Source organism: Saccopteryx leptura, chromosome 3 (genome assembly GCF_036850995.1).
Source record: "Saccopteryx leptura isolate mSacLep1 chromosome 3, mSacLep1_pri_phased_curated, whole genome shotgun sequence".
In the NCBI taxonomy this organism is placed as follows: domain Eukaryota; kingdom Metazoa; phylum Chordata; class Mammalia; order Chiroptera; family Emballonuridae; genus Saccopteryx; species Saccopteryx leptura.
Window position 1 is genome coordinate 188,358,820 of NC_089505.1, and position 144,179 is coordinate 188,502,998.

At 40.3% G+C, this 144,179-nt stretch overlaps 1 protein-coding gene and 1 pseudogene across 1 annotated transcript; one reads left to right on the plus strand and one right to left on the minus strand.

The window, feature by feature from the left end:
• Positions 1-14,042: 14,042 nt before the first annotated feature.
• Positions 14,043-99,604, minus strand: ADTRP (androgen dependent TFPI regulating protein). The gene is made up of 6 exons (XM_066372244.1): positions 99,421-99,604; positions 91,186-91,320; positions 89,324-89,425; positions 49,920-50,035; positions 26,678-26,829; positions 14,043-14,133 (listed from the first exon to the last, which is right to left on the minus strand). Exons 1-6 carry the CDS (start codon positions 99,571-99,573, stop codon positions 14,105-14,107), a joined length of 687 nt encoding a protein of 228 aa, XP_066228341.1. The 5' UTR covers positions 99,574-99,604; the 3' UTR covers positions 14,043-14,104.
• Positions 73,276-73,453, plus strand: LOC136401750 (U2 spliceosomal RNA; annotated as a pseudogene).
• Positions 99,605-144,179: the final 44,575 nt, after the last annotated feature.

Genomic DNA, 144,179 nt, shown 5'->3' on the forward strand with positions numbered 1-144,179 from the left:
TATTGCCAGAGCAGCTCTTACTCCAAAGGCTTAAAATTAAAATGTTTAACATTTTGACATTGAGGAGTCAGAAGGGTTGATATCCTAGAGATCATGAAGGAAACAAAAGCAAGAATTTGTAGAAGTCATATGGCATAAGGATAGGGGGCCAGCACCCCAGCTGACCACACTAGGCATGGGCTCCATTCTTCTTAGGTAATTCTCCTAGGGAAAAATCCATTACTCTCACCGAGCCTCAGTTTCCTCATCCTTCACAATGGGATAATAATGCCTACCTTTTAGGTGTGTGAGGAAGACTAGAGATAATAAATGGCAAGTGGCTCTTTGGAGTAGGTGCTCAATGGTATAAAATATTGGTGACAAGTGAGAAGTGTGAAAAGTTAGAATTTGATATCCAATGACCTCTGACCCTCAGTCCTCTCATTTATAAAATAGGGGTAATATGCTGGATTGAATAACATCTCCCCAATATTTATGTCCACCGGAACCTCAGAATGTGACTTTATTTAGCAATAGGGTCTTTGTAGATGTGATTAGTTAATCAGTTAATCATCTTCACAGTAAGTTCAATGAGAACTGATCATCTCCCCTCGTCTCATAAATCAAGGGGGATACAAAGAAAAAGGAACACAAAGAGATCACAGAAACCTGGGAACAGTGGGCTTGTGTGGCCCTGAGTTCCTGCCCTAGGAGTTCTGACAGGTTTCCAAGCCAACACGGGGTACTGGGAATGAACTTTCTTTTCTTTCCTCCAGCTAAAGGGCCTCGTCCTGAAAGCCACTCCTCCTCCTGCTTCTGACATCGTAAGAAGAGAAGCTGAGGTTTCTATTTTGTGGGTGGATTTAAGTCTGGGGCCCCTTGTCCTTCTCCCACAGGCAGTGCACTGTCCCTGTGGACAGAAGAGGTGCACTGTTAGGTGGGGGGAAATCTCTGTAGTGTAATGGTTTGAATGAAACATCTTGGACTAAGGATGGGCCTTAAAACCAATGACTGTTGTCTTTGTAAGAGAAAGGAGAGGGAGATTTGGACACAGATTCCCTCTATGGGAAAAGATACAGAGACACATATGGAGGCAGATGGAGCCAGAGACTGGAGTGGCGCAACCACAAACTGAGGGTCATCATGAGCCATCAGAAGGAAAATGTTTTCCTAGAGCTTTTGGAGGGAGCACAGTGTGGCTGACATCTTGATTTCATACTGCTAACCTCCAGAACTGTGAGAGGATATACATTTCCGCTGTTTTTAAGCCATCTAGTTTCTGGTCTTTTGTTATGGTAGCCCTAGGAAACCAATATAGATAATAATAGCTATACTACATATAGGTAATTGCAACTATACATGAATTTATGTTGTAAATATAATTAAATCTGATAATGGTAAAGTTTTAGCTAAATGTTAATTGGGATTATTTAGATATTAGGTGAACAGCTTAGTCTGATGATATTGTGTAATAGGAACCAAGGCCACTGGCACTTGTAGAGGGTCTTTCCAGGGTGACCATGTGGAATAATGTGAAATGACAAGTGTTGAGCAGGAGGGGGCAAGGAGAGGGGAAGTAAGATAAGAAATCTAAATCAAAGAGCTGCCTGCCATTGGCACCTCCATCTATCAACCAGCAAAAAAGGCCTTGCTGCTCTTTGATCTTAGGTGCACAAGCACAACCCCTTATAACACACATACAAACACATTTGTGCACAAATAGTTTAGGGACTTGCTGGCTCTCATCCTTGGAGACCCACCCTGGACTGATTACTTCATTCTTTCCCAGTAAACTACCACTAAACCAAAATTCATGTGTGCATGGCATTTTTATTAAACCCACTAGAATGCCCAGAAAACTCCCTTTACCATTGTGTAGACAGCCATTCTCTGTATTTCATGTGCAGTTTGAAAGGACTCCCAGGAGGGTCCGAGGGAAGTTCATCTGTCAGTTGGAAGGATATTTTGCAACAGATCTTTTCTTTCTCTTGATGTGAAGCTTATGCAGAAAGCCACATTACTTTGCAGGGAGACCATGACTGAATTGGTTGCAGATAGCTTCCTTGGCCTCTTGTTTTCAGTTTGGTGATATGTGAGGACACTAAGAGTTTGTGATGGCAGGATGTCTAGAAAAGGAAAATACAGGCAGTGCCAATGTAGTCTATTTTATAACAAAAAGAATTGTATTCAATCACACAACTTTAAAAATAGGCAAAGTTGAGTTAATGTATGTACATGAAATAACAATGTGAGTACACATCAAATTAGTATGTAATTAAAAAAATTTTCAAATATAATAAAACACACCTAGATTGAGAGTTTTCAGAACTGTGTTCCAGATTTCTGGTAAGGTAAAATTATACAGCATCTGTTTTCCTAACTCTATGTCATCTAACTTCATAATTTCAGACTTAATAAAATTAAGTGCTGAGTGAAAACAAATCCCTAAAATGTAACCAAATCTATCTGTTCAGTCCAGATGTAAGCCTCAGCAGAAGGCTCTGTAAGCTCTTACAGAGGAAACGTTTCTTTCTCTTCTTCCTGTCAGCATCTCAAAGGAGCTCAGTCTAGTGGAGCAGCTGCTAACAGAGAGAGCTGGAAAATCAGGACCTGGCTCTGCAATTCCCAAAAGTGCTGCAGGATGAAAGGATGGAAACCTGCAATCCTCATGCAGGTGGTGGGGATGATGACCCTCATGTCCCTATCCTCACGCTCTGCATGCATCTGGCCAGGGCCAAACACATAGTAGGTGCTTTATAATTACTTGTTCAGTGAATCCTACAGCATGGTAGAGTGCAATGTTGTTCAACTTATTAGTTGCAACCTTATTGTTGTTGCGTTAAGGAATCAAATGGTCATAATGTATTTCAAGTAATAGAAAATAGTAGGGTTGAAAACAAAGGGGTCTGTCATATACATGAAAAATACAAGTGTGTGGTCCTGGCTGGTTGGCTTAGTGGTAGAGCATCAGCCCGGTATGTGGAAATCCTGGGTTCTATTCCCCGCCAGGGCACACAGGAGAAGCCCCAATCTGCTTCTCCACTCTTCACCCTTTCCTTTCTGTCTGTCTGTCTCTTCCCCTCTTGCAGCCAAGGCTCCACTGGAGCTGGCCCAGGCACTGAGGATGGCTCTGGTTGCAACAGAGCAACAGCTGGATGGGCAGAGCATCGCCCCCTGGTGGGCATGGTGGGTGGATCCTGGTCGGGCGCATGTGGGAGTCTGTCTCTCTGCCTCCCTGCTTCATACTTCAGAAAAATACATACACACAAAAATGCAAGTGTGTGTGTGTTTGTACTGGGTCATGAGGTAAATGGTATTTCTGAGGATATCAGGAAATATTATATAAAAGCCATTGGTAGAGTGGAAACTATACTGCTCATAAAAATTAGGGGATCTTTTATCACTTCATATTCATTTTGAAATATCCCCTAATTTTTGTGAGCAGTGTACTAAGGTATTTGGATCAGATAGATATAGTTTTGAATGTTAATGCCAGCAGCAGATACCTGAGCATATTACTTAAATCTGCCTGAGCATCAAGTGTGTATTTAAAGTCTACTGTATGTTGTACACTGTGCTATGTGTGGAGAACACAGTGGTGAATAAAATGTACTCCCTGCCCTCAAGGCAGCACACAGTTTGCCTTTAATAAGTGTCCATTCCTTTTAAACACTTCAGTAGCTCTGGGACTGGCTAGAAAGGCATCTGGGTAAGAAGAAATCTTGGGGGAGTTCAACCCTGGCTAAATCTCTTCATGAGAAAATGGAATCCATATATCTTTCTTTGTTCTGTTGCCTTTCTTCTTAAGAATAATGACAACCCAACCGAAACTTCTCTCCCCAGCCATAAAACAAGTTTAAATTCCTGGAGTGCCAGGCACACAATCAGGACTAGAAACAAAGAGTGAAATGTCACAGCTGTGCCTCCTCTTTCTACTTCTCCAAATGCATGCAGAATTTTATTGACCCATCAGTCACTGTCTAGCTCTATTTTGGAGCATGCTAACCATAGATCAGCTTCTCTGGGAGGCGTAGAGAGCCAAGACACAGCCCGGTCTTCTCTTGGCAGCTCACATGGTAAAAGATTGTGAACTAGGCAAGGTTTGTCCTCTAAGTCTGCAGCTGACCCTTCCTGTAGCTGTTCTTTACTTCACAATATCCCATTTTCACCCTGCCAAGCTAGCCCTCTCTCATATTAATACTTGGTTTCAAATCATGAAATATCTTTCATTGATGATTGAAACATAATGAGTGTAAGTCAATAGGTCACCTCTTTCATAAATATTTCCATGATTAAATTTGTCTCCGCATGTCAAATAGAAGGCTTTATTCCCAGTGAGGGATTTTTTTTTACATTAAAAAGATACCTGTCTTGTTAATAATAGCTAATCTAACAGGTGTGAGGTGGTATCTCATTGCAGTTTTGATTTGCATTTCTCTAATAACTAAAGACGATGAGCATCTTTTCATCTGTTGGCCATTTATATTTCTTCCTGGGAGAATTGTCTGTTCATGTCCTCTTCCCATATTTTTATTGGATTGTTTGTTTTGTTTGTTGTTGAGTTTTATGAGTTCTTTGTATATTTTGGATATTAAGCCCTTATCTGAGCTGTTGTTTGAAAATATCATTTCCCATTTAGTTGGCTGTCTGTTTATTTTGTTGTCAGTTTCTCTTGCTGAGCAAAAACTTCTTAGTATAATGTAGTCCCATTCATTTATTTTTGCCTTCCGTTGGTGGGAATGTAAAGTAGTACAACCATTATGGGAGAAAGTATGGTGGTTCCTCAAAAAACTGAAAATAGAACTACCTTATGACCCAGCAATCCCTCTACTGGGTATATACCCCAAAAACTCAGAAACACTGATACATAAAGACACATGCAGCCCCATGTTCATTGCAGCATTGTTCACAGTGGCCAGGACATGGAAACAACCAAAAAGCCCTTCAATAGATGACTGGATAAAGAAGATGTGGCACATATACACTATGGAATACTACTCAGCCATAAGAAATGATGACATTGGATCATTTACAGCAAAATGGTGGGATCTTGATAACATTATACGAAGTGAAATAAGTAAATCAGAAAAAACCAAGAACTGCATTATTCCATACGTAGGTGGGATATAAAAGCAAGAATAAGAGACATTGATAAAAGTGTGGTGGTTACGGAGGGGGGGGGAGGGGGAGGGGGAGGGGCACAAAGAAAACTAGATAGAAGATGACGGAGGACAATCTGACTTTGGGTGATGGGTATGCAACATAATTGATTGACAAGATAACCTGAACATGTTTTCTTTGAACATATATACCCTGATTTATTGATGTCACCCTAGTAAAATTAATATTGATAAAAAGAAAAAAAAAGATATATGGAGATTCCTCAAAAAATTAAAATGGATCTGCCTTTTGACCCAGCCATTCCACTTTTAGGAATATATCCCAAGAACACCATATCACCGAATGAAAAAAAGAAATGCTCTCCCATGTTTATGGCAACATTGTTCACAATAGTGAAGATTTGGAAACAGCCCAAGTGTCTGTCAGTGGATGAGTGGATTAAAAAGCAGTGGTACACATACACAATGGAATACTATGGGCCATGAAAAAGAAGGAAATATTACCTTTTGCAACAACATGGATAGATCTGGAAATTATTATGTTAAGTGAAATAAGCCAGGCAGAGAAAGAAAAATATCATATGACCTCACTCATTTGAGGAATCCAAGGAACAATGAGAACTGAGGAATGGAATTGAGACAGAAGAGGGATCAAAGGGACCAGAGGAAAAGAGGACAGAGGGAAAGGAGATGATAGGAAGGGATAAAGCTGAAGCGAAAGGGGAGGGTGCTGTCAGGAGGGGGACAAGGGAGATGTTGAGGGGAATAAGGGGGAGGAGGGAATAAGGGGAATAAGGAGGGGAATTCAGGGCGACTCTAGAAGCTATGTAAACACAATTAAATTTAAAAAAAGATATATGGGTTGGCAGTAAGAGCAGAGATCCTTTCCATGGCCCTAGAAGAATCATACTGCAGGAGTGGCCAAGAAGTGTCTGTTATGATGAAGAGTCAGAATAAACCAGGTCATAATGACAGCAGGTATAATCTGTAAGGAAGGAGTGCACAGGCACTTAAAGGAAAATAAATTCTGGTATAAAGATTTGTTTTTGGTGCTCCCTCTGCCCTACTTCTCTTTCAAAGAGCAGTATCCTCGACTTGGAAACTCATACCCCATAGATTGTCTTTGGGGTTATCAGGGCCATTCAGTGGTCCTGTCTGGAACTTTACCTGCATGCAACCTTCATTCTCCTAGCCCATTCCCCATCTTTTCATCAAATTATATTTGTCCTGTGTCCCATTTTATCAATGTGCTTTCCATGGTTAGATCGCATGAAACTATAATGTAATCATCAGTTCTAATAGGATTCTGAGATATAATACAAAAGAGACTACCTTAAATAAAATAGGGGTCTCACATTGGGGGAGTATCAGCTTCTAGAGAGGAGGAAGATATTTAGTGAGGAAACTCTTAGGATTAAGAAGTTGTAACTACCCTTAAGTCTCTCTGTAGGTATTTTCAGTGTGTCCTCATGCTGCTGAGTTAGACCTGGTGGGGGATAAGACAACTAAATATGATGCACAACCTCAAGGAGCTTGCATTCAAGCAGGGTAGGATGGGAAATGTTGGATGCCATGCACTTGCTTTCACCACTTTAAATAATCTTTTTTTTTTTTATTGTGGTCAGTATTATCTTCAAGTACCAAGGCTCAGAAAAGTAAATGATTTTGTCCCAAGTTCCAAATAAATTGTAAGTAGTGGGGCTGGGATTTTAGTTCAAATCCGGTCTGGTTGTGAAGCTCATGTTCTTTCTGGCATTGCACACTGCTATGGAAACAGAGCCAGACAGGTAGGTGGGACATGATGGGATGCAGTGGAGGGCTGCTGGGGCCTGCGCTGGGGTGTCATGGTGGACAATGGGGAGACATGACCCAGTAAGTTCTGAAGCTGTCAAGGACAACAAAACATTTATTCGATAGTGGCTGGAAGAAGAGAGGTCATTCCAGGCAGGTTGGCCAGTTTATGGACAGGCTTAGGAGTAGGAATAAAAGTGTGTTAGAGGCCAAAATGGGGAGACCTGAGGAAGAAGTGAAAAGGATTTCTTGCGGGCCACCTTCTCCTCTAAGGTGACCAGTCATCTTCCCTTAGGGAGAACAGTCCTTCTTTTGTAAGTTCCATCCTTTCTCGAAAAGTATCCTCCTGCATGTCCTCCTTTTTGATATTGGAAGACAAATCTGTAAATGTTCATATTCGATTGATGCAGAGTTGATCCATTGCGTGCAATGTGATGTATTTGTATCTAAATAAGTACTTTTTTCTTACAATTATTATCAAAAATTAATAGGCATGAAAGCATAATTATAATATAAAGTATTACAAATGTTTTATTATGCATTTATCATATTATAGTGTATTATTGTTGCAATGAATAAAATGTTTCTTTTATTTATGATATTGTTTTCTTCCATTTAGTTTTGTCCTCCTTTTCATTATAAAAAAGTTGGTCACTTTACTTTTACTCATGTTTGTAAGGTCGGTGGATAATGGGGAAAGGTCAGGCCCGGGAACTTTGGCTAGGACCCCCCACAACCAAAGGTGCCAAAAGAAACTTTCCCAGAGCCCTTTGGAAAAGAGTGACACTTCCGTCAGTCAGTGAGATTTCACCATGTCATATTAGCTCAACCACCCTAGGGACCCTTTAAATATCTCCCACGCGAGTCACCCCTTGCGACTTCTCTGAGCCCTGTCCCCTGGGACCAGAGAACCTCATCGGGCAGGAAGCGCTCTGTACTCAATAAAGCCTTTTATTATTTCACACCTCATGGCTCCAGCCCCTTCCTTCCTTCTCGGCAGGGAAAAATACCTTACATTTTGGTGCTGAAACCTGGAAGGAGTTTGAAGTCCGCAAGGACCACTCCTCTTCCCTTCCCCCCTGAGAAAGAACCAAGATCTCCAACTTTCTACCCACTTTGGCGCATGACGTGGTAAGTCCCCTGCCTCCAGCCTTCCCCTCAGTTCTTTCTGCCGAGACTCCCTGTCTGAAACCGCAGCTACGTCAGGGAAGTCTTTCTGTTCCGAGTGCATGTGCCCATGGAGACGTTCCGAGCACATCCACTTTACTTTATTCATTTGTGGCCAGAACTTGAGTTTTGGGATGCCAGTTCTCAAATCTGACCACTCCGAGGACTGAGGGCGGCTTTAGGGGCACAGGAATCTCCCTCCCTAAAGAAGAAGAAACTGTTCTTCTTCTCCACTGTGGCCAGGCCACAGAACCCATGGATTAGCCTCCTGAAAGGACTTTTGGTTTTAACACCCTCACCAATTTAACTATAGCCAAAAAATCTGGGAACTGATTGGAGATCTCTTACATTCACGGCTTCTAGTTATTCGCACACCCATCTTTAATCTCTGTGTCACCTGCTCCACTATGCAGGCCCTTTTTCTGGCCAGAGAAACCTCACCTAAAACCTCCACTCCTGATCTTTCCTTCTCCGCAGACTCCCAACTCTCTTTCCCTCCTGCATGACCCCCAGGGGCACCCCTCTCTCGGGACTTATCTCTGGTCCCTCTGCGGACCTCTTTCACTTGGGTATCTTCCCTCTGAGAGCCCCCTCCCCTCCCTTTGCCACTACCAGTCTCTCTTTCTCCTCCCCTGATAGCCAGGGGCCCCTCCCTTCTCCACTGTGTGCTTAAACCCCTCCTTCATCAGGCCTTTCTCCACCTACTATTGGCTCTTATATCAGTTTTCAGGACCCCAAGGCCCAACCCCAATTTTCTTGCAGGAAGTTCTGGCCCTGTCCTGCCTCTGGCTCCAGCGTTTCCTGTGGGATCTGGGTGCCTGGCTCCCCACGAGCCCCCCTCCTCTTATTCTCAACCCCCAAACCCCTATCCAGAACCTGTGAACATGGCATTTAAAGTTTTTAATGGTCCCAACTAGTAGAAACAGGCCAAGGCTGTTTGCCAGGCCTGCATGCAGCAGAAGGTAACACTCCAAACCCCAGCTCTTGTGGCAACCCTGAGGCCAGCAGAGCAACAGCAGCAAGGCACAGGAAGTGCCCAACTCAAGTCTGGGCCACAGAGAAAATCCCCACCAGGAGCTTGCTTTAAGTGTGGCAAGCAGGGTCACTGGTCCCAGCAGGGCCCCTGCCCATGGCTTCCCACTGAGCCCTGCCCTGACTGCAAGCAGTCCAGTCACTGGCAGAGCGATTGCCCCTTTGGGCAACAGGTTTTTCCTCAGCACCTCTACGTGGAGCATGAGCTGTCCGAATGCAAGGCCAAGCCAGCCAGGTGGGTGCATCGCTCGAACTCCTAGGACACAGCCTGGACTCAGAGAACCCAGGGTATGCTGCAAGTAGTGGGTAAGTCCATCTTATTTCTTGTGGACACGGGGGCTACCTTCTCTGTTTTTGCCTTTATACTCTGGACCTCTAATTCCCTCACAGGTCTCGGTTATGGGAATGGATGGGACCCCTTCCTTTCTCCTTCTTAAGCCACTCCTGACATGCAGTTTTGCCTCAAGCTTGCCTCCTTACAGGACCACTGGCAGTCGGAACCACTGGACTCCATCCATCTCCAGCTCATCAAAAGCCTGGACCCTGCAGATCTCACTATTATTCCTCTTTAAAAAAAAAATTCTTACAGGACCACATCTGGGAAGTTTCTCCAGTCAAGGCCAAACAGATGTTCCTCCTGACACCCCTCAAAACCACTACCTGCTGATCTCTTCCTCCCCAAGATGCCCCTAATCAGCAGGAAGTAGCCAGACATATAAACGGCACCCCTATTCTATTTAACACAAAAGGTCAGAATGTAAGGTCGGTGGATAATTGGGAAAGGTCAGGCCTGGGAACTTTGGCTAGGACTGCTCACAACCAAGCGCACCCAAAGAAACTTCCCAGGAACCCTTTGGAAAAGAGTGACACTTCCATCAGCCAGTGAGATTTCACCACGTCATATTAGCTCAACCACCCTAGGGACCCTTTAAATATCTCCCACACGAGTCACCCCTTGACTTCTCTGAGCCCTGCCTCTCGGGACCAGAGAACCTCATCGGGCGGGAAGTGCTCTGTACTCAATAAAGCCTTTTATTATTCCACACTTCGTGGCTCCAGCCCCTTTCTTCCTTCTTGGTGGGGAAAAATACCTTACAATGTTCATGCAGCTGAGGGAGGGAGAGTCAGCGCAGGACAGGGTTCCTCTCACAGGGACAGGAACTCGGCAAATCCAGCCATTCTGCAGTCCCCTCCTCAGAGGCTGTTTACAGCCCTCAAGGCAAGGAGCCTTTCCTTAGAAGTCCCTAATGAAGCAGGTCGCCTGCTTCCTGGTTTCGAACTTCCGTGAAGAAGGGGAAGGGAGCCAGGTGGTTCTCTTTCCTCTTTGAAATCCTGACCAGTTTCAGTTTACATAACCCAGCTTAATCCACAGAAATGGGAGCCAGGAGGCAGGTTATTTCTCTTTTTTTCCTTTTCAAGACATGGAAATCTTTATTTTCTTCCTCTACTGCAAAACAGTGCTGTTAAATAATATTGGATAATTGCACCTGCCGTACTCCCCATATTGTGCTGAGGAAAAATAATTGCTGGTTTTCTGCTTTGCAGTTTAGCTGTGACTCCGTCATTTGACTTGGAGCATGTCATTTTCTCCTATTTTAGATTGTGTACAGTCAAACTCTGTGAAAGGACTCACAGATAGCAGCCCTGCATGTGTGAGTGGGCACAGGCCTCATACAGCAATGATTTCTAATTTTTACAGCATTGAAAATTCTCAGCTATAAATAAACAGTTCTGGCTGCCTACTCAAAAGCTTTATTTAAAAAATAAAAAGAAGAAAAAGAAAAAGAACTGAGCCAACAACTGCATGAGAAAGAAAAGCAGTGTCTGGATATGGATTCTGGTTTCTGACATTTGGCCCTCAAAGGAGGGATGCCCAGGTTTGGGATAAGTTCAGTGCTCAGCCAGGCAGTCTCCTGGGAGGCCTAGCTTTACTCCACTCCTTCCTCGGCCGCTCCCACTCCCTCGTGTGCAGGCACAATGTGTTTGGGGATTACAGTAGATGAAAATGACTTCCTGTTATGACAAGTGTTGTAAGTATGTGCAGAAGAGATGGAAATAGCTTGAGAAATGTATGACACCTTTTTGGATGGTGGTTGGGTAGGGCTAATATATTGTTTAGGCAAGCAAGATAAGTCTCCCCAAATTTAAAACTGATGTCACGTGTTAGCGCTTTCAGAACATAAGCACGGGATGAACCTGTGAGGTTCATGAGGCAGTAGTGTTGCTCCTCCCTCTTTCTGTATGTATGGGTAAGAGTTTCCATCAAGTTGGGGTCCCCTGACCTCCTTCTTTTGTACAGCCTTACAGATATACATACATTCTTCCTTTTTTAAATAAAAGTTTTCAGATGATCATTTATTGCTTTGCTCTGTAATAAAAAGGAACATTGGCTTAGGAATCGACCATCTGTGTGACCTTGGACCAGCCCTTTTCCTTCCTCTGAACCCAGTGCTAAACTGAAGCCATCTTGGACAGGCTTGCAAGAACCAAGTGGTTATTCACATCTCTTCACAACTCAACATTTAGAGACTTGTTGAAAGCTTGAAAAAGCCATGGTAAAGTGTTTACACCATAGAAATGGGCAAACACTATAAATCAGAACTTTAATTTTTTTCCCCCAGATAGTTGGTTTTTAAGCGTTTACCAGCACATCAATATTAGACACTCAGTTTACTCATATGTAAAATGAGAACATAATACTTTTTCTTCTCACGAGATTTTTGTGAGGATAAAATGAAATCATGGAGGTGAGCATGTCTGTCAATTACATGACACTACACTAATATTATTGCTGGTTATCTCATCAATGTATTGTTTTTTAAGCACTAATAGCTTAACACAGTGTTATTTAGGCACTGCATACATTTTAATGAATGTTTAATCCATGTTATTTATAGATGTTTTGTTGTGTCTCTTTTCTAAAGCTACAGCAGCACCAAGGAAACATTGTGTGCTTTATGTATGAGCTCAATGGGAAATGGTTTGAGGTATTCTGGTGTTGGAATCGATACTGCACACTGGCCAGTCATGCAGCAATCACTGTTTAATTTGGTCCTGGGTACAGTAAAGCCACAAATAGAAATCTGCAGGCTCATCCCAGCAAGAGCTTACTATGACTCTGAGAAGTATGCAGCCAGAGTCATCTTTGGGGTATGGAAAATTTGGGTGATCCCCTGTGGGCTTCATTCCTGGGGAATTGCCACTATAACAACTGCCTCTGTGCTCCTGCTGAGACCAAGTATTTGGAGCAGTAAAGAAAGAGCTGGTATAGGAGAAGAGGGTGAGTTCCCAGCTGAAATAAGAAAGACTTCAGGATCAAATTAACATTTAATTTGAGTGGAGGAGTAGGGACCAAACAGTTTTCTTGATGCCTGTCCTAGTCTTTCTTTTCCTGCCCTGCTGGTATAGCCTGCTCTCTTCCCTAACCCTGCAAGACCACTCTTGGTATTTTTGTGGTATTTCTGGTGTTCAAATAGATATTGCACAATGGTTAGTTATGTGGCAATCAAGGTTTAATTTGGTTTCAGGCATGGTTTTACCCGATTTTATTTATTTCATCAAATATCTCCTGTATCATGTTTGGTTGGAAAGCCCAAGTACAGTTTACTCTGGTGGCCACACCTCAACTGCCCTAGGCCCTATGCCATACCAATAAATTTGAATATTTTTACCTATCACTAGACATGTGTCATTTGTGTTTTTTATACAATATGCCTATTAAAAAAAGACCTGAAAAATTTTACCAGGAAAATTGAGGCAAGGTTCATGAATGTGCTTTCTGACAATCAGCTTTGTTAAATCATGAACTAAATCAGCAAAGTGCTTTAGACCAAAGCAATTGCAGCAGTCCTTATAATCCTATCAGTTCCTACTTAGACTGTTCCCCAAGCAAAGTATACATTTATTTGATGAGTTAACTGACACTTGAATGGAAGAGATTTTGAAATGTCACTATGTTCAGTGTTTATAACTGTCCTGAATGCTTGCTCACAAGGGGGACAGATTTCCTAATATTTTTATAACTTATTTTGTCATTGCCCCAATTAACTTGCTATTATACTCCAGCTGCCATCTCCCTACACTGCTATCTAGACCAAGGAAAAAAATAACGATAAACAATCCATGAAAATAGTTTATTAAAGTTGGGGTTATTAAAGAATGGTACAGGACTGGGAGTGAAAAGATCTATCTGTGAGACAAAAGTTCTTGTCTCAGTTCTGACACTCTTAGGCAGGGGTCCCTAAACTACGGCCCATGGCCACATGCTGTCCCCTGAGGCCATTTATCCACCCCTGCCGCACTTCCAGAAGGGGCATCTCTTTCATTGGTGGTCAGTGAGAGGAGCATAGTTCCCATTGAAATACTGGTCAGTTTGTTGATTTAAATTTACTTGTTCTTTATTTTAAATATTGTATTTGTTCCCGTTTTGCTTTTTTACTTTAAAATAAGATATATGCAATGTGTATAGGGATTTTTCATAGTTTTTTTTTTATAGTCCGGCCCTCCAACGGTCTGAGGGACAGTGAACTGGCCCCCTGTGTAAAAAGTTTGGGGACCCCTGCTCTTAGGCCTCATGCAGGTAACTTCTCATCTTGGCCCTCAGCTACTTCCTCTGTAAAGTGAAGAGGTTGAATGATCTTAAATTCTTTTATCTGCCTAAACATTGTTGAACACAGTTTATGAGTGTCTTTGGCCTATGGCCAGATTTTGACCACAGACCATTCTCCACAGAGGTCGGAGGAAGGTAACAAATTCTGAGACAGCAGGAGTTAACAAATTCTGAGTCAGCAGGAGTTATTTTTTGCATGTAGGAAGCCTTTCAAAACCCAGGAGTCCTCAAATTAAGCTACCTTTATAACCTTCTTATTAAATTTAAATATTGTTTTCTGTCCTTTCTACTGTTTTATGTTTCTCCACCTACTCTTCCCATCCCCACCCCCAATAAATAGATTTAAAAAAAAAAGGACTCTCATGGTTTTTTGTTCTTTTTTTAGTTCTTGGAAAACAGCATATAATCACTTCTTCCTTGGTTGTCCCATGTCACCTGTGCAGACAAGAACAGAGAGAGACTTCAGATTTGGGGGTTTCCCTAATGGGTGTTCAAATGTAGGTAGAGAGTGGACTCAAGGTAGTGGAAAGTCAAGGACACTTTTCCCAAAGCAAGAGGATGTACTTTTAAGGAGTTCTAAAACACTACCACCATTATCACAGGGGCAAGAAGCCACTCCGCTGTTTCCCCTTGGTGCTCAGCTCACAACCAGCCAGTTGACCAATGGTGCCATTGGTTCTCATGTGGCTTTGTGTATCTAATATGAGCTGCTGAATGCTGTTGCTTTTGGGCGCGTGTTTACAGAGTGTACACAATCCACAGACAAACTTGAGGACTTTGCACATGGAGAAAAAGAGAACACATTGAACTAGAGAGGAGCTAGAAGAGTGAATATTCCCATAATTAGGGGTCATTCTGTGGCCTCTCACCAAATCCACTTATCAGCCAGGACAGAAAAGTACTTGCATATTGATTAGTTTTTAACAAGCTCATTAAAGGACCTTTATTCAGCTGAAAGTACAGCATTAGATTCTAGAATGAGTTTCATTTAGCCAACAAGCTGTTACCTCTATATTTGATGATTATAAATCTTTGCATAAGCTTTGAAATATCTAAAACTTTATTAACTCATTATCTTATCTATTGGTAAATGCTATAAATTTTACTTTGAAAACTTTTTTCAACTCAGTCTCTTCTTGTTTATTCTGGAACTTAGAGTCTTGCTAGTTCTGGTTCTGTAGTACCACAGCAACCTCATGCTCCTAATTTCATGCTTTACCCTGTAAACCCTGAGTCTCTCTCCCCTCCCCCATCCCTTGTTATATTCTTAATAGTAAACACTAAATATTTCCTTAATCTTTATTTTGAAAGAACTTTTTTCTCAGAGGCTTTAGTGACTGACAATTTGAAGTCTTCCTTGTGACCTCATCATCACACTGACTTTCTGGGACAGCCAGTTCCTACTTACAGCACCCTCATGTCCATCCTTGTATTCACGTCTTTCAGTATATATATATATTTTTAATTTATTGGGATGACACGGTTCACAAACCATACAGGTTTCAAGTGTACATCTCAATGAGGATAGAAAGAGACTTTGCTTGGGGCGGGGGGTGGGGAGGCATGATGTCATGTTCTTCAGCATTTTTAAGGACAGTCCTCTTTCTGTTCTTGTCATCCTCATCAGGGAAGCCTAACTTCAGCAGTCCAGCAAAGCCACCCTAACTTTTCCTGCTGTGTCATGTTTAGTTACGTTCTTTTTATTTGTGCTTCCACTTATTTTAAATTTTTGATGTGAATTCTCTCTGCCCCAATTAGCTTTTCTTTATATTTGGTCTATAAGTACAAACACAGTACCATCTCTTTTCTGAAGTATATATTTTGGGGCCTTTAATGAATCCTTTTTTATGCTAAATAACACATTTATTTCCTCACATTCAAAAGCTTGGTCAATGAAAACTTTTTAAATTTATTCCCCATTTAGTTCTGAGGGCTCCTAAAGCTTTTGTTATTCATGTTGTTTAGCACCCCTCCCCCCCAACGCCCAGCACCACCAACATACATTGAGTCTAACTGTAATCATCATCTCACTCCTTCAATCCCAGGTGCCAAGGATTGAAGGCTCCATTTCTATTTAAGAAACACAACAGAGCATGAAGGCTCAGAGAGAAGCAACAGAAGCAGGACTAGAAGTGGTAATAGAAAGTTCCTGTGTGGGAAGAGAGAAGGTGATTCCTTCCACTGGAACAGAGTCTCCCACATCCGACACTAAGCAGCTAGATGGAGCACTAAGAAACCCCTGTGCTAAAGAAGGCATTGTCCCCAAAAGTGTATCTGTGTGGAGCTCCAACAGTCATTTCATTCTGTCGAGACTTACATGGCATGAATATAAAAGAAATAATATTTTCCTTTTTGTTTCTAGCAAGTATGGGTGGGTCCCTAGTCTTGTATTCTCTCAGAGCAGAGTAGTTTCTAGGCTTCTTTGAGTCTTCAAAATTCCTTTCTTACTGTGTTTACATAGTGCATGGCTAGAGATAAGGAAACTGTTGACTTAGTAATAGATCACATTATCTCACACAAACAAGTTTATAAAATGGATTTCAAACTCTGATTGGGAAATAATGTTGTTTGTTATCATTCTTTTCTTCATTGATGGAAGTTTTTCCTAGTGGAATACCTCCTGTTTGGTGGTTAGGAAGTTTGGTTCACTCTGGACTTGTCCTTTCTTTATCCTCTGTTAGATAGTACCAAGGAGTAGAAATATTTTAGGCCAAACATTTAATGCTCATCTTCTGCAAGATCCAAACATTTTTCTGCTTTCATGGTAAAGGAAACATTTTTTTTTAATAATTTTATTTTTTTAATGGGGTGACATCAATAAATCAGGATACATATATTCAAAGATAACAAGTCCAAGTTATCTTGTCGTTCAATTATGTTGCATACCCATCACCCAAACTCAGATTGTCCTCTGTCACCTTCTATCTTGTTTTCTTTGTGCCCCTCCCCACCCCCTTTCCCTCTCCCATTCCCCCCTCTCCCCCGTAACCACCACACTCTTATCAATGTCTCTTAGTTTCACTTTTATGTCCCACCTACGTATGGAATAATGCAGTTCCCGGTTTTTTCTGATTTACTTATTTCGCTTCGTATCATGTTATCAAGATCCCACTATTTTGCTGTAAATGTTCCGATGTCATCATTTCTTATGGCTGAGTATTATTCCATAGTGTATATGTGCCACATCTTCTTTATCCAGTCATCTATTGACGGGCTTTTTGGTTGTTTCCATGTCCTGGCCACTGTGAACAATGCTGCAATAAACATGGGGCTGCATGTGTCTTTACGTATATAACCCTGAGTTTTTGAGTTATATACCCAGTAGAGGGATTGCTGGGTCATAAGGAAGTTCTATTTTCAGTTTTTTGAGGAACCACCATATTTTCTTCCATAATAGTTGTACTACTTTACATTCCCACCAACAGTGTATGAGGGTTCCTTTTTCTCCACAGCCTCTCCAACATTTGCTATTACCTGTCTTGCTAATAATAGCTAATCGAACAGGTGTGAGGTGGTATCTCATTGCCGTTTTGATTTGCATTTCTCTAATAGCTAAAGAAGATGAGCATCTTTTCATATATCTGTTGGCCATTTGTATTTCTTCCTGGGAGAAGTGTCTGTTCATATCCTCTTCCCATTTTTTTATTGGATTGTTTGTTTGTTTGTTGTTGAGTTTTATGAGTTCTTTGTATATTTTGGATATTAGGCCCTGATCTGAGCTGTTGTTTGAAAATATCATTTCCCATTTAGTTGGCTTTCTGTTTATTTTGTTATCAGTTTCTCTTGCTGAGCAAAAACCTCTTAGTCTGATGTAGTCCCATTCATTAATTTTTGCCTTCACTTCTCTTGCCATTGGAGTCAAATTCATAAAATGCTCTTTAAAACCCAGGTCCATGAGTTTAATACCTATGTCTTCTTCTATGCACTTAATTGTTTCAGGTCTTATGTTTAGATCTTTGATCCATTTTGAGTTAATTTTTGTACAGGGGGACAAACTGTAGTCCAGTTTCATTCTTTTGCATGTGGCTTTCCAGTTTTCCCAGCACCATTTATTGAAGAGGCTTTCTTTTCTCCATTGTGTGTTGTTGGCCCCTTTATCAAAAATTATTTGACTATATATATGTGGATTTATTTCTGGACTTTCTATTCTGTTCCATTGGTCTGAGTGTCTATTTTTCTGCCAATACCATGCTGTTTTGATTGTCGTGGCCCTATAATATAGTTTGAAGTCAGGTATTGTAATGCCCCCAGCTTCATTCTTTTTCTTTAGGATTGCTTTGGCTATTCGGGGTTTTTTATAGTTCCATATAAATCTGATGATTTTTTGCTCTATTTCTTTAAAAAACGTCATTGGAATTTTGATGGGAATTGCATTAAATTTGTATATTGCTTTGGGTAGTATAGCCATCTTGATTATATTTATTCTTCCTAGCCAAGAACAAGGTATATTCTTCCATCTCATTATATCTTTTTCAATTTCCCTTAACAATGGTTTATAGTTTTCATTATATAAGTCCTTTACATTCTTTGTTATGTTTATTCCTAAGTATTTTATTTTTTTTGTTGCAATTGTGAAGGGGATTATTCTTTTGAGTTCGTTCTCAATTGTTTCATTGTTGGCATATAGAAAGGCTATTGACTTCTGTATGTTAATTTTGTATCCTGCGACCTTACTGTATTGGCTTATTGTTTCTAGTAGTCTTTTTGTGGATTCTTTGGGGTTTTCGATGTATAGGAACATATCATCTGCAAAAAGTGATACCTTTACTTCTTCTTTTCCGATATGAATGCCTTTTATTTCTTTGTCTTGTCTGATTGCTCTGGCTAGAACCTCTAGTACCACATTAAATAAGAGTGGAGAGAGTGGACAACCCTGTCTTGTTCCTGATTTAAGGGGGAAAGCCTTCAGTTTAGTGCCATTTAATATGATGTTAGCTGATGGTTTATCATATATGGCCTTTATCATGTTGAGATATTTTTCTTCTATACCCATTTTGTTGAGAGTCTTAAACATAAAATTGTGTTGTATTTTATCGAAAGCCTTTTCTGCATCTATTGATAAGATCATGTGGTTTTTGTTCTTTGTTTTGTTGATATGGTGTATTACGTTAACTGTTTTACGTATGTTGAACCATCCTTGAGATTCTGGGATGAATCCCACTTGATCATGATGTATTATTTTTTTAATATGTTGTTGTATTCGATTTGCTAGTATTTTGTTTAGTATTTTAGCATCAGTATTCATTAGAGATATTGGTCTGTAGTTTTCTTTTTTTGTGCCATCCTTGCCTGGTTTTGGTATGAGGGTTATGTTGGCCTCATAAAATGTGTTTGGAAGTATTGCTTCTTCTTCAATTTTTTGGAAGACTTTGAGTAGAATAGGAACCAAGTCTTCTTTGAATGTTTGATAAAATTCGCTGGTATAGCCGTCAGGCCCTGGACTTTTATTTTGGGGGAGGTTTTTAATGGTTTTTTCTATTTCTTCTCTACTGATAGGTCTGTTTAGGCTTTCTGCTTCTTCTTGACTCAGTCTAGGAAGGTTGTATTGTTCTAGGAATTTATCCATTTCTTCTAGGTTGTTGAATTTAGTGGCATAAAGTTTTTCATAGTATTCTACAATAATTCTTTGTATATCTACGGTGTCCGTGGTGATTTCTCCTTTTTCATTTTGGATTTTGTTTATATGAGTTCTTTCTCTTTTTTCCTTGGTAAGTCTTGCCAAGGGTTTGTCAATTTTGTTGATCTTTTCAAAGAACCAGCTCCTTGTTCTATTAATTTTTTCTATAGTTTTTCTGTTCTCTAATTCATTTATTTCTGCTCTGATTTTTTTATTATCTCCTTTCTTCGGCTGGTTTTGGGTTGTCTTTGTTCTTCTTTTTCTAGTTCCTTAAGGTGGGAAGTTAAGTGGTTCACTTGGGCTCTCTCTTGTTTGTTTGGTGTTTTTTTTTTTTTTTAATTTTTTTTTTTTTTGTATTTTTCTGAAGCTGGAAACGGGGAGAGACAGTCAGACAGACTCCCGCATGCGCCTGACTGGGATCCACCCGGCATGCCCACCAGGGGCGAAGCTCTGCCCACCAGGGGGCGTTGCTCTGCCCCTCCAGGGCATCGCTCTGCCACTACCAGAGCCACTCTAGCGCCTGGGGCAGAGGCCAAGGAGCCATCCCCAGCGCCCGGGCCATCTTTGCTCCAATGGAGCCTTGGCTGCGGGAGGGGAAGAGAGAGACAGAGAGGAAGGAGGGGGTGTGGGTGGAGAAGCAAAGGGCGCTTCTCCTATGTGCCCTGGCCAGGAATCGAACCCGGGTCCCCCGCACACTAGGCTGATGCTCTACCGCTGAGCCAACCGGCCAGGGCTTCTCTTGTTTGTTCATATATGCCTGAAGTGATATGAACTTCCCTCTTATCACTGCTTTTGCTGCATCCCATAGATTCTGATATGTCGTATTGTCATTTTCATTAGTCTGTATATATCTTTTGATCTCTGCACTTATTTCTTCTTTGACCCATTCATTTTTTAAAAGTATGTTGTTTAGTTTACACATTTTTGTGGGATTTTTTTCCTCTTTTTTGCAGTTGAATTCTAGTTTCAAGGCTTTATGATCAGAAAATATGCTGGGTACAACTTCAATTTTTCTGAATTTGCTGATGTTGTTTTTGTGGCCCAACATATGGTCAATTCTTGAGAATGATCCATGTACACTAGAGAAAAATGTATACTTAGTCACTTTGGGATGAAATGTCCTGTAGATGTCTATCATATCCAGGTGCTATAGTGTTTTGTTTAAGGCCACTATGTCTTTGTTGATTCTCTGTTTGGATGACCGATCTAGAGCCGTCAGCGGTGTATTGAGGTCTCCAAGTATGATTGTATTTTTGTCAGTTTTTGTTTTAAGATCAATAAATAGCTGTCTTATATATTTTGGTGCTCCTTGGTTTGGTGCATATATATTAAGAATTGTTATGTCTTCTTGATTCAGTGTCCCCTTAGCCATTATGAAATGGCCATTTTTGTCTCTGAGTACTTTTCCTGTCTTGTAGTCAGCATTATCCGATATGAGTATTGCTACAACTGCTTTTTTTTGGATGTTATTTGCTTGGATTATTGTTTTCCAGCCTTTCACTTTGAATTTGTTTTTATCCTTGTTATTTAGATGAGTTTCCTGTAGGCAGCATACAGTTGGATTTTCTTTTTTAATCCATTCTGCTACTCTGTGCCTTTTTATTGGTGAGTTTAATCCATTTACATTTAGTGTAATTATTGACACTTGTGAGTTCCCTATTGCCATTTTATATCTTGCTTTCTGTTAGTTTTGTGTCTTGTTTGATCCTTCTCTTTCGTTTTTCTATCTTTTGTTTTTATTTGGTTGTATTCCATACATCTTTCCTCTGTTGCTATCTTTTTTAATTCATGTGCTTCTGTGGTGGTTTTTTCAATGGTGGTTACCTTTGATTAATGAAAAGGGTCCCTACCCTGTTCATTGTAGCGAACTATTTTGTGAGTACTTTTGTACTCCATCGTCCTTTGCTACTGTTAATCTCCATCTTCTCCCCCTTCCTTCTTTTTGTTGTTGTCACAGTTTAAATTTGGTTTTATTGTGTTCTTCTTGGAGCTTTTACTTGTGGCTCTGTTTTTTTTTTTTTTGTTCTTTGTATCTGATTGGAGAACCCCCTTTAGTAATTCCTGGAGTGGGGGTTTTCTGATGATAAATTCCCTCATCTTTTCTGTATCTGTGAATGTTTTTATTTCTCCTTCATATTTGAAGGATAGCTTTGATGGGTATAGTATTCGTGGCTGAAAGTTCCTCTCTTTCAGGACTTTAAATATTGGGGTCCACTCTCTTCTAGCTTGTAAAGTTTCTGCTGAGAAATCTGATGATAATCTAATGGGCCTTCCTTTATATGTTGTATTCTTCTTTTCCCTCGCTGCCTTGAGAATTTTTTCTTTGCTGTTGGTTTGTGTCAATTTCATTATGATATGCCTTGGAGTAGGTTTGTTGGGGTTAAGAAAACTCGGAGTTCTGTTTGCTTCTTGAACTTGAGGCTTTAGTTCTTTCCACAGGCTTGGGAAGTTCTCATCTATTATTTGTTTGAGTATGTTCTCCATTCCATTTTCTCTCTCTTCTCCCTCTGATATACCTATTATTCTTATGTTATTCTTTTTGATGGAGTCAGATAATTCTTGTAGGGCTATCTCATTTTTTTAAATTTTTGAGTCTCTTTCTTCTTCTCTCTGTTGTGCCTCAATTTGCTTGTCTTCTATTTCACTAATCCTCTCCTCTATCTGACCTGAAGGGAACATTTTTTTAAATCAGCATCACTATGGATACTGTATGTAATTATATATCTTATTATTCTAATAGTCATAACACAAGATAATTACAAACATATTCTTCACAAAGATTTACACCTAATGTATCTATAACCACAAAAACTACAGTTAGACTTTGAATTGAAAATTTGAAGAACATTTGCCTAGTCTTAGTGGGCTGCCAGGGAGGAGGGTGAGAAGGGAGATGGCTAGGGGGTACAGGGAATTAGAGGAATGACATCTGAGCACTGATGAGGGCAGCCACGGTGCAAAGGCAGCAGGAATGATGGCACTGAGGGCTGTTGGAGAAACCCTCGTGGGGAAAGAGGCTGAGGAGGAGGGATAGGAATAATCTAGAGGAGACTGTTTTGGGAGAAGAAGTTAAGCACAGGAAAGGCAAAAATGCTTTAGAAATGCATGAGGAGTCATCTCACAATAAGATTCTAATGAAATGATCAGGGACAACATGCAAGGCAGGTCTTATAATAAATGTCTTTGTAGATAAAACCAAGGAGGTAAACTAGGTGGCCTCTAAGCTGCTTTTGACAATAAAATATCCTTTAAAAAACTCTTCTGTGGAGCAAATACTATTAAAAGAATTGTGGCCATCACTATCAGCACTCTTGATAGTCCAGGACTGACTTGAGAGAACACTGCATCGGACAAGGATGCTTGTAGACATAATTATCTACGCTTGGAGGAGTCCAGGGTCCTGTGGCATAGAGGGTCCTGTCCTCAGACCAGCAGCATCAATCTCTCTGGACCACACATTAGAAGGAAAGAACCACAAGGTATAACTGGATGAGAATCCACATTTTAACAAAATCTTTATGTCAACAAGATTTGCAGGCATGTAGGAGTTTAAGAAATATTGTTCTGTGACAGTGGCTCTTGACCTTGACTGCAAATTAAAATGACTGGAAAGCTTTTAAAAATACCCATGCCAAATCCTCATTTTCCGGAGATGGATTTGATTAGTGTGGAGTGGACCTGGGAATTGGTATTTTAAAAATTTGCCTAGTGATTTTATAATATGCTGTCAAGGTCAAGAAATACTGCTAGAGAGACACCTGCATATTAGATGGGTTTCAACTGATAACTTCTTAACTGCTCAGTATTTCGCTGGTAACTCTCAGCAGGGCTATACTGGGTCTCAGGATTTCAGAAGCGGAAATTCCAATTAATTCTAACTTGAATTAGCTTGACCTCCTAATTAACTCTTTAAGTTCTTCGGGAACTGCACTGTCTCTGTCAATTTGTATTCAGTTAAGGTGGTAGTTACTTTTAATTGCCTTAGCTAGGAAAACTGCTAATTTATGCATAAAATAGAAGGGGAGAATTGGAAAATCCACATAGAAAAGAAGGTTGCTGATTTTTGCTGGAGGAGAATGACATTAACAGCAATCGTGACTAACCCTATGTGCCAGGCCCTATTCTTGGCACTTGACACTTCCCAAGTTATTTATAGTTCTCCAGGATCCCAGAAGGTGTCTCCATGATGCACAAGAGAAAAAAGAAACAGAAGACATCAGGTGCCTTGCACGGCGTCACAGGACTACTAGTGGTAAGAACAAGGTAGGAACCCAGGCAGTGTGGCACAGAATTCTCCTAACCACTGCTTCCCATGGCATCATCAATGCACTTCTTTGAATTTCTGTTCTCACTCAAGGAATCTCAGGCTGTAGAAAAAGGGAGAAAGTAGGGTTATCCATGATTTGGACAGAATAAGTGGCTACTTACTGGGTGTTCCTGCAGATCCAGAACAGAAGATCTGGGGAGGAACTTAGAGATAGAGGATCTACACAGTTGACTGTTCAAGTCTAGATAGTGTTATACTATATGCCCATGGGCAGAGGAGGCATTAACTAGGACTAAACTGAGGTGAGCAGTTGCCCTTCTTAGAGGTCATCTGAATGGTATTGATACAGGTTACAAAGTGGAGGGAAACCCCAAACTTCGGCCCGCGGGCCACATGCGGCCCCCTTAGGCCATTTATCCGCCCCGCTGCACTTCTGGAAGGGGCACCTCTTTCATTGGTGGTCAGTGAGAGGAGCATAGTTCCCATTGAAATACTGGTCAGTTTGTTGATTTAAATTTACTTGTACTTTATTTTAAATATTGTATTTGTTTCCGTTTTGTTTTGTTTTTTTACTTTAAAATAAGATATGTGCAGTATGCATAGGGATTTTTCATAGTTTCTTTTTATAGTCTGGCCCTCCAACGGTCTGAGGGACAGTGAACTGGCCCCCTGTGTAAAAAGTTTGGGGACCGCTGCCTTGGAGTGTTTTAAGCAGATTAGAACATGGAAAAATGTGTTCACATAGATAGCTCTGCTTAGCGTTAAGCAGTTTAAAAGTGTTCACTGCCGACCCTGGCCAGTTGGCTCAGTGGTAGAGCATCATCCCGGCATGTGGAAATCCCAGGTTCAATTCCTGGTCAGGGTACACAGGAGAAGTGCCCATCTGCTCCTTCACTCCTCTCTCTCTCTCTTGCTTCTCTCTCTCTTCTCTTCCCCTCCTGTAGCCATGGCTCGATTGGAGCAAGTTGGAGCTGAGGATGGCTCCATCGCCTCCACCTCAGGCACTAAAAAATGGCTCTGGTTGCAATGGAGGAACAGCCCCAGATGGGCAAAGCATCACCCCCTAATGGGCTTATTGGGTGGATCCCATTAGGGTGCATGCAGGAGTCTGTCTCTGCCTCCTCATCCTCTCCTTAAAATCAGTCAAACAAACAAACAAACAAACATAACAACAAACAAATAAAAAAACGTGGTCACTGCCATTGTAATTTTAAGTGATCTAAGTTCTTTTTTAATGCTCAGTCAACCATTTTAATTAAGATTTTTTCAGAATTTAACACATCTATGATCCTATTTTGATGCAGTATAGAATAAATGACTTTTTACTCAATCTACTCTGAAGGAGTTAAAATCTGAAGAGAGAAGAGACACAGTAGTCTCTGCCCATTTACAATAGTTAACTCACATAAACATTCACATATGCACGATGCAAATGAGAGTCTACATGCTGACAACGCTGGCTTCTTTGCTCTTTGGTACCTAACTCTAGTGAAAAGTTGGATATAGTATTTAAACAACAAGGCTTATTAAAAAGAGCTAGGTGTTGCAAATAAAGACTCAAAAAATATTAAATATAGTGAAAATTTTCTTTTTTAATTTAATGAATGTTTTGGTCACTGTTCCAGTAATTTAAAAATCATTAATGAGCTAAATACGATTGATTTTAAAAGTTACTGTTCTCTAAGCTCTGAGTAATCAATTTTTTTTCTCTGCCAAATTTTAAATGGATTAGTTTCTTTCTTTTTTTTTAAATGTAGATTTGAGGAAGGCATCAAAAATCTTTACCCAGAATTTCAAGGAGCCCAAACTAGTTTGAATGGAATGTTAACACATCTGAAATGTCAATACATTTTTTCCCTCTGGTTAGTTTCCTGTGATTTGGAGTCCTGATTTTGGGAGTAATTTTTAATATTCTATTTTTTAAGTGTTTGCATTCAAGGAGGATATTGCCTTTGGGACTTTCTTAACCACTTAAATTCTCCACAAGTGAAAAACAGGTGAAAAAGCCAAACAGGATGCTTATTTAACAGTGTTGCAGTCTCCTCTCAGATATATGCACTCCTGAATTAAATTTTCTGAAACTGTCATGTTTGTTGTTGGTTGTTTGTTTGTTTGAAGTTTTTGTTTGTTTGTTTTTCTGTTTTTTTTTGTTTTGTTTTTTGTGGGTTTTTTTGCATATACAGTTTACATTTTTCACACCAATTCAAAGATTGGGCGGAAGCTGCCTCTTCTGCCATTTTTATTTTGATGGAACAGAATGGCATGTGGGCATGTGGTGTGGGGGGCTGTATGTGACCCTCACCTTACTTATATAAAAAATCAGGGTAGAGTTCCTGCACTTCTCCTTGGGTAGGGAAAAAATCATGGCTGTTTTGCAACCTGACATTTTGGTGATTAATTTTCCCACAAAATCATATTTAGGGGTTGGGGTAGTAGGAGAAGCAGGGAGAGGAATAAAATTTTCCATTTTAAAAATAATTATTTTTCTCTTATGAAGAAGCAACCTTGTTCTACCCACCTATAATTAGAAAGCTTAGCTCAGTGACATACTCCCATTGTCCAAGACCCTGTCTAGATGAGAATTTCAACCTCAAGTATAGGATGTGATTTTATCTGGTAATTGCTTTACTAAAGGCTGAGAAGTGACCCAATGGGAAAGAGATGAGAACTCATCCTCGAAGGTATTGCTGACATTGGAAGACCTAAAAGGGTCATTTCCTTCAAACCAAACCAAACCAAGCCAAATCTATACAAACAACAAAAAACCTTGACATTTAAACATCTTGTTTCCTTCAAGCCCTTAGTTAAAGAGGAAGAACCTGAATCCTTTTTTTTTTTTTTTCATTCTAGGGCTAGTGACTACTTGTTCTCTGACTCCTAAATTCTTTAAAGATTATTTTTAGCCTTAAATTTAAATGAGACATTTTTTATGGGAGGAAGGGAGATGATATGATGAGATTCTTTGAGGAAGTATGGCCTTCCTCCAGGCTTTTCCTTTGCCTTCTGCTTTGAACTAGTTTCCCCTTTCTTCTCAGGAGCAGTAGAGAGAGGATTATGAAGAAGTATCTCTATAGGTAAAAGAGAAATCAACTGACCCCATTTCCAGTAGTTGAGCTTCTCTCCAAATAGGTAGATGCTGGCACTGAAGATGTAGCTGACAGAGAAGAAGGCTGCTAGGCCCACTGCGCTGAGTTTTGCAAACACAGGGTATACCCACGTACCAGTCTTATAGTAGATCCATAGGACACTGTGGAAAATGACAAGCCACACTAATTAGGACAGTAGGGGAAAAGCTATTTTCTTTTTAGATCAGTGAGTTCTAGAGCTCAGGCAAATGAAATAAATTCATAGTGGGTATTTGTCAACAGTTAATCTTTTCCACAAACCCACAGAAGTGAGTCTTTTCTAGATAGGCTTGATTTAATGAGAAATATCTATTTCAAGATCTGGACTTGGCTATTTTACCTAATCTATTAATATTAATTAACTTCAGTGATGTTGAAAAATATGAGAGTTTATTGAACACATCATTAGTCAAAGACGGTGTGGAGAACATGACTTATTCTTTTCCCTGAGAGGTAAGACCTGCTGAGACATTGAGCTTGCTAAGATAGCATCTGTTTGCTGGGTCTCAGCCAGGCAAGTGGGGTTTACATGTCTGTACTTAAGAGTCAGGTGTAGCTTGACCAGGCGGTGATGCAATAGATAGAGCATCAGGCTGGGACACGAGAGATCCAGATTTGAAACCTCAAGGTCACCGGCTTGAGCGCAGGTTCATCCGGCTTGGGTGTGGGCTCACCAACTTGAGCACAAGGTCACTGGCTTCAGTGTGGGATTATAGACATGACCCCATTAAGCCCAAAGGTTGCTGTCTTGAGCAAAGGGTCATTTGCTCTGCTACAGCCCCCTTCCGCCCCAGTCAAGGCACATATGAGAAAGCAATCAATGAACAATTAAGGAGACTAAGGAGCCACAATGAAGAATTGATGGTTCTCATCTCTCTCCTTTCCTGTTTGTCCCCCTCTCTGTCTCTGTCACACAAAAAAAGAAAGAAAAAAGAGTCAGGTATAGCTTTTCATTGGCTCTTCAAGTCTGTTGGGTAGGAGGGACAGAAATTGAGCATTTTACTCTAACACATACACCTGAGGTTTAATTGTTGGCCCTGATTTTACCTCCTGGAGAGAGCCATGGGTCGAGTGTTAAGTATGAGTGGCTGAGATTATAGAAGGCTTGGATCTTGCTCATGTGAGGATAGAATAGAAGTGATACCTGTAAGCCAAGAAAAAGAAAGAAATGCTAGGAGAAGAGCCATAGTTTTAAGTGAAGTCGAAAAATGTAGTTTTCTGGAAATCAACCACACTGGAGGATGCCAAAGTCTGAAATAACTTTTAAAATTAATTATGGGCCCTGGCTGGTTAGCTCAGTGGTAGAGCATCGGCCTGGCGTGCAGAAGTCCCGGGTTTGATTCCCGGCCAGGGCACACAGGAGAAGCATCCATCTGCTTCTCCACCCCTTCCCCTCTCCTTCCTCTCTGTCTCTCTCTTCCCCTCCCGCAGCCAAGGCTCCATTGGAGCAAAAGATGGCCCAGGTGCTGGGGACGGCTCCTTGGCCTCTGCCTCAGGCGCTGGAGTGGCTCTGGTCGCAACAGAGCAATGCCCCGGAGGGGCAGAGCATTGCCCCCTGGTGGGCAGAGTGTCGCCCCCTGGTGGGCGTGCTGGGTGGATCCTGGTCGGGCGCATGTGGGAGTCTGCCTGACTGTCTCTCCCCGTTTCCAGCTTCAGAAAAATACAAAATAATAATAATAATAATAATAATAATAAAATTAATTATGGGGAAGATGATATATCAGCTACAGTTTCTAATTGGTTAAGAGTACAGTATCTGGAACCAGGCTTCCTAATTCAAATCTGAGTTCTGACACCTATCCATCATGTTGCCTTCAGCAATTAACTTAACCTTTCTGTCCCTGCCCTCAGGTGTAAAGTGAGGGTGCAAATATTATGTACCTATAAGGCCATTGTAAAGATTAAGAGGGTTATTACATGTAAAATAGAAATGGCGCATTGTGATCATTTATTAAGAATTGAAAAGCTTCTCTCCCCTGAGGTGCCACAGTAGGAGCTTTCTCAGCAACCTTTATTTTGAGGCTATTTATCTCTAGTAACAATCAGGATAGGCTAGGTCAGGGGTGGCCAACAGTTTCTGCCCCCAGGCCAGATTAGAAAGCAAACTTTTTTCACAGGCCAGATGAAATATTAAAATTAAAAAATGTTAAATACAAAAATGATTCATTTAAGTAAACAAAATTTTATTATATAATTTGTTTATGAATAAATGTAAGTAATTTAGTACAACAAATTAACAAAAAAACTAATGTGCATCGCCTATTATTTTTTTAATATCTGGCTCTATACTTGTAGTAGCTATTCTTAACACAGCCTCAAAATGTAAATCATTCAATCTTGATCTTGTTGTATTTTTATTTAAATTCATTAAAAATAGTTTGTTCACAAATATAAGTTGAGCTGAAGATATCGTAGTTTATGTATAGCAATTTAAAAGTACCACTTTTTTCATTTCCACAGTGTGTCATGTGGAGAATATTAAAATTTTTTTATTTTATTTTAATGGGGTGACTGATCAATCAGGGTACATAGGTTTAGAGCAGTGGTAGTCAACCTGATCCCTACCGCCCACCAGTGGGTGTTCCAGCTTTCATGGTGGGTGGTAGAGGAACAACCAAAGTATAAATAAAAAGATAGATTTAACTATAGTAAGTTGGTTTTTTTGTTTGTTTGTTTTTTAAATATTTAATAAATTTATTTTTTTAATGGGGCAACATCAATAAATCAGGATACATATATTCAAAGATAACAAGTCCAGGTTATCTTGTCATTCAATTATGTTGCATACCCATCACCCAAAGTCAGATTGTCTTCTGTCACCTTCTATCTAGTATTTTTGTGCCCATTCCCCTCCCCCTTTCCCTCTCCCTCTCCCCCCTCCCCCCATAACCACCACACTCTTTTTTTTTTTTTTGTATTTTTCTGAAGCTGGAAACGGGGAGAGACAGACAGACTCCCGCATGCGCCCGACCAGGATCCGCCCGACTGGGGTCCACCCAGCACGCCCAGCAGAGGCGACGCTCTGCCCACCAGGGGGCAATGCTCTGCCATGACCAGAGCCACTCTAGCTCCTGGGGCAGAGGCCAAGGAGCCATCCCCAGTGCCCGGGCATCTTTGCTCCAATGGAGCCTCGCTGCAGGAGGGGAAGAGAGAGACAGAGAGGAAGGAGGGGTGGGGGTGGAGAAGCAAATGAGCGCTTCTCCTATGTGCCCTGGCCGGGAATCAAACCCGGGTCCCCCGCACGCCAGGCCAACGCTCTACCGCTGAGCCAACCGGCCAGGGCCCACCACACTCTTATCAATGTCTCTTAGTTTCACTTTTATGTCCCACCTATGTATGGAATAATGCAGTTCTTGTTTTTTTCTGATTTACTTATTTTGCTTCGTATCATGTTATCAAGATCCCACCATTTTGCTGTAAATGATCCAATGTCATCATTTCTTATGGCTGAGTAGTATTCCGTAGTGTATATTGCCATATCTTCTTTATCCAGTCATCTATTGATGGACTTTTTGGTTGTTTCCATGTCCTGGCCACTGTGAACAATGCTGCAATGAACATGGGGCTGCATGTGTCTTTACGTATCAATGTTTCTGAGTTTTTAGGGTATATACCCAGTAGAGAAATTGCTGGGTCATAAGGAAGTTCTATTTTCAGTTTTTTGAGGAAACACCATATTTTCTTCCATAATGGTTGTACTACTTTACATTCTCACCAACAGTGTATGAGGGTTCCTTTTTCTCCACAGCCTCTCCAACATTTGCTATTACCTGTCTTGTTAATAATAATAGCTAATCTAACAGGTGTGAGGTGGTATCTCATTGCAGTTTTGATTTGCATTTCTCTAATAACTAATGAAGATGAGCATCTTTTCATATATCTGTTGGCCATTTGTATTTCTTCCTGGGAGAAGTGTCTGTTCATGTCCTCTTCCCATTTTTTTATTGGATTGTTTGCTTGTATGTGGTTGAGTTTTGTGAGTTCTTTGTATATTTTGGATATTAGGCCCTTATCTGAGCTATTGTTTGAAAATGTCATTTCCCATTTAGTTGGCTGTCTGTTTATTTTGTTATCAGTTTCTCTTGCTGAGCAAAAACTTCTTAGTCTGATGTAGTCCCATTCATTAATTTTTGCCTTCACTTCCCTTGTCTTTGGAGTCAAATTCATAAAATGCTCTTTAAAACCCAGGTCCATGAGTTGAGTACCTATGTCTTCTTCTATGTACTTAATTGGTTCAGGTCTTATGTTTAGATCTTTGATCCATTTTGAGTTAATTTTAGTACAGAGGGACAAACTGTAGTCCAGTTTCATTCTTTTGCAAGTGGCTTTCCAGTTTTCCCAACACCATTTATTGAAGAGGCTTTCTTTTCTCCATTGTGTGTTGTTGGCCCCTTTATCAAAAATTATTTGACTATATATATGTGGTTTTATTTCTGGGTTTTCTATTCTGTTCCATTGGTCTGAGTGTCTATTTTTCTGCCAATACCATGCTGTTTTGATTGTTGTGGCGCTATAATATAGTTTGAAGTCAGGTATTGTAATGCCCCCAGCTTCCTTCTTTTTCCTTAGGATTGTTTTGGCTATTCGGGGTTTCTTATAGTTCCATATAAATCTGATGATTTTTTGTTCCATTTCTTTAAAAAATGTCATAGGAATTTTGATGGGAATTGCATTAAATTTATATATTGCTTTGGGTAATATGGTCATTTTAATTATATTTATTCTTCCTATCCAAGAACAAGGAATATTTTTCCATCTCATTGTGTCTTTTTCTATTTCTCTTAACAATGCCTTGTAGTTTTTGTTATATAGGTACTTTACATTCTTTGTTATGTTTATTCCTAGGTATTTTTTTTTTTTTTTGGTACAATCATGAAGGGGATTATTTTTTTGAGTTCGTTTTCTAATATTTCATTGTTGGCATATAGAAAGGCTATGGACTTCTGTATGTTAATTTTGTATCCTGCAACCTTACTGTATTGGTTTATTGTTTTTAGTAATCTTTTGTGGAGTCCTTCGGGTTTTCGATGGATAGGATCATATCATCTGCAAAAAGTGATACCTTTACTTCTTCTTTTCCAATATGGATGCCTTTTATTTCTTTGTCTTGTCTGATTGCGCTGGCCAGATCTTCTAGCACCACGTTAAATAAGAGTGGAGAGAGTGGACAACCCTGTCTTGTTCCTGATTTAAGGTGGAAAGTCCTCAGTTGTATGCCATTTAATATGATGTTGGCTGATGGTTTATCATATATGGCCTTTATCATGTTGAGATATTTTCCTTCTATACCCATTTTGTTGAGAGTCTTAAACATAAAATTGTGTTGTATTTTATCAAAAGCCTTTTCTGCATCTATTGATAAGATCATGTGGTTTTTGTTCTTTGTTTTGTTGATATGGTGTATTACGTTAACCGTTATATGTATGTTGAACCATCCTTGAGATTCTGAAATGAATCCCACTTGATCATGATGTATTATTTTTTTAATATGTTGTATTCGATTTGCCAGTATTTTGTTTAGTATTTTAGCATCTGTATTCATTAGATATATTGGTCTGTAATTTTCTTTCTTTGTGCCATCCTTGCCAGGTTTCAGTATGAGGGTTATGTTGGCCTCATAAAATGTGTTTGGAAGTATTGCTTCTTCTTCAATTTTTTGGAAGACTTTGAGTAGAATAGGAACCAAGTCTTCTTTGAATGTTGGATAGAATTCACTAGTATAACCGTCTGGGCCTGGACTTTTATTTTTGGGGAGGTTTTTAATAGTTTTTTCTATTTCCTACCTGCTGATTGGTCTGTTTAGGCTTTCTGCTTCTTCATGACTCAGTCTAGGAAGGTTGTATTGTTCTAGGAATTTGTCCATTTCTTCTAGATTGTTGTATTTGGTGGCATATAGTTTTTCATAGTATTCTACAATAATTCTTTGTATATCTATGATGTCTGTGGTGATTTCTCCTCTTTCATTTTGGATTTTATTTATTTGAGTCCTGTGCCTTTTTTCCTTGGTGAGTCTTGCCAAGGGTTTGTCAATTTTGTTGATCTTTTCAAAGAACCAGCTCCTTGTTTTATTGATTTTTTCTATAGTTTTTCTGTTCTCTATTTCATTTATTTCTGCTCTGATTTTTATTATCTCCTTTCTTTGCCTGGTTTTGAGTTGTCTTTGTTCTTCTTTTTCTAGTTCCTTAAGGTGTGAAGTTAAGTGGTTTACTTCGGCTCTCTCTTGTTTGTTCATATAGGCCTGAAGTGATATGAACTTCCCTCTTATTACTGCTTTTGCTGCATCCCAGAGATTCTGATATGTCGTATTGTCATTTTCATTTGTCTGTATATATCTTTTGACCTCTGCGCTTATTTCTTCTTTGACCCATTCATTTTTCAGAAGTATGTTGTTTAGTTTCCACATTTTTATGGTTTTTTTTCCCCTCTTTTTTGCAGTTGAATTCTAGTTTCAAGGCTTTATGATCAGAGAATATGCTTGGTACAATTTCAATTTTTCTAAATTTGCTGATATTGTCTTTGTGGCCCAACATATGGTCAATTCTTGAGAATGTTCCATGTACACTAGAGAAAAATGTATACTCTTTTGCTTTGGGATGAAGTGTCCTGTAGATGTCTATCATATCCAGGTGTTCTAGTATTTCGTTTAAGACCAATATATCTTTATCGATTCTCTGTTTGGATGACTGATCTAGAGCCGTCAGCGGTGTACTGAGGTCTCCAAGTATGATTGTATTTTTGTCAGTTTTTGTTTTAAGGTCAATAAGTAGCTGTCTTATATATTTTGGTGCTCCTTGGTTTGGTGCATATATATTAAGGATTGTTATGTCTTCTTGATTCAGTGTCCCCTTAATCATTATGAAATGACCATTTTTGTCTCTGAGTACTTTTTCTGTCTTGTAGTCAGCATTATTAAATATGAGTATTGCTACACCTGCTTTTCTGGGGGTGTTGTTTGCTTGGAGTATTGTTTTCCAGCCTTTCACTCTGAATTTGTTTTTATTCTTGTAGCTTAGATGTGTTTCTTGTAGGCAGGATACAGTTGGATTTTCTTTTTTAATCCATTCTGCTACTCTGTGTCTTTTTATTGGTAAGTTTAATCCATTTACATTTAGTGTAATTATTGATACTTGTGGGTTCCCTATTGCCATTTTATAAATTGCTTTCTGTTAGTTTTGTATCTTGTTTGATCCTTCTCTTTTGTTTTTCTATCATTATTTTTTGTTTGTTTGTATTCCATACTTCTTTCCTCTGTTGCTACCTTTTTTAAGTCAAGAGTTTTTGTGGTGGATTTTTCAAGGGTGGTTACCATTAAGTAATGAAAAGGGTACCTACCATATTCATTGTAGTACCCTATCTTATGAGTATTTCTGCACTTCATCGTCCTTTGCTACTGTTAATCTCCATCCTCTCCCCCCTTTTTTTCTTTTGTTGTCACAGTATAAATTTGGTTTTATTGTGTTCTTGGTGGAGCTGTTACTTGTGGATTTGTTTTGTTTTGTTCTTTGAATCTGGTTGGAAAACCCCCTTTAGTATTTTTTGGAGTGGGGGCTTTCTGATGATAAATTCTCTCATCTTTTCTGTATTTGTGAATGTTTTTATATCTCCTTCGTACTTGAAGGATAGCTTTGATGGGTATAGTATTCTTGGCTGAAAGTTCCTCTCTTTCAGGGCTTTAAATATTGGGGTCCACTCTCTTCTAGCTTGTATAGAGTTTCTGCTGAGAAAGCTGATGATAATCTAATAGGCCTTCCTTTATATGTTGTACTCTTCTTTTCCCTGGCTGCCTTGAGAATTTTTTCTTTGTCATTGGTTTGTGTCATCTTCATTATGATGTGCCTTGGAGGGGGTTTTTTGGGGTTCAGAAAACTCGGTGTTCTGTTTGCTTCTTGAATTTGAGGCTTTAGTTCTTTCCACAGGCTTGGGAAGTTCTCGTCTATTATTTGTTTGAGTATATTCTCCATTCCATTTTCTTTCTCTTCTCCCTCTGATATACCTATTATTCTTATGTTATTCTTTTTGATGGAATCAGACAATTCTTGTAGGGCTTTCTCGTTTTTTATTATTTTTGAGTCTCTTTCTTCTTCTCTCTGTTGTGCCTCAAGTTGCTTGTCTTCTATTTCACTAATCCTATCTTCTATCTGGGCTGTTCTGTTAGCTAAGCTTGTTACCTCGTTTTTCAGCTCGTGAATTGAGTTTTTCATTTCTGTTTGATTTGTGTTTATAGTTTCAATTTCCTTGGTAATATATTCTTTGTTATTGTTGAGTTGTTTTCTGAGCTCCCTAAATTGCCTTTCTGTGTTTTCTTGTATATCTCTGAGTATTTTTAGAATTTCTATTTTAAATTCTCTGTCATTTAGCTCCAAGGTTTCCAATATTTTAAATCTTTTCTCCATATGTTTTTCCACATCTATTTGTGTTACCTCTCTATCTTTTGTATCCAGAATATTCTATTTCCTTTTTCTTATTGGCATCTGAGGGTGGTCTTGTTGATAGCACTAATTAGAATTAATAAAGAATAAAAAGAAAAAAAAGGAAAAAAGAAAAACACCCCACAAAAAAAAACAGTAATAATTTATTATTTTCCCCCTTTTTTTTTCTTCTCTTCCCCTCCTCTCCCCTTCTTAGGGAAATATCGTGATGACCTGTAAATTATATTATGCTAAATGGAACAAAAGCTGCCTATAACAGAGGGCCTGATTTGGGGTGAAGAGTTCAAGGGGCAAAAAAGGGAATAGGGACCTACTAAATGCAAAAAAAAAGGAGAAAATCTTAGACAAGTATAAAATGATTTGCTTGTAAGTGATGGTTGACTAAGAGATATAATAAGAGGGATAAGAGGGAAACAGAAAAAAGGAGAAAAAAATAATAATTAAAGAAAATATAATAAAAATAAAAAGTAAAAATCTGTTGTATTAAGTGGAGCAAAGACTAAATACAATGGAGACCTTGGGTTGGGAGGAATGCTAATGAGTTAAAAAGCAAAGTAAAAAAGTACCCAAAATGCCACAAAAACAAACAAACAAAAGAAAACCAAAAACAAAAGCAAAAATAAACAAACCAAAAAAAACTTGAGTCCCAAATTAAATAATTTGTTCGTGATTGAGGATTGAATGGGAGGAAAAGTAAAAGGAGAAAAGAAGAAACAAATAGAAAGGAAAAAATAAGAAAAAGAGAAAAACAAGGGAAGAAATAAAGGAAAAGAAAAAAAAACAAAAGTGGAGAGAGTGAGAGTTAAGGGTTTTGGAGTGTAACCCTAAAGGAGAGTAAGGATGAAGAAAAGAAATAAAATGTAACACTCATGGGTAGTGTAGATCAAGAAAAGGGAAGCATAAGATGGGCAGAGAATAAAAGGACTGAGGTGGAGGATATAGAAATAATAATAATAAAGGCAATAAGATAGAAGAAACAAACAACAAAAAAAAATAGTGGAACAAGTTATAAAGTCTTTGGATTTTTCTTGATTTTGAGAGGTTAACTTTTTCCTTTTTCTTTTCTCTCCCTCTTCCTGGTCAGTGACTCTGTACCCCAGGCTCTGCCCCTGTGTCACGCTTAGGTAGGGATTTGCAGTTGATGGGATTCTATGGCAATGTCATATAATTGGCTTTAGTCTTGTTGGTAGTTAAGGCTTGTTGGCATTTGCAGAGTCCAACAATGAGAGAGTTTGCTTTCCCGGAGTCTCTCTCCTAGTCTCCCCTTCCTGAATTAGCAGCCTGGTGATCCAGCTATGAGACTGCGACTGCTTCTGCCTGGGGAGTAAGAGGCTCAAAGAGCTGGGAAATCCCCACTCTATCCCCAGTCAGCGCAAGGCTCTGGGTAAGGCTCTGGCAGTCAGAGCCTCCAGCATAATCAGGCAGGGCTGGGAGTCAATTGTTGTCAAGGTGACTGTTCAGCGCCTAGCATTCATTTGGACCACTCAACCCAAGCTTTCCACACTTTGTAGCCTATTTTGGCACTAGTCGCTGCTTGCTGTATAGATCTTAACATCTGCCAAGTCCCTCTTGTTAGCGTATATCCCTGACTATGAAGGCTCTGTCAATCAGAAGTTGCCCCCGCCCCTTTAGCGAGAGGGACTAAAAAATATCATGCCTCTTGTTTTGGATTGCTGAACTGAGAGAGATCTTTTCAATTAGAGCCCCGTGGGTGCGCAGATTTCATGGGTTAAGCTAATTTCAGTGATTAGATCCGCAGCTGTGCTCCAGAAAGTATTTCAAGCTGCCCGCGTGCCCCTCCCCCAACGCTTGATTGTTAGCTTGAATGGCTGGGTGAGGTGCCCCACCCATGGAGAGAATCTCCAGAGTAGGGAAGATAGCTTTGGCGCCCTTCCCGCTTGCCTTGCCGCTGGCGGCTGGGGTGCACTGGGCACGCAGGAGAATGGGACACTCTGGGTGTGCGGGCGAGTGGGGTGCTCTGGGCATGTGGGCGAGTGGGACATTCAGGGCACGTGAGCGAATGGGGTGATCTAGGCATGCCGGTGGCTGGGGACTCTCACTCGCAGTGTGTGGGCCGCTGGGGACGCTCGCGGTGCAAGGGAGCTCGCTCTATGACCGGACCACGGCATGGGGCGTGCGCAGTTTCTCACAGCATGCCGGCGGCTGCTCGCAGAGTGTGGGCGGGCAGTTGCACGCGTGGGTTGACTCACCACAGGCGTACTCCCTCCTCGGCTTGAATGAACGTCCATGCAGTAGTTAGCTTCTTCCACAACCTCAGCTCTGACCCGTCTTTCAGATTCAAGTGATAAAAGTCTTTTCGCTTTCAGTGTGTGTGGAACTCCGGAATGCTCTGAGGATAAATTTTTCTGTTTCTAGTTGATAAATTTGTTGAGATTTTGGGAAGATCTGTCGGACACGCTGCTCACGGCACCATTTTCGTGATGTCACTCAGATTTTCTTTTTTAATCCATTCTGCTACTCTGTGCCTTTTTATTGGTGAGTTTAATCCGTTTACATTTATTGTAATTATTGACACTTGTGAGTTCCCTATTGCCATTTTATAGATTGCTTTCTGTTAGTTTTGTGTCTTGTTTGATTCTTCTCTTTTGTTTTTCTATCTTTTGTTTTTATTTGGTTGTATTCCATACATCTTTCCTCTGTTGCTATCTTTTTTAATTCATGTGCTTCTGTGGTGGTTTTTTCAATGGTGGTTACTTTTAAGTAATGAAAAGGGTTCCTACCCTGTTCATTGTAGTGCACTATTTTGTGAGTACTTTTGCACTCCATCATCCTTTGCTACTGTTAATCTCCATCCTCTCCCCACTCCTTTTTTTGTTGTTGTTGTCACAATTTAAATTTGGTTTTATTGTGTTCTTCTTGGAGCTTTTACTTGTGGCTTTGTTTTTTTTTTTTTTTGTTCTTTGTATCTGATTGGAGAACCCCCTTTAGTAATTCCTGGAGTGGGGGTTTTCTGATGATAAATTCCTTCATCTTTTCTGTATCTGTGAATGTTTTTATTTCTCCTTCATATTTGAAGGATAGCTTTGATGGGTATAGTATTCGTGGCTGAAAGTTCCTCTCTTTCAGGACTTTAAATATTGGGGTCCACTCTCTTCTAGCTTGTAGAGTTTCTGCTGAGAAATCTGATGATAATCTAATGGGCCTTCCTTTATATGTTGTATTCTTCTTTTCCCTGGCTGCCTTGGATAAGTTGTTTTATAAAGATTTATTCCGCCAAACTTAGCGAAAATCCAACATAAAGTATTTGGTAAGTAATTATTATTATATGCTTTAACTTGCTGTAACTCTGCTTTATAAATTTTATAAATTCAAGTTACTTCCCTACTTTATAAATCACCATTACTGTGGAATGGGTGGATGGTTAAAAATTTTACTCCTCACAGAGATACAAAAGTGGGCGGTAGGTATAAAAAGGTTGACTACCCCTATTATAAATAATCCGATGTCATCATTTCTTTTGGCTGAGTAGTATTCCATAGTGTATATGTACCACATCTTCTTTATCCAATCATCTATTGAAGAGCTTTTTGGTTGTTTCCATGTCTTGGCCACTGTGAACAATGCTGCTATGAACATGGGGCTGCATGTATCTTTACGTCCAGTGTGTTTGAGTTTTAGTGGTATATTCCCAGTAGAGGGATTGCTGGGCTATATGGTTCTTCTTTTTTTAATATTTTGAGGAACCACCATATTATCTTCTATAATAGTTGTACTACTTTACATTCCCACCAACAGTGGATGAGGATTCCTTTTTCTCCACAGCCTCTCCAACACTTATTACCTGTCTTGTTGATAATAGCTAATCTAACAGATGTGAGGTGGTATCTCATTGTAGCTTTGATTTGCATGAGAATATTAAAAATTTAATTGCGGGCCACATAAACTCATTATGTGGGCAGATCTGGCCTGTGGGCCGTATGTTGGCCATGCCTGGGCTAGGTTATTCTTCATAAACAACATTCAGATTTGGTTACCCCAAGCTATCTATCAAAGGAGGGAAGAATGTGATTCTGGGCTTAATTAAACTTTCAGAAACCCAAATGTGATCTTAATTGTTTCAAATACTTGAAGTTTGTCAACTGCTTGTGGAAGAGACCACGGATAATACCAGAAGCAGGGCAAGGGACACATCTATGGCATGAAATTTAAGGGGCTGTCTCTGTGCATCAAAGGACACAGTGATAAGAGTGTAAATTGAACCCATGAAATGGGGAAAATATTGGCAAATCATGTCTGATAAGGAATTAATATCCAGAATAGAGAACTCCTACAAATCAACAAATAACCCAATTAAAAATTGACAAAGTACTTACATAGACATTTCTCCAAAATGTACTTAATGTCACTAAACTACATATATAATAATGGTTAATATGAAAAATTTTATGTTATGCATATTTTACCATAATAAAGAAACATTTTTAGGGGATATCCCTTTTCCGGTCATACAAGAGTGTGGTTGGCCCTTGGTCCCCAGTTGTGGCCCTGCTAGTACTGCTCTGCTGCCTCGAACTTGGATAGATACTTCTCTTGTGTACGCAAAACTTGACTAGATTAAAAACAAATGGTAATTGCTATTTCCAATAGTGGAATTGCATGCAAGTACATTCCATTAATGCATGCATTTTAGAAGGATGTGCATGTACTCCTTTCCTCCATGGCTTCTTCTCACCACATCCAAGAGAAGGTGTAAGGGAAGGAAGTTAACATCCCCAAGTAGCTAGGGTTAAGAATTTGGGATCAATGAGCACATCTAAATATATTCTAAACAGGTTGCGTCAATTAGTTCACTTTGTTTATGTACTTGAAATCAGGGCTTCCTATTTCCTCATGCATGCTTATATAAGATAGTTGACAAATAAGGACATTCCTCTAGGTCTGGAAAGTTTCTGTTTATTTACATTTGTTTCCTTGAGCATAAGGTTCTGGAAAGGAACGTTTCTGAGGTAAACTAAGAAAGTCTGTACTTTCACAGAAAAAGTGTGAAGAAAGTTATAGGTTATGTTAACTGACAGTGAGAAGAGTCATGAAAAAACACATAGAGTATCATGCAAGAATGCAGTTATTTAATGAAGGGCCATCAGCAGAGACACCTGAGTAGGAAGATGTCATACTCAGGTGGTATCACTTCTTCATGGCTTGTGTGAATATATGTTCAAAGGGGGAAGAGAAAAGGAGGAGGAGAATAAAAAGGAGGAGAGGAAGGGAGGGAAAGAGAGATGGAGGCAGAGAGAAATGGAAAGGAGGAAGGGAGGAAGGACCAATTTAGCAAATCAAAAGTGAATTTATCATTCTTTCTCTGTCTCAGCATCAGCTTTTCCTTAGCCCCAGGTGAGACTCAATAACATCATATCTAAATGTTTCTCCAGTGCACTCACTTCATGATCTCAGTCCAGGTCTTTCAACTCACCTGGGTTTCTGTAATTGTCTCCTCACTGGGCTTTCTGGCTCCCTTCAATCCACTTTCCATACTGTAGGCCACCAGTAATCTAGCCATCTTTCTAAAAGGGAAATCCACTCATGGAGTACCCCTGATTCCAGTGGGTCCCTGTTGCTTTAGAATATCTAGGCTCCCTCATTGAGCCTACCTGGCTTTACCCTGCCCATCCATCCACCCTCATATCTGCAGTCCACCCACACTGAACCCCTTTCTGTTTCTTGAAATGTACCAAGTTCTGTAGCTTCTAGACCTTCATCCATGCTGTTGACCCCTGACCTCTTGAGACACACTTGTCACCTCTTGAGACACACTTCTCTTTGCTCTGTGTTGGGCGGAGTTGCACTCATGTTTCAAGTCTCAGCGTTAGTCAATTCCTCTAGAAAAGATTTCCTAAACATCATTTAACTCCCATTCAGTTAGAATCTCTAGCCATGTGCTTCTCCTACCATGAACTTACCTGTGTTGCTTATGTGATTGTCTTTCTCCCTAGCCTGGAAGCTCTATAGGACAAACGATAGTATCTGCCATGCACATCCGTTTCCTGTATGCTGGAACACAGCAAGTTCTTTCTATTTTATTTTTATTTTTCAGTTTTTTGTATTTTTCTGAAGTGAGAAGCCAGGAGGTAGAGAGACAGACTCCCACATGCACCTGACTGGGATCCACCTGGCAAGCCCACTAGGGGTGATGTTCTGTCCAACTGGGGTACTGCTCTGTTGTAACCGGAGTCATTCTAGCACCTGAGGTGGAGGCCTTTGAGCCATCCTCAGCACTTGAGCCAACTTTGCTCCAATGGAGCCTTGGTTGCTGGAGGAGAAGAGAGAGATAAAGAGAAAGGAGAGGGGGAAGGGTGGAGAAGCAGATGGGTGCTTTCCTGTGTGCCCTGGCCAGTAATTGAACCCAAAACTTCCACATGCCAGGCCAATGCTCTACCACTGAGTCCAGGCTCTTTCTATTTTTAAATGAATGGCTGAGTGTCTCTACTAGCACCTGTGGTTCTAACTGCTGTCCACTGCAGCTGCTGAGACAGCTCTCAGCGTCTGACCCAACAAGAACACCATAACCTCTGACAACTGAAAAATGTATCCTGTGGCATTTTAAATTACTTAATTTGATATTTGCTTTATTAATATTTTGAAAAAGCCAATGACTCTGACCCTCAGTTGAGATATCAATAATACATGTTTTTCTGGAGCTGTCTGCCATATGGATCTGTGTGAGTCAGGGTGGGTGGGCACACATCAGTAGCCAAAAATTAATCTTATAGTCCTTCTCATCTTACATCTTGTAACATCAAAAAATTATCATGAAATGCATATTTTCTGTGTCTGATCAGTAGGAAAATAGTAGAAGTCTGTGGGTTAGAGATTAATAGGTAAGGATTTTGTGGGCTTTAAGCATCTCAGTTCTTAAAGTGTCAACCCCCATGCCATATCTTTTTAGCTCAGCAGAAAAATAAAACAAAATGATCCTCTGGCCTTATGTTTCATGCTGGCTTCAAACATAAACATGTGAGAGGGTCATAGTTGTATCTAATGCCACAGTTACATCTAATGCATCTAAAGCACAACCTGTGTTTCCATTTACAAATGAATTTTACAACTTAGCAGAAGATGTCCTACTATGATAAAGTCCCTGAGAACCGGTGACCTAGTGGGTGATTCCTTAGGTGAAGCTTTAGTCTCTTGCTGTCCTTGAAATCTACCCCCTGTTCCAACTCTGTTCACCTTTCTTCCCAGGCTTTCTACTCAGACCATACAAAATGCTCCTAATCAAATATGAACAATGACATGTTAAAAACAACCTCTAGTTTCTAATATTTTTGCTTGTTTGTTTTTTTCTGAAGTTGGAAATGGGGAGGCAGTCAGACAGACTCCCGTATGCGCCCGACCAGGAACCACCCGACATGCCCACCAGGGGGCGATGCTCTGCCCATCTGAGGCATCGCTCTGCCACAACCAGAGCCATTCTAGCGCCTGAGGCAGAGGCCACAGAGCTATCCTCAGTGCCCGGGCCAACTTTGCTCCAATGGAGCCTTGGCTGCGGGAGGGGAAGAGAGAGACAGAGAGGAAGGAGAGGGGGAGAGGTGGAGAAGCAGATGGGCGCTTCTCCTGTGTGCCCTGGCCGGGAATCGAACCCAGGACTCCCGCACACCAGGCTGACACTCTACCACTGAGCCAACCGGCCAGGGCCACAACCTCTAGTTTCAATAACTATAAAATTTAAATATAATTTTTAATATTGAGTTGTGAATTTCTACCATTGCTTTAAAAAGTAAATTCATGATTTATTTAGCTTTCAACAAATTTCAAGTGAAGCAAAAATAAGTATACAGCCCTGGCCGGTTGGCTCAGTGGTAGAGCGTCGGCCTAGCGTGCGGAGGACCCGGGTTCGATTCCCGGCCAGGGCACACTGGAGAAGAGCCCATTTGCTTCTCCACCCCTCCGCCGTGCTTTCCTCTCTGTCTCTCTCTTCCCCTCCCGCAGCCAAGGCTCCATTGGAGCAAAGATGGCCCGGGCGCTGGGGATGGCTCCTTGGCCTCTGCCTCAGGCGCTAGAGTGGCTCTGGTCGCAATATGGCGATGCCCAGGATGGGCAGAGCATCGCCCCCTGGTGGGCAGAGCATCGCCCCTGGTGGGCGTGCCGGGTGGATCCCGGTCGGGCGCATGCGGGAGTCTGTCTGACTGTCTCTCCCTGTTTCCAGCTTCAGAAAAATGAAAAAAATAAAAATAAAAAAATAAGTATACAGATAGATGATGATAGATAGATAGATGATAGATAGATGATTGTTTGATAGATAGCAGATAGATAGATGATAGATAGATAGATAGATAGATGATGGATAGAATGAAGACAGTTATGAAGCTAGAGCGTTAAAGAAATAGTTTACCTGGATGTTAAAATGCTAGCAATAATGAGAGTTGGATGGTAATATCTTCATGGCATTTATAACTATTGCCCACCCCTCCTTGGAATGCCCCTTCAGGCTTGAAGCTTCCTCTTCCCTTCAAGGACCATGAGGTTTTTGTTCATTCCCTGTTTTCTACCATCTGATCATTCTTTGCTAATTTGCTTCCCTTTTTCCCTTCTTGTCCCTTAGATGAGGGCATTTCCCTAGCATTCACTTCCCACTTTTCTTCTCTTCCCTTTCCTGTCTCTCTTTCTCTTCTTCTCTTTCCCTCTCTCTCTCTCTCTGCCTCTCTTTTTCTCTCCCCTTCTCTCCTTTCCCCTTTCTCCAGCAATCTCTTCTCACCTGGAGGGTTCAGCTCCCTGGATTGATTTTCCAAATGGAAGTTTTGCTAGGCAAGTGCTGGTGATTAAAATTGCCTTGGGGCTTTAAAACTTCTGATGCCCAGTACATATCCTAGACCAATTAAATCAGAATTTTTTAGAATGAGACTCAGATTTGGGATTTTAAACTGATTTTTTTTACTTATACCCAGAACTATTTATTTCCTAACTTCTCTACATCTATTAATGAAATCACTATCTTCCCAGGCTGCTGGCTACAAATTCTTAGAATTATCATTGATATTTTCTTTTTCATTTGCTTGCTATGTGCCAATTAATCCACAGAACCCATCCTGTTACATCAACAATGTGTCTCAGGTATGTCTCTCCTTCCTGATCGCACAGTTGCTCTTAATTCTAATTTCTGTAACAAGCATTTTGGGTAAGCAGGAACTGAGGTTCAGATAAGAAGGGTGATGAGTGTAGATAACTGTTTCCTCTCCTAGCCCTCCACTGTCACCCTTCTTCAATATGCACGCTGACTAGCCTCGACCCAAACCATTGATAAGAAGGGGAGTTGTGTGGCATTTTTACATTTGTTTTCATATATTAAGTTACATGAGAGCTAAGGAATCCTTGAGGTTATAAACTATGGAGCATCTGGACAGTCCCAGAAGGAGGTTGGATTTCAGGAAGGGATACCAGTGCTGGCTTTGGGATAGAATTCACACAGTGCACTGGTGTCGATGCTAGGTGTGGCAGGGTGGCTGATTCTGGAACTCAGCCTAGCCCAGCCCTCTGGCAGTTTTTAAGGTATTCTGGGGGTATGATGTCTATACATATAACTGTATGTGTAAATGGGTGCATTAATTTAGAGGATTGTTAAACCTGGGGATGCTGGCATCTTTTCTGTGGTCATCACCTGAGAGAGCATAGTATAAAAGAAAGGAATCATCCCTCTCACCTCACACAAACTACTATAGAGAAGTGACTTTGAAAATATTTTCTCCAAGGCTGGGTTATGGCTGCCTATCTGTGTAACACTTGCACTGGCATGCAATACCTTACACACTATCAAGGATATTTAAGGTATCAGCAGATTTCTGGTCTTCCCAGAGCAAAGTGGTGATATACTTCAGGCTAGCTGGGGCTGTTGCAGTGGCCAGCAGCATTGTTCTATTTCTACCAACTTAGGGAATTACTGTGAACTGGTAGTGTTAGCATTGTTAGCAGTGGGAGTGGGATACTAGCTTGAAAGCAGAGCAAGGTGGAGATGTTGGACCCAGAGGACTAGGTATTATGGCTCTACAGTTCATGTGGGAAGGCAGTGTTCAGAACTGTGTACAACACGGGCATGTGTGAGCACTCATTGGATTACTAGAGTTCTGTAGAGATGGAGGTCTTGGAGAACTGGACCACCTGCAGCCAGGGAGATGGTGCTCTGAGCCCTTGGACATGGGATGACACTGGAACTCTGAAATAACTATGGATGAGGAACAAGACTGTGTGATTACACTAGATGAAAATTCTATTTGTATATGGTTTTACTCTACTTTGCTTCCCATATCTTAAATTTTCAATCCATTTTAAGTGCTCTTAAAGCACTTAAAGACTTTTAAAAGCATAATTCTCTGGCCTGACTTATGATGGCACAGTGGATAAAGCTTCAACCTGGAACTCTGAGGTTTCTGGTTCGAAACCCTGGGCTTGCCTGGTCAAGGCACATATGGGAGTTGATGCTTCCTGCTCTCCTCCCCTTCTTCTAAAATGAATAAAGTCTTTAAAAAATTTTAAAAATCATAATTCTCTGGCCATGTTACTAATACCTTTCTCTCCCAGCTCCATGCCATAGAAATAAACAGCAGCAGTAATTGAATCTATTGATAACAATGTCTCAACTCTGTCTAATGGCCTCTAGCCTGCCCTCTGCAAGCCTGCGTAGGAGGGCAGTTCTAGAGTGATGTCCTGTCAGGCTCCTTCACTCAGACGTCCAGCTCATGGGAGTTGCTGATCATTGTTCTAACATAGTTTGTATCCCTTGGCCTTCAGACTATCCTGGATTGTTCACTTTCTCCATTTTTGAAGCTCTAAACAAGCCCGTCCTTCAGGGCCCAGACCAATGCACACCTTTCCCACACGATCCAGCAAGACATAGCCACTTCTTCCTCCCTGTTTCTGTAGCTCCCTGTATTGTTCTGACGTTGTCTCACTTGCCATTGTGTGTTCTTATCATTTGTGTGCATGGCTGATTCCCCCTTACTAAGTAAAAACCCCAACAGGCTGGGGTCGGCATTATATAACTTTGCTTTTCCCAGCAAGACCAGCCCTGTGTTAAGGGAAATATTTGCTCAATAAAAGAATGAATAAGAGCCAGCAGTAGGAATGTTTCTATTTTCTTGCTCCTCACCACTGCCTCAGAGGTGTTTTGAGGTGAAAGAGAAGGGAGGAGCGAGTGAGCTACCATATTTATAGGTGACTAATGATTTCCAAAGGAAATGAAAGATTTGTAGTTATTACTACTTTGCAAAGCTTTCTTTTCCCACTTAGGGGCCAGCCCTCCAATTTTGCAATCTGAAAAATAACAAAAATCAAGTTCCACAAGTAAGGCAGTCCCCATGGTCTTGGTAATTATTTTTAGGTCATTGTGATGTGATTTCTGCAGTGAAATGCTTTCCTAGCTCAGTTATTGCCATTTTTCTGACTCGTGTTTATTTCTCACGCTCTGTCTGGCCTGGGCCCATGTTCCTGACCTCATTTCTGCTATACCGTTTCCCTATTTGCCCATCCAAACAGGCACGCCTAACAGCTGACCCACAGCTACTTCTTTAAAACATCTCCATGGATATCCACAGTTTGTGGCACATGTTGATGGCCATCTGTGGCTGTGAAGGCTCATAGGCCCCAGAGCATTGCATAAGGGTGGAGACAGCAGGCAGCAAAGAGTCTGAACTCTCTTAACTAGAAAATGGACGGATGTAGGGAAGCTTCAGTCAGTGTGCAGCACAACATGCCCACATACAGGTATGTTTGATTTATTCTAGGAATAATGGGACCTGATGGACCAAAAGCTGGTTTACTATTTCATTAATGATATGGAGGTGAAAATCTCAAACCACTGGGGTCCACCTAGTCACATTTCTGCTATGCTTCCTTCCACTTGCTCCATTACATCACCAACATCACAAGCACAGAACTGGAAACAACAACATTGTGAAAACTTTGAGAAACAGTAGGGACCATGTCAAGCTTCTTCTGCATACCCAACTCCTCCAGCACTTAGCAGACATTGCTTTACACATGAAGTGAGCTGGATAAATACCTGGCCATGTGAATAAAGTGGAAAGAGAGCTGCATTTGGAAATAGACCTCTATTTAAGTCCTAGCTTTGCTTTCCCTGGCCATATGACTTTGGGCATGTCGTTGAATCCAGTGAGGCGTCAGGTTTCTAATGCTCGAGGACCTTTTAGTCTCCTGTCCCACCCTCCTCCTCTAATTCTATTTAAAATTGATTGATATTCTCATCAATTAGCTAATATTAAGTCTCACAAATGCCACCAACTAGTCTCCTTGCCCTTTTCCTCTAATTTTTGCACTTCAGCCAAAATCAACTTTCCAATCATCTTTCTTACATAAGCCGCATCATTGCATTCCTCTGCTTAAAACTTTTTTTTCCACAGAAAACCCCTCAGTTTAAAAGTCCAGACTCATTGATGTGAATTTATGATCTAGCTCTTTCATGTTCTGCAATTCAGCCACACCCTCAGCCCCTCCAGCCCTTTACAGACGCTGATTTTTCTGCCTGGAGGTCTTTTTTGTCTCTTTGACTTATTCCTACTCCTTCTTTGGGTCTCAGCTTAGACATTACTCCTTTGTAAGAGAGTCCTCAGCGTTCCACAGAATGCTGTCTGTGGAACCCTACCCTGAGCATACCCTACTCAGCAACCTGTCTTCCCACTGTGTGCACACATACCTCTCCCAGAAAGTCCTGTAAGCAGCATGGTAGCTGCTACACTGCTATACCCTTGGTATCTTAGCACAGTGCCTGGCACTAGCAAATAGCTAGTTGAATGGCCATGTGATATACTCACACCTGATCCCATCTTACTGTACCTCTTCTCTGCAACCACCCAACTCCCTGCATTGTCAGAACACATGCCCAGGCACCAACAAGCCAAGCCATCTTGCACATTGTTTTCTATCTTTTGCAGCCACTGCAATCCCCCTGCCCCAAATTCCAGTGGTCTTAGTTGCTCTTGTGCCTTCTTGGTTTCTGAGAAGTAAAAGGTTAAGGGTCAGGTTTGAAAGTTAACAATCAATTTTCAAGTCCTTAGGCAGAAAATGTTGATAGATCAAAAATACTATCCCATATATGAACTCCAAAAGTTACAGTTGGAAAGAATTAATAAGATCGAAGTCCACCAAAATAAAATGAAACAAAATAAAACAGAGTATGTAAAGTCATGTGCATAATCAATCAGCTACCACCCTGCTTCTCCCTAGCCCATACAACAGAACTGTCTTGATGGATATATACTCTTACCCCATCCCTGGTCCTGGGTATTCTGTCTTTAAGAACTTACTTATTTGGGTTAAGCCAGACTTGGCAAATACATGGAACTTATCTTGCTACTCTCCATTATTCAGAAATTGGCAGAAATCACTAAATGATAATGCAACTCTTTTTTGGTAAGGCCTCAGAATCTTTTCCAATACAGTGTTCCAGACAGGAGGTCCCCAACTCAATCCTTATTCTCTAAAATGGTCTTTCTCAAAACAGGCTGGAGAATGGTGTAGATCACTGGGATCATGGGGTAGATTTACTGAGCAAGTACTTTCTGTAAGACAGGAAAAGCAAGAAAGAGCTTGGGACACTCGGGGAAAGAGGGGTCCAAAAGGGTGGGAGGACCAGAGCTCACAAAAGGGAAGGAAAGTCTGGGATGGAGCCATCATCTGGGTTCCAGCACAAAGGTTACTTTCTCTAAGACAGAGGCTTATGAAGCCCATGGAACAGGCATGGGAGCCAAAGGCCCTTTAGAATGGTTTGTTTTCTGAATTCTGTCTCTGACATCCCTGTACCAAATTAAACTTTCTTCTACATTGGGACTGGGGATTACCCAGACTGTCAGATATGAACAATTTTTTTAAAAGATTTTATTTATTCATTATAGAGAGGAGACAGAGAAGGGGGGAGGACCAGGAAGTATGAACTCCCATATGTGCCTTGACCAGGCAAGCCCAGGGTTTTGAACCGACAACCTGAGTGTTTCCAGGTTGACACTTTATCCACTGCGCCACCACAGGTCAGGCCAGATATGAACAATTTATGTGAGCCTAGAGTAGAGGAGGAACATCATGATTAGCTTCTGATTGTGTTTGGCATGTCCCTTTCAGTAAAGCAGAAGCACAGAGTGGATGACAAGGCTGTAGAATACAAAAAAAGTTTTCCACTCACTGGGTGGAAAACCAAGCACTTTCCCTTAGTGACAGATCATTGGACAGTATTTCTGAGAATCAGTGTTTCTAGGTGATGATATGATAAAATCTAGGCCAGCAGCTTAAGTGATCTATCGTGCCTCCAGCTAGGATGTTCTGCAGGGCCCTGGGCAATGGCCCAAATGCCATCTAAGAGCTCTAGTGCCAGATGTTGATGCAAATAAACACATAATGATATAGGCAACAGGAATGGACCCAAACCCAGCATGCTCAGCCTTTCAAATGCCTTTTTAGAACAGATATACTTAGATGCCTTGGATCACTCAGCTCTTGAAATATTTAATTTGCAAATGGACCCAAATATCAACATTTTCTTGGGGAAAGCAGCATGTGTAGCTTTGCTACAAGAAGGAGAGAGGAACTCTTGACTTGTTGTATGTGTGTGTGCATAGGCATGTGTGCTCATTTGTGTATTCTCTTGCCTGTGATGTTTCCATGAGTATCAAAAGCAAACAATAAAAATTCTTCTTACTTGAAAATTTAAAAATGGGTGAATCCCCATTAACTCAATATAAAGGCACTCTCAGAAATACATACTTCTGAATTATTCCTTAGAGACTTGAATGGCAGTAAGTTTATTTTCTCTCTGCTATTCTTACCTGCTAATGTAACCAAGACTAGCAACAGCCAACAAGGTGAGTCCTTTCTTCTTCAATGGATAGCAGTGTGGCCTGAGGATGACTTCAACCAGTAAGAAGGGGAATATGAATGTATGCTGGAGGAGAAAAGATGACAAGCCATGTCAGGGTGCCTTGACTTTCCAGTGTTTCTACCTTCAACCTACCTTATTCCACAACCACCAGATGAAACTTTCCAAAATTTGGCTGAGATCATGCTTCTTAGATGCTCAAGGACCAACAGTGGCTCTCTATTGCTTATCATACTGACCTGAACTCCTTTGTCTGGCAACCAAGTTTCTTTGTAATGTGCGGTCACCTTCTCTTATCCTACTTACTGTCTGCTGCTTCCCTCTCCTAACACACATGTACACATGCTTGCACGCACATGCGCGCACGTGCGTGCACATGCACGTGCACACACACACACCTCCTCCATGGGAACCAGGCTGTTCACTCTTTTCTGTACTCGCCCTCTTGCTCATAGCCTCACACTTCTGTTCATGCCTCAGCTGTGTGAACTGTGCCTTCTCTTCCTGTGTTCTCATCATCCATGTTCTTCACAACCAATGCAATCTTCCATGATGCTGTCTCTGAATTTTCCTCTTGCTAATTTCTCTCACTCATTTTGATTGCATTTTTATCCTGAGCCATTCAGTCTAGCACTTCTGATGTGTATTTGTAAGATCTCGGGGGCCAGAGAACACCTCTTAGCCATTTCTGCATTTCCCATTGCACTTGGCGGTATGTAACCATCCTGTTGATGGGAGATGGGTGCTGTGGGGTGTGTACAAGCCTCTCTCTAAAACCTTCTATGTCCTCCCCACTCCTTCACCGCTTCATCCTCTCCTTCATAACCACCTGCTCTCTCATATCTCTCATACCCTTCACACTACATTTTTCAAATAACATAATCAAGGAAATAAGCCTTTAGTAATAGTGGTGTTTTCAGGTGGGAAGACTACTGAGACTTGCTTAAGGTGGCTTAAGTTTATGTGAAATGTACTTACATTGATCGAACACATTAAATTTTCCTTTCTGCCATACTTTCTACTCACTGGAAACATCTATTAGTGTTGATGTTTTACAGTTTTTACGTTTATGTCATTCCTCTTCCATCCGCGTGCATCCGTAGCATTCACCTGCACGCTCCATCCCATTCCCATTCCCGGGCCCCCAGGCAGCTATGTCAACATCTTGGTTAGAGCAGTCACTGGGACTTAAGAATGTCACAGTGCCTGCATCACCATGCTCCCATGCAGCTGGGACCCTGGGCAATGGCTCTGGATGGTCTTTGCTGCCAGTCCCATCATTCTGGGGCTCAGAGGCAGCCCCAGGAGGCAGTAGCTTCCTCCTGCCTTACCTGCCCCAGCTAAGGTACAGTCAGGAGACCATGACATTAGATGACAGGAAACAAGTATTGATGGGCCAAGCGAAGGATGAGAAGGAACAAGTCTTAAGTATAGGGTAATACTGAGCAGAGAAGGCCCGAGGACCCCCTGTCAAGGCTGCTGTTGGGTGACAAAGTAGTCAGGCTTCTTAAAGCCCAGGGTACCCACATTTTAGTGGCAAAGCCTTGAGAAACAGCATTTTGGACAAATCATACTTTTCTATACTTTTCTCAAGGTTGGTCCTGAACATACTGCCTGACTGCAAGTGCAAATGAGAAGGCTTCCAGGTCCACTGTCCTGCCTTGCTTCTTTTTTTTGGCCTGATTTTAGTCTGCAGCTCCTGTGTCTCTCTCTCTCCAATAAAGGGACATAGTGTGGCAGGACACAGTTTTGAAACTGACCTTGGACTAATTACTGAATCTGTCTGAACTTCAGCTTCCTGGGTTATTAAATGGGATAGTGAATGGTGCACATTTAGGGGTACCACTCTGAAGACTGAGATAAGCAAAGGGCTGTCTCCTTGGCCCAGGAAACTTCTAGTGAGCATTAGTGGAGATTATCACCCTTATTGTGACGTGCTTCATCTTGTTGCTGACCTAATGTTGGGTGAAGCAAAGTTTTGGAGTGGCCACAGCACCCAGTGCTCGATGCACCCTGACCTGTAGCCTTTGGGAGGATGTGGCATGCAAGCAGCTGGAGTTTGGTTGCAGAGCTGTCCCCATGGTCACCCCAGTAGTCCCTCCTCAGCCCACAGCTGGTGCTGGTGCTCCAGCCATGGCTGCCCTGAGCACTGGCAATGCTCTTACTGACATGGATGCTCTTCTCACCCAGAGGCTGCCTCAGGAGGTGAGCAATGGTTGCCTGCCCAGCAAAGCCACCACCTCCCCCCCACATCCGGTCCCCTCTTCATTCTGCCACAGCCAGGAAAGAGCCAACTTCTATTAGCAACCATTAACAGTCCCATTACATTGGCCATTGATCTGACAGATTTTATTAACCCTGTCCATAGTCAGCAGCTTCTGCTCTCTAATTAATGATCATTTGGAACAGAATTCCTGTGTAACAATGTAGTGTATTTGCATTAGGAGAAAATAGGTTCACAGTGATTAATGCTTTTACAACAAATAACTCAAGAATGCATGACTGGGTCACCTAATCTAGGAGCCTGCCCTCTGCAAGTGACACTCAATTGGATTTCCAAATGAATTCTCCCTGATGACTTCTGGGAAGTTTACTTCAGTGAATCATTAGTGATGGGCCATAAACTAACTGTGGCTTAATACCAGCTAAAAGAGTCTTTAAAATAATCACAGTTTTTGGTTGGGTTGGAGGTAGGAATGAGGAAAGGAGGAAGACCACATTCTGTAAGCTTTCTAAATATTTAGGTACTGTGAGGAGCCAAGCGTGACACAATAAACTTCCTGGTACTTTCAATGTACTGGTATTTCAATTCATGTTGATATAAACTATATAATTTTTGTCAGGCAGCACATCTTTATTTTTTTAAAAAGAGGAAGAAAAAACCAGTAGAGAAAAAATCAAATATGCTTTCTACTTTCAAAAAATCTAATAATTAAGCTGGGATTGACACAAATTAGAATGCTGCCAAAAATTGCTGAAAACAGTGACTCATTCTGTATTTCAATTAACAGTTTCTCAGTTTCCCTTATAAACAGTAAAGCTGACAAAAATTAATTATCTCAGAAGGGGTAAAATATTTCCTTTCAGAGTAAACAAAATAGCATGAGCCAAAACAATAGGCTGTAAACAGACAGGATAGAAGAAGCTATCTTTCCTTATCATCAATTCAACCATTATTTTGGAGGATTTTTCTTTAAATATTTTATTTTACAAGCATCCCTTAAAAGGTAAGTGTTGTTCTTTTCTTATTTTTTTCTACTACATTATGTCTTTTTTTTTCTCCTGCCTGTGGTGTAATGCCTACTTCCATTTGAATGTTTCAGAGACAGAACTACAAGCATGAAATACTGAATTAAGCATTAGTATAATAATTGTCATTTAGATTCCAAGGTTGCAAAATAGCCTTGTAGATAAGAACTAAAATTTACTGACCCATAAAAATTCTTACAAGGTTACATGAGTGGCAACACAGAAAATACTGAACATTTCCTTTTACTCACCTCATACCAGTAAATAAACAGTGGTTATAAACAGCTTCCCCATGTACGAAGCTAAATTTACAATGGGATGCGTTTGCCTGGCTCTTGTGAAAGAGGCCAGGCTTAATCACTGAGATAATCCATGGAGCAGCTCACTGTCAGGCAGGCTCCTCCAACTGAATCACTAAGGCTAGGATGCTCACACTCTTATCTCTAAGATCCTCGGGGGCACAAGAGCACTTTACTTTCCCAGGCAAGAGAAACCTAGGGAGCTTACACATAAAAAAAAATCAGATAACATTTTAAAATATGATCTCTGCCTCTTACCTCTATTTCATTTTCTTGTTGAACTAGCTAGCTCTTGTATTGACTAAGATAAATAAAACAGCTCTACCTTCTGGGACAGAGTATTGAGAGACTTTCTCATTCATATGTGTTGGTCAAATAAGTTTGTAAATATGATGTATATGTTTGCTTGCTTATAGTTTATATTGGGTGTGGGGACAGGAGGTAAGCAGGCCAGGTCGTTATAGCCTAAAGCTTAGTTTTAAGACTAAGCTTTTCCCCACTCCCTTGACTGATTGCATGATGTAGGGTGGTGCACTCTCATGAGGAATCCCAATATGCCTAAGATAAGTGACTTTGTATCAGAGACTTCCTTGTTTGTATATTGGATTAAAGGTTTTGATTTCTATACTATAAAGTGGGGCAGACCAGAAGCTTGCTCTCTCAGTTCCTGCCATCACCATTGCAGAGGCCTCCCTGATCCCTTTCCCTTCATGGGAAAAGCAGATTTTCTGCTCTTGTGGCTTTTCTGTCTTGGTGAGACACCAATAAACAGAATGGCCCACCATCCTCTGACTCTGCCATTTTTTTACCGTCTGCCCGAATCCAATGGGAACCTGCACGTGAATGGCAACAATGGCGGCTCCTGGCATTACAACATGCTATTTCTAACAAACTTACATAATATTACCCACTTCATGTTTGCCTCAGGCTCCTTCCTTTCCCTGTTTGGGCAACTCTAGGACCCAAGAATTAATTTCTTTCATTGGCTCTTCCCAGATGATATCCTTTTCCCAAGTTTCTAAAATAACATCTTTGGTTTATGGTGTCAAATAAGTAGACAGTTTTAAGTCAGGTGTTATTGCACTGACAAAATTTTATTTCTTATTACAGGAAGAAGAATTTTGTTAATTGGTATATATTAAATGTCACTTTTTAATTTCTTTTAAAAATAAAAGCCTTCACAAAATCTTCTCAGGGCTAAGAATCAATTAAAACTTAAATATAAATACAACAGACATGAAAAAAGAGGCAAAACAAAGCTTAATAGAATGCCATTGTTGAATGTCAAGTAAGTTTTTAAATATGATATAAATGTTTGCTCACTTATAGTTTGTATTGGGTGTGGGGGACAGGCTGTCAGCAGGCAGGATGGTTATAGCCTAAGGCTTAGTTTTAAGACTAAGCTTTTCCCCACACCCTTGACTGATTGCATGATGTGGGGTGGTGCACACTCATGAGGAATCTCATTATGCCTCAGACAAGTAACTTTGTATCAGAGGCTTCCTTATTTGTATATTGGATTAAAGGTTTTGATTTCTATACTATAAAATGGGGTCAGATCAGGAGCTTGCTCTCTCTCGGTTCCTGAGATTAGCATTAAAGGAGAGAGCAGAGAAAGGCCATGTGGAGGAGGCCAGGAGAAGCAGCCAAAATGGTCGAGTGCTGAGTGAGAAGCCAGTTGTGCAGGGAGAAGGAAGGAGATGGAGAACAGAAGTGAATAAGTCTGGTGAGCTAGAAACCTTTGATTCTAGGAGAACTTGAATAAGTCAGTAGCTTTGTGAGCACTGAATGAGTGGGTTTTGGAGCCCAGTGTGTGTTTTTACTTGCCTTCCAGGTGCAAACTAGGATTCAAGATAATGGCCCACCAGTTTTTGGCTCCATTGTTTCTTTATTGACTGTCTGAATCCAATGCGAACCTGCATGGGCCAGGCGGCAGTGATGGTGGCCATCACTGGCTACACAATTGGCTTTATCACATCTGTATGTGTGATACAGATCACGCGGGCTCATCTGGTTTGAGCAAAAAGCCCACCAGCTTGAATCCAAGGTCGCTGGCTCCAGCAAGGGGTTACTCAGTCTGCTGAAGGCCCGCGGTCAAGGCATGTATGAGAAAGCAATCAATGAACAACTAAGGTGTTGCAACATGCAATGAAAAGCTAATGATTGATGCTTCTCATCTCTCTCCTGTAGGGCCAGGAGCCGCCATCGTGGCCATTCACATGCAGGTTCCCATTGGATTCGGGCAGACAATAAAGAAATGGCGGAGTCAGAGGACGGGGGGCCATCCTATTTATTGGTGTCTCACCAATACAGGCAAACCACAAAAGAAGACAAGGGAAAAGCAGAAAACCAGCTCTTCCCATGAAGGGCAAGGGATCAGGGAAGCCCCTGCAATTGTGATAGCAGGAACTGTGTGTCCAAGCTCCTGGTCTGTCCCACTTTATAGTGTAGAAAACCAAAATCCCTTAATCCAATATACACGCAAGGAAGTCTCTGATACAAAGTCACTTATCCAAGGCATAATTGGATTCCTCATGAGAGTGCACCACCCAGATCATACAATCAGTCAAGGGTGTGGGGAAAAGCTTAGTCCCAAAACCAAACCTTAGGCTACAACGACCTGGCCTGCTTATAGCCTGTCCCCCACACCCAATATAAGTCACAAGCGAAGCAAACATATATATCATATTTACAAACTTATTTGACCAACATTCCACCCCTTTTGCTCGCTTTACAATCTAAACCACAGGCATCTTCCATGATGGTCACTGTGCAAGGAGTAGGATACATTGCATAAACAGAAATAGTACCAACTACAGCAATAGGATTAACAGATCAAAAACTATGGGCGAAATGAGAGAGCTGTCAGTGGCACCAAGAGAGGCAAATCTTTTCCCTCTGGCAGAATACAGGCCAGAGTTTTGTCTGCAGACAGCACTGTAGCTGGCACCAGAGGCCGCCCTGAGCGGGCATACCAAACCTTATTGGCCAATACACCAGCATCTGCTGGTTCTATGTGTAGTAAAATAGGGGAACTCATTATTGGCCATAAAGAAATTACAAAGGTGCCCTTCAAAATGCTGTCCCCTTGAGCACTCAAGGGATAATACACTTCTACCTTAGGTGGCCAGGTGCTGGTTGCCCAAGGAGTTAACTGGAGGTCCACCTCTAACCCCTTTCCCCATGGTGCCAACAAGGCCACCCATCTCAGATAGGGGGCCTGTACAGTCCAGGGCCAAGTCCATTGAAGCCGTCCTTTAAGAAGGGCTGTTGGAGCAGGCAAGAGCACGTTGCCCTGCTGTCCGAAACCTGGCTTGAGTAAAATGTCCTTGGTGCGTATCTGCAACTGAATAGGAGCAGCTGTCCGATGCAGGAGGGCCTCTACTGGAGCTGGGCTTCCCCGTCGAGGTTGCTCATTCAAAATCCGAAGTACTGTCCATAAGCGGCGTGTCCATCCAGTAAGAGAGCCGGTGCCCCCCTCCTGTCACAGTCCCTGCTTTAAGAGTCCATTATAACGCTCAATGATACCAGCAGCCTGGGGGTGGTAGGGAACATGGTACTTCCAGTCCACCCCCAGCTTTTGAGCCCATTGCCTCACCGTTGAACAAGTGAAGTGGGTACCATTGTCACTTTCAAGGACCAGCGGTCCCCCGTATGCAGCACTCAGGCGGTCCAGAGCCTGTATGACTGCTCTCTGGTCAGGGTTACGAGCGGGGTAAGCAGCAAGCAGCCCAGTGGCAGTATCTACACAAGTGACTGCATACTGGTACCCTTCTGACTTTGGTAAGGGTCCAATAATGTCTATCTGCCATCGTGTCAGTGGGACATGACCCCTCTGGATCTGTCCAGGTGACACCAGTGGTCTCCGAGGGTGTTCCTTGGAACATACTGCACATTGCTCACAGGCTGCAAGTACCTCTGCATAGGACACAGGCAAGTTCCAAGCCTTAACCGTAGCCCACATAGTTTTCTGTCCTGCATGGAGCAGGCGCCGGTGGAGCCACTGTGCCACATCACCCGCAGGTGCAGTCTCCAACCATCGCACCCTTGCCAACGTATCTGCCTCATCATTCCCAGGATGGGCTAGAGGGGCATGCCCTGTGACATGATATACTGTCACCTGCTTCTGGTGTCCTATTTCCCATAAGTCCTGCCACATGGCCTGACCCCATAATGGACAGTGCATTACCATCCACTGGTTAATGTGCCAAGTAGCAATCCAAAGGGTCAGTCAGTACAGATCACCAGAGGTGAAGGTTCATTATGGGCAACTAGCCAAACAGCTCTTAATTCTGCCCATTGGCTGCTTTGGCCTGTACCCGTGTCCATCCAAATAGTCTCAGTGGCCGGATGGAAGGCAATAGCCGTCCATTTGGCAGGTTGGCCCCTGCTGGAACCATCAGTATACCAGGCATCTTCGGGGATGGGCACCCGCCCCTCCTGGTAGGGACTGACCTCAGGTTCTGCCTCCTGAGCCCCAGTTGCACCTGACTCTAAGGTCGCATAGGTGACTGGACCCAAGACTTCCTGCAGTTCTGCCCTCAATGGGCTGGTGCTAAGAGCACAGCATTGTTGCAGATAGGCACCCCACTTGGCCAGGGTAGACATTTGGGCCATACCACTACGTGGTTTAGTTGCCCAATCTCTCACCCATCCAGCTATAGGGTATGTTGTTTTGACTGTAACTGGTGTTGTGGTTGTAATACTCTCAGATGCCAGGAGGGCAGCATACACACCTGCCAGCTGCTTCTCTACTAATGAGTAACGAACTTCAGCACCTTTCCACAATTGGGACCAAAATCCAATAGGTTGCCGTAGGCGCTCTGTCCACTGCCACAAGCCCCATCCAAACCCCTCCGAGGTTACATGAACATCCAGCTCACAGGGCCTGGCAGGATCAAACACATTCAAGACCTGTGCCACCTTGACAGCTCTCTTAGCAGCTGCAAATGAACCTTGCGCCTGCTCAGTCCAATCCCAGCGAACCCCCTTTCGAATAAGGTTGTACAAGGGGCATAGTAACTGAGCCAAATGCGGTATAAATGCTCGCCAATACCCCAACAAACCTAAGAATTCCTGTAACTGTTTTACCGTAGTGGGCACGGGGTATGCTTGAATCTTATCTATAACTGCGTCAGGGATAACTTTTGTCTTACCCAACCAGACAACTCCCAAGAATTTAACAGATAACCCAGGTCCTTGTAATTTGTTCTCGTTAACTGCCCAGCCACATGCTTTCAAATGGGATAGCAGGGTAGGGACTGCTTGCTCCAATTCTGAAAGAGAATCACTAGTTAGCATAATATCATCAATATAATGGTACATGCGGACTACCTCTGGCTGTTTCCATTTAGCCAGGTCAGCAGCCACCAGCCCATGGCACAAGGTGGGACTATGCAAATAGCCCTGGGGTAGCACTGTCTCCCTTCCCAACTGAAGGCAAATTGGTCTTGACTCTCTGAGGCTATATCAATAGAGAAAAAAGCATTGGCCAAGTCTGCCACAAAGTGGTATGTCCCCAACTCATGGCTTAGCTGATCCATCATGTTAGCTATCGAGGGAACAGCAGCGTGCAAAGGGGGAACAACTTTATTAAGTTCCCTGTAATCTACTGTCATTCTCCAGGTTCCATCTGCTTTGCGCACAGGCCATACTGGGGAGTTGTAAGGACTGTGTGCTGGCCGGATGATCCCCACCTTTTCTAGTTCGAGGATTGTCCCTGTGACTTCTTCATAACCACCTGGCAGGCGGTACTGCTTGGTGTTAGTCACACGCCGAGGGACGGGTAATTGCAAAGGGGAATGTGATGCGTGTCCCCGCAATACTGCCTTCACAACCCTGATCCGCAGCCGGAACTCCCCAGCTGTAGTTTCCAACCACAGTCCTTGCAAGACATCTACCCCCAAAATATATTCAGGAATAGGAGATACATACACCTTATATGGCTTAGGAGGCAGTCTCCCTATCCCCAATGGAATAGTTATTGGCTTCACTTGAACAGTTTGGCCCCCATAACCGTCAATGGCCACTGGGGTCCCAGCAAACCGCTCTGGGTTTCCATAGAGAAGGGAACATTCTGCACCTGTATCCACCAAGGCCAACACCCGTTGTACATTGGAAGGGGACCAGTGGATAGCCAGTTCCACATGTGGCCTCCGGTCCCCGCCCATCCCCGTTAGATGGGTCCCTCGGCCTTTTTCCTATTCAAACTGGTACAATGGGTCTTGGGAGTTCTCCTCTCCCTCGGCCATCTCTATCATATAATCTTGTAACTGAGCTGTACGCACACCAAATGTTTTATTGGTAGCTGCTGGGGCCTTTCGTCTCAGTGGCTGGAACTTCTGTTCCAGTTTAAGCTGCCGCCAAAGCTCCAAAAGAATTTTATTAGACTGGCCATCCAATTTCCCCTTATCTGCTCCAGCCGCAATCAAGTCTACCCACATCTGCATTTGGGTAACCTTTACAGGCCCGTTTCCCTTGTTAGTTGGGGGGGAAACATAGGCAGCAGCCCTCACTGCTTTATGATCCCGAGCGGCCTCCAGCTCTCCCAAATCTGCTACCATCTGTGTAACGGCATTGATGGGCTGCCCCACATAGGGGCCCAATATAGCCACAAGTGACCCAAAAAGGGCTGACGGGGCGCTAGCAAGGACAAATTTCCTCATTTTTGCCGTAAACACTTCCTCGTCTGGCCCACGAGACCCAGGGTTGAAAACAGCATTCTTCATACCTAGTTCCCGAAGGACCTTTACTAACTCACTGTAGCACTGCCACCGACTCATTGCCCCCGGCAATTCTCCAGCATTCTGCCAGACCATACGAATGGCAGCCATCACCCATTCTAATAGGGTATGGTCTCCTGGGTTGCCATGGCAGTTCTGAAGACGCTGCCTCAAGGAAGAGTGTGTGGTAATGGCGGCCAATTTCTCCATCTCTGTTCCGGAGAGCATGATGCCATCCACCCCTATATCCCATAATCGTAGTAACCAGGTTACCAGGGATTCAGTAGGTTTCTGCCTAATATGTGCCCCCAACTCCATCAGCTCTGCCTGGGCATAGGGCCAGACCACAGAGTGTTCCATTACCTGAGCAGGAGGCTGTGGCTGCCCCTGAGGGACTTTTTGTTGCTGGGTTTTTACCTTCTTGGTGACAACTGATCTGGTCGGGCTCTCAGTGTGCATATGGCAGCTTCATCCTGAGCCTTCTCATCCTCAGAAGAGGAGTTGCAAGCGCCTGCTCCTGCTGACTCAAAGCCAATCCACCGGCACTGATGCTGCTGCTCCTTTGGTGACTGTTTAGGCTCCTGTGTCTGCTGGCTTTTGGCCGGAAGCTGAGACTCGAGCTCTTGAATCCGCAGTTGTTTCTCCAACAACTGCCGGTGAAGACGTTCAGCTTCCAGGGTAAACTGCAACTCGTGAACCTGTAATTCCTTCTCCAGTGCTCGCTCCAATTCCAGCCTTTTCTGCCGTTCTATTTGCAATTCATACTGAAGCTTTTGACCTCGGGCAGTTTCCTCTTGAGTAAAAAACATGTAGCCCATGGCCCCTAAAAGGACAGCCATGGGGAGCCAGAGCAGCAACCAGTACTCTATCCCACCCATCAAGGGTGGTGGCTCCATACCAATCTCTGAATCCTGCCGGAAACTACGCCAGTTGTAGGGCCAGGAGCCGCCATCGTGGCCATTCACATGCAGGTTCCCATTGGATTCGGGCAGACAATAAAGAAATGGCGGAGTCAGAGGACGGGGGGCCATCCTATTTATTGGTGTCTCACCAAGACAGGCAAACCACAAAAGAAGACAAGGGAAAAGCAGAAAACCAGCTCTTCCCATGAAGGGCAAGGGATCAGGGAAGCCCCTGCAATTGTGGTAGCAGGAACTGTGTGTCCAAGCTCCTAGTCTGTCCCACTTTATAGTGTAGAAAACCAAAATCCCTTAATCCAATATACACACAAGGAAGTCTCTGATACAAAGTCACTTATCCAAGGCATAATTGGATTCCTCATGAGAGTGCACCACCCAGATCATACAATCAGTCAAGGGTGTGGGGAAAAGCTTAGTCCCAAAACCAAACCTTAGGCTACAACGACCTGGCCTGCTTATAGCCTATCCCCCACACCCAACATAAGTCACAAGCGAGCAAACATATATATCATATTTACAAACTTATTTGACCAACATCTCCATTCCTGTCTGTCTGTCCCTGTCTATCCCTCTCTCTGACTCACTCTCTGTCTCTGTAAAAAAAAAAAAAAAATTATAGTATAGAAATCAAAACCTTTAAATCCAATATACAAAATAGGGAAGTCTCTAATACAAAGTCACTTATCTGAGGCATGATGGGATTGTACCACCCCACATCAAAAAGGGTGAGAAAGGCTTAGTCTTAAAACCAAGCCCCAGGCTACAAGAATCATGCCTGCCCACAGCCCGTCCCCAACACATTAATATCACCTGGGTGACGGCTTCCATGTGGGCAGTGCCATCTTTAACAAAGTGAGCATAATATATTTTATCTGCCCAACACCAATATAGTAAACTATTAATAGTAAAATCTAAATGGTGGGTAATATGGGTGTTCACTGTAAAAGTGTCTAAACTGTGCTTTATGTTTGAAAATTTTTATAATTAAATATTGGCAGAAATGCAAATTGTCTATACTGGCTTGGAAAGAGAAATGAATGCTCCATTGGGCCAAGGAGAAAATCATGCCATTATTTATTAACTTATATGTGAACTGAATAGGTGGTCAAATGATAACACTCTGAATCTTCTAAGGAGGGTTTCTAAGTGACTTTTTACTTCCTATGCTGGTGTCCTTTGTGTTAATAAGTAGTTTGGCCAACATCTCAAAGCAGCATTCTTCTACTAGGATACTAGTTGACTTTGATGGTGTCCTGCCTGGTGAAGAAGTGGTCATTTGCTTTCTATTCAGTTAAGGATCAGACAAAATAAAGACCTGGGATCTTAAGGCCCCACAGTCAGGTGCATATGTGCTTCTTCTTGCACTCATCCTTCTCTACCTCCTTCTGCAAAGCACCCAAATTCCTTTCTCTAATTTAAATCTTTCTGACAATAATTATACCCCTCCACACCTACTGTAATCACTGACTCATTCCTTTACTTCACATGCTCAAATGTGATTCACTTTCCCTCTCAAATTTTTCTCATAACTGCTGATTCTTTAATCTTGCCTATCATTACCTCTTTAGTTTTCTCCTAGTTTAGTACACACTCAAAAGTGCAATTTGACCAACTTTCTTAAAAAAAGTTCTATGTTGCTACTCCTTGCTCAAAAATCTTCTGTGGTTCTCTGATGCCTTGGTCCCCTGACTATACTCTTTCTTTAATCTCATCTTTCTCTCATTTTACCCAGTACTGTATCTCAGCAGGCTACCTCCTTCTGTCTCCAATCAACCTTGTGTTTCATTCCATTTCCTACCCTAAAATTCATTTCTATTCTCATTAGTTCTTTAATTCTTTTCTCCCAACCAGCCCCACCTTTGAGACACCTTACAACCAAGCACACACATTAACATGACATGATATAAAAGAAATCAGGACTCAGGAGAACACTGAAACACAAATACACCAACCAGAGGCTGGTTGTTCTGCTATTATCGAGATTCAAGTTTAACAATATCTTTCCAGAAAGCCAAAGTGAAAAGAGAGAGATAGGTTGTACACATGTAACCAGTTCTTTTTTTTCTTTTTAAGGAAAACTTTTTTTTTCTACAACTAATTAGGTCTCAAATAAATTTCTACAATTGCATTTTATTTGGGAGACACTAATTCATAGTAGAACGTGCTCTCAACTGTGTCCCCATAACAAAAACAGAGGTCTAGGTTCCATAAACTGATAAAATCTCAAAGCAAAAAAATAAAACACAATCTATTGAAGGGCATTCTGCTTGTAAGGAGATTCTATTGCACATCTAGGCAGCCTTCTGATCATAGCAGTAGATGGACTCCAAAAATACTATTTCCTTCATGAAAGTTTTTGTTTTTGTTCCAGTTATGAGTCAGACAACAGCCAGCATTTTACTCTGTGTTTAGAGCTGAGAATGTAGGTATTACACACTGTTGATGACCCAGAGATCTGAATGCTTGGAGGCATTCAGAGAGTCACAGGTAATGTAGAGGCCCATTTATTGCAGACCAGGACTCAGAAGGGAGACCACCCTGCCTTTGGGGCTAAGCACCTAGCCCTTTCTGCTCCCTCTGAGGCCCATGTCACAGGATCATACCCACAGTACATCCTGTCTTTGTGTCCCTCCCACAGCTCTTTCGATCTTCACTAGACTTTTTAGTGCTTAATTATATTCAGTTTTATTTTTACACTGTCAATTTCATGTATTTTTTGTTGTTCTTCTATTCTAAATTAAATTATAAACAACTTGAGGTCAACATTTTCTTCTCCTTTCTCAGGACTTTCCTCCACCCTCAGATTTATTCTTTTTTTTTTTTAAGGAGGAGAGAGAGAGGGATAGAGAGAGACAGAGAGAGAGAAGGGAGGAGGAGCTGGAAGCATCAACTCCCATATGTACCTTGACCAGGCAAGCCCAGGGCTTCGAACCGGTGACCTCAGCATTTCCAGGTCGACGCTTTATCCACTGTGCCACCACAGGTCAGGCTCACCCTCAGATTTATAAATGCTTTTTAACCTATTTTCTTCATTTGAACCTCTGCTTTGTAAAGTAGAATTAAGCCCTTAATAAAGCTTACAAAGCATCTCATGATCTAGTAAATTGTCTTATCTTACTTTCCTGTCCACCTCCCATCTACAGCCTTCAGCCAGCCCTTACCTCCTGATTACTAGGCACTTCACCCATAGTTTCTTCTCTCACCACTGATACAGCACACACCTACTCTTCCCCTCTCTCAGCCCTCACCTTCTTCTCTCCTCACAGGGCTCAGCATAGATGTCACTGACTCCAGGGTGGAATTTGAAACATTCAGCAGGTGCCCTTCCCTGGCATGGCTTGACCACTCTGTGCTAATCCCTTTCACAGCATCACATTATTGCATTTACCTAATATTAGACAAACCTTTCCTAGAAATGGAAATAATTCAAAGCTTAGGGATGTCACTATTTCATCTTTAGTGCCTAGCATGGTGCATAACCTACTCTGACCACCTAATATCTATGGCATTAATGAATAAATCAATGAATCAATAGAATGGGGCAGAAGAGGAAGAAGAGAGTACTCCAAGTCATAGCTTGCAAAGACAATCTGGTATCTGGGTGTGAGCTGCAGTCCAGATTCAGCTGACAAGGGCACCACACATTGGTCTATGTCCACAGTAGCAGGGTCACAGAGCCAATCCACTTCAGGCTGGTCATCTTTACCCTTTGTCATGACCATAGGTTGTACCCCAAGTTCTGAAAAAATGGGTGTTAAGGATCACAGAAACTTAAGAGATAATACGACTCCTGAGAACAACTCCAGAGTACCCACATCATGGCAACTAAACAGTAGACTCAATAAAGTGGTGTCACCATCCAAGAGTCACAATCCTGCAGAAGTTAGAATATATATATTCTATATTAGTCAGCAGAGCCTGGTCTTTGCTAACCTTGTGACCCACTGGCTTCTAGTCCTCCTATTCTGAAATTAGGCTAGGTGGAAATTCCCCAGGTTTTGCTCAATATCTTCTTATATCTCCTCCTCTGTGTTCTGTAATTCACCCTTCCTCCATGCTTCTGTGCCTGGCTCCACATAGCACACATGGAGACTTGTTTTTAAGACACAGACAGATGGGCAGCTCTCTAGAAAGCTGCTCCAAGTTGGAGGAAGAAGACTGTTCTTTTCAAGAAAGAGAAAGTTTTGGAAGCATGGGGATCTGTTCTTGCTTTTGAGCCACTATCTCAGGGCACCATCCCTTCCTCTCAGTTATCTTACCACGATGGGAATAAAGGGCTCAGAATGTGTAGGTAGCTGATTTCCTTGGGAGATAACAGTATTTTAGGAGTTCCAAACTTCTCAAATAACTTATTCCATGATGGGCCAGTTTCCACATTTTCTCCTTCCTTCCTCCAGCTTTCCCTTAATGACCCATTAGGGTGTTTCTAAAGGGACTCATCTACTATTGTACTAGAATGACAGTTGCTCACTGGTGATTTTCCCAAATGCAAGTAATTGGGTTGATTTAGTCTATTTGTCATTCTGTATGAGGGGCATATGAACTCACTGTGCGGGGGGGGGGGGGGGTTAGCAGTAGAAGAAGAAATAGCTGGGAGTTGAACTAGATGAAAAAGGAAAAGAGATGTTTGCTTGGGAAATGCCCTTATTCAATATCCATCAAATATCTCATAAGCAATTATGTTTCAGCATTCCAGGCAATTCAAAGGTATGTAGATATGGTCCATTAAAAAATAATGAATTTCAACTTATATGTATTATAAGAACAGCCCTACAGAACTAGGACTAGGTCAGTTTTAAAGCATTATATAGTGGAGGCTCTGAAAGTGTAGACAACAATAGGCAGCATTGGGTTGAGTACCTGTTTAATGCAATGACCAACTTCTCTTTCACTCACTAGGTAAAAACCTTTCTGACCTAAAAGACTCAGGGGTTTATCTTCAACAACTTTTGTGTCATCTCAAGCTATATCTTATTATCTCATGAAGTATCACTAAGTTGTTTTTTGTTCTTCAAAATAGAATTTAATTTTTATTCCCCTTTATTTAAAATATACAATTATATATTACAGACTACTTTTTCAATTATGAACCCTTTTTTTGCTGAAAATAAACAAAACAAAAAAAGACTGTCTTTAGGATATAAAACTGAAGTTGCCAAGTCAGCTGGTAGATATGAGTTTGCTGCTCAGAAGAGAAATTTAGCTGGAGATAGGCCTTTGGGAGGGAATAAACTTGTTTTTATTTTATTGGCAATAGATGAGATGACCCTAGGAGAGTGTATGAGATAAGCATAAACTATCTTGAAGTAAACACTGTGGGACAGCAATAGTTAAGCCAGAGTTTCTCAACCTCTACATTATTGATGTATGGAATAGATAATGCTTTGTTGTGGAAGCTGACTGTGCATTGTAGGATTTTTAGCAGCAGCATTGACTTCTACTTACTAGATGTCAGTAGTACTCACCCACCCCCAGTTGTGACAATTAAAAGTGTCTCCAGATATTGTGAATTGTCCCCTAAAGAGCAAAATCAATCCCATTTAAGATTTAAGTGATGAGCAAAAGAAGAATATCTTGCATGTATAATTGACAAGGAATGATCAGAAAATCAGAGGTAAGGTAAAGAAGGAAAGAGAATATTTCGAGAAAGATGTGGTCAAATGTCAAGTAAAGGTAATAAGACATAAGTATCCTTCAACCTCCCAATTTTAGATATATGGTGAGCACATAGGAGCTTGTTCCTTGTGTCCCAAATTATTTGTTCTTCCTTCCAGGGTAACATCCATGTTCCTTGTCCAGTCCTCTACATCTTTGAATTTCAACTCCCTGTTCATAGTAGTCTTAGACTTGAACCTTGGAGCCCCTGGAAGCTGGGAGGTTAACATGGATATGCCTCCATGGCTGTCACTGCCATCTGCTCTATACATAAGGGCAGGTGGAAATCTGGACAACTGTGTAAGTGTAAAGTTTAGGAACCTACATGCAGGACAAGTTGATGACAAGTTGGCTTGCTCAGAGCCCTCTATACTTGTGGGAATCCAAGCCAGTGACGAGACAATCTCCCCATTGTCAAGAAATTTCACTTACTTCCTTATCGTGGTCTTCTTAAGAAAAATAAAACAAAATTTCTCAGAAGGTCACAAAATTCCTTCTCACCACAGAATAGTAAATTGTGGCTATTATGAATTCCTAGATGTGTTTGCAGAGAGACACCAAAAACACACAAGCTTTTATTCCCAACCAATTTATAATTTGTACTAGAAGAGAACCAATTTGTAATTTATTCTAGAAGAGTTCTCCTGAATACCTTTCTGAAATGATGCACTTTTTTAGTTTCCAAACTCAGAGGGCAAAGAAGCCCAAAGGTTTTTGTTTGTTTTTTTTTATCCAGCTTTCATATCTGAACTTTTCACTGGTAAAATATGTTTCTATTAAGGGAAATGAAATGCTGAAATATTCCCTGCCTTTATGAAACTTTTTAATTCTGCCCTAAAAATAAGGAGATTCCTGATTACTATTGAACTGTTAAACTATTAAGGTCCATGATGGCAGCCTCCAAAGAATATTGGTGCAGTTTCACATTCCTAGATTATCTAACCCTATTACTAACCTCTTTGTCAATCAATAGGAACCCTGGGTAGGACATGATCAAGAATCTCTCTTAGTACCAGTGCTAGCCCATCAATGAAAAGGATGGATAAAACTAACCTTCCACACAGTTCACAGAGATAGAAACTGTTTTTAACCAATTCTCCTTTTTCCTTTGACCACCTTTTGTGTCTTTATTCCTTCTTCATTTCAGCCATTGTTACTTTTCTTCCTTGATTCAGCAGTTACTTATAACTCTCTTTAGTTATATGACTACCCAGTTACCTAATTAAGATCTAAGAATGTTAGTAATAAAAAGTGTGGGCCTGAAAATGGTTCTGATAAAGAGCATCCATCCCTCAGCCACAGTCTAAATCAGAATAAACATCACTTCTTCTTTAATAAAATATATACAACTACTATGACTCAGCATTTTTTCAACATGAGTTAGTCACTGACATATGTTTTGGATATAGCAGCTACAACTCCATAGATATTTCAAGGTACTAACACTTTCTCTGAAATTTCCTCACTTATCACTTTTTATACAAAAGAACACCTCAAAATATTAAAGCATATAATGTCAGCTACCGATTTGATGGCAGGGCTGCTAAAGACTTTTTCTCTGCCTTCAATATCCTCTGGCCCCAGCACACCCACTCTACTCCTAATGAGAAACTCTGAGGTCAATCAAGGGCACAGAAAACTACTAGAATAAGAGATTAAGATTTCATTCATTTTTGTATGCAGTAATCTTCAGTATGTGCCTACCCCCTGTCAGTGTGTGCCAGCTGCAGGCAATTAAATGGTAAATAAATATGGTTCCTGCTTTTGTAGACCTTATAGTTTAATCGGCAAGGTTTTCTATAAACATGTAAGAAACTACATAGATACTGATCATGACATGTACTATGAAGGATACAAATGATTCCCACTATGCATCAGAAGTGAAAGGACTTTAAGTAAGGTAGTCATGGAAAGACAGTCTGAAGAGGTCATTTTTAGGCCGATTTTTTTTAATAGTGCAGAGTATTGAGAAGGGGGACTATTTTCCTGTGTATAGTTGACCATTGAACAACGTGAGGGCTAGGGTTGCTAACATCTTGCACACCCCACAGTCAGAAATTCCCATATAATTTTTGATACCCCAATAACTTAGTTGTCCCTTAGTATCCATGGTGGATTTGTTCCAAAACCCTTGTAGGTATCAAAATTTTTGGATGCTCAAGTATCCCATATAAAAAGATCTAGATCAATGCATATAGCCATGGACAGTTAGCTCAGCTGGTTAGAGCATCAACCCAATATACCAAAGTTGCAGGTTCAATCCCTAGTCAGGGTACATATAAGGAAGATGGCAGCACAGTAGGTAAAAGCTACACTCACCTCTACCCAGGACCAAACTGGAATTGCAATTAAATTAAAGATCAATTATCCTGAATATCCAACTGAAGACTAGCTGAAGAGGAGTTTTGTAACAAAGGATTCACAAAAGAAGGCATATTGAGACTGATAGGAAGGGCAGAGGCACAAAAAGAACTGGCACCACTCTTACGGGTAGCAGCCGAAGCTCCCAAGAGACATCTCAGCAGCAAGGCTGGGGAATTTCTTTCTGAGAAATGAGGGGTCAAAACCCACTAAATCCCAGAGCACCAGAGCTTGGCAGAGGCACTCACGTAACATTCAGCTTTGAAAAACAGCAGGTTTTCTGTCCACCAGGGAGAGATGGCTTAAAACACAGGCATCCTCTTAAAGGCCAATGCACAAAATTTTATTTGCAGCCACTCACCATGGTCTCCAGTGGAAGGGGGGTGGAGCAGACTAAAAGTCAATGAAGAGAGTCAAGGGGTTGTGGCTGTTGGGAGAGACAAAGGAGGACAGCTGCTAAGATCACTGTGCTAAATCATACAACAATAGCATAGGCATCATCTTTCTTGAAGCATTCCACTCCCTGAAGCATCAGCCTGGAAGAATGCAATTGCTCTACCTTTGGAACTCTCTCATATCCCATTCTGTGGAGATTAGGCCTTGCTGAAGAGTCAGCTGCATTGACCAGGGTATAGAGGTCTGGATAGACTCAGGGGGTATGAGTGACTCAGTTGTCTGGCTCTAGGAAGAGGCCATTCCCTTCACTTTCTTGTGAACCTGACAGGTGCTTTTCCTCACAAGAGATCCATTAAAATGACTATCCTGGCTTCCAGCCAACCCACCCTCCTGGAAAAATCCAGGTCAGATTAAGTTGTGTGACTCTGGGATGGGGCCATATTCACCACCTTCCCTAAAGCCTGACTGGCACCCCCTCCACAGGAAATTCACTAGCCACGTCCTTCCAACTCTACCAAAGGCTCTTTTAGTGACTGAGCTTAACAAGTAGTGGAGGCAGCTAGAGGCAGAACTAAGGGTGCCTTGAGACTTTTGCTGACCTGCCCCTGGGCCTGGTATTAATAAAAGTGAGCCGTGGTGCACAGCTTGGTACATTTTTGGCATACCCAATTCCATCAGGGGTAGCCACAAACTGGGGATCACTTGCAGTTTCACACAAGTTGCCAAGGGCCAGACACAGTGTCTGACATTGTTCTGAACCAGAGTCCCTCCCAAGAGGCCAAGAATAAACACACCTAGTGGACAGATTCAGACCTCAGAGAATGAGCCAATAAGCTTCATAATCAGTATACTCAAAGAGTGATTTTGGCAGGCACCAAACCCTAATGAGGTAAATTCTGCTTCATGACGACAACACCTGCACAGAAACTTACATGACGTGGTAGGGGTTCTGCCTCACAGTCAGTCAGTCTGAAGGTCTATCTTGCATATGATTGGGCCATAACAATCAAGATCAAAGCAGGGCCCTGGCCGGTTGGCTCAGCGGTAGAGCGTCAGCCTGGCGTGTGGGGGACCCGGGTTCAATTCCCGGCCAGGGCACATAGGAGAAGCGCCCATTTGCTTCTCCACCCCCCCCTCCTTCCTCTCTGTCTCTCTCTTCCCCTCCCGCAGCCAAAGCTCCATTGGAGCAAAGATGGCCCCGGGCGCTGGGGGTGGCTCCTTGGCCTCTGCCCCAGGCGCTAGAGTGGCTCTGGTCGTGGCAGAGCGACGCCCCAGAGGGGCAGAGAATCGCCCCCTGGTGGGCAGAGCCTCGCCCCTGGTGGGCGTGCCGGGTGGATACCGGTCGGGCGCATGCGGGAGTCTGTCTGACTGTCTCTCCCCGTTTCCAGCTTCAGAAAAATACAAAAAAAAACAAACAAACAAAAAAAGATCAAAGCAGAACAGGAAGGCCCATATAACCCCCACACAGAACATTATTAGAGCACCCAGCTCAGGTGACCAAGGAGACAACACCATTGGGTACCACAGAACACCTACTACATAAGGACACCATGAAGACTGGGAATCACAACACATCTATCTAATACACAGAAACAAACAGGAGAAATGAAGAGACAAAGAAATATGTCTCACATGACAGAACAGCAAAAATCTCTAGAAAAACAGCTATATAAAATGAACGTAAGCAAATTATCAGATATAGAGTTCAAAGCAATGGTTATAAGAATGCCCAAAAGCATGCAAAAAGACATAGAAACCAGTTCTGGTCAGTTGGCTCAGTGGTAAAGCATTGGACCTAGCATGTGGAATTCCTAGGTATAATTCCCAGTCAGGGAACACAGGAGAAGTAATCATCTGCTTCTCCACCCTCTCTTTATCTCTCTCTCACTCTTCCCCTCCCACAGCCATGGCTCAGATAGTTTGAGCAAAGTTGGCCCCAGGTACTGAGGATGGCTTCATTGTCTCACCTGAGCTGCTAAAATAGCTCAGTTGCTGAGCAATGGAGCATTGGCTCAGATGGGTAGAGCATCATCCAATAGGGGGCTTGTAGGGTGTATTCCAGTTGGGGCACATGCAGTAGTCTGTCTCTCTGCCTCCCTGCCTTTCACTTAATAGAAGGAAGGAAGGAAGGAAGGAAGGAAGGAAGGAAGGAAGGAAGGAAGGAAGGAAGGAAGAAAGAAAGAGAAAAAAAGAAAGGAAGGAAGGAAGGAAGAAAGAACATAGAAACCATAAAAAGGAATAGGCAGAAATGACATTGGAAATCAAGAACACACTGGAAGAAATAAACAGTAGGTTGGATAAAGCAGAGTCAAATCAGCTATTTGTAAGACAAGGTAGGAAAAAACACCCAATCAGAGCAGCAGAAAGAAAAAAGAATTTTAAAAAATGAGAAGAGTTTAAGGGACCTTTGAGACAACATAAAGTATAACAGCATTCACACCATAGGTGGACAGAAGGAGAAGAGAGAAAGGCTAGGAATTGAAAACCTATTTGAAGAAATAATGATGGAAAACTTCCCTAACCTGGTGAAGGAAAAAGACACAAGTCCAGGTAGCACAGAGACTCCCAAACAAGATGGATGGACCAAAAAAAAAAAAAAAAAAAAAAAGGCTCACAACAAGATGCATCATAATTAAAATGGCAAAAGTTAGTCTGACCAGTGGTGGTGCAGTGGAGCATTGACTTGGGATGCTGAGGTCCCAGGTTGGAATCCCGAGGTCACTTACTTAGCACAGACTCACCAGCTTGAGTGAAGGGTTGCCGGCTTGAGCGTGAGATCATCAACATGATCCCTTGGTTGCTGCCTTGAGCCCAAAGGTTGCTGGCTTGAAACCCAACATCTCTGGCTGGAGCCCAAGGTCATCGGCTTGAGCAAGAAATCACTGGCTCAGCTGAAGCCCCCCAGTCAAGGCACATATGAGAAGCAATCAATGAACTGTAGCAACTGTGTTTTAATGCTTCTCATCTCTCTCCCTTCCTGTCTATCCCTGTCTGTCTCTCTCTCTCTTCTGCTAAAAATAATAAAATAATAAAATAAAATGGCAAAGGTTAAAAACAAAAAGAGAATCTTAAAAGTAGCTAGAGAAAAGCAGTTAGTTCACTACAAGGATGCTCCCATAAGACTGTTAGCAGATATATTAGCAGAAACTTTTCAAGCTAGAAGGGATTGGCACAAAATATAAAAAGTAATAAAAAGCAAAGACATACAATCAAGATTACTTTAGCCAGCAAAGTTATAATTTTAAATTAAAGAAAAAATGAAGAGCTCTCCAGACAAGAAAAAGGTAAAGAAGATTGTTACTACCAAACCAGTATTAAAAGAAATGTTAAAGGGCCTGCTTCAAGAAGAAGAAGATGAAAAGGAAGAAGAAGGAGGAGGAGGAGGAGGAGAAGGAAGAGAAAGAGAAGGGAGAGGAGGAGGAGGAGGAGGAGGAGGAGGAGAAGGAAGAGAAAGAGAAGGGAGAGGAGGAGGAGGAGGAGGAGGAGGAGGAGGAGGAGAAGAAGAAGAAGAAGAAGAAGAAGAAGAAGAAGAAGAAGAAGAAGAAGAAGAAGGAAGAGGAGGAGGAGGAGGAGGATGGGGAGAAGAAGAAGAAGGAGTAGAAGAAGAAGGAGAAGAAGAAGAAGGAGAAGAAGAAGAAGAAGGGGAAGGGTAAAGAGAAGGGGAAGGGGAAGGGGAAGAGGAAGAGGAAGAAGAACAACAACATATCACTTTTTGGCTTTCTGGCTAAGATCAACTGTTCTTATCAGTTTAATATCTGATGTGTCCTCTATCAGAGAACAATATATTAAATGGATATTTGGAGTTGGGAGATGAAATAAGAGTTTGCTCTATCTGCTCTACACATCAACCTGGTATTGCAGTACTGAATGGATACAAAAGCAAGATCCATGTGTATTCTGTGTACAAAAAACACACCATAGAACAAAAGATCCACATAGACTAAAAATAAAGGGATGGAAAATATATTTCATGCAAATAGAAAGAAAAAGTCTGAGGTAACAATAACTGTTATATAACAAAATAGGCTTTTAAACAAAGGCTATAGTAAGGGACCAGGAAAGGCACTACATAATTATAGGGAGCAATCCAAAAACAGGATATAACTCTTATAAAAATTAGTGCACCCAACGTAGGAGCACCTAAATATGTAGTAAATCTTGATGCACATTAATGAAGAGGCTGACAATAATAAGTCACAGAAAAAGATTTTAACACCCCATTGACATGAGTGGATAGATCATCCAGACAGAAAATCAACAAAGAAATAGCAGCCTTAAATGACACATTAGATTATCTAGATTTAACTGATATTTTCAGAGCATTTTACCCCAAAGCAGCAGAATACACAGTCTTTTCAAGTACATAAGGAATATTTTCTAGGCTAGAGAACATATAAGGACACAAAACAAGTCTAAGTAAATTTAAGAAGATTGAAATCATTACAAGCATCTTCTTGGAACTTATGGTATGAAACTAGTCATCAATCACAAGAAAAATGCTGAAAAACACACAGAGATGTGGAGGCTAAATAACATGTTATTAACCAAAGAATGGATGAACAATGAGATCGAGAATCAAATCAAAAGATACCTTGAAACAAATGAAAATGAGAACACAACAACTCAAAAAAATCTGTGGGACAAAGGAAAAGCAGTTTTAAGAAAGAAATTCATAGCATTACAGGTCTACCTTAAGAAATAAGAAAAATCTCAAATGAACAATCTAATCTTACACTTAAAGGAGCTGGAAAAGAACAACAAACAAAGCCCAAAGTGAGTAGAAGGAAGGAAATAATAAGTATCAGAAGAGTAATAAATGAAACAGAGTCTAAAAAATCAAGACAAAAGATCAATGAAACCAAGAGCTGGTTCTTTAAAAAGATAAACAATATTGACAAACCTTTAACCAGACTCATCAAGAAAAAGAGAAAGGATCTAAAAAAATAAAATCAGAAATAAAACAGAAATAACAACTGACAAATGATTACAAGAAAATTTTTTTTTTTTTTTTTTTTTTTTTTTTTTTTTTTTTCATTTTTCTTAACTGGAAACAGGGAGAGACAGTCAGACAGACTCCCGCATGCGCCCGACCGGGATCCACCCGGCACGCCCACCAGGGGCGGTGCTCTGCCCCCCAGGGGGCGATGCTCTGCCCATCCTGGGCGTCGCCATATTGCGACCAGAGCCACTCTAGCGCCTGAGGCAGAGGCCACAGAGCCATGCCCAGCGCCCGGGCCATCTTTGCTCCAATGGAGCCTTGGCTGCGGGAGGGGAAGAGAGAGACAGAGAGGAAAGTGCGGCGGAGGGGTGGAGAAGCAAATGGGCGCTTCTCCTATGTGCCCTGGCCAGGAATCGAACCCGGGTCCTCCGCACGCTAGGCCGACGCTCTACCGCTGAGCCAACCGGCCAGGGCACAAGAAAATTTTATGAATAACTCTATGCCAACAAATTGGATAATCTAAAATAAATGATAAATTTCTAACACAATCTTCCAAAACTGAATCAGAAAGAATCAAAGACTCTGAGTAGACAGATTACAACTAGTAAAATTGAAGCAGTAATCAAAGAACTCCAAAGCCTGACCAGGCAGTGATGCAGTGAATGGAGCATCAGACGGGAGACAGAGGACCCAGGTTTGAGACCCCGAGGTTGCCAGCTTGAGCACGGGATCATCTGGCTTAAGCAAAGTTCACCAGCTTGGACCCAAGGTTGCTGGCTTGAGCAAGGGGTCACTCAATCTGCTGTAGCCCTGCGCTCAAGGCACATATGAGAAAGCAATCAATGAACAACTAAAGTGCCGCAACAAAAAGTTGATGCTTCTCATCTCTCTCCCTTCCTGTCTGTCCCTATCTATCCCTTTCTCTGACTCTCTCTCTCTCTGTCTCTGTCTCTGTCTCTGTCAAAAAAAAAAAAAGAGCTCTAAAGAAACAACACCTGGACTAGATGGCTTCACAGGGGAGTTCTACTAAGCACTCAAAGAAGAACTAACACCTACTCTTTTAAAACTTTCCCAAAAAATTCAAGAGGAGGAAAGACCGTCAAGCTCATTTTATGAGGCCAGCATTATCTTAATTATAAAATCAGATAAAGACCAAAGAATTAAAATTATAGGCCACTATCCTTAATAAATATTCATGCTAAAATCTTCAATAATACATTAGCAAACCATATCCAGTAATACATTAAAAGGATCATACACCAAAATCAAATAGGATTTATTACAGGGATGCAAGGTTGGTAAAGTATACACAATTCAATTAACATGATACACCACATAAAATAAAATGAAAGATAAAAACCACATGATCATGTCAATAGACGCAGAAAAAGCATTTGATAAAATTTAGCATCCATTTATAATAAAAACTCTCAGCTAAGTGGGAATAGAGGAAACATATTTCAATGTAATAAAGCCCATATATGACAAACCCACAGCTAATATCATACTCAATGGGTAAAAACTACAATGTTTTCTTAATACCAGGAACAAGAGACATCAGCTTTCACCACTCTTATTCAAGATAGTACTGGAAATCCTAGACACAGCAATCAGACAAGAAGAAATAAAAAATACCCACATTGGAAAGGAAGGAATAAAACTGTTCTTATTTGCAGTTGACATGATATTGTACATAGAGATTCCTATAGACTCCACCAAAAAACTACTAGAACTAATATATAAAATCAGTAAAGTAGCAGCATACAAATAAATTGCCAGAAAACAGTAGCATTTTTATACACCAATAATGAACAATCAGAAAGGGAAACTAAGAAAACAATCCCGGTCCTGACCAGGTGGCTCAATGGATAACATGTAGACACAGCATGCCAGAGCTCATAGGTTCAACCCCTAATAAGGACACATAATAATTAATGAGAAATAATTAATGGGTACATAACTAAGTGAAACAATTAAGTAAAATAACAAATTGATGCTTTTTTTTCTCTTTCTCTCTTCAAACTTCTCTCCCTCCCCTCTTTCTCTCTTTCTCTCCCCCTTAAACCAATGGAAAAATTAAAAAAAGAAAACAACCTACTTACAAGTGTTAAATAAAGAATAAAATATTAGAAATAAATTCAACCAAGAATGTACTTAGAAAATTATGAAATTGAAGAAGATACAAATAAGTGAAAACATATGTCATGTTCATGGATGGGAAGAATTAACATTATTAGGATGTTCATACTATCCAAAGCAATCTATAGATTCAATACAATTCCTATCAAGATAGTAATTGCTTATTTCACAAAACTACAATAAACATCCCAAAAACTTATATAGGACCACAAAGGACCACAAATTGTGACAGGAATCTTAAGGGGGAAAAAAAACTGGAGGAATTATGCTACCTGATATCACACTATACTACAAGGTCATACAAAACAGCATGCATAAAAATAGACATATAGATCAATGGAAAAGAATAAAGAGCCCAGAAATAAACCAATACTTATATGGTCAATTAATATTCAACAAAGGAGGTAAGAACATACATTGCAATAAAGATTCAATAAATTATGTTGGGAAAATTGGATAGACATGCAAAGAAAAATGAAACCAAACCACCTTCTTACACCATACACAAGAATAAATTCAAAATGCATTAAAGACTTAAATGTTAAACTCAAAATCATAAATATTCGAGAAGAAAGCATAGGCAGTAAAATCTTGAGCAAGGAGCTATTTTTTTCTGATATATCACCTTGGGCAAGGGAAATAAAAGAAAAAATAAGCAAATGGATCTATATCAAACTGAAAAGTTTTTTTTCACAGCAAAGGAAACTATCAACAAGATGTGAAGACAACCCACAGAATGAGAGAACATATTTGCTGATACACATGATAAGATCTTAGTATCCAAATTTTACAATGAATTTATAAAACTCAACATCAAAAACATAAACAATACAATTAAGAAATAGGCAAAGGACCTGAATAGACAATTCTCCAATTAAGACATGCAGATTGTCAAGACATATGAAAAGATGTCAAATTCACTAATCATCAGAGAAATGCATATTAATACCAACCACAATGAGATATCACCTCACATCTGTCAGCAGAATGGCTATCATCAATAAATAAAAAAAAAAAATAGCAAGTGTTAGTGAGAATGTGGAGAAAAGGAAAACCTCATGCACTTCTGGTGGCAATGCAGACTGGTGCAGCCACTGTGTAAAGCAGTATAGAGTTACCTCAGAATATTAAAAATGGAGTTAGTTTATGATCTAGCATTTCTACTTCTGGGAATATATCCAAAGAAACTGGAAACACCAGCTTGAAAGAATACATGCTCCCTATGTTCATTGAAGCATTATTTACAATAGCAAAGATTTGGAAGCAGCCCAAGTGCCTATCAGTAGAAGGGTGGATAAAAAGCTGTAGCACACAGTGGAATATTACTCAGCCATAGAAAAGAAGGAAATTTTACCTTTTGCAACAGCATAGATGGACCTGGAGAGTATTAAGCTAATTGAAATAAGCCAGTCAGAGAAAGGCAAATACCATATGACATCACTTATAGGTGGAATCTAATTAACAAAATTATTAAACAAAATAGAAATAGATTCATAGATACAAAGAACAGACTGACAGCTGTCAGAGGGGATAGGGTGAGGGGGCTGAGTGAATAAAGTGAGTGGATTAAAAAAAAACTTCTAGACACAGACAACAGTATGGGGATTGCAAGAGGGTAAGAGAGGTGGAGGAAGTAGAGGAGGGTAGAAGGAGGATGATGGTGTTGGAGGGAGACAACTTGGGGTGGTAAACACAATGCAATATATAGGTGATGTATTAAAGAATTATATACCTGAGACCTATATAATTTTATTAACTAATATCATTTGATTAAATTATAAATAAATTCAACCACATATTGAAACAGTACAGGTATTTATTGAAAAAAAAATCCATGTGTAAGTGGCCTCATACATTTCAAACCCATGTTGCTATATTGAGAAGGTTGAGAATGGAAGCAGGAAGACCAGTTTGGAGGTGTTGTGTAGAAGAAGTGAAGATGAACACCAGGGTATTCTCAGTAGAACTAGAAACTTAACAGATTCACTACATATTTTGGAGGTAGAAGGAACAAAATTAACCAATAGATGGAATATAAGGGTGCTAATTTCTGTCTTGACAATTGGGAGGAGGCAGTTTCACTTCCTGAGAAGGAGGAGCCCCAGACAGCTGTGGCAGTGAGTACTACATGTTCACTTCTGGACAAGCTGACTCAGAAATGGGCCAATACAGCAATGTCAGGTAGACAGAGATGCAAGTTTGGAACTCAGAAGAGATCTGAGCTGGAGACTCAGCACATGAATAAAATTAAATCTGCAGGGATGAATATGAGCTATTGGGACAAGAGTCCTGGCAAAGAAGATGGCCTGAAAGCTTGGAAAAACACCACGACTTGGCAGGTGGAGGACACAAGCAGATACTGAAGTAGAAGGAAAATTATTTGGTGTATTATCAATAGGGCAAAAAAAGCAGCATTTCACAGAGGGAGAGGTTTACTGTGATGAATGCTGCTGAGAGTTAAGAAAGATGGGGGCAAACACAGGAGCCATGGATTTGGCAATGTGGAAGCAGTTGGTAGCCAGAATAAGAGGAATGAGCAGAGTAAGTATAGATAATACATATGGGTCTGGGGCAATGCTCTTGGGCTCTGGCTTGAAAGCAGTATCCGTCTTGAAGGAAACTAATTAGCCAACCCCACAACCACCCCCCTACTCCCCAAAATCCTGGTGACAATCAAGGTAGGGCTCAGGCAAATAAAATTATAACTTGAGGTTCAGCTCTGCTTCAGGTGATAGAAAGAATTTATTTATTTATTTATTTATTTATTTATAAATTTATTTATTTATTTATTTATTTATTTATTTATTTATTTATTTTTAGTGGAGGGCATAGGGGCAAACAGACAGGAAGGGAGAGAGATAAAAAGCATCAACTTGTCACTCATTCTTGTGGCACTTTAGTTTTTCATGATTGCTTTCTCATATATGCCTTGACCGGGGAACTCCAGCTGAGCCAGTGACCCCTTGCTCAAGCCAGCAACCTTGGGCTCAAACCAGCGACTTGGGCTCAAGCTGGTGAGCCCACGCTCAACTCGGCAACTTTGGGGTTTCAAACCTGGGCCCTAAGTGTTCCAGGTTGATGCTCTATCCACTCTGCCACCACCTGGTCAGACAGGAATGTTCTTTTTCTTGTCTTTTCTGTCACCTCCTCATAAAGTAGATGCCACAGAATAGGTCCCAGAAATGTGACCTAGCAGCAAGCTTCCATCCTTCTTCTAGTGAGGCTTTAAATGAAAGAGACAAGATGGTTCAATCTAATTATCTAGAATTCAAGAAAGAAATTGAGGTGTGGTAGTGGGGATCAACACTTATGTTAGCAAGGTTTTTATCTTAGGTCACTCGGCATCATGAGGCAGAGCTGAGAGTTTAGTTACCAGTTAAATCCCTCAGTTGGGCAAATCCCAATTAACAATTCAAAATCGCATTTTATACCTCCCTTCGCCCATAGGCCCCGGCTGTTCTGCAGGTTTGTGTGCTGAACTACCATGTTCACGTTCACCAGAGAATAAATCAAGCAATCATGGGGACATTAAAACCCAGCCTAGAAACTCTAATTATATAAAAACACATAAATAGTAAGCAACAGAATATAGAAAAATGCCAACTTGTGCTTAATTGCTGCATTCCTATCATGGAAGGCAGGCAATTTGATCACCTCAAGAGATCACTTCATGATTGAGAGCTTTTGCGTCATTGCCAGAAAATTCTAAGGAACTCACCACCTTCAGGGACTAGAAAGAAGAACACTTCACCAAATTCATCTATAATCGCAATTTAGTATTATTCAATGTAGCCTGTGGGGTAAACCTTGGGAAATAAGGCTCTTGTCCAGAATAAAGGGATGAGCAAAATGCATTACTTGATCTTTAGTTTTCTTTGTTTACTCCTACCCCTTTGAAATGAGTACTTCAGAAACTTAACATTTTTCTCTCAAATGTTTTCTGACCTTACCATATTGCCACCTGCTTCCCATGTCAGACTACACAGTTCACTGAAATAGTCCAGTTAGGGGTTATTGCATAAATTTAGAGTTCTGTGGTAGAAATACTGCTAGGGGCAGATAACTCAATCCCACAGAAAAAGCCTCCCTGTATTCGTGGACTTGTGTATTCCCTACACTATATCCTGTTCCTATACATCATTATTTCATTGTTATTATATAGGAAAGCAGTGGATTTTTGTACATTGATTTTATGTCCTGAAACTTTACTATGTTGGTTTGTTGCTTTTACTAGTTTTTGGTGAAGTCTTAAAGGTTTTCTATACACAGAAACATGTCATTTGCAAAAAGTAACATTTTTCTCCCCAGTTTAGATGCCTTTTATTTCTTAACAAATATCTCTTAGCACCTTTTTTTTTCTAGGCTTACCATTTCTGTAATCATTATATTTTCATGTTAATAACAGACATTATTAGGTTAGCAAAGTATTTTAAAATATGTCGGTAAAAGTATGCACATTAATTAAAATGTTCCTACGTATAAGCCTTTAACTAAACTCCCTGATCTAATTGGAGACAAAAGACTTTTATTAAATACTATTTGATACTTGTATTTTAGTATCTCTGCCAATCATCACTACAAAAGAATAATTATTGTCAAGCATGAAATGGGTAGAGAAAGGGAATATTAGCATATTATTGTCTGTTATGATTATGTGTTCTTAAAACAGAAAAACAGCATTTTCAAAAAATGGCCAGGACATCCTGCCCCTGATCAGGTTTTCATCCTGCTTTAAATATCCATAATTAGATGGCTGATTCTTTGAGTGGATAGATGGAGTTTGAAGCAACATGCTTTTTAGTGGCACACTGTCCACTGTTAAAAGGTTATAGGTATATATTTGGCACTCAGTGTAGAAGCACAGAGCTTAAAAACAGAATTCTCACTTTGAGCAAACCTTTTACTCACACTTCCACTGACTCTGACAGTTATTTCTGTCTCACACACGTCAACATGTGTGACCTGCCTATAGGAAGAATTCTTCCTTGTGTCTACGTCCTTGCTCACTTTGCTTTAGTTTTGCTCTAGTGTAAAACTTTAGAGAAAATGGATGAATCTAGCAAAGAAATGACAGAGAGAGAAAGAGAATGAAGCTGGTTAGTAGCTAAGGCTTGGTGATAGGTTGGAAGACTAGGTGAAATTTAGAAAGTTGGCAAAGCAAGTACCTCTGTGTGAATGAATGTGCCCCTTAGATTGGGAGAAGAAAATAATGGGCAGGGCTCAGAATTTAAACTACTAGATCAGGGGTCTCCAAACTACGGCCCGCGGGCTGCATGCGGCCCCCTGAGGCCATTTATCCAGCCCCCGCCGCACTTCTGGAAGGGGCACCTCTATCATTGGTGGTCAGTGAGAGGAGTCCTGTGCTCCTGGTGTACTGTATGTGGCAGTGTCACAAAGCGCGGCATCGCTCATGTACAGTACTACTTCCGGTGACACGGGAAGCACGTGTCACAACTCTGGAAGCCCGTCATATCACTTGTTACGGCTAGCAGTGACAAATATGGAACTGGACATTGACCATCTCATTAGCCAAAAGCAGGCCCATAGTTCCCATTGAAAATTGATCAGTTTGTTGGTTTAAATTTTCTTGTTCTTTATTTTAAATATTGTATTTGTTCCCATTTTGTTTTTTTTACTTTAAAATAAGATATGTGCAGTGTGCATAGGGATTTGTTCATAGTTTTTTTTTATAGTCTGGCCCTTCAACGGTCTGAAGGACAGTGAACTGAACCCCTGTGTAAAAAGTTTGGGGACCCCTATACTAGATAATGCATCTGAGAGCTAGGAAACCCATGTGTGTAATTTGTGAGCAAGTGGAGTCACCATCAAGAAGAATAGATAATGCCCTGAAGAAATATTCTGTCTGGTAACACAAGGACCTGGAGGTGAGAAGGAGATAGAGGACTTGGACAAACTCAAATTCCAAATTAAGCACAAGATTGCTTAGCAGACAGAGAAGATGAAAAAAACAGGAAAATAAATGTGGGAGCTGGTTGAAAACCTGTCAGCAGCTCTCTACTCAAGGCAAGAACGGGACTCCACAACTGTCAGAGTGTCTTCTTGTGGGGTTATGTAGCACCTAGAAGCACCACAAGGGCTCTTCTGCATTGTCCTCTAATCAGGAAGGGGATGTCCATTTGCATTTGACAGAGAAGGCCGTCCCATCCACCCACCCACCACTGGGCAGCTCTTGGGCATTTCCCTTCTGTTCTGAGGTCATTGGACTTTAGCTCTTTCCTACCCACTTAGATTTTTTTGTCTTGATATTTCAGAGGGGTTTGGATCTTCTGTAATGAGTTTTGCCATCTTAGGTACTCTCCAGCATAAAGTCATTCTTCCTGTTGGTAGTATTTACACGGTTTCCATGGAAGTGAGGATTAATTACATCACACAGAAGGGGAGGAGACTCACTAGCAAACCCTCAAAGGCACTGAATGATTTCAACTATTCAAATTCCTAGTAACTTCTTAGAAGACAGGATGAATTTTTTGATCATTAAAAACCTTTGACCTTGATTTTGAAATTGGGATGTATTTTCTACTGGTGTTCTTCTCTTTAAAAAGCAGCCTGTGGATAGACTCACTGGATAATGGAATTGTAAATGAAAGTTACTCTTCAGCATACACTGAAAGTTCTCTGAATTAGAATTAAAAATAAAAAGATGTACTTTCACCATTTTGGTTTCTTCTCTCAAGAGATTAAAAAAGCAGGCACTGTGAATGCTTGATTCTAGTTATATAAAACCTTAAGTGGATTGGTAATCCTTTGGCAATTCATTATCAGGATCTCCTCTATTTATGTACCTTAAAACTTCCTGAAGGATAAGATGCCTTCAATTGTCCTTACTCAGCTAACTAACACTCTCTGCTTCTTAATCCAAGTTTAGTTTCTAACTTCATTGCTGAGCTTTAAGCATTCATTTAACTTCTCATGTTTCCCAGGTGAATGCCACAGGGAGTCTAACGTACCTCAGAGAGAGAAATGAATGGAATGAGTGAAGAAATGGCTAGAAAGTGTTTTAACCAAGAGGACAATCCATAAATAACACTGTAGAGATTAAGCCTGGGGAAAAAAATCCAAGTAAATATCTCTGTGCCTCAAGTGATTCCATTTTCATTCTTGTGCAGAAGCTTTAGAACACTGCTCTGAAAAAGAGTCTTTCCAGTGGCTTACCACTGAAGCATCCATTCATTGGCTTAACCAGTATATCTCTACCCTCTCGAGTCACCTGACAAGTTATTTACCAATGCCATTTTTTGGTCATTGTCTAGAGTAGAAAATCACCAAAGATTTTAAAATTTAATGGTACAACAAATTTGAAGGAAAAAGAGCCCATGAATCAAGGGATGCAGGCAGATTGTGGATGGACAAGGCAGGGAAACAAATTCTAGAGTCTCCAGAAGGAATGCAGCTCTGCTGATATCTTGATTTTATCTCATAAGACACATTTTGAACTTCTGACCTTCAGAACAATAAGTTAATACATTTGACTTGTGTTAAGCCATTAAAGTTATGTTCATTTGTTATAGCAGCAAAGGAAACTAATATATACAGCATTATTTATAGCTCTATCTCTCCCCACCACTCCATCAAACTACTTTCATAGCAGAGAGTTCAATATTGCCAAATCTAATCTCAAATTTTAACTCAAGTCATCTTACAATGTCATCTTGCTTGATCTCTCAGGAACATTTTATATAAAATACTTCCTCTTTCTTGAAACATTTTTATACTCAACTTCCAGGAGAATGAACAGGGCTTCCCCCTGACCTATTGGCAACTCCTTTTTAATCTCCTATGTTGAATTCTGCTTTTCCTACCAAGCACTGAAGTTTTAAGGCTTAGTACTGGGATATAGTTTCTGACCATTCTTACTCCCTAGCTGATCTTGTTTTACATTAAAAACAATCTTTAGCCTTACCTGTCTGTGGTGTCACAGTAGATAAAGTGTTAACCTGGAATACTGAGGTTGCTGGTTCGAAACCTCAGGTTTGCCTGGTCAAGACACATATAAGAAGCAACTACTATGAATTGATGCTTCCCACTCCTTCGTCTCCTTTCTGTCTCTCTAATTAATAAATAAAAATTTTAAAACAATCTTTGTCTCTAGCCAGTTGGCTCAGTAGATAGAGTATTGACTCAGTGTATGGACACCCTAGGTTCTATTCCTGGTCAGGGCACACAGGATAAGTGACCATCTGCTTCTCTGCCCTCCCCTAGCCTCCTTTACTCCCTCTTGCCCTCTCATAGCCAGTGGCTCAAGGGGTTCCAGCACTGGCTCTGGGCACTGAGGATAGCTCTTGGTCAAATCATCAACCTCAGGCATTAAAAACAGCTCAGTTGATTCAAGCATTGGTCACAGACAAGGGTTACCAGGTGGACCCTGGTTGGGGCACATGCAAGAGTCTATCTCTCTACCTCTCCTCTTCTCACTAAAAAACAAACAAACAAACAAATAAACAATCTTTATAATGAAGACAACCAAATTTATGTCACTTGCCCAGAACTCTCCCCTAGGCTTAAATGTCCAACTCTTTGCTCTGCATCTAGATTTTGTTGTCTAATAAGCATCTCAGAAACAATTTCTTTCTCTACAATCCTTTTACCTCTCCTAGCATTTTTATCTATACATCTTCCCTTTGTCTGAAGCTGAAAATTGTATTAACTCTACTCACATACCTCTAACCCAAACCTTTATCATCTCCTTCTGCACTTTGCACCAACACCTTATAACTGGCCTTCACTCTTCCCTTTCCCCATTACATCTCCACTATGCCCACCCTTAGTGTTCATCTTCCATACAACAATGAATGTGATGCTTTTGAACTGTTAACAAGATAAATAAATAAAATGTAATGTAAATTTGATGCTATATAGATAGGTACAGAGATATAAGTGCTGAGAAAGGAAGAGGGATTTATATAGCCATAAGCATTATTTAATATATATTATATGTATCATGTTGGGAAGGGACAGGTAAGGCTTGTTCCTCAGCCTTCTTATAGTTTATACAGTTTAAATATTAAAAGTGCTTCCTCGGCCTGTAAGGTTTCTCTGAAAAGATGTCCTTCCCCATCATACTTAGAATAAAATCTTAACTCCTTATAAATCATGTAAGACATAATCCAATCCCTGGCTGCAGTTCTATCATTCAACTCTTTATTCAACCTGAATTAACCACACTGGCCTTTTAGCTGTTCCCTAAGATGCTGGTATTTCCTACTGGAGTCTTTGTTCATGCTGTTCTGTCTGCCTGAGTCCTTCTTCTACCAGAATTTCCTGTGATGCCTCCCTCATGTTATTCAAATTTTTGTTTAAATATAAGTTCATTATAGAGGGTTTTCCTGGTACCCTGATTGCCACACACCCTGATTAGATATATAACATCTATAATTTAAGCTTTTTGAGGTTAGAAACCATATTTCATATTTCTCTTGCCACCCAACAGAAATGAAAACAGCACTAAGTACATATGAATGACCAAAAACTAAATATTTTTGACATTGTCTTTTTGATATGAACTCAGCATTAGAAATTATCTGGGGGTCCTTTATTCAACTAGATGTTCAGTTATGTCAGGAGATCTTTACCTGAGGCCCATAAATGAAATTTTGAGAGTCCATAAACCTAAAATAGTACAGATAATTATATGGATGTTTGTGTTTTCTTTGAAAAAAGGTCCATAGATTTCCCTAGGTTTACAAAGGGGTCTAGCCTCTGAAAGTTGAAAACAACTGAGCTCTAGAGATATGTAGGTTGTGGGCCTCCTCTGCCCAGAGGAAGGGCTAGGGTGAAACCCAGCCAGCTGTCAGGAAGGCTCTGTAATGTTGGTGGGCAAAGGTGGCCATCAGTGCCAACATACCTGCAGTTGACCTTCTTCACTCATCAAGATTCATCCACCTCTACTGAGCAGCCCAACTATTTTACATCAAGATGGGGGAGAAAAATGTGAGATTGAATCTGAATTTAATAATAGACAACATCTTGCGTGCTATGAGTGAGGAGGAAACTGGAAGTTAGAGTTTCACCCCCTTAATATTTTGACTCCCCACTCCATCCTGGAGGGCCTTAGAGCTCTTTCAGGTGTTTAGTCATGACTCACATGGTGGTTACAGCCAGGGCAGAACACAAGGCACAGGAAGTGCTCCTGTCTGTGTCTTTCATTTGACAGTAATCACAAACCAATGCATGCCACTTATATCAATGTCTTGTATTAGTATTAACTGATATTTTATGACTTCAAGGTTGTGTGAGTACACTAGGCTCAACCAGACTTACAGTGCTAGAAGTCAAAATCCTTGTAAAATATCAATCATGGTGTTACACACGTAGTAGGTATTTAATAATTATTTTGTCAAGTGATATTGACAGCAAATTAAATAACAAAGTAATTACTGAGATATAAGTGCTGAGAAAGGAAGAGGGATTTATATAGTATTTGGTATTTTTCACAATTGAAAGAGCCAAAGTAAGGCCTGGCTTTTAAGAGAAGATTGTTTTTAAACCTCCACTAATATCAATAAGTCTTTTCAGTTCTAAAATTCTGACATGGATTGAGAGTTTTACTTGATAGCATATTTATGCAGTTCTTGATAGTTTATAAACTACTTGCACCATGTTCTCAATAACTGTGTGCTACTTTCAAACATAGAGGAGCTCTGATGGGTTCTCTGATTTATTTCACCTCTCTTTTGGGGAAACCTGAATTATTTAGGTTAATTTTCTGAGAAGCAAGTTTCCCAGCTCCTTTAAATTAGCCTCTGATAGTTTCCTCAGTTACTAACTCCTATTCCTGCTATTAAACCTGTCGGCTCTGATACTATCTGTAGTGGCCATTTAGATAAGACCTGAGGAGCTAATATTTGTTCACCTGGCAAACCTGGAGGAAGGCTTTGCTGTTCTCTTCCGTCTTTCATCAACACTGAAGAACTGCTTAGCAGCTAGACATTCAAGTTGATCTACTGAAAATAAGGCAGTCTGCTCAAATGGGAGTTCTTAGGGCACCAGTGAATGGCAGCCTGTCCCTGGTTGATGCAAATATGTCATTGATGTTACTATATTGCTCACAAAAATTAGGAAATATTTTATCACTTCATATTAATTTTGAAATATCCCCTAATTTTTGTGAGCAGTATATTTGATTCAAATACAAAACAAGAGTAGAAAAATGTCCATTAGAGACTCTCTTCAGTTTTGAATGGTTCTAATACAATCGCAAGTCTCCAGTGGGTGAGCAGGCTTGCATTGGGAGGATTCCAGAGACTTGATAAATACTGAAAGTTTCAGAACCTCACTGTGTCAAAGGGGAGAGTGATATTTCTTAATTTGACAAATAATACTCATAAACTCAGGGCATCATCACTAATGGCAACAGGGACAATATTTCAAAGTGAAGACTAAAATAAACATAAGAGAAGTTGGGAAATGAAGGAAAATTTCAAAAAACTATGACACTGGTTATGTAGGCCAATAATTCTTATATTGTGGAAGGGAGAAAGGAGCAAGGTCACTCCCACATTTGTGTAGGCAACTGGTCCCAAACATCCAGCCTGACTGGCCATCAACACTCTGGCTGCCACAGTGGTGGTTTCTGGGTATTTATTCCTTTGGGTTGTCATGGAAGGACACTATTAAAATGTAGAAAGTGTTAACGAATTAACCCCATAACAGCCAATTCCATATTTGTTTGTACTAGTATTTAAGAAGTTAGCAGAAAACATTCCTTGACACAATAGATCAGGAGAATTGAATAGTGAGAATAGAAAATGTCCAGAATAAGGGACACAATCTGCAGAGAAGGAATGAGATGCAGTCATGAGAACACTGGATTTTAGAGCCGATATCAAAAGGAAGCATGGAAGTTTGGAGATGACCACATTAGGGACACCCAAGGCTGGAGTTGCTGATGCCAACATTTCTTCCCTAGAAATGTTTCTGTAGAGAGTTTCTCCATTTAAATTAGCAGAATCCCAGAGTCTGTGTCTGACTGAACTCAGAAGATTATGTTAGCTCTTTAGCCCTTTAAAAATCAAGTGCATGAACAACATAATCAATAATTCAAATACTATAGAAATGTTTACCTGAAACCTAGATACTCTTATTGATCAATGCCACCCCTTTAAATTTAATTTTCTAAATAAAATAAAAAAAATAAGTGCATGAATAAAAAGCAAATAAGAATGTATTCATAGATATATATCAATAATAATACCACCAGTGATGAATAGTCCCAATCAGGTGTTAGCTAAGAAGCTGCTGCTGAGTTCTGAGATATTCTTTGGATGTTGGGGTGAATTTTTTAAAGCTTGCTTAATGCCATTTCTAGACCAGAATTTTCATGAGATGTTATTTGCTGAAGTCACTTCTCTTTCAGGACTTCAGGTGCCAAGTTCCCTGCCCTATGGTTGCATGTCTTTTGAGTGACTTCATAAGTAACTTGGTATAGTCTTGCCTGGGCATCCCCTCTGCTCTCAGTGACTGCAATTACAGTACCAGTTTCTGTTCATTTTATATCTTCAATGAGCTCTTTCAATAAATAGTGACAGGATGGAGAGGGAGGAATGAGCAGGATGTTGGGGGTTGAGGAGAAGTTTGGAAACATAAATAAGGCAGTTTGGAGTTTCTTATGGAGGATATTGCCTTTCTATATTCACTAAATCTTTCCCCTCACTCACCATTGCATGATTCATCCACACTGGAAAGATACCATCTAGGGCCTTAGGGTAAACAAGGTCTCGATCATAAAGAAAGAGGATCCAAAATGACAAAAATACAAACTAGGAAGTAAAACACAAAAAATAGCATTAAGTTAATTTTCAATCAGAGGATCCTAAGATAACCAAGGAAACATGGCAAAATAAAAATAGATACCTGTTTTAAAGACATTATAAAAATGTAAAATAAAGAAGAAAATTTCATACTATAGAACTATAATATTGATTCTCTGGGGAGTCTGGAGAATTAGGGATCAATTATTTGTCATTGTGGCAGGCAGAGACAATATAGATAAACAGGATTTGCAAACCATGAAGTCATTTCGTTTTAACCAATGACTTCATTTTTCTTTAAATTTTTCCTAGTCATGCTGAGAGAAGCCACATGGAGTGCCTTGAGTCTTACACTTTCCTTGCCTACCCTCTACATAGACAACACCAGGGAAGCAGGAAGGCTGGGAGAGAGAAGTAGTGAAATACTCCCAGGATCACTCACAAGCTAGATCACGAGTTGGATCTCTCAGTTACTCAGAGGTTTAGGTTGATCCCCATTCTCTTATACCCCTTGGCTGTTTTTTTCAAAGTGTTTGTCGTTTATATCCAAGTCAATGTAGAGATGGGGGAGAAAAAGGAACTATTAATCTTCCACTCTTCTTATATTCTTCTATTCCAAAGGCTCAATTTCTAAGCTTCAACAAATGAATAAATTCCATTGTTACAAAAATCTTGGCCTTTAGATTTGTGAGGGTGAAGGAAGAGGTGTCATGCAAAGTGAAACTGAATGTCGATACTTGTTCTGTTATCTGAGAATTCAGTGTTTGTAGAATTCCTTTTTGTATTTAAGTTTGAGGTCTCAATACTATAGGAACTACTAGGACAATGACAGGTGGAAGAAGGTAGTCATGTCTAATTACAGGCCCTGCTGGGCAGCTGGCATGCTTGATCTCTGTTTGTTTTCATTCGAACTAATGAATGAAAACATAAGCAATGTCCTAGAAATGTGGACAACTATATTAGCAAACAAGCTTACTCTCCCTTGCATATGTCTTGCTTCTTTCCAATGTCCATTCATTCAACAAAATGAATGAGATAAATGGGACACCCATTTTATGCCCAGGTAGCTCAGACAGACTGTCTCTCTCTCTCCTCAATTGTCTTTTTCATGTGCCAACTTTGAAGTTTCTCATACCTTTTTTTTCTTTTATGGTTTCTACTTGCAGAAGTAGTATTCCTTACTGTAACAAGTGAAACATGATGTATAAAAGGAAAAATTAGGTATCTTTCTCTGAAACACTCTCCATTCCCATCAGCCTACTGCAACCAAGGTTATCTCGGTTGTATTTTGATTAAGAAAGGTCCTTTAAGGCCCTGGCTAGGAAGAAGCTCAGTTCGTTAGAGTATTGTCCTGACATGCTAAGGTTGTGGGTTTGACCCCTGGTCAGGGAACATACAAGAATTAATCAATGACAGCATAAATAAGTAGAACAACAAATCAATATTTCTCTCTCTCTCTGTTTCTGTTTCCTTTCCTCCCTCTCAAAATAAAAATTAAAAAAAAGAAAATTCCTTTAAACTTCCCTATAAGACAGCAATAAGGATCTTGTCCCAAACATTCACAAAGACACAGAAGCTAATAATAACTGTCAATAATGTGCTCTATTTCTTGAAGACACTGGTCAATGGGATGCAGTCTTCAGGACAATTATGCAAATGCAGTTGCTCTGTTCTACAATAATGGACTCCCAAACAGCCTTGCCACCCAGGAGACACATTCATCCATATGTATATGTGTATTATATTGCATACACATCTTTGTAACTCACTGTGGATATAGGAAAAGCCAGCGTGGTGAAAAGCAGGTCTCTGAAGGCAGTTATGAACTTAATGTCTTTTTTCTCTTTAATTCTTTTCAGCACATCATCCAGGCAGGCGACCCCATAGAAAATGGCCTGCAAGAACTAAATTCATTACAACAAATGAGGGTGTTTTAATTTGCTTTAATTAATATGTTTTTTACTGATGTAAACCTTCATCCCTCTGGAAACAATGTTGACTTGAGAAGGAGGAGACTGTTGGCTGTTTAGGTTGAAAACCAATTCAAGGGCTGGCCTTCCAGCTCACTGGGCTCTAACCTTGTTCTAAAACTGATTGAATAAAGGCGTGTATGGAATAATAATGTGTACAGTATTTAGTGTAATGGACTTGAGCTAAAATGGAAACAAAATAGAGTCAGCTTAAACAGAGAATGTAATAGTTAGACACCTTGGCTGCACCAAGGTGGGAAAACCAAATAAACATCAGAAGAGTGGAGAGCCAGGCACGTGGCCAACATGTTCTTCCTCGAAAGAAAAATGCCTAGTGCTGCACTGTAATTAGAAAAGCCAGAGTCAGGGTCAAGAACACTGTGAAGGAGCCCAGTACTCTCCTAAGGGAGACGCAGAAGACCTCTAGCTTATCTGAGGGAGAAGCCAGTGTTTTCCTTCAACAAAAGGAAAGGTCTGAAGGCCTTCCAGGGAGTATCTGTCAGAGAGCAATTTCAGTCCACGGAGATCCAGCAAACCCTGGGCTCTGGTAGTCACTAAACTCTATGAGATCCTTGAGGGCAGGTAAAGGAAAAGAGGACCTTTTTCAGGGTGTAAGATCACATAAAGGCAAACTTTGCCCACTCAGTGTTTTGTACAAACCCATGACTTCTAATACAGAGTTGGGGTTGATTTTGAATTATGCTTTCATTGAACTCCATTTTATTCCTTGAAAGCTCTGGATTGGTACAAATGGGCCAAGACTTGGCTCTGAGAGTGTGCATTAGGCAAGTTCTGGAACCTGGGGAGCTGGATGGGTCAAGTTGGCTCTCAGGGAATGATGTGTGAGGGCTGAAATTAGAGAAGCTCTAGCAGAGTTGGCCTCTGTGGGCTGAAGGTATGGGTGGGAGAGAATGCAGAGGTGGTAAGGTCAGGAATACTCCCAGCTGGGTCCTGGTCCAACAGCACCAGTGTCACCTGCAACCTTGTTAGAAATGCAGGACCTCAGCCCACTTCAGACTATAGAATCCAAATTTTTGGAAATGTTTCTTTAGCAAACTCATCCAGTGATCCTTATATATGCTAAAATTCTAGAATCACTGGATTAGATATAAGTTTATCATTAGAAGTCCTAGTGACTACTCAAAGCTAGGATAGCTGACTTCTAATGATTTCTTGCTATGTGCCAGGTACTAATCTAGGCTTTGAATTTTTAATAACAACCTTATGAGGTAAGTCCTATTAATATTCCCTCTCTTACCCCATTTCACAGATGAGGTAACTGAGACATAGAGAGATGAACAAACTTCCCTGAAGTCTCATATTTGATCAAAGTCAAGGCCAGGATTTGAGACCCAGAGTCTGATTCTTGAAACATAAAAAAATAAAAAAAAAGTATCAGGTTTCTATGAACAGCTCAGATTAAGAACTGTGGGAGAGAAGAGAGAAAGTTATCTCCAGGTGGGAGAATTAAAAATGACTTCAAAATATACCAATGCTTAATTTTCACTCACCCAGAGATTCTAATTTAATGGGTCTGGGGGTTTGGCCTAGGCTTCAGGATATTAAAACATTTTCACCAATGATTCTAATCATGGCAGGTAAGGTCAAGAACCACTTGTGTAGAGGAACTCTATCTGGAAATCAGGCCTGGCCTCAGGAGAGGTGGGGTTGTACTGACCTATGGCGTTGAACCCTCCTGGTGAGATGAGAGTGCTAGAGAGAGGGAAAAGGAAGGGGAAGAGAGAGTGGAGAGAGAAGTGGGAAGTGAAATGGAGGAAATGCCCTCAACTAAGGGACAGGAGGAGGAAGGGGCAGCAAAACAGCAAGTGTTATCAGGTGGTAGAAAACCAGAAATATATAAGAAACTTGTGGTTTCTGAAGGAGAAAGCTTCAAGCAAGAAGGGAGCATTCCATGGAGGGGTTGCCAACCATTTTAAATGTCATGAAGAGGTTGCCATCCCAATATTGTCATCTACTTTTGACATGTGGGTCCTAGGGCTATAGCATTCGAAGTGCAGTCTTTTGCACATGATGTTAGAAGAAGGTTCTCTGCCACCCTACCTCCCACCCTAGCAGCTCTCACCTCACTGCTGATTTTACTTCCAGCTGTTCAGGCCACAGTAGGCAGCTGCTTTCATTAGGAAAGGCAGGCTTGGGGCCCAGGCTCTGGGTAAGAAGGCCTGCACTGTTCTATCAACATAATAATTAATCACACCCTGAGTACTGAGTGTCTGCCAGGACTTCCCTCTTTGGGAAGAGGCTGCCTCCACCCAGCATGTGAAGTCCATGTGACCACTTTCCTCAGCAAGAGCCTCCTAGAGTCATCATGAATCGAGCTCATCCTAACTTCCCTTGCATTTCCAGTCGCAGAATGTGGAAATTGGATTGGGGGAAAAAACACATTACTCAGAGCCTCCATGGCTCCTCCTTCATCAGTAAGAATTGTTCCACTCTGCAGACTTGCCAGTCATTCCTCCCCCTCCACCCTCCAGTCACACGTTATTTCACAGGCGTAGGCCACAGTGTATAGACACCAACTGTGTGTATGTGAGGCAACCTTGTCCCCATTGATCTTAATCTGCATTGACTGACATGCCATCATCTATATCAGCAAGAAATATTTAAGGATCTCCCACATAGGAGCTCAGGAGGGAGGAGCAAGGGTATAGCCAAGAGAAATAAATAGTCAAGAACAAGGGCATAGAGGAACATGCAACAGAGCTAGAGGGCATGACAGGAAGGCTCGTGACCTCACACAATGAGGAGGCTTCTGGGGTACTCAGGACAGGGTTGGATCAGCTCACCAAACAGCACAATGGCCTGCTCTTTCTCTAAGGAAAATACAGTGGAATTGTATAAAACATGCACAGAAAGAATAGTCAAGGGAGAAGATGGAAGCTGTCATGGGGTAGATTTTGTTCTTTGTCTCAAAATTGATATGTTGAAGTGATAACTCCGAGTGCCTCAGAATGTGACTGTATTTGGATATATAGTCTTTAAAGAGGTAATGGAGTTATGACTGGTGTCTTTATAAGAGGAGATCAGGATACAGATATGTAGAGGGAAGGCCATGTGAAAACATAGGAAAAAGGTGACCATCTGCAAACCAGGTTCTCAGGAGAAACCAAATCCTACCAATACCTTGATCTTGGACCTTTAGCCTATAGAACTGAGAAAAATAAATTTCTATTGTTTAAACCACCTGGTCTGTGGCGCTCCATTATGATCACCCAAGCAGAATAACACAGCAGTGTTAAAATAATATAGCAACAATTGGTCTTCTCTTAAAAACATTATTGTCATTTACATTTTTCAACTATTTTGGCTGCCCAAGAAAGCAGAGTTTGTGGTATCTTCTTGATCAAGACTTACATCAGCCTGACCAGGTGGTGGCGCAATGGATAAGTGTGGGACGCGGGGGACCCAGATTCAAAATCCCAAGGTTGCTGGCTTGGGAGTGTGCTCATCTGGTTTGAGCAAGGCTCACCAGCTTGAGGCCAAGGTCGATGGTTTGAGCAAGGGATCACTTGGTCTACTGTAGTCCCCTGGTCAAGGCACAAATGAGAAGGCAGTCAATGAACAACTAAGATGCCACAATAAAAAATTGATGCTTCTCATCTCTCTTCCTTCTTGTCTGTCTGTCCCTATCTCTCCCTCTCTCTGTCTCTGTCACACACACACAACACACACACACACACAAAAGACTTACATCAGAGCTGTTGCTCTCTGACTCTCTTTTCTACCAGTCCTTCCTTAATTCTGTTTGTTCTTTAGTGCCTTTTCCTGAAAAGCTCCTGGTCTAAGTTTGTTAGATGTCTTCCATTTCTGTCGCTAGTTGACAAACTTACCACCTGGGAGAGCTTAATTTACATTTTTATAACCAGTGCAATTTACAAAACCATAGCTAAAAGATATTTATTTCTTATGTCATGTGTTTTCATAAAATTCACAAGAATCTTAAAATCACAGAAGCTTCATCTAAGTCATCAAGTTTATGTTTTTGCCTTTAAGCCACAACCCTTTTAAACTATCACAAGAAATGAGATTTTTTTCTATTTAAAAAATAATTCCAGAGAGGGAGATTCCACAAGTTTCCTGAGCAAGATATTACAACTCTTATTTGATGAGTCAAGTAATCCAATGCCCAGCTCAGCACTTTGTGCCTCACTTGAACAGGCAGAGACTTTCTTAGTTCTTGCCTTGGAAATGATGCAATACTTTCAGTGAAAGACTATTTCAGAATAAAACAGCAAATGGAGACTAATTGTGATGAGAATTTTATATAATTGTGGTGGTTAGCATGGTGGCATTTGGAACAGGTAGAGAAAGCCTTTGGCAAATATTGATATATCTGTATCTTTTTTTTTTTTTTTTTTTTTTTTTTACAGAGACAGAGAGAGAGTCAGAGAGAGGGATAGACAGGGCAGACAGACAGGAATGGAGAGATGAGAAGCATCAGTCATTAGTTTTTCATTGCATGTTGCAACACTTTAGTTGTTCATTGATTGCTTTCCCATATGTGCCTTGACTGTGGTCCTTCAGCAGACCAAGTAACCCCTTGCTCGAGCCAGCAACCTTGGGTACAAGCTGGTGAGCTTTTGCTCACCAGATAAGCCTGCACTCAAGCTGGCGACCTCGGGGTCTTGAACCTGTGTCTTCTGCATCCCAGTCTGACACTCTATCCACTGTGCCACTGCCCGGTTAGACTATATCTGTATCTTAGTAATCATGAATGCATTTAGCTTAAGTAAGAAATTGAGATAAAGGGTAAGAAGAACATAAGGAAGAAATGATCTAAAGAACACAAGCTGGAATGATGAAGGGGAAAAAAGAAAAGGAACAAAGGAACAAAGAGCATCAAAGGACAGGTTGGAAAGAAGAATAACAAAAATACTTGGCCAGAGTGGTGGTGACCACAGGTAGCAGTGTAGTAGTGAGATGGTGATAGGGTAGACTGTCTTACAGGTGGGTCCTTAAAAGTGCCTCTTACTAGTGAGAACCATGTTCTCATCACTTATTCATGCAACAACATCACAGTGTCTGTTTGGTGCTAGAAATTGTATTAGATATAATGCAGTCCAGCGCAGGCTCTATATAAATATGTTTTTATTAGGAAGGAGAAAGAGTCAGAGAAGGAGGAACCTTTTCTGTATGTTTATTATATTTTACATTATGTAAGTCTGTTTCTTAGGAAACAGAACCCAAGACTCTGAGGTCTGCCTGCAGAGTGCTCCTTGAGATTGCTCTTAGACCATCTGTGGGTGCAAGGGAAGAAAGTAGGAAACAGGACTGAGCAGCAGGGAAAGCTAAAAGGCAACGTGGCTGCATGGAATCAGCTGATCTTTGAAGAAGTCCTGGAGTTGAGTGGGCCCTTCACAGTTGTGCTGGAGCCTTGCCTTTGTATCCCAAATCAACCAGTCATCGGAAACAGCAACCACAGGGAGGTCCCTAAGCCTTGGTCTAGACAGCGCCTTTTTGCCGAGCCCAGTTCTGGGATGGGCACTCAGCTGGGAGCCATCAGCAGCCAACATTTTTCCCAAGAGCTGGCAGATGAGTACCTCAGAGCTTGGGAGGTGGGGGATCTGAGTGCCACCCATAGTATTCACTGCATTTGAAGAAACTGAGGCACAGAGAAGTTGGGTAACTTACTCATGATTCCACAGCAAATGAATGGTATACCCTGGCCTTCCATCATTCATCTCTATACTGTGTATAAATCTACCAAAATGCTGTCATGGGTGCTCAATAAATTATAGCTATTTTATTTTGGATTTTGGATGAGCTCCTTCTATCAGCTCTCATCCTTTTGGCTTTGAAAGCTAAAAACAGTGGCCTTAAGGAGATGAGACCAGCCTTCTTGGAAAAAGGGAGACATGAAGGCTGGGTACTGAGTTTTTACATCAGGAGTTTGGAATTGGTTCTGTAATGTAGAGGAGAGCCATTGCAGTTTCCTGAGTAGCAGACCATACTTCTCAAACAGGCTTATGACGTTTAAAACCAAATCAGACCAAAAACAGTGTTTTGGGATGATTAATCTGGAATCTGGTGATGGATGGTTGAATTGTTAATAAGAAAACAATGAGATAATCTGGTCATCCAGGTAAAAATTAATTAGAACCTGTAATGAGATAAACAGTAAGGTTGAGGAAGATGGGATGAACCTAGCAAAAAAACAAACAAACAAACAAACAAAACCCCACAGGATTTAGTGGCTAACTAGTTAGGGAAACAAAAAGGGAATTAATGCTAGAAAATAATAATGTCTAACAAAATGAGTGTTTTTTGTTTTGTTTTCGAAAAACATGGGGGCTCTGGGGCATGTAACCAAGATAAAATTAAGGAGTCAGGGAATTGGTTTATAGGAGTTAAGTGACAAATCTGTGCTTACCCATGCTAATGTGAGGTAAGACCCCGGAATTTGGATTTGATCTGACCATTATTTCTGGCTATTGAAACACCTATCTTTTCATTGACCATTTTAATATAAAACCAACAAATACACAAAGCTAAGGTTTTTACTATCTTATTCTATCTCTAAGAAAGCATTTCTTTTTTTCTTTTTTTTTTTTTTTTTTTTTTGTATTTTTCTGAAGCTGGAAACGGGGAGGCAGTCAGACAGACTCCCGCATGCGCCCGACCGGGATCCACCCGGCATGCCCACCAGGGGGTGATGCTCTGCCCATCTGGGGCGTCGCTCTGTCTCCACCAGAGCCACTCTAGGGCCTGGGGCAGAGGCCAAGGAGCCATCCCCAGTGCCCGGGCCATCTTTTGCTCCAATGGAGCCTTGGCTGCAGGAGGGGAAGAGAGAGACAGAGAGGAAGGAGAGGGGGAGGGGTGGAGAAGCAGATGGGTGCCTCTCCTGTGTGCCCTGGCCGGGAATCGAACCTGGGACTTCCGCACGCCAGGCTGACGCTCTACTACTGAGCAAACCAGCCAGGGCCAAGAAAGCATTTCTTTTGTTGTTATTTTCTGGGCTTTTTAACCCCCATAAAATTCTATGATTGAAATAAATTATCACCTTGATATTTTCAACCATACTAAAGCTGTGTTCAAGCCTCAGATGTTTCAGGACAAAAATCAAAGGTCTACAAATGACCAGAGGAAAAGCAGAACTTTGAAGCTTGTTTGACTGGAACTTTCTAAATTTTCAACCCTTACCATTTCAGAGTATCACTCTTTTGTAACCATGCATGTATAACCTCTGCTTAGGAATATGATTCCAAAGGAATGGAATATTTTGTCCAGTTTCTGAAATCAGATGTTGACACTGGCACTTGACATTTTAGTTAAAAATATTATATATTAATTAGCACCCCCAAAGGATGTGCCACTTTTAGCTTTTAATTCTAAAAATATGTTTACATGTTCTCAAAAGTTTTAAAAAATCTTTTCTTTTCTCGCATTCCTTCCCACTCTATTCACCAGAATGTAATCAGCATGGCTAGAAAGAGAAAAAGGGATCAAGCCTTGTTAAGAGTGGAAAACCGTGTTTGCTATTAGGTTGGATGATTTTGTCCTTTAAGATGGAGCCTTGAGCCTATGAAAAATTAAAGTGGGGATCTGAACACAGCAATATGTGATTGGTTTTCTCAGATAAATTGTTAGTCTCTCTGTGTTGTAAAATGTCACTATTCCTCAATTTGAAGAACACTTAATATGCAACCGACTCCATTTTGCCTTCCTCACAGACTTACCCAAGCAAAGTTCAAAATCCCTCTTGCATTTGTAGTCAATCTCATGGTGAAAAATGAATTTAGTCCCTCAATTTGGGTCAACTGAGAAAAGCCCCAAGATAAGATAAGATTCTTTGAAAAAAAAAAGCACTTAACTATTAACACAAAGTATAACTATGGATAACTTCTAAATCAGCCTTCTCAAAGCAAATTGTTAACTAAAAGAGAAAGCCAAAATTCAAAAACAATGAAGAAGGAAGAGAAATAATAGAATTTTGTATCTAATAAAATCTAAAGGTATGTAAAAGATCTGATACTATACATAAATAGATTGCTTCCTGAGATGGTCATATGGACTTACCAGATTAAGGAATGTCAAATACTTCCACTGTCCACCATTTTGAAAGATTATGGATTTCAGCTTATCCCCTTTTAGCTGTGAGATGTAGTAATTGAGGAAAATATACCAGTTCAAAATCAGGAAGTGGTATATGCACATAGAAGTCCTCATCATGGCTCGTACTGCCCAGGAAACAATGAATGTCTCTGAATGCCTTCCGCAGCTTTCCTCTGGTGTTTGTCAGTTGGGTAAGAGCTGAAGTCCCACAGCAGACCGGGGAGCTGTAAAACACACCCCTCTGGGATTGAGAGTTCCAACAAGATTGAATTTTGCTTCCCGATAAATTTCAGTGACAGGATTATTGTTTGTTTTAAGATGTACCATTTAGATAACAGGTAATCTGCAGATTTGCATAAAAGCAGGGATCAACCCAATAGTTGTACTCTGCTCTACCAGGCTGGGATAGTTTAAGCGACCTTATTACGAAAGACCACTACATTGACAAAATACCATCACGGCTGCAATCTCTTTTTTCTCCTTTTCATTTGAGCAGAACAAGGAAGTCACAATAATATCTCTTAAGAAAATGAGGAGCAGATTGATAAGCCTGAAGGGAGAGATTTGGGGCATGTTGGGGCATGGGCAGAGGCAAAGTAGAAAGGGAAAGAGTATTGCAATCTTGCTCCTGAGGTGTCTGAGGCCCCATAATATCTGAAATAACCCTTGGACCTCCAGGGACCGGTTCCAAGTTGGTTTTTTTTTTTTTTTTTCTTTTTTTTTTTTTAGGTTTTGTATCTAAGAGAACCAAGTGTTACCCAGGGCACTCCAGACACTTTTTTTGCATAAGTGTTTTATACCGTGGGAGGGAAGAAGCAGAACAAGTGGTCTGTGGCCAAAGAAGCATAGGCAAAAGTGAGTGGTCTTGACCCCAACATACCTGAGTTTAGACATTTCTTAGAAAATTGAAGGTCTCTGCATTGCCTTAGAGAGGACAAGAATGTGTTTAGGCTGGGCAGAGTTTGAAGAACTGAGCCCTGCTTCAAGCTGGACAGAAGGGAACTGAGAGCTGAAAGGGTGATACCTTGTGACATCACCAGCTAGTTTCCCTGGGCAACTAAGAGGGTTCTAAGTAAATTCCTAAGGGAAATGTTCTCAATGCACTTATGAAGGTTTGTATTTGGTGCTGCTCAATGATTTCACCAGGGTTTACAAGTACTGGGTGAAAGAACTGAGGGCTGTACATATAGGACAAAACAAAACAAACCCATCACATAAAAGTCAGTCGTTGGCCCCCAACCTTTGAAAACTGCACATGGGTGTAGAGCATACATGAGCCAACAGGAAAGGGTCTGCACTGTAAACACTTCCAAAGGAGAGGGTGATCTGAGAAATGGGTAACATAAAAGTCTGTACACAATTCCATGGTCCAGATTAAAATCGCAACAGGGCCACAGGGAACAGATGGACAACTGTCAGAGGGAAGAGGAAAGAAGGGGTGGGATCAAAGAAGGTGAAGGGATTATCCAAGTTATATGTACATAACACATATATACAGACAATAGAGTAACAAGTCCCAGATGGAAAGGAGGGGATGGAGGTAGGGAGTGGGAGGGAATGGGGAAATATGAATGGAAAGATACTTTGCATGGGGCGTAGGGGCATGATAACGGAGGTGTCTATTGAATGGGACACTTGAAACCTTGTCCACACAATAAATTAAAAATAAAAATTTTTAAAAATTGCAAATAACAATAGCAGCTAATACTTTTTAGTATTTAATATATGACAGACATTGTTTCAAGTGCTTTACACATATTAATACATTTACACTCTAAACACCACCATAAATTAAGTACTTGTATGATCCTCATTTTTACATGTGGAAATTGAAACCCAGGCTGCTAAAAGAAAGCATTCAAAAACTTAAAGAGAGAGAGCTGCAGTCTGAACTCTAACCAGTGTGCCTGACCACAAAGAAACAATGTTTGTTTTGCACAGCCTCAGACTTCCTTTACATTTCTCCACTCCTTACTGAGCCCTTTAAATCCTCTTTTTCTCCCATCAGAAAATTCTCAATAAGACATGTTTTGAAACTTGGTACACATATGAATTGTTGTGCTGTATCTTCCAGGGCATTTTCATGGTAAATATAACTATAGATTTAGAGGTTTTATTCCTTTATACAAACATCTCAAGCATAAATCTGCAGAAGAATAAAAATTTGAGGCACAAGTGAAAAGAAAAGAAAGACAAAGACCCAAATCTCTGAAATATGTATGTTCAAACCTGGAGACTGACCATTTAATATCTGGATATTTTCCCCTTGCATTAGCCTCTCTGTTCACAGATAAGGCCTTTCATAAATATTGATAAAATTATTTAAATTTATTTGTAAGAGTTTTGGCATTTAATAGTAAATTTCAATTGTTAGCATTTTAATAAATAAAAAAATATAGTATACATACAGTTATGCACTACTTAAAAAGGGGATACATGCTTAGAAATGTGCCATTAGACAGTTTTGTTGTGCAAACATCAGATAGTACATGTACACAAATCTGGATGATATAGCCTACTATATATCGCCTATTGCTCTGTAAGAAAGTGTAAAGCCAGTAGCGACGGCCACCATCACAGCCACCTGGCCAATGCAGGTTCGCATGAGATTTGGACAGTCGGTAAAAAACAACAGAGCCAAGAACTGGTGGGCCATTACCTTTAATCCTAGCTTGCACCCGGTGGGCAAGTAAAAACACACACTGGGCTCCAAAACCCACTCATTCAGTGCTCACAAAGCTACGGACTTATCCAAGTTTCCTAAAATCAAAGGTTTCTAGCTCACCAGCCTTATTCACCTCTGTTCCCATCTCCTTCTCTCTGCACAAACTCTGCACTAACTGGCTTCTCCTTCAGCACTCCACCATCTTGGCTGCTTCTCTTGGCCTTCTCCACATGGCCTTTCTCTGCCCTCCTACAGCATGGGCTCCTCCTAGAACGTCATCATTCTTCTCGAATACTAATCTCAGGAACTGAGAGAGCAAGCTCCTGGTCTGCTCCACTTTATAGTGTAGAAATTAAAACCTTTAATCCAATATACAAACAAGGAAGTCTCTGATACAAAGTCACTTATCTGAGGCATAATGGGATTCCTCATGAGAGTGCACCATCCCATATCATGCAATCAGTCAAGGGTGTGGGGAAAGCTTAATCTTAAAATTAAGCCTTAGGCTATAACCACCCTGCTGGCTTACAGCCTGTCCCCCACACCCAATGCAAACTATAAGCAAGCAAACATATATAATATTTAAAAACTTATTTGACCAACAGGGAGGAAAAATAATTTTCCCTTTACCCTTCTGGGTTCTTGGCTGAGCCATCCTTGAAATCTTGAAATAAAAAACAGGTTAACAAGATATTGGGCAGATAAAACATATTATGCTCACTTTGTTAAAGATGGCACTGCCCATGTGGAAGCCCATTGCCCAGGTGATGATATTAGTTGCCCTTACTGCTTGGGATGGGCGTGATTATATTAATGTGTGTTGGAGGAGGGCTTTCGTGCCAAAAGGTTTTAAAACAGGAGTTGGGAATCTTTTTGGCTGAGAGAGTCATGAAAGCCACATATTTTAAAATGTAATTCTGTGAGAGCCATACAATATGTTTAACACTAAATACAAGTAAATGTGTGCATTTTGTGTAAGACCAACACTTTTAAAGTACAATAAGTCTCTGAATTCTTTTTAATAATGTTGTTATGCTGTTGCTAACCAATGATGAATAAAGTATTTCTTACCATTAATGTGACTTCTGGTACTGCATGGTTTTGCTGATGGCTTTGTAGTCTGGTTGATACGTGGTGAGGTTAAGCTTCATGCAGGCGTTGAGAATTCCATCCATTAAATGTGATCATAGATTGGTCCTAATGTTCTTTAGATGTGATAAAGACTACTCACATGCATACGTAGAGCCAAACATTGTCAGTACAACAATACTCACAGGCTGTAGTGTGTGGTATGTGACGAGAAGAGCATTCCAAGTTTTGACAATCAGCTGAGTCCGCAGGTTGAAGTTTTTTCATTTCTCCCCACTTGTGTTTGCTCGCCAACTCTGCTTGCTGTCGTGCAAGTCTTTCCAAATCTTCATTCAGTGACTTGAACTTATTCACCCACATGTCTAAGGCCTTCAGCTCAGCAACTTGTAGCTCAAAATCTCTGACGGAGACACCGGGGATGTAACTCAGTTCAGTGATGTCCACTGCACACTCATGTGGATGGGTGATGAACTTAAAAAGACGAGTGCAGTCACAAAATTTTCCAAAGCGTGCTTTGAATGACTGCAGGAGATTAGATGTGAAGCCCGCTAGCTGCTGGAGATCAAGATGTTGAGCAGGGTCACTTGCTGTGCATGCATCTTTAAACTCTCCCAGTTTTTCAAAGTGTAGTAAATGACCTGTTTCAATGTTGGCGATGAAGAGTTCCAGTTTGTTTTGAAATGCAAACACTGTTTGTTGAAGGGGTAAGACTGTATTTCCAATGCCTTGCATTTTCACATTGAGCTGGTTCAGATGTTCAGTCATGTCCATGAGATAGTAGAACTTCAGAAGCCACTCAATGTTAGCTAACTTAGGATGCATGATGTTTTTCATTTCAAGAAAAGTCCAGATTTTTCTCAGAGAAGCCACAAAAAGGCTGGGCACCTTCCCTCTTGACAACCAATGCACATTGCTGTTCAGAAGCAGGCCAGGACAATTATTTCCAACTTCATCCAGCAGTGTTTTAAATTGGTGATCATTTAAAGCTCAGGCAACAATAAAGTTGACTACCCGAATGAACAGGGACATCACCTCACCAAGCTGCTCACCATACATCTGAGCACAAAGCACCTCCTGATGTAGGATGCAGTGAAAACTTAGGATGGGTCTCTGTTGGTCAAGTGGGTTTGTAAGTGTGATATATATGTTTGCTCGCTTGTGACTTATATTGGGTGTGGGGGACGGGCTGTGGGCAGGCCAGGTCGTTGTAGCCTGGGGTTTGGTTTTGGGACTGGGCTTTTCCCCACACCCTTGAATGATTGTATTATCTGGGTGGTGCACTCTCGTGAGGAATCCAATTGTGCCTTGGATGGGTGACTTTGTGTCGGAGACTTCCTTGTTTGTATATTGGATTAAGGGATTTTGGTTTTCTACACTATAAGGTGGGACAGACCAGGAGCTTGGACACACAGTTCCTGCTATCACAATTGCAGGGGCTTCCCTGATCCCTTGCCCTTCATGGGAAGAGCTGGTTTTCTGCTTTTCCCTTGTCTTCTTTTGTGGTTTGCCTGTCTTGGTGAGACACCAATAAATAGGATGGCCCCCCGTCCTCTGACTCCGCCATTTCTTTATCGTCTGCCCGAATCCAATGGGAACCTGCATGTGAATGGCCACAATGGCGGTTCCTGGCCTTACAGTCTCTTTTCATGTTCATGAAGCAGTGCTATGAATCCTCTGTTTTTCCCCACCATGCACAGAGAATCATCAGTACACACCAGAATAAGTTTATCCATCTGTAGATTTTTTTCTTTAGCAAACTCAGTGAAAGACTTGAATAAATCCTCCCTTCTTGTTGTCTCTTTCATAGGCAAAACAGCAAGATTTTCCTCACATAGTATGTCACCGACAACATACCTTGCAATCGCGCTGAACTGGGATAAATGACTTATGTCTGTTGACTCATCCAAAGTGAGAGAAAAGAATGGTGCTGCATTTATGTTCTTCACTTGTGTTGCCTCAATTTGATTTGCCATCATGATGGTATGATCGTGAACAGTTCCTGCTGACAGAGGCATGTCTTTTATTCGTTTGATTATCTTGTCTTTATCTGAAAAGTCATCAAAAAGTTCATTGGCAACATCAAGCATGAATGTTTTGGCATACTCCCCATCTGTGAATGGCTTTCTGTTTCTCACAATTGCTAAAGCACCAGCAAAACTAGCTGAATTCCAGTCACCTTATTGGGTCCAAACACGGAGTTGCTGCTGACTAGCTTGCACTCTGCACAGTAGCTCTTGACATGCTTTCTTCCTGCTGTCCCCCGCTGGATATTTCAATGCAAATGTAGTATGGTGTGTGTCAAAGTGCCACTTTATATTTGACCGTTTCATCGATGCAATTTTATCATTGCATATTAGACACACTGCAGAACCTCCTCTCTCCACAAAGGCAAAATCCTCTGTCCATTCCTGCTAAAAAGTACTATACTCCTCATCTTTTTTTCTTTTAGCCATCTTCTTCGTCAGAAGAGTTTCTGCAATTAGCTAGCTGACTACTTGATTAAAAGGAGGGAAGTTTACTTCCTGACCTCACAATGACCTGTATATGTTACATATTATCCAATAAAAATTTGGTGTTGTCCCAGAGGACAGCTGTGATCAGTTCCAGCCACCTGCAACCATGAACATGAGCGTAGGAAATGAATGGATTGTAATACATGAGAATGTTTTATATTTTTAACGTTATTATTTTTTTGTTAAAGATTTGTCTGCGAGCCAGATGCCACCATCAAAAGAGCCACATCTGGCTTGCCAACCCTGGCCCTACACTGATCTTAGCTCTCTCTCCCTTCCTGGAATCCTGAGATTAACCTCAAGGCATAGGAGGAGAGATAGATACTGAAAAAATTTGTGAATGTCTTTGATTGTATTACCTTGAATTACATTTTCTGTGAACCTCCTAGACCAGTGGTAGTCAACCTGGTTCCTACCGTCCACTAGTGGGCATTCCAGCTTTCATGGTGAGTGGTAGCAGAGCAACCAAAGTATAAATAAAAAGATAGATTTAACTATAGTAAGTTGTTTTATAAAGATTTATTCTGCCAAACTTAGTGAAAATCCGACATAGTACTTGGTAAGTAATTATTATTATATGTTTTAACTTGCTGTAACTCTGCTTTATAAATTTTATAAAGTCAAGTTACTTCCCTACTTTATAAATCACCATTACTGTGGAATTGGTGGGCTGTTAGAAAATTTTACTATTCACAGAGATGCAAAAGTGGGCGGTAGGTATAAAAAGGTTGACTAGCCCTGCCCTAGACAAATGTTAATCTTGTTAATGTAATGTAAATCTTGTTAAATGTTAATCTTGTTAATGATTGTGTCATGCTGTCATGCCCCCACACCTGTATGTGGTCAAAGGGTATATAACCAGCCTCTGAAATATACTCGGTGAGCACTATTTGGGTCTGCAATTGCCCCATGTTAGCCATATGCAGCCGGCATATTTAACAAATCTTCTCCTTCAATAAAACTCTTCAAAATTCATCTTGACTGAGTGTCTCTACGTGGACTCAATGAAATGAGGTACAGTGCCTTTCAGAATCTAGGGTGCAGTACTTTATAACAAGAGTTCAAGGAAAAGCTGGCCCTGAGCAGGGCTGGTCCTACCAACACTACTAACATGCTCTGATTGTCTATCTCGGTCTTGTGAGTTTATCTTCCTCCACCAGGTCTTTACATGCTGGTTTCCCAGGAACCAGTGCCAACCACTGACCATTTTACACTGCATATTTACCCTGGTGATGTTGCCCACTATTATGGTTTCTACCACTACTTTATAGTTTATGACCACAAATTATATACCTCTAGTCCCAACCCTCTCTCCATCCTCATAAAACTTCAAACATATTCTCAACCACCTGTTGGACATCTCCTGAATGAGTTGGGTACACATCAAACTCAAGATGTCTAAAATGAACTCACGACATCCCCCTAAATCTGGTCTTTTTTCTCTATTCTGTCTTCTAAGGATGCCCTCTCAACCTCTTGTCTTCCTTGTCTCCTGTCTCTTCCTTTCACCCCAAATCTACTTAATCACCAAATCTTGCCAAGTACAATTCCCAAATCCAGCTCAAATCACTTCTATTCTTTCCATCTCTTCTGCAACCATCCTAGTTCAAGTTTTCTTTATTTCTTTCCAGTGTGATAGCAACTGTCTTCTAACTGGTTTTCCTGATTCTGTTCTCTTCCTCCAACTCTGTTCTTCACAATGCCAGGAGTGATTTATCTAGAATGCCAATCTTACCACATGCCTTTTCAGCTTAAGCACCTTTATTGAATCAATATTGGCCACAGCATAACATCCAAATTCTATAACTTCTAATAAACTTCTTACTTCCATATGGCTCTGTTACTCTGTCCAGCCTCACTTGTCTCACACCTGATCTTCCTCCAAAACCACCAAACTGGCAGAGTTTTTCACCCACACCTGGCTATGTTATGTTCCATTGCCTTTATTCCCACTGTCTCCTCTCCCTGAGGGTCTGCTCTCAACATGTCTTTCACTGGTTAGCTCATAACTGTCTTTCAAAATGCAGGTCAACAGTTTCCTTCCCTAGGAACCTTTTGCTGAGCCTCTCCTCAATCAGATTATATTAAATAAACCCTTCTAGTCTTTAATACCCCTTGCATCTCTGTAAATTGCATGATGATTACTTAGTGTCTTAGTCTATTTTGGGGTGCTATAACAAAAATATCATATATTGGGTATAAACAGCAAAAACATTTCTCACAGTTCTAGAGGCTGGGCACCACCAGATTCAGTGTCTGATGAGAGCTCACTTCTTTCACAATTGTCTTATCACAGTGTCCCTACATATCAGAAGGAGCTAAGGGTCTCTCTGGCTTTTCTTTTGGAAAGACACAAATCTAATTCATAGGGGTTCTACCCTTATGATCTAATCATTTCCCAAAAGACCCACCTCCTAATACCATTACTTTGGCAGTAAGATTTCAACATATAAATTTTGCAGAAACAATAACATTTAGGCTATAATGATTAGAAATTAATCTTTTTATGTGCCATTATCTCCCAGGGTTCATAGGTAGTGTGTTTGGATTCCTAGAGTTTAGTATAGTGCTGGGAACATTGTAAGAACTTAATATATATCTACTGAGTAAATGAATATATACATAGTAGGCATAATTTTCTACTGAGCCTTACTATAAGTCCATTTCATTCAATTAAAACCTACTATTCTCTAAGTGTTTAGCTACTGAGTTCGGCAAGGGGGGGCAGGTAGAGTATTAAGATGAGTAAGATATAGCTAGAGTCCTGGAGGAACTCACAGTCAATGTCAGAGACAGATATGTAAACAAAAACTTACAGCATGATGTGATAAGTACTATACTATAGGCATCTATAACATGCTAATAAAGCCTAAATTATCCCTGCACATTATTCTGCTTTTTTGAAAATATAGAAGACAGAGTTAAAGATGAATGCATTGAAAAAATTATGGGAAACTTCAGATGCTATGCCAGAGGAGATGAGGATTAAAGTAATCTCTCTGAGTAAAGTAGTAATGGCCACTAGCAATGATAACACTTTTGTCTAACAGGGATTATCACTCATTCCTAGGCCAGTCTCAGAGTGATGAGGTACAATATGCAGCAGGTCAAACCTGGGATTGAGTCTACTTCATAACCTTGGTTTGTCAACCATCAACCTCATTGGGGTGTCTATTTCCTCAAGTGTGCCATGGAGCCCAAGCATTCTGGAAGGTTGATTGTTTCCTAAAGCCAGGACATCTGGGTTAAAGGAGCAATTGACCAGGGCTGGCATCTGAAGAGACTGGAGAGAAGCTCCAAGCCCACACAGATACACTTCCACTCCCACATATATGGAACCAACCAAAGTGGAAGGTTTTGGAAGACCCTCCACATAATGACCACAAGTAGCACATTGCTGAAACGAAAATGGCAGAGCTCAGAATTCTTGAGTTTATGGTGAAAATCTTTGAGGGAATATGGTTTTATTCTGGCACAAGGGAGAAGCCCTACCGCTGCTGGTGCTAAACAACTAGCTAGTAAACTAAGCAGCTCCTCCAGGGGTGTCTGGGCCCTCAACATTTTCATGCTGGCAGGTACTTCCAAATGTTAATAAATCTTTGTTTGCATCAATCAATTCTGGTACTGTGGTATTCTTAATATCTATTTAAGGCTTCTCTAACTCTTGAGCTTTTTGATTATTACCACCCTCATCATATAGTACTGTTTGTATTTCCCTACAACTCCTACTGTCTCTGAACTAATATCACCCTCACTGTTTCCTAAAGGCCTCTTCCCAATAAAAGGTAGATGATTCTGGAAATAATTAAATATGTGTATGTTGCCTAGTTGAAGACAAGACAAAGGGAGGCTAAGATCTTCCTTCTAGTGGACTTTGCATCCTTAGTAGCTCTTGTCCATTTTTTGTACACACAGCTGAAAACTGAATTAGAATGAAACTTACTCATTGATATACTTATACCACATCTAAGAGTACTTGTATTTTTCAGAGGTCACTGTGACTGCACTTCTTTTTAAAAACTAGAGCATTCATTAAATGCCTCCATCTGAAGTCCATTTGATAAGAATATGTTTAGGTTTGCAGCAACCAAACCAAACTGTGAAAGACACTGGAATATATATTTTAGACTATGAGAAATTTTGTGGCCCACAAGTTTGCCCGTTGTACTGGGAAACCTGATTCACATGTGCCTTACTCCTTGAACTCTAGCTTTGCTTTCACAATGAAATACAGTGTTCTGTGGTGATCTCAGATTCACCCAGAGGAGCACAGTCCTCTATTGATGGTTTGAAGGTACATTTTCAGTTTGGACACTAACAAATGCTTCCTGTTCACAAGCGTGAAGTTGACTCACATTGCTTTAAAAGTTTAGAGTAGGAAAGATCGATTTGAGGTTAGTTGATATTATTGTTTTTATCTTTCAGGTGAGAAAATTAAAGCTCAGACAGGTTAAGTAACTTTATCAAAATCACACAGCTATTAATGAGGGAGTGATGACCAAAACACAGGTCTCCTAACTACCACAGTAAGCTTTTACTGTTTCTTGAATTACCTTGTTTTGTTCACAAATTCTACAATTGTAAAGTGAATTTCTCTTGCATGAATTAGTTTGCATGTTACTTGATTATGTGAGGTCTGATGAAGTTATTAAAGAAAAATTATCTACTTAGAAACAGCCTTTTTTTACACTCTGTCAGATTTCACCTGTTTTGCAAATACCCTGTTAAACAGAAAGGCATACCTTTTCTCATAAGAAAATTAATAAATTTCATATAGATTTTTATATCTTGAATTAAGCAGCAAGTTAAGAAATATACTCAATGCAGATCATAAGCACATTTTATTTTCAAGCTTTTGAGTGTCCCATGTGACTCCTTGCCCTGGGAAATGCACCACAAGAATAGCAGTTAAGCTCTGGTTATCTTGTTTTAGCAGTCTATAGAGATGTATGTCTGAGTCATGGCTAACCATATACATAAACACCCTTTGATTTGTTGATTGTCTATCTAAAAATTACATCATTTGCTGAAAGAGTGGTGTTGCAATCCCTAGCAATAATTATGAATTTGTTGATTTCTCCTTTCAGCTCTATCAGTTTTTGTTTTATGTATTTGAGACTCTGTTGTTTGGTTTATATATCTTTAAGATTGTGATGTTTTTTGGTTGGTGGATTTTTTTGTCATTGTGTAATGCCTTTCTTTGTCTCTGATAAGTTTCTTTGTTCAGGTTAAGTCTACTTTACCTGTAATTGTATTGTTATTCCTTTTTTTTTAATCAATTTTTACATGCTCTGTATAGTTCAGTCCTTTTACTGTCAAGCTACCTATTATCATTGACATTAAAGTGAGTGTTTTGTAATCAGTTTTGTTGGGTTATATTTTTTGTTTTTGTTTTTAATTCACTATGCTAGTATCTGTCTTTTAATTGACATATTTAAACTATTTACATTTAAGGTAGTTGTTGATATGTTAAGGCTTAAGTCTTCCTTTAAATTGTTTGTTTTCTCTGTTTCTTGTTCCTCCTTTCTTGTTTTTTGAGTGTTACACAAACACTTTTGGGAATTTCATGTTGATATATTTATAATATTTTGAGAGTATCTCTCTCTGCATATAGTTTTCTTAATGGTTGCCCTGGATGTGGCAATATACATGTGTGACTTTTTACAGTCTACTGGCATTTCACCACTTAAGAAGAAGTGTGGACACCTTGCTTCCATTTTAGTCCTTCTACCTTTTCCAGTTTTAAATATTAGCTCTTGCGCATCAGATGAGGTTATAAGTTTTGTTCTAATCATTAAATATAATTTATAAAATTTATGAGGATTAGTCTATTGTATGTACCATATTTCTTTACATTGTTTTTCTATCCTTTTCAGTGCTTCAAGTTTTTCTTTTACCATTATCTTTCATTTGAATTACTTCCTTTAGCCACTCTTCAAGGAAGTGTCTGCTAGCAATAAGATGTGTTCAGTTTTCCTTCATCTGAGAATGTCTTTACTTCCCTTTAGTTCCTGAGGAATAGTTTTGTAAGATGTAAAATTCACTGTTGGCAGTTCTTTCTTCCAGCATTTGAAAAATGTTGTACAACTAACTCCCTTTTGGCCTCCATGGTTTTAAATGAGAAATATGTCTTTATTTGAGTTTATGCTCCCCTATGGTTAATGTGTTATTTCTCTCTGGCTGCTTTAAAGACTTTTTGGCTTTAATTTTCAGAGTTTAATTATGATATGTTGTGGCATATATTTCTTTGATTTATGATATTTAGAGAAATTTTCAATTTTTTAACTCTGTAAATTTACATCTTTGACCACATTTGAGAAATTTTTAGTCATTTTTAAAAATATTCTTTTAATCCAACTCTTTTTTTTAAAGTGGGAGAGAGAGAGAGAGGGAGAGAGAGAGAGAGGGAGAGAGAGAGAAGAGAGGGACAGACAGGGACAGACAGACTGGAAGGTAGAGAAATGAGAAGCATCAACTCGTAGTTACATCATGTTGTTCATTGACTGTTTCTCATATGTGCCTTGACCAGAAGCCTCCAGCTGAGCCAGTGAGCTCTTGCTCAATTCAGCAACCTTGGGCTTGAAGCCGGCAACCTTTGGGCTCAAGCCAGAGACCATGGGATCTTGTGGATGATCCCAAGCTCAAACTGGCAACCTTGGGGTTTCAAAACTGGGACTTCAGCAACCCAGGTCTACCTACTGTGCCACCAATGGTCAGACTGTTTGGTTCTTTTTTTATAGCTTTTATTTCTTTACTGATATTTTCTTTTTGTTGTTGTTGTTGTTTGTTTCAAGAGAATTTGTAATAGTTCATTGAAGCACTTTTTAAAATAACTGCCTTAAAATCATTATTAGATAATTAAAATATCTGATTTATCTCTGTGTTACTTTCCGTTGATAGCCTTTTTGCATTTAAGCTGTGCTTATCCTGGTTCTTAGTACAGTCAGCAGTTTTCGGTTATAGTCTAGATATTTTGATTACTATATTAAAAGTCTCTGGGTCCTATTTAGATCTTTTATTTTGGCAGTCAGCCACCTTGTTTAAGTTTAGCATGTGGGTCCTGGCCTGACTTATGTAGGCTGTAGTTGCAATGACAATTTAATTTTCTAAGCCTTTGTCGTGCTATTTTGACCTGCTTTGTATACCTGGTGTCACAGGGGCTCCCAGAATGACAACCAGAATTATCTCCAAATTTTACCAAAAGTCTCCTGGGAAGAAAATTATCCCCAATTGCTCCAAAGAAAATTGTTCTATAGAAACCAGAAGAATTCAATGTCCCTAGTGCGGGACAGTCCATGATCCCATGGGTAGAGGGGATGTATTCTCCCCCAAAGTTTTGTAGAAGCACTTTAGGATCCCAATCTGTTTTAACTCCTTTGACCTGGGAGAGGAAAAAGCTTTATTTGCCTCTTTCCACAACTGCCCATATTTGTACTCAAAGAAGTTAACTGATAAAGGTTCCTATGGTGAAACAGGGTTTGATTTTCTGAGTAACCCAGCTCAGAGATTAATCTAGCCCTTGACAAACAAGTGGTCTTTATTAAGGAATTACAGCTATCAAGTTTCAAGGTGAAATCCTCTTAGCATTACATATATACACATGCATATTTATATATTCTGCTTTAAGACACACTGCCAAAGATCATTATCAGATACATCTTTTTCACTTGTTATTGGTTTTTTATTTCTACATTGCTAAAATGACATCACATGACCTTTGAAAGTTTTTGCATTTCTGCCTAGAAACGTAGGGCAGTGTTTCAGGAAAGCACTGCTGTGCTTTAAATAAAAAATCCCCTTAACTTAAAAAAGAAGGAGAAACAGTAGCAGAAGCTGCAAGACTGTTCAGTGTAGAGTTGTTTTGGTTAAATGTTTACTGCTTTCTGAATAAAAATGTCACTCTCAAACTACATGAAAGTGAAACAAAACTTCACAGAACCCTTGTTTACAAAAGGGCTGAAGTTTCAGGTCAAATGTGTTGGCTTCCTTGGCATTTTCTGCCTACCAAGCAAGTCTTCATTAGTGCATATTAATTTCATCTGGAATTACTTCACATTCTCTCCTTGGTTGAGGGGCTTCCATGGTTATTAAGCATTTTCCAACAATATCCTTTAGAATGTCGACAATGTCTTAGGCTACTCAGAATTATTCCAGTTTTTGTTGTGGCCTAAAATAAATCACATGCAAATGCAGAATAAAATTATCTTCTCCCTCTTTCTTACCTTTAACAAATTAGATTTCTTTGACGCTTGGCCCACTCAAGATAAGAATGCTTTAGGGCTATTTTCTCCTGGAGACAGAAGTGCAGCTGATTACCTGAAGGTTTAAAGGATGTCTCTTCCTGACCCTCTACTGGACCAGCCCTTTGTATACTTGTCTTCAAAGATGTCAAAACTTTTTGTCCATGATTTTCTGACTTTCCCCTCCTGTGTCCACCTTCCAAAATTCAGAGACATTCATGTTAAAATGATTTAGAAAAGGTCTGCACAGGGAGTACATGAAGTACAGTGACTTGTCTTAAAGGTTATTCTCAAACCATGAAACCTCTTTCTCAGCGAACTAACTTGAAACCTTAGAGAACTTTTTGTTCTGTTCTTAGAAACAATGATTACTCCACCACAGGCCTAAGGACAGCCTCTCCCACAGCTGTAGTAACATAAAACAGTTTCTAGGTAGTTTTTGGCTCTTTCGTTGAATTAGTGTAAACATCTGTGGTTCCAGCAACGTGGCTTGACCTTTCAAAGTAAGCACTGGCTCAAGAGCTAAGAGAGAGCACACTGGGCCTAGAAGCCACTGGACTAAGTGGCTGAGTAGAAAAATGTAGCCCTCAGCCCTGGAACTGCCGTTGTTCTACCATCAGTGACATCATTGTGGGATGCAAAGAGTAAGAGGATGACTGAAGAAATGTTTTTATGCTGCTGGATGATTTGAATAGTTATCAGCTTGCTTTCAGTTATTTTGATAAAGCTTCCAGCATGCAGGTAAATGTTTGCTTCTATAGAAGCCTGGGCTCCAAAGTGAAGTGAGGCAAAACCTTTTTACAGAGTGGCCAAGAGTGTGGGCTCCAAGATCAGCATACCCTGCTTCCATTCTGGTTTCATGCCTTCCCACCTATGTGACCACACACAAGCTGACGAAACTCTCTGTGTCCCAGTTTCCTCAACTGTGAAGTGAAGATCAAAGTAGTGCCCAACTCATGGCACTGCTGTGCAGGTAGAAGGAGACAGCATGAGTGGGATGCCATGGGTAGGGCCTTTGAGACTGTAAGTGCTCAATAAGTGTTAGGTTTTATGATAGAGGAGGTACTTGGAGAATGTGTGTCCTCACAGCCACCACCTGATCTCTCACCACTAGGGAGTGTGTTTGCAGGAGCAGCTTTTGCAGTGTGTCTTGAGTGAATGGCATGGTGGAGGTGCAAAACCTAACAATACGCTATCTACTGCAAGCCTGAATTCTTTCCAGAAAACATTCAATAAAAACAATTTTTAAACATATTTCAGAGTTGCCTAAAGGTCAGCATTAACTTTTAAACTGAAAAAATGTTTTAACTCTTGACCTGGGGCTTTCCATTGAGAATATAATGACCCAGAATTTCCCAATACCCCTGCTAAATTTCTTAGGAATTGAAAAGAACAACTGAAATTGACCTAAAGTCCAAGGTTTATGAATAATCATCATCTGTCTCTGAAAGAGAGAGAGAGAGAGAAAACTAAGTGGCAATTTCTTGTAGGCAAGGGGGTTTAAAATAAAAGAAAACACTCAATATTGAGTTTGACTTAATCAATGGGGATGCTAAGTGCTAATTAGAAGTGTCTTCTAGGTAAGCAGAGAGCAGTATGCAAAAATTCAAGTGTGCTCAACTGTTCGTCAAATTATTAAGCCAGAAAACTTCATACGATTTTGAATGCATAGCCCTAGGACTGTCTTATTTAGTAGTATTTCCAACTAAAGAAATCAGATCATAGGCGTGACTGTTAGACAACGATGAAGATGGGTGAGCATGACCCTAATGGACCACACAGAGGCCTGGATAATCCTGGAAGTTCTCTGTTTTTGAGAAATAATCCTCAGCACCTCAGAGATCATGGAAAGAGAAGAATTTGCTTAGTCCCCCACTCTCCCTGCCTGGTTAGTCCCATCCCCAGTTCTGCATAGGGAAAATGGGAAGCTGAGTTGGGAACTAGTCACCTGACCTGCAGAAGAGGGATTCCCTACACTCATGCTCAGAGCGTTTAGAGCTCTCTGTGAGCTTCTCAGTGAGCCCACAGTGAACACACCGGAGCAGAATGTTTTAGTTTCCTATTCTGGATGGGTGCTATGTACTCAATATTTGTTCCTCTCAAAATTTACACATGGGAATTTTAATCCCCAGTTTGGTGGTTTTGGAGAAGGAGACTTTGCGGAGGTAATTAGGTCATGAGGGTGAAGCCGTCAAGATGGAATTAGTTCTCTCATAAGAAAATACATGACAGAGTGTGTGCATCCTCGCTGTGCTCTTCACATGAGAAGGTGGCAGTCTGCAAACCAGGAAGTGGATCTGTTGGCACGTTGATCTTGGACTTCCTGCCTCCAAACTTATGAGAAATGCATTTCTGTTCTTTGCATCACCCCGTCTGTGCTATTTTTGTTAGAGCAGCTTGAACTGTCGAAGATTTTCAACTGGTGTGCCACAAGAATTTTTAAAACATGCAATACTTGACTATTTAGTAGGGAACACTGACCTTTTCTTCCCTTAGATTGATAAAGTAGAAAATGACAACAACGAACACAATAACTTTTCAATGTGAATGAATCAAAATTACAACTATTTTTTGTCAGATTGGCAAAAAATATATTTTTTGGCATGCCGCAGAATTTTAGGCATTAGTTTACATGCACCATGAGATGAAAATGGTTAAAAACCACTGGTCTTAGGCAATAGGTATACCCTTCCCATCTTGCCTCCAGTCTTTAGGTGGAAAGAAACTTGCTGACGATGTGAGACAAAAGGACAATGGACTCATTTGGCATGGTGTTTGACTGAGCCTGGGTGCAGGTTAGAACAGAGTTTCTTCCACTCTCTGAGAAAAGCAGTAAGATAAAGAAGGAAATAGAACTTATCTTTTGAAGAGCTAAAACTATAATTATTAAACATTGGCTACTTCAAACTATTGTAAAGTATGATTTTAATTAATTTGTTTAAACCAATATATTTTTCCATATGAATAATATCAAGTGCTGATGTTTATTAAGTATATCAATGGTGCAAGCGTGTGCAGAGCACTTTACACATATCCTCTCATTTTTTTCTTTCCCACCACCTCCAGAGCAGGTATTTTGTGACACTTTTTTAATTCAAGAAGCCACAACTGAGAATGTGAGTGGTTAAATAACTTGTTTAAGAACACAATAATAAACAGCAGAGCTGGGAGTTGAAGCCATTGCTTTCTGACTTAGAAACCCATTATCATATGGGGACTGTATGTACTTGCTTTGCAACTATTCCATAAATCTAAAATTTTTCCAAAATAAAAAAGTTATTAAAAAATAAAATCCACTATCTAAATTGCTCTACGAGGTTATCGTTCCAAATGGTTTATGAGAGTTCTGCTTTGTTTATGTACTCAATTCCAGGAAATCTTGAAAAATAATGTGCTATATTTCCACCTGGTTATTCTTCTGGTATCTATATTTGCAAAGTATTATCTTGTACTTCTTGACATAAAGGACTGAGAGATGGAGCTTGCAGTCAGGAAAGCTCCTGATAAATGTTACAGGTTGTCATCATCTTCATCATCATTATTATCACTGTCTTAACAAATAGTCATTTGTTACATTATACTTTTAAAGCCTGTGAACATGTAGGCTCCTTCACTAGACAGTGAATGATTCAAGAGTAGGGACTTGGTAAGTGCTAAATGACATTTTATTAGACAAATACTGGCATACTTCATTCATTGTGCTTTACTTTATTGAGCTTAGAAGATAGAGTACTGTGTTTTAATCAAAATCAAGGCAAGACACTCCACCAACAAAAAGCTGTGACTCTCTAAAGGCTTTAGATTATGTTTTTGTTTTTTTGTTTTTTTTTTAGCAATAAAGTATTTTTAATTAAGGTATGTACATCTTTTAGACCTAATGCTATTGCACATTCTATAGACTACAGTATAATGTAAACATAACTTTATTATGCACTGGGAAAGCAAAAAATGTGTGTGACTTTATTGCAATATTCGCTTTATTGTGGTGGTCTGGAACCAAACCCACAATTTCTCTCAGGTATGCCTGTAAATCTCTGTACCCACAATTAACTCTTTAAAACTGATAGGCAGTTTGTTCCTGTTTCTGTTTCTAATTCGCCTTTGCCCTGAGGGAAGAGGGATGTTGTCAAAGAGGGATCTTCTCCATGACTCTTGGTAACTCTTTTTTTTTATTAATTAATTTTAATGGGATGACATTGATAAATCAGGGTACATATGATATTCAGAGAAAACATCTCTAGGTTATTTTGACATTTGATTATGCTGCATTCCCATTACCTAAAGTCCAATTGTCTTCCATCACCTTCTAACTGGTTTTCTTTGTGCCCCTCCCCTCCCCCAACTCCCTCCCTCTCCTCTTCCCCACCCCGTCACTCCCACACTCTTGTCCATGTTTCTGAGTCTCATTTTTATGTCCCACCTATGTACGGAATCATATAGTTCTTAGTTTCTTCTGATTTACTTATTTTGCTCAGTATAATGTTATCAAGGTCCATCCATGTTGTTGTAAATGATCCGATGTCATCATTTCTTATGGCTGAATAGTATTCCATAGTATATATGTACCAAAGCTTTTTAATCTACTCATCCACTGACAGACACTTGGGCTGTTTCCAGATCTTCGCTATTGTACTCTTGGTAACTCTTCACATGGAGAAGTTGCTTTGTCCCATCCAACTGATGCTTGGTGTGGGGATGTGATAGGCTCATACTCACCCATTCCAAAGGTGATTTTTCTCATGTATGTCCTTCTTTAGCTGTAACTCAACTAGATCCAGCTATCCTCTCTTCTGGGCTATGCATCAGGGGAAAATCTTCAAATGGGAACAAAATAGAGTGACCCTCATCCCTTTTAGACAGACACAGTTTAAAAGAGGTTGTATCATCTTTTCTTGTTGTCTTGTTAAGTGTTCCTTATGTCACATTCCCATTTCTACTAAATGCCAACAACTGTTTATAAATTCCTGGGATCCAAAAGATTGAGGGCATAGTTCCAGAAGCCTGGTGCATTGGGAAATGTGAACTCTGAAAAACAAGTTTTCACTGTGGTTTTGCTGAGCTAGCAGACTCTGTGTTCACTGAGATAGCAGGCCCATCACATGAGTTCAACCAAATGATTACACTTGACTAGGGTATTGTTTTAAAAAGATGTTAGTTCTAGGTGATTGCAGGAAATACCCTCTATCTCAGCACTATTCAATGGAACTTACTGCAGTAGTGGAAATTTTTATATCTGCACTGTTCAGTAAGGTAGCCACTAACCACATGGAGTTATTAAACCCTTGAAATATGGCTAGTACAATTGAAGGGCTGAATCTTTTAATTCTACTTAAGTCGATTGATATTAAACTAGTTCTATGGGGCTAATGGCTACCATATTGGGCAATGGGGTTTTTGGGTGACCAACTGTCCAATTTTACTGCAGAATGAGGGGCTTCCTGGGATGTAGGACTTTTAGTGCTAAAGCTAGGACAATACAAGGCAAACTTGGAGAGTTGGTCATCCTAACCTAGATACCTTTGTAAAATATCTTTGTCATTTTTGGAAGTGGGAATTGGACAATGTTTCAGCTATAGTAGAGAGTAAAATGGAGATAAATGCAAAGACATATAAAGAACTGAAAGTTTTCCTTTCTAAACAAAACACAAATAAATGTTTTTCTTTAAAAAAATTAACTGATGAGAACACAGGGTTGATCCTTCAACTGAAGTAGTCTATTTAAAACTGCAATGAAAATAAGAATATAGAAAACATAAGACACTCTCCTCAAACTACCTGTGGAAACCATCAGTAACCTATTTGACTGTATTATAAATCTCATTGGAAAGTGGGAGCCTGCTGGTGAGTTCACTGACAAATCATAACTGCCTTGACTTTTTGATCCCAACCGAAGGTGCTTCTTCTGGACGTTTCTTCTCAGATATCTTTCTCCCCCCAAAAGACTTCTTTATTACAACTCTTATCTACTTGCCAACCAGATAACCTGAAACTCACAACTAGAGATGGATTCCTCCAGGTTAAACATTATCTTCTATTAAAATACAGATGTTTTCTAAGAGGAGTCACACATGACTATAAATTTATACCATTTGTAATTTTTTAATTTTTCAAATTGATAATTATCAAGATTCTGAAGGAATGAAATAGATTGAGTTTTGGTATCCAAACACTTATGATCTTACATCCTTATTAGTGAAAAATTTTGAGTTACATCTCTATATATGTATTTACGTGTGTGTAGGTGTGTGTATAATCACTGTCAGTCCACAGATTTTAATAAAGAATTTTTTGTATTTTGAAGAAGAATCCCACTGTTACTTTTTATTTTGTTTTATTTTGCTTTTCTTTGCCATTCTCACATCTCTGGTTCACTTGACTTAAATCAATATCCATATTAAAATGCACATGTAATTCAATAATATTAGTTACCTGAGTGATAATGGCTCTATGAGTAATGATGTCTTTGCATCATTAAGAATAGTTAAAACTCACACTATTTTAGCATTTATTACTTAGATTTTTATTTCTTATATTTGGTTTCTTTTCACTTAATCTCTTCTTGTGCAGTTCTTTTTCTTGTCATCGGGTCATTGGAGGATAGTGGTTGAGACTAGAGCTACAGTTGCTGAGATAAATATGAGAACGAAGTCAAGGTCTTACTTCTGGTTTCTTTATGAATCAATTTATTTGCAACTTTCTGGAAGTGGTTACCAAATTTTATCACACATCAGAATTATCTAGGGCTCTTAAAAAACATTCTGTTTTTTCCCTGAGAGGTTCTGCTTCAACAGGTGTGGGAAAGGGTCAAGAAACAGCTTTGGAATAAGGTGTACTCTTAGCCCCATGCAAGAAATCCATGACTGAGCTGTACTCTTACCCACAGGAACACTGAAGGGGAGAGTGGGAATGGATAATCACTAATGCAACCTCATATTGGGTAAAGCAGTCTTGGCTGTATTACATGCTGACCACTGCTCAGAAACATGATCAAAGACTTTCTAGGAACTGGAGAGTGGAGGGAGGGGACATGTGAGTGTGGGTGTAGATATGTGCAGATGGAACACTGGGATCCTATGAAGTTAAACACTTAGAATTGATTTTCCTTTTCTCTCTCAAAGATGAAGCTTGTTTAGAATATATCTATTTTCAATAAACTAAACAGTTCTTTAAAAATTATTCCTTTTAAATCTTAAACCTCTAAACAATTATTTTAAATCCCTGTCTCATTTAGAACTGTGCCATTTACCCTTTCAAAGAACAATTGTTTCAATTAGATGTCTTGGTTCATGGTATAAACAATGAGAGTTAGGTCAAGTGTGAACCTTGGTCCTATAGTAAAGTTATTACTGGGAACCAAAAGAATACAAGCATCATATAACATCCACCTGTACTTTTTGCTCTTTGCCACAAATGAGTTATATAATTGGGTGAGGAGAGTAGATGTATAATTTATTTCCTAGAAACCTCTTAAGCCCCAGCAAATAGACCCTAAATTGGTGAACCTACTCCTCAGATTTTAAAAATATCCAGAACTGTCTGTTTCCTAGCATGAACACGGCATTGTTCTGCTACCTATACTTATTGATAAAGAGAATGATAGTTTTTATAAAACATAGAAATCAAAGATAATTTAAAATTCTGGTTCTTCATTAAGTCCTATTGCAATTTTTAAACCTTCACCATTTTCATCTCTTTGTTTTGAGTCATGACCTTAAAAAAGTCAATAAGCATAATTACACTTATTGAATTAAATTTTTTCTCTGTACTGCAGAGTGTGTTGGGATGCCTTTTACTCCTCCTGCCTCTCCCAGTTGGAACTTTTATCATCAGTATGTATAAATATCTGAGATACTGGCAAGTGCTGCAGGCTGGACTGTATACTAAACCCCTTATTTCTTTCTTTCTCAGGACAAAGGGAAAACTTTTCCTGGTTATAAAAAAAGAGTAAATGACAGATTCCAAGGTTTTGAAAGTAAGAAGGATGGGGGAAAGGGCATTTTCTTAACTTCAAGATATCAAATATTCCAGGGCTGACTCACTGTGAGTTCAAATGACTGGTACCTGGGAACCCATTGCTGTTTATCTGGATGGTGAGTTGGGTGTAGTGCAGTGTGGGTGTGCACACCTCGGCAGCAAGTGGCGAGCACCTGGGCTTGCTTTTATCTCTGTCTTGTTGGCTTTCTGTGGTCTCGGTTTTCCAAAAAGGGGTCACTCAGCAGCTAAACCTGTGCATCACTTATACTTGACCAGGGGCCTTCTGGCCTCTAAAGTCACATAATTGGTTGGTTAACCTACCAGTGATGTCAACAGTTTAAAGTTTAGGAATATTTTGGCTAGATTAGAGAAGGGGAGTGGTACCTGGGCAAGTCATTGGGGAGGGTTTGGAGGTGAGGAAAGGTTTTCAATGCTTTAGAAAACACATCCAGCTGAAACCTGCCTGCTCTGCACCTTCTGTTTGCAGGTTGTTGCCAAATTGGGCCAAGAAGCACCATTTACACTAGAGGAGTTTGATAATAAGTACCCATAGTCAGCTGGTTATTTCTTGAGAACAAAAGAAAGCAAGTGTTTAAACTGAAAAAAGTTAGAAGCAGCTAAAATGCATTCTGCTATTGGACCCATTTTACCAAGTGGGCAGGAAGGTTCCCCATCACTCTGTTTATCTCTGACTAAAGCAGTAAATGGTATTAAACCTCTTCATGTGATTTCACATGAGAATTATAATTGAGTGAACATCTGGCAACAGTTTATTGACACACAGGATAAATGTTCTGAAACACAAGTTGCAATTCTGAGAAGCTACACAATCCCATGTCCCAGCCCACTCACTCCCTCTCTGTAACTGTTCCTCTTCACACAATGGTGAACCTCAGATGTCAACTCTAGCACTCGTGGAACTCACCCTAGACTGCTGGAGTCTTCTAAGAAGGGGAACATAGAGAGCTTGAGACCATGCCCAGCTTCCCATGCACAAGGGATTTCTAGGCCCATAGCACCACTCTGCTGAGTAAGACCTGCTGTGTCTGAACAATCAGAAATGACATGTGGACACAGCAACCTCACTGCCTTCTCACCCCACTGCCTTCTCACCTGGCCAGGCATCCACCTCTCCAAGTCATTTTCAGGCCAGGCAGACATGCACCTGCAAGCTATTTTTCTTAAGATTTGGCCTCACCTTCTATGGTTTCCATAGAGTGGCCTTCTTCCTGAATACGGCTATTGTGACTGCGGATGGCAAAGAGCTAAGGTCTCCCTTGCTCGTTGGTGGTAACTCATTGTGCTGGTTGAAAACTAAAAGAACAAAAAGGTGGCTGTGGTCTTGGAGGATCTCTGAGGCTGGTAGACTGTGAGAATGCTATCAAAGGTGAGCAGGCAGCATACCTGACTGATGAATGGTGACAGTCATGATTGCCAGAAAGTGTGGGCGTGGTTTCTGCAAGAACCACTTTTTCTTTTTCTTTCTTTCTTTCTTTCTTTCCTTCTTCTTCTTCTTCTTCTTTTTTTTTTTTTTTTTTTTTTTTTTTATGAGTGAGAGTGTAGAGGCAACTTTCTCTAGAGCTGGCATCATCCAGCTGGAGTGGGAATGTGCAGGAATAGGGTGGTGGAGGAAGAGTGTGGGGATATGGCAAGGGGGGTGCAAATGAAACACATGGGTTTCTATCAATGAAGCTAAGAACTAGTTTTATTTTTTTGTTGTTGTTTAAATGGCTTAATTGAGGTATAGGCAATATACAAAGAACATACTTAATGTATATAGTTTGATGATTTCAGACATATGCAAATACTTATAATACCATCATCACACTCAAGGTAATAGGCATATTTAACACCTATCAAAGTTTTCTTGTGTCTCTTAGGCGATGTGTGTGTGTGTGTGTATGTGTGTGTGTGTTAAGATCACTTAACATGAGATCTACCCTCTTAACAAATTTTTAAATGCATGACACCAGGTTATGTTAATTATAGGCACTGTGTTGTATAGCAGATCTCTAGAACTTACTCATTCAGTATAACTGAAACTTTATACCCACTCAACAACAGCTCCCCATTTAGAACCACTTTTCCTTTAATAAAACCCCTATTTTATAGGAAGTTATAAGAGAGTTACAAGATTTTTGTGATTTTCTACCATAGACTAGCATGATTTAGCAGTCATTTTAAAACATTTTTATTTAAACATTGGAAGCCTCTTTTTTTCAAACAAAGTTCTACACCTGAGCTGCAAATAATAAAAGATATCAAAGCAGAGCTGCTCTGGTTGGAGTGAATGCTGGCCTTAGAGACCTCGACTCTCTCCTGCTCTTCTATACAGCCAGGAAGACTCGAAAGACCCCCATGTGGACGCTCCAAAGCTTCTCAGAACAAATTTGAACAAACCTGTGGGTAAGTATAAAGAGGTTTGATACATAGAGTCTTCATACAACATATTGTTGCTGTAATTAAGACTTTAGGATGTGGGCTGTCTAATAGAAGCCAAAAGAGTAATAATAATAATAATAATAATAATAATAATAGCAAGTACACTTCACTTATCTCACTGTTGTAGCTGCTACTGTCCTATTTGGTATGCCTTTCCCAAAAGCATATGAATGTTTTGTTTGGTATCTTCTCTTTAAAAGCAGGACCATCAAGACTGTAAATAGATAACCCACCAAATGGGAGAAAATTCTTAAGTAAGTCTAATGTTAAAAATATATAAGGACTTCTACAACTCAAAAACAAAAAGACAAAAACAATCCAATTAAAAAATAGACAAAGAACTCGAATGGTTCTTTTCCCAAAGAAGATTTGTAAATGGCCAACAAGCACATAAAAAGATACTCAATATTCTTCATCATTAAGAAAATGCAAATCAGCCTGACCAGGTGGTGGCGCAGTGGATAGAGTGTCGGACTGGGATGCGGAAGGACCCAGGTTCGAGACCCCAAGATCGCCAGCTTGATGTGGCTCATCTGGTTTGAGCAAGGCTCACCAGCTAGGACCCAAGGTCGCTGCCTCCAGCAAGGAGTTGCTCGGTCTGCTGAAGGCCCACGGTCAAGGCACATGTGAGAAATCAATCAATGAACAACTAAGGTGTTGCAACACACAATAAAAAACTAATGATTGGCCCTGGCCGGTTGGCTCAGCGGTAGAGCGTTGGCCTGGTGTATGGGGGACCCAGGTTCGATTCCCGGCCAGGGCACATAGGAGAAGTGCCCATTTGCTTCTCCACCCCCCCTCCTTCCTCTCTATCTCTCTCTTCCCCTCCCGCAGCCAAGGCTCCACTGGAGCAAAGATGGCCCGGGTGCTGGGGATGGCTCCTTGGCCTCTGCCCCAGGCGCTAGAGTGGCTCTGGTAGCGGCAGAGCGACACCCCGGAGGGGCAGAGCATCGCCCCCTGGTGGGCAGAGCCTCGCCCCTGGTGGGCATGCCAGGTGGATCCCGGTCGGGCGCATGCGGGAGTCTGTCTGACTGTCTCTCCCCGTTTCCAGCTTCAGAAAAATAGAAAAAACAAACAAACAAAAAAAAAAAACTAATGATTGATGCTACTCATCTCTCTCCATTTCTGTCTGTCTGTCCCTGTCTATCCCTCTCTCTGACTCACTGTCTGTGTCTGTAAAAAATTAAAAAAAGAAAAAAACTGCAAATCAAAACCACAGTGAGATACAAAATTATATCCACTAGGATAGTAATAGTAACACAGAAAATGACAAGTATTGGTGAGAACGTTGAGAAATTAGAACCCCTATACATTGCTAATGGAAATGTAAAATAGTGCAGCCTTTATAGAAAAATGGTTTCTTAGTAAGTTAAGCATAGAATTGTCCTATAGACCTACCAGTTCCACTCCTGGACATATATGCAAAGGAAGTGAAAACAAATGTTCAGACAAAAATTTGTACACAAATGTTTTTAGTAACACTATGCACAATTACACAAGATGTAAAAACAACCCAAATGTTCATCACCTGATGAATGGGTAAACCAAATGTCTTTCACCTATAAAAGGAATAAAGTACTGTATACGCTACACAGCACAGGTGACCCTTGAAAACATATGCTAAGTTAGAGAAACCAGACACAAAACATCACATATTGCATGATTCCATTTATATGAAATATCTAGAAGAGGCAAATCCATTGAGACTGTGAGCAAGTCAGTGGTTGCCAGGGACTGAGGGAGGTAGGAATGAGGAAATCACTGCAAATGAGTAAAAGTTTCCTTTAGGGTTAAGAAAAATTTCTGAAACTAGATGGTGGTGATGGTTGTACAACATTATGAATGTACTTGATGTTTCTGAAATGTAAAATAAGATGATTGAAGTACATCTTCTGTTATGTGTATTTTGCCACAATTAAAAAAAAAATACAGGACATGTGTCCACTCAGCCAAAATATAGCCAATGCATTTTTAAAGTGATTTCGAAGGCTTGGTTTTCCTCTTTTCTTTGACCTACTTGCATGAACACAGCAAAACACAGCCCTGAAATGCCAGCACATTTGTGCTAATGAAGGCTCATTCTTGTTTCAGGGGCTCATTTCCCTTCAGGGGCCAAGGAAAATTGGCCTGGAGAATGTGAATGTTCACTCTTTCCTCAAAGTACAGCTTAAAGAGGAGACTTTCTAGGAGCCCAAACAAAAGCCGACTGGGGCATGATCAAGGCCCAGTGCCTTGGCTTAGACTGAGCTACTCACAGCTTAGTGGGAGCTGCCACAGTTCAGGTTGTGGCTTGTCATGTTGCCCTATTAAATCCAGAACTCTTTCCCCTGGTTTCTACCTTAGAAAGGGCATATGTCAGGAGCTGTAGCATCAAGGATATTCCTTGGGATTTCAAATGAGACCCAGTTTTAGGGCAAGTTTTGGAATTCCGTGGTCTGTGTTTGTCCCAGATACCACCCCTTTGGCCACTTTGACTGTTGCTATTATTTTTAACTGGTGAAGTAATTATTGTACCCCTTTGCACAACCTTCATATGGAGAATTTTTAAGATTTTTACATCCATTTCATTCCATCACAACCCTTTCAACAATGATCATTCTCTTGCATTCCAAACTAAAAACAAAACAAAACAGAACTATTGCTGAGGCAAACAAACATCCTTCAACCAAGTAAAGGACACCCCCTGGGGAGGGAAGCATCTACTTGCTCACCTGTGATGACCTCAACCCACAAATGCCCACTATACACAAATGCTTGTTTTGTTGTGAGCCAATCCCCTGGGTCCCAAGCAATTCTCTTAAAGAGAAAGTTGAATTTGATTTTGTTTTTCTGTCTCTATCTACTTCCTGCTTTATTATTCAACAGCCTAAATTTAGTTTTATACTCCATCTCTATGGCCCAGATTTCCAATGCAATATGAGAAGCAGAAGTAACTGAGTGGGAGGCATTGTAAAGGGATTGGAGCATGGGGGAGGCACATGAGGGCCAGTAGGGAGGAGGAGAAGTGATCATATTAGCAGAGCTGGGTTTTGACATTCCTAAAGGCTTCCCTTAAACATATAACAGGTCCTAATACCACAGGATTCTTTAATTCAACTGAAAGGAGGTACAAAGAGCTGCCCTCCATGAAATAAGTAATCAGTTTTTTCCTCCCTATATCCATTCAGCTGTCGGTGAGTTGGCACAATGTACAGTCCTTGTTAACCACTCCAGAAAAAGAAAGAGCCACTCACTCTGATTAGCTGTCAGGACTAATTTTCATCCATGTTATTATCTGGTAAAGAGGAAAATGAAAATCCAAGGAAACTGTGCTTAAGGCCAGTGCCTAATCAGGTTTATTCCCCTTCATCTGTTTCATACAAAAGCTTCCTGGAATTACTGGTGTGAGCCATTAGGTTCTTCTCTTTAATTGTCAATTAAATGTGATATTTTAAAATATACACTCCTCTTTTCAGGTAGAACAATCCGAGCCATTTGTAAATTGCTCAGTGCCTGTTGCCACCCCTTGCAATTCTACTTCATTGCTTTATACTTTCTATTCCCCTGTTGGGCCACAACTCCAGCAGCAATAAGTATAGAGTAATTATTTCTGCCAGAAATGTTTCTCCTGAAAGAGGCATGCCTTATTTTGGTTGAATGTGTGTATTTGAAAGAAAGGCATATTATAATATCAGGCCTTTTGTTTTCCCTCTTTTAATACCCACTGATAGTCTAAGATATGATTGGCAAACACAACACCATTTGCTTTTGTTTCCTTTACAAATATTTTCCACTTTAACCCGATTTCTTACTTACAGCTGCTGAGTGTCTTGCTGTGGAAAGTAACTGTTCTAAAGTAGTAGACTGAATGAACACAGCCTGTGTGATTTTGATTTAGGAAATATTTACTAAACTCTTGGTCTGAAACACCTTGGAATCTGGAGCAGTTTATAGTCTCTTGGATTCTTGAAGTTGACTCAAATGATAGGTATGTGTGTATAAGGTGTGAGCGGGGGACAGATGGGGAAACTTAGAAAATTCAATTAATTTGTCTATTACAATCATGCAATTATCTACTCAGCAACAATTGCTGAATGCCTACCATGTGTTTGCTACTCCTGGTCAAGGCAGAAAGCTTGTGTTGGACACTCCATGTCAGGAAGGTCAATCTATGTAAATGTAATCCCTGTCCAGAAATCTGGAGGCATTGAACATTTCCCTATCTTGGAAGAAAGCTTACCATAAGATGTTTACATAATTAAGTACTTTTTTACTTAAAAAAATAAATTTTACATTATGTTAACAGACAAACCACACTGTTGTTGTCTGTTACTCCAATAAGGCGTCCAGACTATTTCACATTGTGCCCAGATCTTTTCCTGCCAGAGTTTACTGTAATAAGATGCTTAAAAATCAGGTTCTTTCTGTCCAGGTTCAAGTCCAACAAATCTAACCCTACCTTAAGCTGTGACAACAAGAAAACAAGCAATTGGGGATCAGAGACATGAATAACATCCTCAAGATTCTGTTTTCTCCATCTGAGAAGTGTGTCCCCCACTCCCCAGAAAAACTCTAGTTTTAATTTTATCATACCACCATAAACCATTTCCCTAAAAGAAGTGGTGTATACCTTACCCTAGGTTCTACCAACCATTTCTTTTTATTATTATTATTTATTTTATTTTATTTTTTTTGGTGGCAGAGACAGAGAGAGAGGCATATAGGGACAGACAGACAGGAAAGGAGAGAGATGAGAAGCATCACTTTTTTGTTGCAGCACCTTAGTTGTTCATTGATTGCTTTCTCATATGTGCTTTGACCGGGAGGCTACAAGAGAGTGAGTGACCCCTTGCTCAAGGCAGCAACCTTGGGCTCAAGTTGGTGAGCCTTGCTCAGACCAGATGAGCCCACACTCAAGCCAGCAACCTCGGGGTTTCAAACCTGGGTCCTCCGCATCTCAGTCTGATGCTCTATCCACTGCATCACTGCTTGGTCAGGCAACCATTCCTTTTTAAAGCATTATAGAAAACAGCAGTGATTCTTGTTTTGTTCCTATTAAACTCTTAATAAGTTAGGCAAACTTACAAGGACTCTTAGAAGTATGTGACTAGGTAGATTTTGAGGAACTCTATCTTAATGGTATTCTCACTTCAAGCATACATCCAAGCTTTCAAGACATGGGAGGAAATACTAGAGGATAAGGACTGAATCGTCTCTTGCTAGGCAGCACACCTAGTCTATTGCTAGCATTGAGGAGGACACAAAATGTATTGTTTCAGGATAAGACACTAATGACACTTTTCATTAGTTGGCAGTGCCAACTGAGATTTTTACTCATTTAATGGGATAACCAGTAAAGCATTTTATAAGTCTACGTTGGTTGGTAATCTTGAGTCCTGCTTGGATTCTCCACTAAGAACGTAGTGAACAGCTGTGGGCTTTTCACATCAGAGAAAGGTGGAAGAAACCAGCTTCTTGGTGACTGATAGTCCTTAGGTCTAAGTAGAGAAGTAGGCAAAGGCTAAAACTGATCATGGGGACACCACCAGGGGTCAGTCAGTTGAAACTTCAGTGCCCTGCAGAGGGCACAACCAAGGATACATTTATTTTTACTAAAATATTGGAATCAATGAATTTATAGGATAAATAGAGAAATTCTCTCCTACAATTAAAAATGATAATTCATATAAAAAGCCTTTGAATTCTCTCATGCTTATACAGTTCTAAGGCCAGTTCTATTTTTGTGAAATTTCAGTGCTGAGAAAGACCTGCTAGGCCACATGCTGATTATGTTTAATTGGTAAAGGTCTTATAATTCATTCAAGTAACAGTGGGTATCTGGATCCTGGCTGGTTAAGGTGGGTTCCAGCTAAGTATGAGTGCTATGATGGGAAGAAACTGCTTGGATAAAGGTCAAACAGAAATCACATTCCCTTGAACAATAATTAAACAACTAAAACCAATTTATATCAACCCCCTTACAATACTCCTCCAAATCCTTTTTTACTTTGGTTTTCTTCCAGAAATGGATGTAGATGCATTAGTTACCTCACAAAGAAAACCTGTTCTCACAAGTTTTATCGTACCACTTGGCAGGGAAAAAGGCTTGGGTAGAGGCTGAGAACTTTCACATAGATCCAGAAAGCTTGGGAATTTAGCCATCTTGACTTACTGCCCACAACCGAAAAGAAACTTAACAAATTCTAAGAGCCAGGATCTAAGATGTCCTTAATCAGAAAGAAGAAAAGTCTACAAGATCCAACTTTCTCTTTGGGACAAATGCCATAGGTTGTTACAAAGACAGGCCATTTCAGACCCTTCAAGTTAGTGGGGTAGTTCGAAGTCGCTGCAGCTCCCTACTCTCATGTCCACTCCACCCCTGGCCTCCCAACCTTCATTGGCACAGGGAAAGTTCCCTTGGAAGACTGTAACTCCAGAAAAATTCCAAATTGGTGCTAGAAGGGATGAGGAGTAGTACAGAAAGGGGAGTAAGAAGAATAATTATTTTAGTTGTGCTCTTTTATGTTTTGGGGAGTCCATAAGAAATATGAAATGGGCTCATTCTAATTAAAGAGTAAACAATTAAGACCATAAAAATGTAACTGGGAGCCTACTAAAGGTTGTTTTCACATTACTCATAATTTAATAATTTCCCTAAGAGTGGGGTTTTTTTGAGGATGTTTGCAATTTATTTTTAAGCCTTTTAGAACTTTAGAATAACACTCACAGTTTCTCTTTTACTGTTTATATGGTTTCCAAAGGCTTCAAACCCAAAATTTAGGAGGCTCCTCATTTTCTTAAACATAGAAAAACTAGTTAGAAACACACAAGACCTTCAAAATCATTACAGAGCTTATCTAGAATATGTGAGATAGATGGTAGATAGATAGATAGATAGATAGATAGATAGATAGATAGATAGATAGATTAGATAGATAGATACTATATTTTATTCAAGAGAATGGATATAAAACATAATTTTTACTGAAATACTAGAATCAATGAATTTATGGAACGGATGGAATAATTCTCTCCTGAGATTACATCTATATATTTATACACACACACATGCGTACACACACATATATATATTCTATACTTTATGATCTTCATGGACACTCTATATTGCTTCCATTGTAAATTTAGTATCATGTTCATTTTATATAACCTACAGCAATGTCCCCAAGTTACCATCATTGCTTATGCCAAGTCACTTTTCATAATTGGTGCTGTGGAATATATAAAAGTCAAGAAGCATTTTCTGAGAATCTATTAAGTAGATACCACTGGACTAGGGACTACAAGGAAATATGTCATTGGAAGATGTGACCTCCTGCCTGGTAGAAGAGGCTTCTGAAAAATAATAAAGAGAGAAAAACCAGTCATGTATTTGGATTTCTATCTGTCTGTGTTCCCAGGTTACTCAAGGGGAAAATATACCTTTGAATTTTGTGACCATTACTTTTTTTTTTTCTTAATAATTTAATATTTTAATGGGGTGACAACAATAAATCAGGATACATATATTCAAAGATAACAAGTCCAGGTTATCTTGTCATTCAATTATGTTGCATACCCATCACCTAAAGTCAGATTGTCCTCTGTCACCTTCTATCTTGTTTTCTTTGTGTCCCTCCCCCTCCCCCTTTCCCTCTCCCATTCCCCCCTCCCCCCCGTAACCACCACACTCTTATCAATGTCTCTTAGTTTCACTTTTATGACCCACCTACGTATGGAATAATGCAGTTCCTGGTTTTTTCTGATTTACTTATTTCGCTTCGTATCATGTTATCAAGATCCCACCATTTTGCTGTAAATGTTCCGATGTCATCATTTCTTATGGCTGAGTAGTATTCCATAGTGTATATGTGCCACATCTTCTTTATCCAGTCATCTATTGACGGGCTTTTTGGTTGTTTCCATGTCCTGGCCACTGTGAACAATGCTGCAATAAACATGGGGCTGCATGTGTCTTTACGTATCAATGTTTCTGAGTTTTGGGGGAATATACCCAGTAGAGGGATTGCTGGGTCATAAGGTAGTTCTATTTGCAGTTTTTTGAGGAACCACCATACTTTCTTCCATAATGGTTGTACTACATTACATTCCCACCAACAGTGTATGAGGGTTCCTTTTTCTCCACAGCCTCTCCAACATTTGCTATTACCTGTCTTGCTAATAATCGCTAATCGAACAGGTGTGAGGTGGTATCTCATTGCCGTTTTGATTTGCATTTCTCTAATAGCTAAAGAAGATGAGCATCTTTTCATATATCTGTTGGCCATTTGTATTTCTTCCTGGGAGAAGTGTCTGTTCATATCCTCTTCCCATTTTTTTATTGGATTGTTTGTTTGTTTGTTGTTGAGTTTTATGAGTTCTTTGTATATTTTGGATATTAGGCCCTTATCTGAGCTGTTGTTTGAAAATATCATTTCCCATTTAGTTGGCTTTCTGTTTGTTTTGTTATCAGTTTCTCTTGCTGAGCAAAAACTTCTTAGTCTGATGTAGTCCCATTCATTAATTTTTGCCTTCACTTCTCTTGCCTTTGGAGTCAAATTCATAAAATGCTCTTTAAAACCCAGGTCCATGAGTTTAGTACCTATGTCTTCTTCTATGTACTTAATTGTTTCAGGTCTTATGTTTAGATCTTTGATCCATTTTGAATTAATTTTTGTACAGGGGGACAAACTGTAGTCCAGTTTCATTCTTTTGCATGTGGCTTTCCAGTTTTCCCAGCACCATTTATTGAAGAAGCTTTCTTTTCTCCATTGTGTGTTGTTGGCTCCTTTATCAAAAATTATTTGACTATATATATGTGGTTTTATTTCTGGACTTTCTATTCTGTTCCATTGGTCTGAGTGTCTATTTTTCTGCCAATACCATGCTGTTTTGATTGTTGTGGCGCTATAATAGAGTTTGAAGTCAGGTATTGTAATGCCCCCAGCTTCATTCTTTTTCTTTAGGATTGCTTTGACTACTCGGGGTTTTTTATACTTCCATATAAATCTGATGATTTTTTGCTCTATTTCTTTAAAAAATGTCATTGGAAGTTTGATGGGAATTACATTAAATTTGTATATTGCTTTGGGTAATATAGCCATCTTGATTATATTTATTCTTTCTAGCCAAGAACAAGGTATATTCTTCCATCTCATTATATCTTTTTCGATTTCCCTTAACAATGGTTTATAGTTTTCATTATATAAGGCCTTTACATTCTTTGTTATGTTAATTCCTAAGTATTTTATTTTTTTTGTTGCAATCGTGAAGGGGATTATTCTTTTGAGTTCGTTCTCAATTGTTTCATTGTTAGCATATAGAAAGGCTATTGACTTCTGTATGTTAATTTTGTATCCTGCGACCTTACTGTATTGGCTTATTGTTTCTAGTAGTCTTTTTGTGGATTCTTTGGCGTTTTCGATGTATAGGATCATATCATCTGCAAAAAGTGATACCTTTACTTCTTCTTTTCCGATATGGATGCCTTTTATTTCTTTGTCTTGTCTGATTGCTCTGGCTAGAACCTCTAGTACCACATTAAATAAGAGTGGAGAGAGTGGACAACCCTGTCTTGTTCCTGATTTAAGGGGGAAAGCCTTCAGTTTAGTGCCATTTAATATGATGTTAGCTGATGGTTTATCATATATGGCCTTTATCATGTTGAGATATTTTCCTTCTATACCCATTTTGTTGAGAGTCTTAAACATAAAATTGTGTTGTATTTTATCGAAAGCCTTTTCTGTGTCTATTGATAAGATCATGTGGTTTTTGTTCTTTGTTTTGTTGATATGGTGTATTATGTTAACCGTTTTACGTATGTTGAACCATCCTTGAGATTCTGGGATGAATCCCACTTGATCATGATGTATTATTTTTTAATATGTTGTTGTATTCGATTTGCTAGTATTTTGTTTAGTATTTTAGCATCTGTATTCATTAGAGATATTGGTCTGTAGTTTTCTTTTTTTGTGCCATCCTTGCCTGGTTTTGGTATGAGGGTTATGTTGGCCTCATAAAATGTGTTTGGAAGTATTGCTTCTTCTTCAATTTTTTGGAAGACTTTGAGTAGAATAGGAACCAAGTCTTCTTTGAATGTTTGATAAAATTCGCTGGTATAGCCGTCAGGCCCTGGACTTTTATTTTGGGGGAGGTTTTTAATGGTTTTTTTTATTTCTTCTCTACTGATAGGTCTGTTTAGGCTTTCTGCTTCTTCTTGACTCAGTCTAGGAAGGTTGTATTGTTCTAGGAATTTATCCATTTCTTCTAGGTTGTTGAATTTAGTGGCATAAAGTTTTTCATAGTATTCTACAATAATTCTTTGTATATCTACGGTGTCCGTGGTGATTTCTCCTCTTTCATTTTGGATTTTGTTTATATGAGTTCTTTCTCTTTTTTCCTTGGTAAGTCTTGCCAAGGGTTTGTCAATTTCGTTGATCTTTTCAAAGAACCAGCTCCTTGTTCTATTAATTTTTTCTATAGTTTTTTTGTTCTCTAATTCATTTATTTCTGCTCTGATTTTTATTATCTCCTTTCTTCGGCTGGTTTTGGGTTGTCTTTGTTCTTCTTTTTCTAGTTCCTTAAGGTGGGAAGTTAAGTGGTTCACTTGGGCTCTCTCTTGTTTGTTCATGTAGGCCTGAAGTGATATGAACTTCCCTCTTATCACTGCTTTTGCTGCATCCCATAGATTCTGATATGTTGTATTGTCATTTTCATTAGTCTGTATATATCTTTTGATCTCTGCACTTATTTCTTCTTTGACCCATTCATTTTTTTAAAGTATGTTGTTTAGTTTCCACATTTTTGTGGGATTTTTTTCCTCTTTTTTGCAGTTGAATTTTAGTTTCAAGGCTTTATGATCAGAAAATATGCTTGGTACAACTTCAATTTTTCTGAATTTGCTGATGTTGTTTTTGTGGCCCAATATATGGTCAATTCTTGAGAATGATCCATGTACACTGGAGAAAAATGTATACTCAGTCACTTTGGGATGAATTGTCCTGTAGATGTCTATCATATCCAGGTGCTCTAGTGTTTTGTTTAAGGCCACTATGTCTTTATTGATTCTCTGTTTGGATGACCGATCTAGAGCCGTCAGCGGTGTATTGAGGTCTCCAAGTATGATTGTATTTTTGTCAGTTTTTGTTTTAAGGTCAATAAGTAGCTGTCTTATATATTTTGGTGCTCCTTGGTTTGGTGCATATATATTAAGAATTGTTATGTCTTCTTGATTCAGTGTCCCTTAGCCATTATGAAATGGCCATTTTTGTCTCTGAGTACTTTTGCTGTCTTGTAGTCAGCATTATCCGATATGAGTATTGCTACACCTGCTTTTTTTTTGGATGTTATTTGCTTGCATTATTGTTTTCCAGCCTTTCACTTTGAATTTGTTTTTATCCTTGTTACTTAGAAGAGTTTCCTGTAGGCAGCATAGAGTTGGATTTTCTTTTTTAATCCATTCTGCTACTCTGTGCCTTTTTATTGGTGAGTTTAATCTGTTTACATTTAGTGTAATTATTGACACTTGTGAGTTCCCTATTGTCATTTTATATCTTGCTTTCTGTTAGTTTTGTGTCTTGTTTGATCTTTCTCTTTCATTTTTCTATCTTTTGTTTTTATTTGGTTGTATTCCATACATCTTTCCTCTGTTGCTATCTCTTTTATCTCATGTGCTTCTGTGGTGGTTTTTTCAATGGTGGTTACCTTTGATTAATGAAAAGGGTCCCTACCCTGTTCGTTGTAGCGAACTATTTAGTGAGTACTTTTGCACTCCATCGTCCTTTGCTACTGTTAATCTCCATCTTCTCCACCTCTTTCTTTTTGTTGTTGTCACAGTTTAAATTTGGTTTTATTGTGTTCTTCTTGGAGCTTTTACTTGTGGCTCTGTTTTGTTTTTTTTTTGTTCTTTGTATCTGATTGGAGAACCCCCTTATTAATTCCTGGAGTGGGGGTTTTCTGATGATAAATTCCCTCATCTTTTCTGTATCTGTGAATGTTTTTATTTCTCCTTCATATTTGAAGGACAGCTTTGATGGGTATAGTATTCATGGCTGAAAGTTCCTCTCTTTCAGGATTTTAAATATTGGGGTCCACTCTCTTCTAGCTTGTAGAGTTTCTGCTGAGAAATCTGATGATAATCTAATGGGCCTTCGTTTATATGTTGTATTCTTCTTTTCCCTGGCTGCCTTGAGAATTTTTTCTTTGCTGTTGGTTTGTGTCAATTTCATTATGATATGCCTTGGAGTAGGTTTGTTGGGGTTAAGAAAACTCAGAGTTCTGTTTGCTTCTTGAACTTGAGGCAAAGTTCAAGTTCTTTCCACAGGCTTGGGAAGTTCTCATCTATTATTTGTTTGAGTATGTTCTCCATTCCATTTTCTCTCTCTTCTCCCTCTGATATACCTATTATTCTTATGTTATTCTTTTTGATGGAGTCAGATAATTCTTGTAGGGCTATCTCATTTTTTTAAATTTTTGAGTCTCTTTCTTCTTCTCTCTGTTGTGCCTCAATTTGCTTGTCTTCTATTTCACTAATCCTCTCTTCTATCTGGCCTGTTCCATTAGCTAAGCTTTTTACTTCGTTTTTCAGCTCGTGAATTGAGTTTTTCATCTCTGTTTGATTTGTTTTTATAGTTTCAATTTCCTTGGACATATATTCTTTGTGTTCATTGAGTTGTTTTCTGAGCTCCCTAAATTGCCTTTCTGTGTTTTCTTGTATATCTCGGAGGATTTTTAGGATTTCTATCTTGAATTCTCTGTCATTTAGCTCCAAGGTTTCCAATATATTAAATTTTTTCTCCATAGATTTTTCCTCATCTAGCTGTGTTACCTCTCTTTCTTTTGTATCCATGATATTCGATTTTCTCTTCCTTAATGGCATCTGAGGGTGGTTTTGTTGATAGTATTAATGAGATTTAATAAAGAATAAAAAGTTAAAAAAATAAAAAATCAAAAAAAGTTGTTTTTTTTTAAAAAATTAATAATGAAATAAAGAAAAATAAAATACAATAAAAAATTTTTAAAAAGGAAATTATTCACCCCCTCCTTTTTTCCTCTCCTCTCCTCTCCCCTCTTTCTTGAGAAATTCTTGTGGTGAACTGTGAATTATAACAAAGAATGCCTGTAATGGAGGGCCTGAATTGGGGAAAAGTAATAAAGGGGCGAAAAAAAAGAAAAAAAAAAGAAAAAAAAAGAAAAAAGAAGGGGGTATGGACCCACAAAAAGCAAATAAGGAAAAAATTTGGGTCAAGAATAAAATGATTTGCTTTTAGGTGTTGGTTTTCTAAGAGTTATGATGAGAGGAATAAGAGGAGAACGGAAAAATGGGGGGACAAATTAAAAATTTACTATTGTATTTAGTGGAACAAGAACTAGATAAAATGGAGAGCCAGGGATGGAAGCACTGCTAGTGAGTTAAAAAGGTGAAGTAAAAACCCCCCAAAATGCCACAAACATAAGTTTGAGTCCCAGATAAGATAATTTGTTTGTTATTGAGGTTTGAATGAGAGGAGATGTAAAGGAGAAAGGAAGAAACTAATATAGAGGGAGAAAAGAAAGAGAGAGAGAAAAAAAAGAGGGAACCACTAAAAGAAGAAAAAAGATGAGAGAGAGAGAGAGAGAGAGTTAAGGGTTTTGGAGTGCAACCCTCATAGAGAGAAAGGAAGAAGAGAGAAAAGATAATGGGAGATGTAACACTTATGGGTAGTTTAGTCTAAGGAGAGGAGAGAGTAAGACCGGCAGAGAGTTAATCGGCCAAATTGGAGGAGGAAAAAAAATATCAAGAATGAAGTTAAGAGAAACAAATGAACAAATATAATAAAATAGAATAGGTTATAAAGTCTGCAGATTATTCTTGATTTTGAGAGGTTATCTTCTTGCTTTTTCTTTTCTCTCCCTCTTTCTGGTCGGTGACTCTGTACCCCGGGTTCTGCCCCGTTGGCACGCTCAGGTAGAGGTTTGCAGTTGATAAGTCTCTATGGCAATGTCATGTATTGTGCTTTAGTCTCGTTGGCAGTCAAGGCTCATTAGCATTTATAGGCTCCGACAGTGAGAGAGTCCATGTTCCTGGAGCCTCTCTCCTAGTCTTTCCTTCCTCAATTAGTAGCCTGATAATCCAGCTATGGGGTTGCTGCTGCCTCTGCCTGGATAGTAAGAGGCTCAAAGAGCTGGCAACTCCCCACTCTATTTCCACTCAGCACAGGGCTCTGGGTAAGGCTCAGTCAGTCAGAGCTGCTAGCATAATCAGGCGGGGCTTCTGCCCACTCAAAGACCTCTGGCTCTGCCACTCTGTCCGGTAACACAGGCGGGTGCCCACTTCTAGGGCGCTTGGAGGAAACTCTCACTCACTATCTGCACATGCAGACCAGGATATCCGGCCAGCAGTCTCACGCTCTGTGTGAAACCCCCAACCGCATGGAAAAGTTGCAGCATTGGAATTGGCTCTCGGTCCATCCCCGTGCGCGGCTTTTGAAAGGTGCTGGGGTGGCCTGAGATTCTGCTTTGGCCCACACAAAGGTCCCTGACTCTGCCCCTCTGTGCAATAACACGGGCGCGCACTGCCGAGGCACTCGGAGGAATCTCTCGCTCACTATCTGCATGGGAAGACCAGGATATGAGGCCGGCCGCGTTTCCCTCTGAGTGCAACCCCCACCAGCACGGAAAATTTCCACTGTTGGAATTAGTTCTCGTTCCCTCCCGTGCACGGCTTTCCCCAGGTGCTGGGGCTGCCCAGAGATTCCTTTTTCGGCCCACAGAAAGGCCTCTGACTCTGCCTCTCTGTGGGGTAACACGGGCATCCACTCCCGGGGCTTAGGAAGAAATCTGCGCGCCGACCAGGAGATCGGGTAAAATGGCTGCCCCGCTTGTCTTTCTTTGTTTGGGTTTGGCGCGAGTGTTAGCTTGTATTGCCCAGGTTGCCACAGGATCAGTTTTTCCTCGGCTTGAATCTCCGTGCCACAGCCTGGTTCGGCCCTTTGTGCCACGGCCTGGATCTATTCACCCCCTTTGCCTGCCTCAGTTTCTATATTCACGGATCCCAGAGAAAGCTGCCCTGTTTAGGTTAGTGAGGAAGGCGGAGCATTTCTTACTCCCTTTTTCCTTCGGGGTTTGGTTATATATTTAGCCAATTTTTTACTCGACCATACCTTCGGGTGTAATGCGAAGCATCTGGAGGCTCCAAGTATAGGTTTTTCTGTTTCTGGTTGAAGATCTTGTTGAGTTTTGGGGGAGATTTATCGGTATCGCTTCCTACCCCGCCATTACTCTGACTGTGACCATTTCTTGATTTCATAGATAATCTTCTTCCAAGTGCTATTAAGCCTAATGAACATACAAGATAAATATGCAATGTGATTAAATGAATGTAAATCAATGAAGCCCAATAAAGCATGGCACATAGTAAGAACATAATAAATGTTAGCTTTTACTATCATCATTATTATCCTCATCATTCTTGTTGTTATTTCTCTCACAAGTTAAGGACCCCTAAACATAGTAGAATAAATGGCCTGTATATATTTGTAGTAGAAGACAGAATGTATATAGACCATATTGTTGGTACAGATAAAAGTCTGTAGGAATCTAAGGAAAGGAAAAATGATTTTAGATTGCAGATGAGTATTTAAGACACATAATAACAGGGAAGCCCAGTCCCCTCATCCACTTAGTATTGTGTGTATCATAAGGCTATCTATCAAGTAAGATTTTGCAAGAAGGCCTGGTAATTAGCTGTTCAGCACAAGAACCCCAAATATTCCTGATTTCATTAATAATATATTGTGGCTCTTTGTACCATTAATTGATTCCAGTCTTTGTAAGATATATTTATCTCTTTAATCATATGATCCTAAATGAGTTCTCCAAGCTTCTTGTTTGCCAAGTGTCTTTAGGTGGTAGACTTACAGGATTTAGAAGGCAGTTCTGTGGTCACTCTATTTTTATCTTTACTATTTTATAAACTTTGATTGCACTTTTTATCAGCCTTTCTGTAGTCTAAATAAGTAATTCTAATATGTCAGTTGATTTTCCTAAAGTGCATCCAATCACTTTACTCTTTGGAATGCCTTCCCACAGGTCTGTGCAGTTCTCATTATCACTTTTAAGGTATGACAACAGAAAGACACACATACTTCCTCATGTCGATGTATCGTGGTAAGGCTCAAGAATGTGATGCTATTTTAATTTTATTACTAAAGTCATGTTAGCATGAACTATGGCAAAAGGAAACTGTATGTGTCATCGGTCATGAAGCACTGTTTGTTATCCAGGTTACAACAAGAAATAATGTTAAGTTATAAATTGATAATGGCTTCTTATGAAGTTGCCTAAAAAAGAAGATGATATGCTATGATTAATCTTCTCTTACACATCCTTTTCACACCATGTTTTTGAAGAATATATCAATTAAATTATTTATTGAGCCTGATTTATGTTCTCTACATTGTGCTAGGCACTCTACAGGTTACCAGAGCAGCATGTGGTAGGAACCCTGTCCTTTAGAAGTTTTAAATCTCCCTTAAATAATATGACACCTAGGAGGAAAGCACATGACCCAACAGAATCTGTATGTTTTGCAGAATAAAAACTCAGGCAGAAAGAGCTTTAGGAGTTCAGAGAGTGGCAAGATGAATGTCGACAGGAGTAGTTGGGCTGTAGGGCTAGAGCTATGTTTGGGGGACTGAAAAGAGCTCTTTTGGTCATATTATAGAGCAGAAATGGCCTCTTGTTGTAGCTCTCAGTACTCTAGAGTCTTCAGAAATAAAAACTACACGTGGGCTCCTTGTGTAATGAACATTGTGTGGTCTCGTATGTTTTCAAAGGAGGTGGCTATAAAGAGTGAAACCGTGTGCTTGCTTTCAGACGCTCTACGTTGTCCTTGAGCAGAACCAAACGATCAATTGCTTTTCCCTGAAGAATATGTCAGAGTTGTCCTGTCAGAAAAGATGAAAGTTTGCCACCCTCCTCATATTTGCTAATAAGGAGAAGGGGAATATTTTTCAGCTGAAAGGAAGCATGTTTGTGCATAGACTCATCGTACCAGACTTGAAAAAGAATTACATCTCCCCTGCTTTGAGAAAATGCCTTGATGAAATGCACATAAGCACCAAAGTTACAAAGTCAGTAAATGTGTGTTTTCTGTTTTTATTAAGTAGCCTGTGCTACAAGACAAATTAATCAGAACAGAGTCAAGGTGAAAGGGGGTCAGCATCTCAGACTTAACCTTCTTGGTCTCTTTCAGTGGACAATCTTCTGGGCTCTTCCCTGGTCACAGACACACCACTTCAGATTACCACCACCCACAGAGGATGGTTTTGTCACTGCAAAAACATGATGTATACACCACAGAGTATTCCTGAGAAATTCTTCCTTTGTGTGCCATGGCAGACACAGGGCCATGGAACTCTCTGATCTTTGGAAGTTTGTCATTGGGAGGAATACATGGTGAATGAGGGGTCTGTTTTAGATACTTATCCTTGTGGCAGAGGATTTGTATGAAGTGAGACTTAAGTGGGAAGGGAGATATTAGATGATTAGCCCTCAAACTGGATAGGATCAGTCCTATAAGCAAGAAAAAGCCTACCAGCTGGTTCTTAAAACCACAGCAAAAGTAAATTCTGTGTGGTTCTTACTCTACTAGCCAGTTACTCAGTCCATTTCCCATCAAATCTTTATCAAGCAATTACTATGTGTTAGACAATAGAGGTATGAAACAGACATAGTTCTTCCTTCTTGGAGTTTATATTGTAATGGAGAAGATGATAATTAAATTGATTATAATTTAGTATAATTCACCTGGACCCAAGTTAAATACAGCATCTAAAGGTCTACAGTTTAAGGGATGTGTAATGCCAGTGGTCGAGGCCAGGCAGGTCCACATTGGATTCGGGCAGATGGTAGAGAAACTACAGAGCCATAAGGCATTGGGCCATTTCATTTAAGAGAATCTCACAACAGCAGATGAGCACACAGGCAGAGGAAACCCCACTTCTCAGGCAAAGAAACAGGAAAAATGGCCCCTCACAGTGGAGACCAGGCAGTCCACCATCCACCATCCCCAGTCTCACCTGAGTGTAAGCAACCATAGCTCTACATAGGCTATGCACACATGCCTCTGCCACATGCTCATGCACTAATCAGGCAAAGTGCTTGCAGCCAGTAAACCAGTGAGCAAGCCTAACTCAGCTGTTTTCCCAACAGCATACTAAAATAGTGCGCTTCAAATCTCCTCAGAATTGACTAATTTCTAGCTTCTAGTCATTTGTTGAATGGAGGAATAAATAGACTGAGTGCAAAGAGATTTCAGCCTCTCAGAGTTGTTTATCCCCTGGACCTTCTCTAGCTGTTGGGCTCCTATCTCTGTGTCTTTGTTCACTGGGAGAGACAGTCCAGCAAACTAAAAGTGTTTGGATTTTGGAATCAGGAATTAGGTACCAGCTCCTACACCTTCTTATTCGGGGGAAGTTGAGCAAGCTCCTTAATCTCTCTGAATCTGTTTCCTCACCTGAAAAACAGAGATGTTAAACTCTACTTTGCAAGGATAATATATAAAGGATTAAAAGGATTTTAAGTGTGAAGATTAAACAAAAGGTTATATTTCAGTACCAGCACAAAGGAAAACAGTTAAAGTGTAAATGTTATGACTGTTGAGTCTACCTATACCTTTCTACCTATAGAGAGAGCATTTGAAAGCACTTCAGAGTAAATTTCTGATCATGCTAGTGTTCTACTTAAATCCTTAAATAACTCCCTATTGCTTTTTCCTTGTTATAGCATTTAAAGCCATCCATGAGTGAGTCCTAGTCTCTCTTTCTTTAATCTTTTTTTTTCTTTCATTTTTCTGAAGCTGGAAACAGGGAGAGACAGTCAGACAGACTCCCGCATGCACCTGACCAGGATCCACCCGGCACGCCCACCAGGGGCGACACTCTGCCCACCAGGGGGCGATGCTCTGCCCATCCTGGGCGTCGCCATGTTGCGACCAGAGCCACTCTAGCACCTGAGGCAGAGGCCACAGAGCCATCCCCAGCGCCCGGGCCATCTTTGCTCCAATGGAGCCTTGGCTGCGGGAGGGGAAGAGAGAGACAGAGAGGAAAGCGCGGTGGAGGGGTGGAGAAGCAAATGGGCGCTTCTCCTGTGTGCCCTGGCCGGGAATCGAGCCCGGGTCCTCCGCACGCTAGGCCGACGTTCTACCACTGAGCCAACTGGCCAGGGCCCCTAGTCTCTCTTTCCAATCTCATTTTCCTTTGCCAACTTTCCTTTGCACCACTACCATCTCTTCTAGGGCTTCTGCATGGCAGTAAAACCAGGGATTACATTCCCATATTACAATTTGCCAATGTGAACTATTTGCACAAGATTTGGAAGGGAGAAGGAAAAGCCATGGAGGTGGTTGCAGTCTGACTGGTGGCAATTTGGTTTCCATAATCAAATATTTATTCTCTACCTGCAGCAAATGAAGAGTGGATTTTCACAAGGAGAGTAGTAGCTAGTTTTCAGAAGAAGGCACAGTTATGTATCTGAATCTCAAAAGTCTGCATAGTCATTCTCCTATCAAGGCTTTCAAAGGCTTCACCTGGCATCAAATACTTCATTTACCCTCTGATCTTTAGATCAAAGCACCCAAGTTGTAAAGCAATTTATGTAGTAGCCTGCACCTGTTGCAGATACTTCTCTTGCTTTCAACACTTTGCAGAACTAAAGATAACTTGTTAAATTGAATTGAACACATACTTAACTATGACATGTGTTGTCTACAAAATCCAAACAATTCCACCAAACTTTGTGCCTCTTTCTTAGTAATAGAAGGTGCAAGATGATGCTATATGCCGC

Excerpts from the sequence above, each read along its gene's own strand:
- ADTRP (XM_066372244.1), bottom strand. The coding sequence starts at position 99,573 with ATGATGAGGACTTCTATGTGCATATACCACTTCCTGATTTTGAACTGG. Across the intron at positions 50,036-89,323 it reads TGTGGATGAATCATGCAATG|CATACATTCATATTCCCCTT; the intron begins GTGAGTGAGGGG and ends TTTCTCCTCCAG. Across the intron at positions 14,134-26,677 it reads GCTCAACTACTGGAAATGGG|GTGACATGGGACAACCAAGG; the intron begins GTCAGTTGATTT and ends TTGTCTGCACAG.